The sequence below is a fragment of the Anomalospiza imberbis genome, chromosome 1, assembly GCF_031753505.1.
Source record: "Anomalospiza imberbis isolate Cuckoo-Finch-1a 21T00152 chromosome 1, ASM3175350v1, whole genome shotgun sequence".
Lineage (NCBI taxonomy): Eukaryota > Metazoa > Chordata > Aves > Passeriformes > Viduidae > Anomalospiza > Anomalospiza imberbis.
The window spans coordinates 21,348,860-21,493,038 of record NC_089681.1 but is presented as its reverse complement, the minus strand read 5'-3'; the positions used below and the strand labels follow the sequence as shown (position 1 = coordinate 21,493,038).

Sequence of the window (144,179 nt, the reverse complement as noted above, 5' to 3'; positions counted from 1 at the left end):
TTACAGCTTCCCCTTGTAAATGGCTGAGTAAAGAGGAACCATTTGGAAAGGAAATGAAAGCAGCAGGCGGATTGCCAGGGAGAGATGTGGGGTCAGAGAGGGAGAGGTGGTGGTGTATTATATCCTAGATAGAATGCAATTGAAACTGCCGGGAGGGAGCATGCTTCTGGCACATCGCTCTCTTCCTCTAAAGCGTGGTTGTGTGGGTGCAGCAGGAGTCAGTGAACAGCTCTGCTTTTTGTGTGACTATTTGTTATTTCAGCCCACCACAGACTCGGGGCAGAATTACCTAAACACTCAATATTCACATTTTGAAATATTCTTTTAATTCCAGAACCATAAAAACTAGAGATCTTAGGGTTTTGAAAATGAAAGAGAACCATACAATGACTTGCAGACACACATAATAGCTTTTTTACAAAAGGTTACAGTAAATTTTCTGACTACAGTTAATCTGTAATGAATGTAAAAAAATCTCACACCAACACGCAAGAAAGGGAGAAGGAAGACAAAATAAAACCTATTTGCTTTTAAAGGCCTGTTGACATCTAATACAAGATCAAAATTTAGGTTTTGAAAAACTGTACATTTTACCAGGCAAAATCAAATGAAGATGATTTTTAAACAACTTAGCACAATTACATTGATTGCAAGAGCAATTTGGGCAATTACTTGTGGAAATGACCATAATTAGCCAGAAATGGGCAAGAACCTTGCAAATGTTCCCATATTTTCATCTTTCTATGAGATGTTCAGTGCTTATTACAATCTCCTTTCTTTAAGCAAATTAAAAGATGTGCTGCCGTGTATTCATAAATGCTGTGTCATAATCTGGATATCGAAACCCCTCAAGCCTTGGGACAGTTCTGAATTGTTAAATGTGAGGGTTGGGATTTTTTGGAAAAGATGGGTGTCTGTTGTTACAGTAGCACTGCCCAGTTACACATGCTAGTGCATTTTATGATGCAAATGTGGAGGGGGAGGAATTGTGCCTTTTCCATAGAAGTTCTGCCAGGCATCGTGTCAAAAAGTTAATTTCAGTATGGTAAGAAGAACAAAGAACAATTTTAAGAAGAGTTTGATATTTTATTCATATTTAGATTAGGTCCAGAGAGATGATGAGAATGTTAATTGGTCTCCTTGAAGAGACAGACGTTCCCACCAAGCACAAAAATCATCTCAAGCAATTGGGTCTTTTTTCTTCATTATTCTTTTTTTGCCTTTTAATCTCCACTATGCAAAACTAAAGGGCAGTTGAAGAAAGCCAGGACAAATGGCAAGAAAATGAGCACATGAACTGAAGAGACTTCAACTGATGAAGGGATCTGTGGATAGCAGGGACAATAGTCAAAGCAGGTCCTATCCTTCTGAATAGAAATGAGTTTGCTAGGACCTTTCATAATTGTTTATGACCTATTATTGTTGTTATTATCATAGATCTCTAGTGAAAGAGGAAAGTAGCTGATGGAAATTTATGGCAACTTGAGAGATAAAATGGTGACTCTGTGGAAACTTTTACTGCTAAAAAGCAACAATGAATAGTTGTAAGAATTTTCTCTGTTTAACCAAATTATCCTGGCGATAAAGACTTCCCAGAAGAACGCTCAAAATAACACTCTGAAGTGACTATCACCATAAAAGTCAACATACTGCCAGAAGAGTTGTGTTTTCGACAAAACTCACCTCATTGTTGATCAACACAGTGAACTTTCTCTGTAAAACTCCATTCAGCTGGACAAGGTACATAAAATGAAAAAGATTAGCTCTAAAGCTCAAATCAAGAGGTGGCAAGCCCCGTGCCAAAGGCCTGTTTTTCAGCTCTGGCAGGCTATCTCCTAGATTGATAGCAGTTTTCCAACATTCAGTGTTATTTCAGTTGGCTACATTACTCTTGTTTCCTCGTGTTGTTCCATCTCTGTTAATGTTTATATCTGTCTTTGGACCTTTTTTTCCACTGAGCTCTCCTGTTTCATTAGTACTGTTGCTAAACATGACGCAGGAGCCTAATCCTTTGAGGACTGCTGACTTTGCTAGGACCTGATGCTCAGCTCTGTCCCACCATGTCTGACTTGTCCTAGTCCTGGTAGTGTGAGGAAGAAGAGTAGCCATGCCATAACCTGATGTGAAATACACCCATTTGTTATGATACCAGGGGGCAAACCAACACCACGTGAATAGGGTGAGTAACAACACTACCTGCTTTTTTCATCTTGAGGTAAAGAAATTATGGACAAGGGAAGGGACCAGGAAGGGGGACTTGCTGCCCTCCCTGCTCACTGCTGAGTTGGTGCAGAAAGGCGTCAGTCGAAGCAGAGCAGTTTGCAGGGGCTAAGGAGGAGGGCATCTCTGGTTAGCCCACGCTAAGCAGTGGGGGGCAGTGGCTATCTGGACAAACAGGCCTCCACCAAGAGACAAGCTCTTGTTCATCTGGGGAATGACTGATTGTCTTTGGGGAGCTTTTTCTGCTCTTCAGCTCTCCTGCCCAATAAATTCCTGTTTGATCAACACCATCTGTTTGATTTTCCTTTGAAGATAGGGCATGCTGGGCATTTGGGCGGGAAGAGGATGGTTTCCCTCAGAGGGTGGCTGGAGGCTTGAGCTGATGTTTCCTTGATCAGTCCAGAGAGTGAGCCTGGCAGATGGGTAGCATGATGGTAGTCTCTGAGATGGAAACATTTCCAAAAGAATTACATGTGGCAGAACACTGAATCTGATGGCACTACAAGCTCAAGCCAGTAATGTGTCCTTGTCCTGTCCTCTCCTTTCCTATCCTACCCTGTTTCTTATGATGTAGCTAATAGTACAGTTTTTGAAGATGCAGAAAATGCAGCATTGTTGCTAGTGAGGAAGCAGTAAACTCCCTTGTGAATGTCTTGGGCTGTGATGATCCACAGACCAGCATAAATTTGGGGTTAATTTGGTTCTGGCTTTTGCTGTCAGAGGAGTGAGTTCAACTAAATTTTTGCACCTCAGCAGGATATGATACCAGATGAGAATTGTCTGACTATGGATACTACTTAAATGTATAGTAAGCTGGAATATAATACTCTGACCTAAGTTTTTTTAAAAATGCTAATTTAAAAGACAATGCTTAGTTTGTAGTTTCAGGGAGTGGATCCGAGCTTCACCTGGCCCATGATGGCAGCTTCACCTGGCCCATGATGGCATGACTCCCATCAAGGAGCTATTATGTTACATACCAACAAAGGGGCTGGCTTCAGGGCTATGATTACTTTGGGCCCATATTATCTATTCTTACTTTGCAAATGAAATGACTGTGCTTATAAAGTAAACATCCATCATGCTCCAAGAAAGACTTGGGAAGCCATGATTCCTCCCTGAAGTGAGCTCCCATGTAGCTCAGTTTCATACGTAGCTGTCAGTAGCTTTTTTATGGGCTGCTTGGGATACTTAGATGTATATCAAATACAATTATCCTCTTTTGTTTGTGCCATTGAATCTGGCTCTGCTCTTTAAAACTCAACCCCTGCTCAGTCTACAGTGATCATTTTCATCACTTGCTTTAGCAAACTTTCATGACCTGGAGAGGTTCAATTGCAGTTAGCAGCAGTAGTGTAAAATTAATTACTTTTGTATATTCCTGTGCTGTAAGCACTGGGTGCAGCTACTGTGCTGTAATATTAGATTAAACTGAGTACATTATTAGCTTTATCAATGATTCATTACAATCTTAATGCCAACTAAAAGGACACAGAGTACCCATTTACCACTGTGCCTCTAGCAAACACTGCAACACATACAGGCACTTTTTCTGGAAGAGCCTTTATCAAGGAATATAAAGTAGCAGAAATTTCCTGAGTTCAGTGCATGTGTTTCAAGTACATTATATCAGAAATAGGAAAAAAAAAAAAAAACCTGCTTTTCACTTCAGACTTAAGGCAAGGTGCTCAAAAAGAGACTCTGAGCCCTGTGTTCCAAGCAGCCAGGGTTAATGTAAAATCTGTGTGACAGCAGACAGCTAGAAAGTAAAAGCTGGACCATTTGTAACACTGATGGACAATTTTGCTTGTGTCAGTCTGTGTGAAGGCTGGAGCAACTGAATGCAACTGTGAAATGAGGTTGAATGAAAAATAGAGACTCACAAAGACTCTTAGAGGCATGTGGCATGTGAGTGATTGCCTCCTCTCAGCCATCCCTTCTTGTCTTTCCCCGTTTTGGAAGGTGTTGTCTCCTTAATTCATTGGTCCATTCATTTCCATCACTGAAAAGTCATTCCTCTTACACTCTTCCCTTCATAGCAGGCCCTGAAGGAGGGGTGGGCATTTGGAGTGCTATTAATATGTAGAAAAATGCTAGCTAATAACAGAATAAGGGAGTTTTTCTTTTTCTCTACCTTTTGGGCCAGGATGAGAAGGGTCATTCCACAGAACAGACTTTAGCTGGCACAGATGTAACACACAATGTCAAGGCTTCCCAGTCTTTTTGAAAGCTGAGTGATAGGCCTGTGATATGCATACTTGTCAACAGTTGTATATTCACCACCCTGGACTTGAACCGAATCCTACTATACTCCAGTTTGTCACTGGCATAACTGCTGATTTCAGTTAAATTAGTCTTTATTTACACTGGTGAGAATGAAGAAAGGCAGGTTTGCTAAGTGCAGCAGATCACAGAAACCAGTATTTTTCTTCAAGGGAGGCATTAGTCACTACTGCAGGCACTTTGATTTGTTAGTCTGTACACAGCACAAGCAGGCTTTCAAGAAGGCAAAAGAGTATTTGCATGGATTTCCTGGAATGTTTGGTGCTCTTGTAAGAGTTGTGTTCATTTTGGTTAGATTAGTTAAAATAGGTAATTGCCTGCTTCAGAAATGTATCAGTGGAACTCCAGAAACAGACCCTACCAGGGGTTAGAAGCCAGGGTTGCTGTGGGTGAGACTGGCAGGCATTTCCTTCAAGTTTCCTTGGTTTCCTTCCAAGAACAGCCCACAGATGTTTACAGGGTATCTCTATTAGTACCTGAAGGATGGGAGCAGTGCCATGGGCCTCAATACTCGTGTATGATTACTATTACTCACTGGTAGTATTTGAATGTGCTTTATAGAGCTCAAAGTCCTTCCAAGAAAATAATAGTTATTCATGATAACAATTAGATTATTGCAGCCTTTGGAGCCTTGCTGGGATTCACTGACCCAGGACTAGGAGACGCAGTAAACCATGAGTAAGAAAATTAAACTCCCAGTGATTTGGTTTCATTTTACTGGAGATAAATCTGTATTTCTACTGGAAAACATTCAGGGTTTAATAACTCAAAAATAACTGAAAACTACTGAGTACCACTTTTGCCATTTGCAGATAAATTACAGTAAATAACATTACATAAATGAAAAATCTAAATCATAGATTCACATATGTAGCTCAAATGAACAGAATCACAGAGTGGTGAGGCTGGCAGGGACCTCTGGAGGCTGCCTAGTCCAAACCCCTGCTCAGGCTCACTTTGAGCTGGTTGCCCAGGACTGTGTCCAGATGGCTTTTGAATATCTGCAAGGATGGGGACTCTACAACCTCCCTGCACCAATGCTCAGTCACTCTCACAGTGAAAAAATGATTTCTTATGTTAAAACCCATGCATTAAATCTCAATTTTCATGTGATGAACATATAAATAATTTTGGAAAGAAAAAATATCAGGTTTTGTTCTGTCTTCTTCAAACTGAGTAAGCAAAATGGGCAATGTCTACAAAAGACAAGTAAATAGAAGAAATTGAAAAATAATTTCCCATTAAAATGCTTGTTCTTTCAGCCAAATCTAATTAGAAAGGGAATTTCCTAGAAGCTTTCAAAATTTTTCCCATTCCTTTCACAAACATTTTTGCAGTATCACTGCACATTATGCATGGAGCATGTCCCTGAAGAATTCTGGAAGGCCTTGTCGTTGATATGCCTCTCACAGCTTGCTGATGCTATGACACCAGCAGGAAAACCAGGCTCTGTATGTGATCCAGGCAGCTGGAAAGGCAGTGCTCCCTTACACACACAAGAGATATATAAATATATAAATATATATGCACAGATATATACATACACATGTATAGTTCTGCAAATACTCTGTTGCTATACATACATTAAAAATGCTGAGTATTTAAATCAGCACATATGTAACATAAATATAGAGATGCACTCTTGTGTATGTGTGTGTGCCACAGCCATACGTGTTTAAGCTTTATTTCTCCTTTATTCCCTTCCTCCTATACTAGTCTCCCTAGACTGTAAGCTTCGTGGATGCTATGCCTGTACTGGTACATCTTGTCTTGAGGGGGAAATGAGGGTAATCATGTAATATAAATCACAGAATCACACACAAATATTAATCTATAACTCAAAATCTGTGTTCAAAGAACATTAAGTCTGCAAACTCAAGCAGACAGAGATTGGAAAAACCAGGACCAGGGAGTCTTTTGCCACTTTAATTAAGTCCCTTTGCATACTGCTTATTACCTGATCATATATTCTGGTTTAATTTTTCCATCACAGTGTTTGAAATGTGTAGTTCTAACTTACTGAGCAGTGATGCAAAATTGGTTTTCCCCTGAGTGTTCCATGGGTGAATTTACATCCTAGTTGCTGCATGATGTTCAAACACTGCTACTGGAAAGAAATGGTTATTTCCACTCTTCTGTGGGGATGATGTCCACAGCTAATGGCAAACTGAGCTAGACTAAGGCAGGGTAGTTTTGATTTGGCACAATTGAGATAGAATAAAGTGAAAAATTAAAAAACTTGGGGGACACAATTTGAGATATACCTAATTTTTCACAATATCCATCACCAAATAATAGTTATAATTTCAAAGCTTAGCTCCTGAAGCTGCATTTGATGCTCAGAAGTTCTGAAAAATGAGCCCAGAAAGCAGCAAGCCACCTTTAACTGCAGATCACAGCCTAAGTCACTGAGCCATCTGAATCCAGATATGAATTTCTGTAGTTATGTTCAAGACACCCAAGAAGTAGAAGGGAGCTCTCCATGATGTGGTGTGGGTCCCCATACATTCTGTGGTGAGAAACACTGATTCTGTGCTGCTTCAGGCCAGCACACATCAACAGGCTCCACAAATGGAGTTTTGGAATGAATTAAATATGAAAATGAATAATGCACCTTGTGCACCGCTCACAAGAAGACCTAGTTTGAGACCACATTTAATTTCATATGCCTATTAAATATTACATTGTCATTGCACTACAGAATGATAAAACAAAAATCCCAGGCTGTATCCTGAGACAAGCAGTGGGGGTTTTGGTAGCCAGGCAGGGAGAATCAGGAGCACCGGCCCTTTGGAAGGTAGCAGGAGCACTGAGAGCTACAGAACAGGTGAGCTGGCTGGATATTTCATTAAAGTCATCCTCTTTGACACCAGTCCTTACTGTCATTAAGTTTCACAGTCTGTCTCGGGTGTAGTTCTTTGGGGCTGCCATTTCCCATAAAGATTTTCCAGTTTTTCACAGCCTCTGACATACTCGCATCTGTTTGCAGTCACTTTGGGCTTGGAAACATTGCTCAAGAGAAGGAGCAAGTCAGGTGAATTTTTCTAAAAGAAGAGGTGTATTTCTTGAGCACAATTTGTTGGTACTGCAAGAAAAAGTATGGTTTGAAAGAAATTTTTCTCCTTTCAAGCCTTTGGGCTGATTTTTTTTTCCATGGGCTACGTGGCTCTGGTGTCTGCTCTCTGCAAGGTGTTCCCAGCTTATCTGGCACAGCCAGCCTTTGTGCGTGACTCCAAGAGCCTCTGCATTTCTTGTGACTTTTGAATTCATGCCCATACACAGAGCAGTCCCCAAGCTGCTTGTGCTGCCTCAGCTCCAGCCTCGAAGAACATCCTGAGGTGCAGCTCCAGCTGAAGAAAAACACCAAGGCTGTTTCTGGGAACTGCCCACAACCATCCCATAAGTTTTCCTGCTTGTAATTCACAGAAGAGATGTGAGCTCTGTCCGGATGATATCCCATGCCTGCACCTTTCTGGTACCTCTGAGTTCCATTTGACAGTAAAAGCAAAGAGAGGGAGGTGTAGGTATCAGTGTCACAGGGTTTGCTCGCTGCTTGCCTTTTTTGGATCACCTGTGGGCTATGGAGCTGATGCTGCAGCCAAATGCTCATCAGGGATGGGGAAGGCAGATGTCTGAAAGTGCAGATTTCTGGGGAAGGTGTGTGCACGTGACCATGCGAGGGACCAGGGATGCGAAGGACCGAAAGGCTCGGATGTGTGGCAGAGAGGAAATGAGGGAGGACAGAGTCCTTGGCATGGGGCAGGCTGTCAAGGATGTGAAGTGGGGAGTCTGCTTTAGGAAACTGTCAGCTGAGGTGTTTTGGAAGGGGTCAGGGGGCAGACCAAGACCAACAGATGTAGCTATAAGGTGTATGGCCTTCTTCCCTTGTATAGCTGGATGCTTAAGGCCGGGGAACAAGACTGCCAGGCCATTCAAAGGCTTTTCAGGGACACGTGGTAACCTCAGGGGCTCTGACAAGCAGATGCACAGTGAGAAGGCAGCTCACACACACAGGCTGGGGGGCTGAACAGCCTGGCCACCATATGGCATGCAGTGTCATGGGGCTGGGGTGCAAGGGGAAGGTGAAAATATCCCCTCTTGTCCTGTCTGAAAATTCATACCGGGAATTAAGATGCAGTGTTTCTGGCAGTCAAGAGCTCAGTTTGATGGTCCCAGGAGTCCTTCCTAGCCCTTTTTCTCTACCCTGGGCTTATATATTGCTGTACAACACATCATCTGAGGGTATTTGATTCATACCAATGAAGCAAGCCCAGCATCCCTGCCGAACCCAGACATGGGACTGCTCTCTAATGTGCCACTTTCTATGCCTTCTGCTAAAGCACGTGCATGGAGGGAGGTACACGCCTTTCCCATGTACATGCCTTCACCCTTCTTATGCCTGTACACTGGTTCTCATGACCAGGATCTGCACTGGAGCTAGTTCTCCTGGCTGTCAACAAAACTCCTGTTGGCTTTAAGAAGAGCAGGAGTGGATGGAAGAATCTGTAGAAATCTGATTTCTGGTAAGAGGGATTTATATTACATACCACCAATTAGAAATAATTCAGCTAAATGTGAAAATTAAATTAACAACAGGAGGTAAGCAATTGATTTGAAACTGGGCTTTTCTTCTATACTTTTCATTTGTCCATGGTTTAGAGAAAACAACCCCTCTTATTGGAGTTATCTGACTCCACAACCACTGCAGTACATCACTGCACATTTTTTTCTGCCACATCCGGCAAGGATCTAGAAATCTGTTACCTGGGTTTCAGGTACAAGCCAGAAACATGACATTTAGTCACCTGCTCCTCCTGTCTGTGTGTGTTAGATCAATGGTATGGACCACTGTGAATTAATTGCTATTCCCTTTTATGTACTCTAGCTGGCTACAGCTGCTCGAGACACTTTTAAATATCCCAACAACTCCTGTATTGTTTGCTGACACATTCTAAATTCTCTGCTTGGCATCTGGTTGTCGTGGTATCATCAAATGCCTTGTTTCCCTTGGAGGCAGCCAGAGGCTTTGGTTAAGGGCCTGTGCAGGTGTTGCGGAAACAATCCAGGGCAATTTGTGTAGCATCTAAAAGCCGTACTGTTTATTTTTCTGTTCACATGGCTGCTTATCACAACCACCTGGAAAATTTCACACATGCAGTTACCCCAAAATGGGGCTTTGTGACAGTGAAAGAAAAATGGTTATTTCATCTGATTCACTAGCAGTAAATCGCCAGTAGGTAAAGCATGTTTGGTGTAGAGTAGGAAGGCAGAAAGATGAGAGGGAGTTTTATATTTAAAGGGAAGATTTATTGATATGAAAGATTAACCCAAATTTCTGGTGTTGGTGGCCAGAAATCTGCTCCCTTGCCATGGCCTCAGCTCCCATCATCAACTTATGCTTGTCTAGAGAGTTGTGTGAAGGTTACAGCTGGGTGCATTTGTGCCAGGGTTGTGTGTCAGTACTAGCTGGTACACTGACACTTTACAGAGAATTACCCTCTCCCAGGTGCAGAGCATTTGCTTTCTCTGCTGCATTCCTTCAGCTTGGCCAAGGTGGGAGCTGTGGCTCACTGGAGACCCATGGGTGTGCTGGGCACAAGGAGGGTGCCTGTGTGGCTGGGAAGGGAAAGGCAGAGCACACCACGAGAGAGCCGGGGGCACAGTGTACCTGTGGATGGCCACAGTATCCAAGGGGCCCAAGGGTGTGCCAGGCTGAGCTGCCAGGCTCTGCCTGCTCCAACTTGTCCCTAATAACAGGCTGGAACACGAGGCAACAAATGAGGCTGAGATTAGGGTGAAGTGATCTGTTGTCTGCCTGAAGCTTCCTGTGGGGTCACTGTCTCAGAAACAACATAACAAGAAACCATGAGCCAGGAAAGTAAGAGCTCTCCCCTGTGCCTTGCTTTCTTCTGAGGTACAGGCAAGGTCCTCTTCACCTGTACCACATTGTCTCTTGGTTCTGCTGAGGTGCTTTGGGGTGGCTGAAAGGGCACTGTGACACCTGTCCTGCCTTTCACCAACTCTCTACCCAGCTTCTTTCCTGCTCCACCTCAGCCTCCAGCCTTTTCTTGTGCAAATATGTGTATGGCTGTAATCTGAGTGGCAGGAATTCTATGGCCATTCCTGGGTGACCTGAAGCATATATCAGCCACCGCAGCAGCTGATGTAATAAGGAATAGGGAAGTTGTCCTTGTGATCCTGCTAATGGGGTGTGCATGGGGAGTTCCTCTCCTTGCTATATCCTCAGTGCTGCGCAGGCAGTGTTGAAGAATGCAGCGATGTATCTGAACAACCTAGGCCCCAGTGTGCACCAGCCATACCGTCTGTAACTGCTCTTATCAGAGCTTTCTCAGGCACCGTCGAATTCATCAAGGTTGCTAAGACATAAACTGTGCTAAAATAAGAACGAAGAAGCTGAGAAATGGCACACCAGGATCACAAGAATCAGATAACAGAGGACTGTAGAATACCTGCACAGTAACCAATCATGGACGCTGAGAAATGGAGGCAGAGAATGAGGGAACAAGACAAAGGCACCCATCAAGAAGTGTGATCTTAGTAGTTTGCAGAATGTATAAAAGTGTGTGTAATGTAAACAATAAACAGCTTCTGCTTGATCATATTGGTCATTTGTTCAGGAGTCCTGGTTTACCCGCAATAAAATAACTAATTTCTTTAAGGACACACACCACCACCACCACCCAGAGACAGTTCAGCTAGATAGTTGTCTGTTTCCAGGCTGAAAATCAGTGTACCAGGAAATCTAATGCAACACATTAATGTAGTGAAATCACAGGTATCTCTGGAAGCTATCCCAATACCATTTGGATGGTGATTTCCCAAGAAGATATTCCAAACCTCCCATAGTGACTCGTGCTCATAGTAAAGCTTCCTGCACTAGGACCCAGATTTTACTTTTGCTGTGAGTGTAAACCTTTTCACTCTGCATGGGCTCTGCTGCTTCCTTTAACATATTGTTCATTTTTACAACTGATTCAGCAGTCTCCTCCCCATGAGCTATCACATCACTATTATCTTCCTTTTTATTCATATCTGACATTCTGTTGGCATATTTTACAACCTTATCAGTGAGATTTGTGTTCTTATTTAAACTCAGTCTGTCAGAGATTGGAGGGCAGGGAATCCTTGAAAGAGCCTCAGCCCTAATGATAAATACTGAAGAGAAGAGGCATCTTTCTTTGTGATCTCTTGCTGTGCTCTGTAAGAAGCAATGGCCCCAGCCTACCACAGGCTGAGTGTCTGTACCCAATGCCACAGAACCCCTTGCCTTCAGAACTGGGTTCAGAACAGACACAGAACATACGCAGTGCTACAGTGTGTAGTACTTAATCACCTGTTTCAATGCAAGGACTAAATACCTGTTCTTTCCCAGCTCTCTCTCCATTTTCCTGGTAGGGCTGAGAAATGTACCCCTGGTCAGCACCTGCCATAATGGTACGAACAAGCAAAAACTCCTCTGAAGCTGCCCAGCCACTGCTCCTGTCAAGTCTCACTGGAAAACACGCAAGATTGGTCTGCTGCCTTAGGTTTTTAGAGGGATTCACAGCAACACTGGAATTTTTTGTTTTTGTTTCAAATATAGCAAGAATTGGAAAGACTTAAAGGTTAATGGAAACAAATCCACTACAAGACTGAGACACTGCCCATCCTCATATTTACATCTCCTCTACTGTGGTTTCCTCAGGGCAGAGAATCCCTTTGCTGTGCTTTGTAAAGCAAAGCAGGTTTTAGTGGTGCTAGATATCTGCTGAGGGAAAGCGGGGCTCCTGGTCTCAAAACATTTAGCCAGGTAAGGCTTCTGCACAGCCTCCACAAATGCTTTTCAATTACAGAAAAATTCTGAGCAAGGCCTTCAGGATTTAGCCCATGAATTGTGATTCTCATAGCACACAGGGTTCCTGAGATGATCTGGACTAAAATCCTGTCAGAGAGGTCTCTCCTCCTGCTTCTGCTCCTGGTGGGGCAATAGTCTTAATGTCTGTAGCTCTCATATGATTGCAACTTGTTGCACAAGAAGCAATTGCAGATGAAGTCTGAGCTGCCTGGCCTGTGGCTGCCTCCCTGGGTCTCCTTAGGCATCTGTGGATAACTGGATGGTTGGAATGTGCCAACAAACATATTCCCCCACACCAGGCTTGTCCTACTGCTTGCTTACATCAGTCACATGGAGTGATCTGCCCTTACTCTGGGGTAAGGGCAAATCATGTGAGTTAGATAAAGGTCTCAAGTGTAGGATCGTCTCCGAACAGCAAATGCTGAGGTGCATGTGTACCTCACCCCTACACAGAAGAACTTGGGAAGGGAGGGAGGGCTGGAATGCAAGGAGTTTTTCTATAGCTGTCCTGTGCAAGGCTGCCTTGCAAGGGAAGCTTCTGGAAAGCTGAAGCTAAGTCTCCTTACATTTTCCCAAATCACCATGAGAAGATGCAAGACCAGTCAAAATTGTTCAGGTGCCCTGGAAGGGGAAAGCAGGCAGAACTGGCTGCACTGTGGTGTAGCCTACAAATCTGGCCCATGCACATGAGCTTGTCCTTGGTCTGGGCTCCTGTGGCTGCTGTACCCTCTTTTCTCAAGCCCACTGGCAGTTTTCCAGGGTGTCTGTGAGGGTTATACAAATCTCACACAAGGTGTTTGTACTAAGAAGGCACTACTAGGTTGTCCTGGAAGAGGTTGCCATTAATGTTTTTCCCTCTCTCTGATGGCACATTTTCTAAACCACAAAGCTGCTTTGATCTGGACATTAGGAGTCCTGCTGTGCTGTGGGTTTTCCCTTTAAACCTCTTGGCAATTATGCACACTGGCAGCTATGCCTCCCCTGGGGACCCCTGCTCAGAGGTCCTCCAAATGGGCCATGCTCTTTCATACAGCTCTCGACCTTTTTTCTTCCTGTAACCTTCATACACAGAGGTTTTGCTTGTTGTTGAGCCGTGGCTGCCTTGGGTGGCTGCAGCTGGTAACATGCTTGAGTTTAAATCCTCCACGTATACAGGAACTTGACCTGACGTGAGCCTTGTGCTGCTGACTTCTTCCTCACGTTCCTCCTCTGCAGCCAGGCCAGCACGCAGAGATTTTGCAATCTTGTGCTACTGGTTTATGACCCACATGGACCAATTGTGAAGAATTGGCTCTGACTTGGAGTTCAGGGCAGGAAAAAGGCTAATTTCATCTTATGTGGGATGATCCAGCATGGTGCTACTGTGTGCATCAGGGAAGTTGTACTTGGAGGTCTGCTTATTCAAATGGAGAAATTGGTTTCAGCTGACCTGGGCATAGTCATGTTACTGCCTGAAGGACTGGACTGGGGCTAGATTCCAGGTTTTAGAGCAGATGGTTGTGTGCTAGCTTCCTGCCTGCTTCTGCCTGCAGCTGGTCCTGGAATATACTTCTGTTAATAACAATGAGACAGCAGTAAAGACAAACCATTCTGCCTGGCAGCCTGTCTAGAAGTTTGTCCCTTCTGTCCAGCAAGGAATTTGGAGCATTTATGTAAAGACAGCAGGTAGTCTGTTCCAGGGTGCCTGTGGCACAGCATGAAGGAGTCAAACTTGTTTTCAGATATAGAAAACACATCTTTTCATGGTTTTGTTCTAGAACTCACTGGGAGGAAGGCAAAGTTTTCAGCTGCCACCAGCTGTCAAGTGCTCTGCAGAAGTGTAATTGGTGATGTCCATCCATTTCCCCATGGGCAGTCATCCCTACAAAAGCTGTCACCAATCACCTCCACAACCAGGCTACATGACCAAAGTCCTGGGATTCCTGATGGCAGGAGGCTGCCTGGTCACCACAGGGCGTGGTGTGCCTCACCACCTCTTTTAGGGGAGTGCCAAAGCTCTTTGTGTCTTACTAGACATCTCCGAGCCAGGAAGCACTCTTTGCCTGAGTTAATGGCCAAGAAACCTGCCTGACACCTTACCTTTAGCACAGGCCATCAAGAGTTAATCAAAGGACACTACTAACAAGGACTTCAGCTCACTCTCTGAAGCATGCTGGTGCTTCATGCATTGCTAATTCTCTCCACTCATGCCTCTCCTCACTTGAACTGGTCTTTGCTGAAGCTCTGGATAGAGGAAAAGTGAGCAAGTTTTCTTTCTTTCTCCCATCTACTGAATGTCTGCTCATGCTCCAAAACATGCTTCCACTTCCCTTTTATCTGATTTCTAAGGAGTTCCAGTTTCTCAGAGCTCGGTTGCTTTTCTGCCTTCTCTGCCCCTGCCTTTCTGGACCGTGCTCAGCCACAAGTGTGAGCTATGCAAAATGCTTGCCTCCCATCAGGTGTAACAGATATTCTGCTGTAACCGATTTCTGTTCAACTGCAAGTAATAAGGATGTAAATAATGCGTGAACTGATGCTAGATGGGGATCAAATATGCACAGCTGTGAATTATTATGTGGTACCCTGCTTTAAGGTTGGTAAAAAGAACCACTTTCCAGCTACTTATGATTTTTGTATTCTCTTCCCAGGAACTTTCATCTGAATGTGCTCACAAGATAACACCTTAATTAGTCACAGTCTTTCTTTCAGTTTCTGCTTTGCTTGACTTTGTTGGTTAAACACCTGAGCTTCCCAGACCAGGGTCAGAGAAAAGCCCATGGGAAGTGGAGATTTTTCACTGTAGGAGGGCAAGCAGAGAAGTAAAAAGGGAGGAATGTTTTCATATCCCTGTCTCTCCTCTCACTTAGAGTAGCTCTAAATAATACAGTGTAAATCATCCCCATCTGGAGGCCTATGGACACCTCCCACCTTTGACTGTAGAATGGAGAAAGTTCACCTGAGGCAGGATGTTAGCCTAGGAAATGAACAGCCATTACCTCTTCAGAACATTTTGACTGTGTCTTATTTTCAAATATTCATGTTATGTGAAATGACAGCGAATCAGGCACAACATAAGCCAAATTGTCTCTGAAGCTATCAAAATTGTTACTTTTGGACAGTTTTGTGTTCAGCTATTACAAGTACGCTTTTCTAAATCTTTTCCTGTCTTTGTTGGTGTTGCAGCTTGCTCACTGAGACACATCAAAAGACTTGCCAAGTTCCTTTTTTCTCCTGCTCAAAAGGCACCTGTGCCTCTGCCTCACGCTGATCCATTTCCAGCACACTTGACACACAAAGGTCAAACACTTTTTCTGGTGCTTCTGAGCTTGTGCATTGTGAACCAGCTGACGCCAGTGAGTGTTCCTTTCACAGCCCTGGGCACTTTGGCAAGGCAGCACCAGAGCTCAGTGAGCTCAGGTTGGGAAGGCTTTGCTTTGCAAATCATCTCACCAGGGATGACTCAACCCCAAGTCAGGCACGTGCTTAAATGAAGGGGGACTATCATGAAATTTCCATCCTTCCCAGGCTGGAAACTGTAGGCAGCCAGAGTAGATGTCAGAGGATCAAAGACAGTGGAGATGCCAAGTGTCCAGGCTGTTTAAGGTTATAAATAAGGTACTTTAGGAACAGAGGATGGTGAAATGCCCATCCTTCTGGCTGGTCCTCATTCTGCCCAGAATTGGGATGCCATAAGGGGGACAAAGCAGGGGGTTTTGCCTCAGTGCACTGCTTCTCATGTGGGAGCAGACGGCAAGGCTGGGGCTGCCCGTTGGGCAGGAAGCCGGGCCTTGAACAACGCAGTAAAGCTTGGGCACGGCACCTGTGTCATGCATGGCCCATCACAGCTGCCTGGCCTTGGCGAAGGCATCATGTGCAATCACGTGGGGAAAGACTATTGCAGTGCACAGAATTAAGCTGAGGCTGTTCAGCACTTGCTTTAGTTTTTTAGGCTATGTCACTTTGCAGTTTGTAGCAAGCTTCATCTCAACTTCTTGTATGTGGAACTTTTGTCCCCCTAAGTCATTGCTTTGTTCCTAGTGGTAGCTGTAGGGTGTTGTCTCTCAGGAACTGTAAATACAGAGTCTCCCTTTAAGTTAACATTCCTTTTTGGTGAGTCGTTTTTGGTGAGCAGGTGAACCGTTTTTAGCTCATTGTTGTGGTGCTCTCCCTGGAGCACCACAACAGTTGAATGTTGTTGGATGAACAGTTGAACAGTTGAGTGCAGGCTGCCACAGGCATCAACTCAGGGCCCAGGAGGGACATTCTCCTCCATGGAGGGCAGAGGGAACAGCCCAGCCATGCTTCCCTCCCCAAACAGGGGCACCTCTGCTTGCCAAGGTGAGGACAGAGGTGTGCGGAGGGGAGCGGTGTGTCTCTTGTGATGAGTCTGCAAAGGAATCTACATTTTCTTCGGGAGAGGCTTCTGGCCTGAATGTCTGCATCCAGGCTGCCTCTCAGCACTTTGGAGGGCACTGTCTGGGGAAAAAAAAAAAAAAAAATCCAGACCAGTAAAAGAAAAACAGTTGGCAAGATTATGACTTGTCAGTGTCCAAAGCCCAAGCAGGAGCAGAGCACACCAGCAAGCAGAACTCTGATAGTCCCTCGAGGAGGCAAAATCCCTCAAGGATTTTGAGGAGCCTGAGGCTCAGAGCTGGGCATATGAGAGCAAGAGAGAGATTTCAGAAACAAATACATAAGAACTACAGATGTGCTGCTGGCCATTTTTGGTCTGGTTTTCCTGTGTCCCTTAGGAAACACCTTGTTATGACAGCAAAAAGAGGCATTACCTGGATGCTATTTATCTGTGATCATTAAAAAATCCCTTTTTGACTTTGTTGAAAAAAACAATGGTCCATCCCTGCAGTTGTGCTTTGCTTAGTGACATGCTTCTTTTGGCTGAAGGATTTTCAGAGGTTCAAGACTGTTATACACCCAGCACTCACACAGATTTCCTGGATGGTGTGCACCAGAATATTACATTGGGAATAGCTGGAAATCCTGGCCAGGATCCTTTCTAGTTTCCTCTGCTCTGTGGTGCTGCAGTAAACATTCCCAGCTGCACCCTGGATGTGGTCACACACATCCCTCTCCTGTTTGCTGGCATATGGAATGGATAGCTAACAGCTTTATATTGACATTTCTCTATAGGGTGCAACTGTCATAACAAAAAGATACCCAGGCATCCAATTTAGCCACAAATTTACCTCTGTCATACCAACCCTAGACCTGCAATTCTGAAATGTACTGCCATAATCAATACCAGGTTTTTCCAGTATGGATATTAACAACTTCACATATTCCCATACATTTCTTTGTCATCCTTTTTGGATCTTCCTTTCTGGTATAGCACATTTTGTCTATGAAGTGATACAGCCAATCAGTAATAAAGCACTTGGATGGCTTCTGTGTCAGTGATCAAGAAAACTGTGTCAGAACTGGGGAATGAGGAGGGGAGCTGAAAGGGAGGAGGCTTTAAATTTCATTTAATGATGTCTACTTGTACATTGTCAGAAAATGAAGCAACAACATCTACATCTGCCTGAGAAAAGGAAATAGTCGTAGTCCCATTTTCAGATCCAAAAGCTTCTGAAGTGACAAATGGTGTTTATCCTATGTGGAAAAAATGTTATTCTTAATTGTAATACTGTCACTGCTGCCAGCTCTCACAGATTCAGTGTGTGGCTCATGACAAATGGTGTCTTTTCAAGCCCTGGTTTGATTATATAGGAATCTCAACAATGCTTTTCTTTTAGGCTTGAAAGTATCTCCTAGAGCAGAACCTGAAGACTGAAGACTGAAAGGCAGAGAATTCACTATATATTGATAGTTTAAAATGTTATAGTTTTAAAGAAAGTGTGATAATTTCTTCTTATTTTTCAGTTTTCCAAGTTAGTAATACCACACTCTGGAAAAGGAAGGTATGATATACACATGTAGACATACACATATTTGTTGCTACTGTGTCTCCCTGCAGAGAATCACATTTATCGATGCAAGCCTTGTATTTTTATACACATAGCAAACGCTTACATATGTAGAAGGTGCGGGAATATGTAATTATACTTCTGTTTGTTCACATGATTACATTTCCTAGACTCGTCTGGGAAGATACATGCCATAATACCCTGAAGATTATCCATACCATAAGACCACAAGGAGAAACTTTGTGGGAGAAATCTAATAATGTGGTTTAAAAAAAAAAAAAATCCACAACAGACCAAAACTGAAAACACCCAGCTCATACGTCATTAGACACTAAACTTTTCACTTTAAGAAACAGCAAAACTAGAAATGAAGTAAACCTCCATGAGATAATTTTCTGCAGTTGAAGATTAGTGGGAATATGCAGGTAAATCCAATGCTTAGCTGAAGGCAGTTGATGCACATATTTTGACAAATATATTTTTATTGGACATCAAAGAGCATTAAAAAGGGGAACTGCCCACCTCACAGTTTCCTGAAAGTGCTGGGCACTCATTCACATGCAGAGCAGCTTCTTATCTAGTGAGCCATCACTTACTGTGACTGTGCAGCACTTTTCAGAAACAAAGGGACAATGAAATAGCAGGAGAGAATCCTTCTGTCCCTCAGACAACAGCTTTGTCCCGTCATAGTCAGCTTGAGGGAATGCTGCTGTAGAATGCAGGAATGTCTGACTACGGGGGTTTTGGCTTGAAATAGATCTTGGTCCAGTCTGAATAAACATTTTAATGCTTAGCCACAGAAAGATGTCAAGAGGATAGTTTCACACACTGGAATTAGAATATTTCTTGTAAACATTGGTACAGCTTAGTTCCTTTGAACGTGGAGGTGCCTGGCCACGGGGAGCACAGAGTTTTTGGTCATGCTGGCACTCTTCCTCTGGCAAACAGAGCACCAAAAGGAATAAACATGGGAAGATGAAGCAAGGCAGAGGGGAGGGTAGCTCTGGGAGCAGATGGGGGTACTGTGGCTTCCAGGCTGGGGCTGGGAAAGTCACTCTTGAGATGGCACTAATTTCCACCCATACAGAGCTTTGAGATCCCTGCTTGGACCATGCTGTGGAAGCATGACACCTTGTAGACAACAGTACCCTGAGTGGAAAATTCGGCAGGAGCTTGGTCCGGGGAAGCCTTTGGAGTCACTGAAAGAGTCCCTCAAACATGCTGCCTGGTGCTCAGCAGCAGGGAGGGTGTGAGTGAGGCTCGGTGGCTCAGCCCCTGTGTGCTGGCAGACTGTCAGGGCAGGTATGCATTTGGGCCATCCCAAATCTTCTGGAGTTAAGACAACCCAAATTATCAAAATGACAGATTATTTAAAGTGAGTCATTTCGCCCAGCTGATTCCAACAGAAGGACATTTGGGAGCAGTGTCACCAGCATGCTGTCGCCACCAGAGATGAGCAGCAGGAACTATTATTTGATTTGAGAATAGCAGGGTACCACACACACACACTCTTCTAGAAACAACAAAGGGATATGCAGAGGACAGGACAACTAATTTCCTTCAAGGATTTCAAGCAAAGGCTCGGTCGTGGCTGTATTTAGCAAGCAGATATTTATTGTGAAGTCGACAACACAGTTTTACAAAGGCTGTGGGGCTGCTGTCAAAATGTGAAGGTGCTGAGACGCTGCTTTGTGGGATTCAGACCGACACCCTTTGTGGCACTGCCAATCCCCCCACCCACACAAAGTAAAAGTAGAAAAATCGATGCATCCGCCCATCAAGTCAACTAGCTCTTGCTAGTCCCCTTCCCTGCCAGCACTGGCAGCTGTGGGAGGTGTGGCAGGGCAAATGCCACAACTGGTCAGGCAGGGCGTGGAAGGAAGGCTGCGCAAGGTGGACACGTGAGGGCAAGGGATGGCCCTGTTGTGGGAGGCACTGTGCTCTCTGGAGCAAAAGGCACTGTGCCTTTGCCCAAAATGCGTAGATCCTGTTCTTTACTCTTTTGGAATATCACAGTGGAAGAAGCTGAGGCAATGGTCCTGTAATGTCTCTGGGTACATATTTGTCGCTGCTCAGCCCTGGGCCTTTGTTCTGGAGCGGTGCCTTCCCACTTACATAGACCTGCAGCAGGTGAAAAACAGCTGAATTGAAGGACAGAATGGGTGTAAGAACTTGGGCTGTACCTCTTGTTTCCAGCAGAACCCATCCTTATCTGGAGCAATTCACAGAAAATAGTAGATTCCCTTTGGATTTACTCCAGAATAGAAAAGCAGACGCTCCTGAGAAGTTCACGTTCCCAGAAGAGCTATGTACTTTAGTACAAAGCACACCCTTTTCTCTGGCCTCTTCTTTAGGATGACTCATGCAGATTTCTGCTTGCTGTTGCCTTGATCACTCCAGTGAGTCTGCTGTGATTCAGCTGTTCTCATTTTGAACTCCCTCAGAGCATTCAGTCAATCCCAGCTCACCAAGATCGGAAACTAATGAAAACAACATGATACAATTTCCAGAGATGCCTGGTATGCTTGATGCTCAGCCACCTTTCTCTGCTGAATGGTCACACAGCTTCTCTGCAGGAGCACAGTCAACTTTAACGCTGGTTGGGACAGCAGGCATGGGGATGTTTGCCACCATCTCCATTGAATAGTTCACATTCCAACCAAGTTCTTTTTATCACATGTAATGAAGGAAATATGATGTTACACACACTAGAAATAGCTGGGAATAATATTTTACTGGGCCAGATGGTATAGGCCTGCCACTGTGGGCCTCAAGAGTCATACCTTCCCTCTAAGAAGAAGATGTCCTGTCTGAAACAGAAAGATGCAAAATTAGGAAGGGTCCATCTCCAAAGATGTTCAGCATGTGGAGCAGATGAGTTGGAAACTTCTCTGTTTGAACCTGGTAGGTTGAGAGGGGGTCACATCTATGAGCTCAAGTACATGTTTGAGTGGGAAAATAGATATAAAAGGGATCTTGAAATAAACAGCTGATAGGGAGAATCAGAGAAATGCGTCCACAGATCAGCCTGGCTTTTTGCAGTAAATAGTATAAATAGATACTTGAACATGACAACAAGCTGCTTTAAGTGGGAAGAGATGAAGGAAAGGAAAAAACACAGCCTTGTTGATTAGAAAGTTCCATTACATTTAGCAAAGGCCTAAGGAACTATGGGATGAGGAAAGACTTGTTTTGGGGAAGGTTGCCAGCTGAGCTGTGATGTTATTGTAAAAAAACCTATTTTGGTTCTTGCACAAGTCTTGGGAGGCAGTTTTTTAAAATTCCAGGGAAAAGAGAAACCAAAGCAGCCAGATCAAGTGGAATCTCTTTTCTGATATCTTTTGTGAGCAATAATGGCTCAAGTTGCAAATGAAGATTATTTGTGTTCAGGATTCAGCATGCTACCTTTTAATTTCCAGTGCACATCTGTGAGCCATCTAAGAAGTTCCACAGCAAAAACAGGAAAGATGAATGATGACATTACCCAATGAAACAAATTAAGGCAAAAAAAAAAAATCCTAAGACAACCAAAAAATCCTGTTTGGAAGGAAACTCAGAACAAAGAGTTTTCCCCCTTTTTAAATATACTATAAAGACCATAAAGGGCACACATATAATTTCTTTTCCTTTGGGACACAACTGCAAACCATATAATGGAAAAAGACACTCAAAACAAGTTGGCCAGAAGAATGGAGCAAATGTTTGGCTCATGTGGAAATACCTCAGCCCTGTTGCTGATCTCAGGACCTCTGCTTCTTCTCAAGTAAAAGCTCCACTGGCACTGCACACCCACGGATTGGATCAGCCTCTGGCTCATGAGTGACAGAGCAAAATTTGACTTCCTGTAGAACAAAGGACATTGCCTAGCCATCTGCAGAGCTTCCTGGGCACAGGGTGTGAAGAGATCAGAGGAACAATCCTGGTTGCTTTGGGGTACTACTAACAGCATTGACGAGGCCTTTGGTTTTCTGGAAACAAATGCTTTTCTTTTAAGCAAGTTACTCCCTGGCTTTCAGGTGACCAGACTTCACACCCATCTCTGTTCTTTGAAAGATAAGTTCATTAAAAAGTCCTGATCATGCCACACCCATCTCCTCTCTAACGTGAGCAATCCTGGCTTTCCAGGCTTTCCTCTTGAGGAAGCTGATCACTTTGTCCTTTTTGGTTGCCTTTCTCTAACCTGCTCTATTCCAGTGATGCAGAGACCAGAACCACACACACGAGACCATATGTGAGTGCACTAAGCTGGAAGAGCCTCCCTGAGGATGCTCATCATTTTCCTGGCTTTCTGGCTGCCATGGCACACTGAGATGAGGTTTTAAGAGAATAGTCCATGGTGACTCCAACAGCATTTCCTTGAGTGGTGGCTGCCAATTGTGAGTTCAGAACCATGTGAACATGATTCAGATTATTCTACAGACTATTCTACCCAAGACATCACCTTGGTGAACACTGAAGTTCATGTGTCACCCTTCTGTCCCCTCCCTTGGCTTTGTTAAGTACTTCTGGAGTTCTTCACCTACAGCTCAGCACCTCACCAGACAAACAAGCTTGCCATTGACTGCAAACCTGGGCATGCCAGACACACACCGTTATGTGGATATTCTCAGTTCCGTCAGAGAGAAAAAGAGAAAGTTTTCTAACCAGGCGAGAGCCTGGGAGACAGTTGGGAAAGAATGTAAATAATTCTCTAATCTATCTTGTTGTTCACATTGTTTATACATAGGTTCTGCCACCGTGCGTCATTCACGACACACCAATGGTGTGACATGTTTTACTCTAAGACCAATGAAATTAGTCTGCATGATGTTCTCTATTTATAGAGCAGTGCATTTGAAATAAATCGGAGTTCATTCTCTAGCCTTTGACTTGGAGTCTTCTCGTTACTGTCCTGCTCTACAGCGACACTGTTACTCCAGGCTGCTGGTGAGGATGTTAAGTAATACCAGAGTGACTTCTAGATGTTCTGTTGCTGCTGCTTTTCCATTCCAAAAAAAATCACAGTTGAGCCCTTAACTTTCCTTTCCACTTTCTCATCACAAAAAGACTTTTCATTCAGTCCATGATGTCTGAGTATCTTCATAGCCTTTGCTGAGAAATTATCAAGAGCTCCCTGAGAATCTAAATACAATATGTCCAGTATCTCTACATTCTTGTTACCACCCCTGTGTACTTCCAGCAGAGTGGTTGCAAGGCTGTACCTTACAGAAATCATATGGACTGCTTCCCTTGACATCACACTTCCCTGTGTGTATGGGTTTTTTTTTTGGCTCTGCTGTTGTAGGAGGGATGGAAATCAAACTCTCTGGCCTGTTGTTTCCCAAGACCCCTCTAGCTGAGGGGCTACAGTGGCAAATCTGCCCTCCTGCTTCTCCGGCACAGAGGCCACTTTTAATGGCAGTTTACATGCCTTGGGCCACCAGTTCTGCAGCTTCATATGTTAAATATTCTGTAAATGGTGCCTGGTCCTACTGGTTTACTGACCTCCAGCTTATCTGTTTGGTCTATTATTTCCTGTGAATTCAATTCAGGTTGCACTAACTCCTCCAAAGAACTGCTGTCAAGAATATGCTGGATTTGAGGCTCACTCTCTCATGTCTTCAGCAGGAAAGACTGGAACATTAAACCCAGTGAGCATTTCTGCTGTTTTCTTGTCTTTTCTAAGTGCCCTTTTATATATTTGTCCTCAAACTAGTTGGCTTCCTGCCTTTTCTATATAAATAATTATTTACTATCAGTCTCTGCAAGGCTCAACTCACATTATCTTTTAGCCCTTTTAATTTCTGGTATATGGATGACTTGCCTTATTTTATGGGCTCTCCCGTTCTCCTAATTTGGGTAAGCTTCTCATTTTTTAAACATTAACTTACTGTTTGTGATAGCACCCTTAATGTACCTATTGAGCTGTGAAATGGCCTTTTTGGATCACATTGTTTTCTTTTCAAATTATGTCAAAATTTTTACCTGAGATTTTAATATAATATTTTTTTAACAGCACCCAGGTCACCTGTTCCCTTCTGGCTTTGGACTGCTGTGCTTAAGACTTGCTTTCTTTCTTTCATTTTTTCTTTTTATTTTCTTTTTTTTAAATCTCATTTTGATAAACCTCTCTTGAAAATGAACATCCATATTCTGAATCTGCTTGGGTTGTTCTCTCCTGCAATCACTGCAACACTGTCCTAACTGTACTGTGATTACTAACACAGACTTGCTCTCCCAGTAACATCTGAAGCAGGTTCTGTGTGCCACCCAACAACCAACTCCAGAAGAACATCTTTTTGTGGGTTCTATGGCTAGGTTTGGTTTGTTTTCTTTTTTAAACAATCTTCTGTTTGTGTCTCTGCATCTCATGTTGATAAAGATTCAAAAGTGGATCATCCTAGAACCTGCCTTAAACATGTAGCTTTAATCTCACTTAACAGTTCACAGAATCAGAGAATAGTTGAGGATGGAAGATACCTCATCAACCCACCCCTGCTCAAAGGAAAATCAGGCACAGCAGGTTGCTCAGGGCTGTGTTCAGTTGTGTTTTGGGTATCTCCAATGACAGAAGCTTAACAACCTCTCTAGCAAACTGTTCCAGTGTTAGACCACATTCACAGTGAGAGATTTTTTCTTACATTTAAATGGAATTTCTTGTATTTCAGTTTCTGCCCATTATCTCTTGTTGTTTCCTTAAATATCCTTGAGAAATTCCCTTTAAGTAATTGCAGTGACAGAGTTTGGAGAGATCTCAGCACAGCCTGGCCAGGTTTTTAGTTCATGAGAGTATTTTTCTTTGTTAGGATCCATGTAAAGATCCCCGCTGTTTAGTACTCATGAGAGTACTCATGCATTTGGATGACTGTCCAGCTTGGGGCTCCTAAGAGAATTTTGACAAACTGGAGAGAGTCCAGTAGAGGGTCACCACAATGGTGGTGGTGATGCAGCACTCACTGTGGGAGCAGGAACTGAGAAAACTGGATTTGTTTAACCTGGAGAAGAGAAGGTTGAAGGAAGGTCTTGAGGGAAGATGCATACATCTTCCTTATGGGGAGTTCCAGGAAAGACTGAGTTACACATTTATTGGATGTGCATAGCAAAAGGAGAGAAATTCCAGCTGGACATATGGAAAAAAAAATTCATGGGAGTACTTAGCCAGGGGAACAGGTTGCTCAGGCAGTGGGATCTCCATACTTAGAGACACACAACACCTGGGCTGAGCTAGGCCCTGAGAAACATGAAGTTACTTAGAAATGAGTTATGCTTTGAGCAGTAATTCTTCCTCCACCCTTGCTTTTGGCATACCTTTTCCTTGAAGCTCACCTATAACTTATGGCAAGATAATTGCCTTCTCTGGGCATAAGCATTTGTGAATGCCAGGCTTCATTCCCAATCAGAGCAGAGAGCACACTTAATGACATGGCTTTCTGCTAACAGAACACGTTTGGCATCTCCCACTGCCTTACAGTGCCTGGAAGCATAAAGCTGAGTGCCCTCCAGGGCAGTGCGAGCAAGTCCAAGAAGAATAACTCTTCCACTACAAGGCAAGATGGAAAAGACTCAGAACAGTCATGAAAACATTGCTCCTTTGCAGGCAAACTTATCCCTGCTTTTCCATCCTTTCATGTACCCACCACAAAAAGTTGCTAAGTAGGACTTGGAAAGTAAAATGTGCATTAAATAAATGGGTTTGGCAAAGAGAACATCTGTTTATGAGTAACTTCTTGTTCTCTACATATGATAATGGTTATGGATTAGTGTGCAGAATACTGAACTTGTTTACAGCTCCTAGGAACAGTATGTTTTGAATCATTAATAAGGAGCATTTTCAAATGCAGAATTTCTCAACAACACAAGTGTTGCTGCTTTTCCCCTCCCTCAATTAGTGCAATTCAATTTGCAAATTAAATATCAGTGAGAGTCACTTAATGTCACTCTTTCAGCAGCCACAGAGATCAACATTTTTATTGTCACTGTCTATTCTATTTAGTATATTCATGAAACCCAGCAAAAATAGAACCATTTTCACATGATCTCTGAAAGATATTCCAGTTTTAATCTGTCAGGACACCAAAGAAAGTAGGAAATAATCACTAGAGGGGGAGAGGGGAGGAGCGGGGGAAGTGGGGGTTGTCTATTTGTTTAAAATAAATCTGGGAAACAGAGACTCTAAAATGAAATTATCTCTAGCTCAGACTAAATATATTTACACTTCTTTCTCCTTACAGAAGGGTAGTCCCTTCTAGGGCAGATGGGCTAACCACAAGATTACTTGAGAACTCTGCATCTAGTGCTTGTCTTGAAAGAGTTTTCCGTTATTTGACTCTCACCTTTTTTAGCTCAGATGCTTCCTTTTCCTCTTGCTTTTCACCCTAATCTTTAGGCAGCTCGTTCTCTTGTGGAGATACTGCCTTTAAAAGCAATAAAACAACTTTTTAGTAGGAGTACCTGTGAGTAAATCCCAGTTAATTGTTACACTGACTTAAGCTCCGGCCAGTGTTAAACGCAGGTTTGGAAGGCTGAGGATTTGCCGAGCTCCCTACAGACAGCACATGTCTTTTGCTTGTTTCTTCCTGGCATTTTCATGTGGTATTGCCTCTGCCTTGATGCTTATTTTCTCTAGATTGCAACGTGAGCCTCCCGAGTGCCACCAGTAGTGTGTGACTGGGAGGTCTGCATTCCAGCTCCCATCTGAGCCGGGAGCAGAGAGCAGTCCATGACATATTGCGGTAGGAATGCCTTTTTTAAAAGAGCTTTTTGGCAACACTCCAAACACAGCAAGTGCGGGACGAGGATCTCATTTCACCTCTAACGCAAGAAATACTCATGTGAAAACTTCTCTTCCACAGAAGAGACTGCAACAACAGTCAAAAGCTGAAATTACTTTCTTTCCCTGCGTTATCTGATTTCGATGAGAGAGCACCACAGCGTCCACAGCCCCACTCACGCCTTCTCGTAGCTGAGCTAATCTGAAGGGAATTGTTGTCTGTTTCTTCCTTCGTCCAAAGAGATACTCAAAGTTACTGGGGGATGGCTGGGCAAGTTTATCAGACAAGACAACAAGAAAAAAGTATTAAATCATAAGAAAATTCACATGACTCGATTTCGGACTTCCTATTACTACTTTGCCCAGTGCAGAATCTAAGGGAGGAAGACTCTAGCTAGGATGTGCAGTGGTCTCTAAGCAAGCGAGCCCACGATCAGTGCCCAGACAACCTTTAAACCCTGAGACAGCATTTTTCATAAAACAGCTAACCCATTCTCCACTCAGCAGTTTTCAAGAGGGACCTACCAAAAATAAGTCTAGGGAATAGTATTCACCTCTTCTAGTTCCTAAAAACCAGCAGGTCAGCAGAGATCTTTGGTTCATGTCATCCTGCAATGTTTCACACATCCTTCATCTGCTAGTCCCTTACAGTCTCAGTACTTCCTATCTTGCTGTATACCACCTCTCCCCTTACCAGACCCTCTCTAGTCCATGGGTGTCTTACCTTAGGCCATTACAATTATTGCATGAAAAATAAACTGATTTCAAAGCAATTGTTCCTAACCAGTACCATGAAAATTGCAGCTTGTCTCAGACATGTAATACAAGCTCAGATTCCCAAAGACTTATGTATAGTTTTTGAGTGCAGAGATAGGTTGGTCTCATGTAAAATTCACCTGCAGTCCTGTCCTTGTTTGTGTCCTTGGACCTACAGAGCTATTATGATGATATGTGTTGTCAGGGGCTGAACAGAGACACTTCCCATTATTACAGGAAGGCTTAGGGTCCCTTCTGGAACCAAATCACTCAAACAACAAAGATTTTGACTCACAACAGGGCAGAGTGGCTCCTTTGCTATCTCTGATGGTTTCTGTGAATGTTAAAGACATGCAGACACAGCAGAGAATACAAATGTTACCAGCTATATACAGACAAACATAGAAGTCTTCATAGCAGGAAAAATCCCCCACCCTTGTAGATGCTTTTGGCTGAAGGATAATGTCTTTGTTCCCAGCTCCAAGATGCTGTCACTCCTATTTGATTTCTTCTGCTCTAAAAGAAACAGACTTCTGCACATGCTTTGTAAATGAAAGGGATTGCACTGAAAAAATGTTTACTGTTATCTTTTTGTTCTTAACAGAAAGTGCCTGTGGAGTCCCTCATTTCAATCAAGGTCTTGTCAGAAAGCATCAACGGTAACACTGAAGGAGTTTGATGTGTTCCTTTCATCTCTATTAGCTATTATTGATCCAGAGGAAGGAGAAGCAAGTTGCATCAGATGGATGCTGGAGTCCCGGAGCACAGAGTGTCTATATTGGAGCTGATCAGATATCTGAGTTTTGCTGACTTTGTTCATAAATGCTCCAACACACTGTTAAAGAGAGGATACAGCCTGTGGCTGAGAGTTCCTCTTGAAAAGATTAAATCTACCATCTCTTCTAGGAAGATTTGCACAGTAAGGAAAATTACAAACTTAAAAACATTCCAACTCATCTTCTGAAAACAAGACCACGTATCAAAATGTTACAATCTACTCATTTTTATATTTAAAAGTGCAAGTATTTTAAAAAGCTCAAGATTATTTCCTTTCAAAAGCTTGAGAAGAATAAACCATCCATCTGGGTCTTGAATTGTTATCTAGGTTTATCTACTTACAGGTACAAAATTTATAAGAATGTAATAGGCTGTTTTGCAAGTCTCAAACTTCCAAAGTTAAACACCTTTAATAAACCATCTTCTCCAATGATGAACACTGAATAATCTAAAAATGCAATTGAGAAACACAAATATCTTGAACTGTGCCTTAGTCCTTACTGTATCTCATTGATTTTTTTTTTCCTCCTGTGAAGTCCACAGGATAACAGAGATGTGAAGAGGCCATGGGGGACAACTGTGGGGACATTAGGTCCTGATGACAATTACTACAGTGGCAGAGCTGACTGTGGAAATGTAAGGTGACATGGCAGCTGGATGCCTGACCCTTTCCCTTGTCTCTGAGCTGTAAAAAATCCCTTTACTTAATTCTGGGGATCAGACTTCTTAGGTCTGTTGTCACAAGCTATCAGAAATACTGGTCTTATTACCATGACATAAAAATCTTTACTAAGGCTAATGGTCTAACAACAGCCCCATGCCAAATTGTGCATAATCTCTCACACAATGTCTTTCTAAATCTGAAGATTTATTAACAGAAAAAGAGAAAATATCAGAGTGATGGAAAAAAACTGAAACCCCTTTGACTCAGTCACCGCTCTGGACACATCAGGCAGCGCATTTTCTGTCACCAGCCATAGCAGGCAGATCTGGGCAGGCTTCTTTTGTGACCATGAACTGTACTCTGAAAGTATAAACCAGATAAGAACCTCTCCAAACCTGGAGGGCCACAGCACTGCCTGCTGCAGCGTCTTTCACTTGCAGCAAGCAGTGGAGAGCAGAGGGGTAGAGGATGGGAGCTAGCTGGGAAGCAGGACTGAGTGGGAACAGGGGCCTGTGTTGAACTCTTGAAGACAAAAGGCTTTCCTGTACATGAAGAGCATTTTATAAGCTTCCTTTCATGGCCTGAGAGTTCACAGGCTTGGTAGACAGACTCTACTAAAGCTATTTAAAAACTTTTCTTGCCTGACTTGAACACAGTGCCTCTGTTGAGAAAGTGACATATTTCTCTGGAGATACATGCTGGCTAGGATGTGACAGAGCATTTTTTTGAGAAAAAATTTGTTAGCAGTCTAGCAGGAACATCCTCCCCTTCCACAGCCCCAGAAAGGGAGATGGGGGTGACACTGGGCCAGTGCAAATGGCTGGGGCAGGAAATGAAGAACCAGGAAGGAGAGTGGGATGCAGGGATCAAAGCAAGGATCCAGGATCAATATTTGCGCAGAACCAGAATCAAGTCAGCAAATATGTTCTAATAAAAGACTCCTTGGGATTCCCAGGGTGTCTGTGGGAAGCCAAGTTCTCTTAGGTTCCTTGGGAACTCCCAAATGTGCCTGTGGAGTCCAAAGGCAGCTTTAAGCATCCTTGGCCCTCACCCAAGTACAGTCCAGTTACAAGTCAGGATGGTCAATTTTTGACCATCAAATCCATCAAGCAGAATCTTCCCTGTATTCACCAACCAATTTGGGAAGTGGATAAAGAGTCTTTGTAACATTCAAGACAACATAGTTTAACACTCATAGCTGACACACAGATGGCAGCATGGTTTTTGCTGCTCCACATGCTCTCCCCAAATGCCCTGTAGCTACCAAGAGCATAAAAATAAATTCTTCCTGCTTCTCATTTTGCTATCACCATTATCACAATACGAGTGTGCCCACATCTGGGTGGCTGGGGATTGAGTTAGTTAATTACTCTATTGCAGTAGTGAGCAGGGGCAGGAATCTGATGTGGTAGGCACTAGTTACCAAGGCAGAGGCAATGCCCACTTGGAAGAACTCAAGACTGCAGTGGAAGATGAAAATGGAAAGATGAAATATTGGATGTTCATCTGAATGCAGTCTGGATTCAGCTGAAGGAGAGCAATCATGGCGAGTTTTTCCCTAAATTCATCTCTTCAGACTTGGCTGACAGGATGGTGTCTAGGACACTGTCAGGCAGATGAGAGCATTTTCCACCCATAATTAACCATCTCTGGCAAAAGAGGTGATGAAGAAGCAGGCAACAAAGATTTTATATGATACCTAGGACAGATTTGCATTTCTTTGTACTGCCTGATGCAAAGAAGATAAACGCCACTATCACTGAAAGCATTTTAATCTTGTAGTTGATTATGAAGTCTGTTCCACAACTGGTTACTACCACCCCTCTTGCCACACACGAAAGCATTGCAGTCACAAGACACTGACAACCACATGAGCTCAAAGTCTGAAGTCTCATTCTTGCTTTCTTTTTCTGTGGGAAGTTCCTGTTTAGATCAAATGCATCATTACTGTGGGAGACAGAAAATAAGAGTTCTATCATTTATGATTATAATCTATTTTGGGACATACTTTGCATTTCAGAGGTGTTAATCTCAAATACTGGCCAACTTCTTTGTCTTCACAGTGTCCTTCTATCTCAGAAATTACAGTGGTTGCAGTGTGAGGATGCTCACTCTTTATTTTTTGTTTTAAAGTTGCTGGATGGTCCTGCACTGTGGGAGCTGTGTAAACCTGATTAAAAATTTCTAACTGAATTATTTTCCCTGTAAAAATGCCTCACATACTCTTTCCAAAGTTTGTTTTCCAGATAGAGTATTTGCTGTGCCAGGGAAAGAGGAGGGAGGCTAACACTTTCTGGCCTGAAGGTCAGGGCACCCTTTCTTGATGAAAGAGCTTGAGGTTTAGTTACTATTTGATTACCAGACAAACATCTGATCTTTTCTCATGTTCTTCTAGAGAAACAAAAAACAAAACAAAACTTTAAAAATACCTTGGTGTTGGCCTACTAAAATAATTTGAAAATTCTAAAATCGAAACTGTTCTTGTGGGATGGCATGAGCTTTTCATTTCACATCCGTCTCAAACACTAAGTTTCATAATGAAAGCAATAGATTTTAGTGGGACTGGACTTCCCCTCAACAGCTCTTCCCTTTAGAATTGGGGTCATTTAGATTGAAAGAGACCTTAGAAGTCATCTTGTCCCTCCTCCTGTTAAACATTAGTCCAGCAAGATCAGATGGCCCAATACCGTGTAAGTCAAGTTTTGAAGGTCTGGAAATGACACAGATTCCCTGGGCAGCCTGTTCTGGAACAAAATCCCTTCATGGTGAAAATGATCTTCCTAACATCTGAATGGATCTCCTGTGCTGCAGCTGGTGCCCATTGCCTTTTATCCTATCACTGTGCACTGCACAGAAGAGTCTGACTCACGTTACTGAGCTGGGGAGAGCAAAACCATCTCCCCATGCCTTCTCTTCATGGGACAGGACAAACTCAGCTCTGACTGCTTCTCTTCAAACACCACATGCTCCTGCCCCATCACTGTCCTGGTGACTTTCTGCTGGTCTTGCTCCAATTTTTCAGTGAACTTCTTGAGCTGGGGAACCGCAGAGCAGACACAGTACCCCAGCTGTGGAATTCACAAGTGTGAAATACCAGAGAGAAACAACTTCTCTTGACCTGCTGGCTATATTCCTGCTAACAGGCCAACATATGGTTGGTCTTTGCCAGCACATTACAGATCACAGAATATTCTGAGTTGGAAGGGACCCAGCAGGATCATCAAGTTGAGCTCTTAAATGAATGGCCCATTCAGGGACTGAACCCACAGGGACTGAAGCACAACCTTGGTGGTATTAGCACGATGCTCTGACCAGCTGAGCTAATCTCACATCCTGCTTGTGGTACACAGGGACACCCAGACCCCTTTCTATAAAGCTGCTTCCTAAACAATTGGCCAGACTGAGATGTTGCACAAATTTATTCCGTCCCATGAACAGGACTTTGCATGTGCCTTTGCTGATTGTCATGAGGCTCCTGTCAGTCCTTTCCTCCCACTGTCAAGGTCCCTGTAAATAGCAGCCTTGCTCCCCAGAATGTGAACCACATCCCTGCAATTTGGTATTACCCAAAGGTTCCAGTTGTTAATACACACATTAGAACGTGTTGGCCCAGTACCAGTCCCAGGGGAACACCACCAGTTGTAACCTGTAATCTGCCAGATGGATTTTGTACTGCTGATCCCAACCATTTGAGTCGGGCACACCAGTCAGTTTTCTATCCACCTATTTGTCACTTATACTGATACAGATAATCCATATCTCTCACTTATACAGATACTCCACATCTGACCTTACAGAGACATAGTGAAGATTTTTGGGTGTCTTTAAGATCTTTTGAGAGCTTTAGCCTCTCTGTGAAAAGAAAACCACAATAAGTTTGGACTAAAATGTGTCTGTTACATTTTCTGAGTGCTTGAATTTGCAAATTACCTGAGTTTTTGTTTATACAATTTTATTTATATTTATACCAAGTGGGAAGTGTAAGTATGGGGCTCAAACCCTTTTAAATATTGGGGGATGTGCATGTGGATATGCTGGTGTGTTGCTTTTTGATTTGGTTTGGTTTGGGTTTTTTTTTCTGGTAGATGCTTTGAAATCCTGTGGGTGAAAGTAGGAACAACTGAGTGATTTTTCCTGACAAATCTCACTCACTGCAATTACAGTGACCAATACTTTTAATGTTCTACTTTTCCACGAATCTTCTGCTTACAGTACTGGATTATGTGGTTATTCAGGTTTCTCTCCATTTGCCTGTTGTTCTTCTCTGTGCTACCTGTGATTCATGAAGACAGCCCTCCCAGCTGCAGCAGTGACTACCTTCCCGTGGCACTGGCAATGGCAGAAGCACATCTGACTTCAGGACCACCCCAATCTTTCCCTCTGTCCCTTCCCTTCTCACATTAGACCAGGCCATCCTTGCAACAGCAAAAAATCAGTTTCACTTACAGTGCTGAGGACCTTGGAACTCCATTTGAACAGATGCCAAATTTACTCCACAACCAGCACAAAATGGGACATCAGAGGGGAGTGGGGGTGATGGAGAGATTGAAAGATTGCATTTGAGAAGGGAAGGGTTTTTTGCAAAGAAACTGAAGAAAACTTATTAAGAAAGTTCAGGACTATTTACTGTACCAAAAGGCAGACATGGATTTGGTGACAACGTTGGCTGTCTTCCACAGATAAAACATCCATTTCTGAAGAAGAGGTTTTTGTGCTAGTGGATGAGCTGCAGGCACATTGGATGGTGGAAAGCCCTGCACGTCACAACAGACACATGGAAAAAGTTCACTTGCTGAATGGGTCCCACAGTGGGGTGGGTGCAGCCTGAGCACAGTCACTGCCCACCAGGACCGAGTCTCACTGTCAGAGAAGCCATCCCAAAATCGTGTGCTTATGGCAGGCACTGGCTGGGAGATGGTCATGCATACTGAAATTTCTGGTTTGCTTCTGCTTAGACAATGAGAAAAGCTTAGTAACAGCTTTCCAGCAACCAAAATTAAGGAACTGTTCAAGGTTTTAGAAAGTGGGAGAAGGAAATAATACACAAGTTCATAAAAAAGCTATTTTGAGAAAAAAAAAGTCTCTGTCTTCCCACAGGAACTGCAACTGCTGAAGCTATTCATTAGCCTGCTAAGTTGCTTTGGATATCTGGATGAAGATGGGTCTTATCTGAGGAAGGGAAGCTTGACCAAAAATAGCAGGAAGCAGAGCCTAGACAGGCCGATGCTTTCTTGTTGAAAAGTTCAATTGGAAAGCACAAACACAAGACAACAGTGAGAGAACAGCCCCACTGGACACATGCTGGGAACAGTACTTAAGGCAGTACTGGAATGCACTCAGAGATGATGGGGATGTGGCTAGTCGTAAGAGCTGATGTAGAACGAAAGCTTTGTAAAAATTGGCATTGCTATTTGTTAAAATGGTTGTATCTCAGGGTGGAAAATTGTTTCTTGCTTTTGTCATTGAGTTTTCAGCATACATTGGGACACAGAGACCCAGAAGAGCAATGGCTTACCATGTTCTTACTCTGTGAGGACTGTCCTCACAGCAAGCCATGTACCTGATTGCTGGACAGGATGAATGATGGGTCCTATTTAATGCTAATGCAAATATTTTGGTGATATTCTAAAAATATAAATTAAAAAGGAATGGTAAAAGAAATCCCAAAGCTGGTTGCAAATTAATGCCATAGACACAAAACAGAGTGAAGTAACTTTTAGGGAGGAAAATGACAATTTTCCTCCATGTAGCATAATGATGTATGCTCAAGCTTGTCAGAGAATGAGGAATACTAAGGCCAGCTCAAATGGTCTTTCTCAAATAGTGTTTTTCACTCTGTTTAGCATGAGAAGTGACAATTCTGCTCAGGAACACTGCTGTCTACAGAAAATATTTTGCTGACTTCTGCAGACTATGGCTCAAACTCTTGTAATGTCAGCTGGTATCTCCTCAAAAATAATTTATTTCTTGAAGTAGCCTTGAAGATCTAAAAACTCCATTATTATTACCAAGCTTTGCCATCAGCAGTCTCACCTTAAGGGTTCAGTGGTGATCAATACTTGGGGAATGCCTGAACAGGGTTTGAGTGCTGTGGAGGAACAGGATGCTTGTGCCATGCCCAATACAAACTGCTCTGCCTCTGAGTTGTGGAACACAAGGTTAGACATGATAAAGAACACAGGTACTCTTGACAAAACGGTGAATCACGTTATACTGACAGAAAGAGGTTATTTCAGGGCAACAACTAGAAGGCTGTGGAGAAGCACGAAGTCAGTGCTTAAGGCCAGATACAGCTTTCAGGTAAACAGGTATTTACCTGAGTAACTCCATCAAGACAGAATCTCCTTACTCCATATTTGCCTAATTAGTTTGGTAGAATTGGTCGCTGATTTTCCATGCTGTATTTTCTTTTTCTTCTTCTTTTTCTTTTTTTCCACTGCTTTCTTTTTTACCTCCTTTCGCAGCACCAACTGCCAGGCTCCCACGGGTTTAGTCCATTCCATTCACACCCATGTTTACACTCTTTCTCTACTTGCTACTTGCTCTGTTTTACTTGAGCATAACATAGTTATGAAAATATAAAACTTCATGCCCACCTGTGACATCTTTGTTCCCAAAGTAAAGAAAAAAAGAGCATGTAATTTCAAACGAATGACACAAAGAATTGGGGTGCCTTGGTGTGGTTTCTGACACCAGTCATAGCCAGTGGGCTGACTCTATTGCCCTTCAAATAATCAAGTCTTTCTGAAAAATGCCAGTTCCTCTCAAGGATCCAGTACTTGCAAGGGCTCTGGAAATCTTTCACGATGGCAATCTGATACACATCAGCCTTTTTAGAGCTACACTGCCTATGCCTTACCGAGGCTGTGCTCTGCTGGACCCTGTCCTTCATTGTTAGCGCAGGGAGGAAAGATACCAGGTACATAAACTAAAAAAAAAAAAAAACAACATAGAATTTATTATTTCCATTTTTAATACCCATGAAGCAATCATGGCAAGATAATATTGCTTTCTCACAAAAAAGCCTTCTGTGTAATATAAATGATGAATAAACATGGAAAGCAAAGACAAAGCCACTGAAACCTCATGAGGCAGGGTGCCATTTCAATGCAGTGAGTGAACTAGAGAACCGAACACTAATTTTATTTCCAAAAAATTATACCTCATTATTCCCAGTGAGAGAGAAGTATTCCTTGCCTGAATCACATAGCCTTTTATTTGGTGTAAGTCACTCTCTACACAGAAAGACAATTCTAGTCTCATTCATTTAGTCTTTCTGTTTTCTACATGGCTGAGATCTCTAAGCAACTCTCCCTTTTCTATGGAGAACTGGCTTTATCTTCATTTGCTTTCCAATATTCTATTCAGAATAATTTTCCTGCTTTCAGGTCTTGGTCTTCAAAGCACCTCACTATTAAAACTCCAAGTTATCTATTTTTATTTTTTTTTTCCAAATAAAAAGAAAATATATTCAGAGTTTAGAGCTAAAGATGGTGCAAGCAGAGCCTAAGCATCTTAATCAATATTTAATTTAGCTAGATTTGCTACTTAACTCTGAATAGCCAGTTCCATGCATTAATAATTGCACCTCTTGGTTTTACAAGTAATACAAGCATTTTACCAATACAAGCATTGCTGCATCTGCAAGGACTGAGAACAAGCTACAGGCTCACACTTTGCACTTATAGCTATTTATCTTAATATTCCTTAGGAAATTATTGAGATCACTTGGCTGTAAAACTACCTTGTCCACACCTTAAGACTATTTTGGTATCACAGAAAGCTGGATGGACCTAAACTGAGAGAGCTTTCAGAAAGCCTCAGATACCTACACAGTGCCACCAAAGAATTGACTCTGTCATCTACACTGACAAAAGCAGGCAAGCATCTCATCTTAAAGCTGGCTCATTAAAAGAACCCAACAAAACAACGACCCAGCTGTGGCAGAATAACAGGAGCGTGTCTTCACCTGGAGAGTACAGCAGGGTGACATGGGGACACAGAGACTAAAACCTGCCCAGCCTGGTGGTTTGTAGTAGCTAAGATATTTATTTACAAATTGTAACAACTCCTTGAAGAGTATTTGGCAATATAAAACAATTTATCTTGTCTTTAGAAGTTAATCTTGTCTTTAGAAGAGGAATCTACGCTTTGCACAGGGTTTAAATGATGCTTAGAGTCTGTCAGCCGCAGCATTCAAGCAACATCACTCGCCTTACCCATCTCTTCCCCCATTCCCAGAGCAACTCTCAATCAATATTCCCAGCCTTTTGTGTTTCTCTCATAAACTATTATCAGATATTTACATACCACTGAACGCTAAGACAAAGTCCACTGCATAGCTACTTGTCCTACGTTAGCTGCCCTGCTGAGGCATACCAGTGTCTCCTGTGAATGGATGAGCTGCCCATATACAAAAAAAAATTCTGGGCTTTGAATGGTTGGAAATTTGCCTGTAATTCACACTGCTGGAAAGACACATTATTGTTTCTTAGACATCTTTGTCAATCTCTGCTTGATCTCTCTATGTACAATGAGCTTCAAGACAATAAGACAGGCAATTCCACAGTGGAAAGCTGGAGCAATACCATTGCTTCAGTGGAGTTACTCTGGATTTACAGTGTGGAAAGTCAGATTGGAATCTGGACAACTAATAATGGATCAGTAAATCCTTTTCTCACCTTTTTCTCCCCTCTCCAAGAAAGACAATGAAGCTAACAAAAATGAAACTGGACCAAAAATAAAGTGAAGTGGCTGTTGAACGCAGAAAATGCTGCACCCAATGCATAAAGAACAGGGAGTTTCCACATGGGAAATTCCCTTAAACTCTGTGTTTATCCTCATGGGAGATGAGCAAGCAGCCAAATAAGAGAATGCAAAGGATTCAGCTGCTCCAAAGGAAGATTGGCGTTAGATTGCAGAGGGAGAATCAGAATTGCTGTTATTTTTTAATTTAACAATCACTGTAAGCAACAGATCTCCTAGTGGTCAATGAGGCCAGCACAGGCTTCAACATGAACATCTAATGAGAGGTTCAAACTTGATCTTGCCTCAGCCTAGTGCAATAAGATATGTGGTAAAGGACATTTTCTCAAGTACAACACAACAGAAAATGGAAACAACACTGATTACACAGGAGGCCTAAGACTGCTTAACTCATACGTCTTGCAGCACTAAGAATATTTTTCAGTCTGTCTGTTTTCATACCAGAAAAGTATCTCTGATGTTAGCTATGCTGCACCAAGAGCCTCACCAAAGTCAGTGTGACACTTCAAGGCAGCTTTTCACAATGCAGCACCCTGAACACCGGTGTTTTGTTCCCACAGCCCAACACTGTGCACAGGGGTGGTGAAAGCAATGAGTTTCACAGTCCAAATAAAGCCTCACAAGCCTGCTCTCAGTACCTTGAGTTCCCTTTACTCTTCCTCCCTTCCTGTCTCTCAGTGGATTCTTGATTGCATTTACTTTTCTGTTTCCCTTGAAATTTCCCAAACTTCTTCCTTCTGGATACCAGAAGGCAAGTTGGGCTCCAGCTCTGAGAACAGACTGCTTGTTTCCTCTAATGCTGTGAGGAGTTTTGGCCCTGACCTCTATTGCACAGGACTGCCAAGGTGCTGCCAAGGGCTGTATGAGAACAGAGAAAGACCTTTAAGATATGATCCTGTGTGACTGCCTGGACTGGAAACCCAGGGAGCAGAATGGAGGAGACTTGGAAATGCTACAGGAAATAAAACAGCTCCCTTTTACAAACTCATCTTCACCCTGTGGGACTAGAGCAATCTGAGCAAAGTAGCTTCACAGCTAGTCCAAGACATGGCTGGAGAGCACTCCCCAGCTTCTTGCACTCAAACATGCAGTGTCTGGCCTGACTTCTGAGCCTGGATGCTAGATTTAGGACCTGCCCATCAAGTGCTGTCATTAAATGATGTGCTAAGAATGGAGAAATGTCACTGAAGACCTTCCAAAGCTCTGATTCCATAGCTCATACAGCCTCTTGCTGCCAAACTTGTTTCCAGAATGAAAACTGATCCCCTACTCAACAGGGAAATGTGAGACCCCCTACATCCACCAGAAAGAAGAAAGGGAAGTGTCTTGTTCACAATCCTTCCTTCTCTGCTTACACTGAACCTCAGCCAGAGGCAGTGACACAGGGATGAATTTCTTAGAAACCGTAGGAAATGGCAAACACCTGGCTCAGCTTCCCTGTTTTAATCTTCTTTCATTTCCATTATGTCTAGCTGAAAACAGGCAGGTCTTCCATCCTTGGTCAAGACTCTGGATCTAAATCTTCTCTGGATACCAATTACTTTTACCCACAGCCACTGAAATCAATGGGACTTCACACACTGGTGTAGAAGTCTCAGCTGGAGAGTGATGATGTAAGATCAGAGCTTTTGTCTGCAATTCATGCGTGACTAAGTGTGCTAAAGAAATAATAGTTAACAATGAGATTATTAATTGACATATCAGGGAATTTCTATTACTTTGTCATGAATATATTGGGTAAAGTGAATATATATACGTTGAGTAAAAAACCCTACAGGCTATCACTACCAGTAGTTAATTTTAAAGACTTTTTATGCACGCTAATGACAACATTGCTCTAAGATTAAGGTATTCTGGTTTTACTGGCAGGGAAGCAGAGGTTAAGCAAGTTTTTTAAGGCCACACAGCAAGTCCTTGGATTTATAACTCCCAAATCTGCCTTCTGCTCAGTCCAGCAGGTCATGCTGACTAACTGTGGAATGCATATTTCCAAAGAGCTTAAGGGACAAGAGGAATCAGAAGGAACAAAAGGTACAGATAAAGTAAGCATTAATTCTAAAAAAAAAAATGTTTTCCACCATCCAAAAAACACAAGTCAACTTCTGTTTAAGTTGTCATACCTCACCAGTGCCTTAGCCAGGAACAGGAGCAGAAGAACATGAGGGAAATTGTCCTGACGGTGTTTTTAACAAAACTGAAATAGACACAACAGCTTTATGTAATGAGATTTCCAATATAAACAAAATCTAATACATGTCTGAGATTTCAAATAAAGTTTATGGAGGTTTTTCCCAACGTAGATGAAAAGTTCAGAGAAGACAGAACTGTTTCCTTCCATGCAGATCTTGGCAGCCATGAGACTGTAGGAAACAAGCAGTGATACTGTTATTTCAGCTTCTTAAAGACTATTTCTATGCTACTGCTCTATATTATATAAGTCTGCTCCTCAGAGTTGGACCAATCTGTATGTACCGGAATACTTATAAAAACAAAACCTCTTTTAAGCATATTAAGAATTTAAATACTAATTTACTCATCTTAAAGATGAAACATTTTCAGAAAACTAAGACAAATAAATGGAACTGACCCTGCAATTTCAAAACCTTTTGTCAGACATTAACCAAGACAAGTGTGAAAGGAAGTGCTGATTACGTGACAATACTATAACCAGACCATCTGGAATCTGACTCTGGAGCAGGAATAAAGAATTCATATTCCTTCCATCGAGAGTCTCCATCCATAAAAAGTTAATTTTGTTTTATAACTAAACCAAAGGGAGTTGCTCAACCTGACAGAGCTCCCTGAATAATCAGACAGGACTTAAGGGGCCTTAATGCACACAGCGGTTCAAGCTGCAAATGCCTTCTCCCTGCACCCTCTTCTACTGCACCTCATTTATGCTTACACACTTTATGACATGGGACAAATCCCAACCTATTGCTGGCAGATTAAAATTAAGTATCTTCAACAATCCTTCTCCTGAATTGAAAGAGAGGTAAGTACTGAGAGTCAAGTGACAAAGTACCAACAAAAACCCCTCAGAGATTAAAGAACTGAATGGCCCTGTTTGAACTTGGCTTTGGTTAAAGTCAAGCAGCTGGAAAAGCTCCTGATCCCATACTCACATGTAAAAAATAGATGGAGAAATCACATATTCTGATACTTAATTTAGAACCTGACATTCTAAACTTACTCTGTGGGTAGTTAAGTCAGAACCAGACACTACTCTTACTATGCATTACCGTTTCAGAAACAGACTTCTGAGACCTTGTATACAGAAACATCTTAAATAATACTACAAACAAAATTCACATTAAGAATCTTATTAGTTTTAGTCAAGAGGAAAAACTTCAATTCTGCAAATATTTCTTGTTACAAAACTAGGAATATTTTGCTCACTTTGAGAGCTCTGGTAAAAATACACTTAGGTATCTGTAACTGGAAGATTTCCCCCAAACTCTTCTTTTGCCAGGGGCATGGGAGCATGTCTGTGTCTGCCCAGTTTTCCTCAGAAACATCTGCAGTTTCTAAGGAAGTTGCTAATCTCTCTCTGAATCTTTCTCCTTACTCTTTTTGAGCCATTAATTTCAGTACTCTTCATGCACCAAAAAGTCACACTGAAACTCAGATTCTAATACTTACCTAGCTAAACCAGGGAAAGTTACTGAAATGAAATATTCTTCTGAAGAAAATATGATCTGGGTTGTGCACCAGTGGCTCTCACACATGGTTTGTGGCCTCCAAGCTGGCCATGCAGAGAGAGCAGACTGCGCAGCACTGACTCCACTTCCTCTTCTCCCCACCCTGGCACGGGGTGCACATCCTTGTCTCATCTGTGAAGAGACAGGGCACAGCCAAAATTGCCATGGTGTGTTCACTAAGCAGGGTAGATGTGCAGCTGGTTCTGCCAACTCACTGGGGGGTGACTGGGAACCACAGTGGTCTCAGCTCTTGACACCTGCTTTGGCCTCAGCCCACTTGCAGCAGAAGAGGAGCATCTGCAGTGCTGTGTGTCCACTCCAGAGGCTATTGCAGCATCCTCCATTTGTCTATTACGAAGCCATAGCCAAAAGATTGGTGGCAAACCCGGGCCACGCCTGTATCTGTGCTGCTGCTGCACGCTGCAAATGCCCAGAGCATACAACACCCTGTTCCATGGAGCAGAACGGTCTCCATCCAGTCCCACTATCCTGCCTCACAAGTAGTGCAAAGACTCCTTACATCCACTCTGACCTAAACCAAGTCCAGCTTGTTCACAGGTCACATTTTGGATGTTTTCTGTTGACATCTGCAGTAATCCACAGACTCAGTTTGATTTAATAAAAGTAACAGAAGAATTAACTACAGCATTGAAGAAGGGAAGTAAAACTGAAAACAAGGCTCACACAACAAGGTTAGCTTCTTGTATCTTTATTACAGGAAAGTCTAAATTAAAAAGATCATTACTACTGACAGCAGTGAACAAGTTAAGTGGAGCCAACTGATAACCCTCTCTTCATATATGGTTTCTTCCATCCCATAATGGGCTTTCACTCTAGACAAAGCTGAGCAAATAAAGATACCTTGGAAATGACAATGGCTCAAGTAAGATAGGGGATAGTGTGCTGTAAGCAATAAAGATGAAAAATGGAGAGAAGTTGCGGAGCAGAGGTGTGTTTTATGGGCACAATCCTCAGTGTGTATGAAATGGAGTAAATCTCAAGCCTAGGTGAAGTGTAACAGAGGCATAGAGTGGAGAGAAGAAGAAGAAATGACAAGGAGGGGCAGAGTTAGGAAGAATGCAGTGGGAGTGAGAGTAAATTTCTGTTAGGGCTACCGGACAGCTTCCCAGTTCAGGCCGCTGGGGTCAGATGCAAGCACTATTGCCAGGGCAGGGGCAAGGAAGCACATCGGGAATAAAGGAACAAGTGCCTGACTGCTGGCAGGAGGTGAAGTCTGTGGCCTTGTATCCTTATGTTACTTAAGATTTAAAAACTGACTTGCAGTTAAGATAACATTCTTGGCTTAAAAACACATATAAGGTATTCCTAATTGCTCTGCTGTAGCATAGCTTGTTTCTTGGAGGAAGACACAAGTTTTCAAAATATACCTTTGAATTTCAGAACATACATAATAGCCTAAAGTTTCGGCAAACCTACTGTCCTTTGGGTAGAATGACTCAGAATGGCCAATACGAAATCCCCAGGGTCCTGGAAAGCCTGAAAATGCTGTGAATAGACACCTTTCCAGCTTTATTGCTGGAATCTTTTAATTCTCCCAAGCGTTTGTTCCATCTCCAGAAGCTTTCTGGAGGACCAAGTTAAGCCAAGACCAGTAGTTCCTCTAATTAGTTAAATTTCACATGATAAATTGGACAAAATGACCAAGTTTTTAACTAAACAAACTGCACTACACTAGAAAAATAGTTTCTCACTTTGCAAAACAGAGAGCATAACTCTAAAAACCAAAGAAAATTGATATTTTTAAACTGACAAATTCACTTACTAGTAATGGTGTTCAGTGGGGGAAGCACACCTTTGAGAAGTAGGTAATGTGATCTACCCTTCTTCTACCAGGACCAAGAAAATATGTCACTAAGTCAGTGCAACAAATAAAAACAGAATTGGTGGTATATTAAATGCCAATCTGATGACAAATGACAAACACCAGAATTCCTTAAATCAGACTTATTTCAAACTGATCTCACTGGAGGCCTTGTTTGCTATCCCTAAATATCCTTTTGGCATAGGAATGCACAGAGTAAGGACACCCACATGCTCATTATCTGTGCACATTTGCAGGCTGTAGTTCTAGTAAACATTAGACTAAAAAACCCCAAAAAGTTCCTTGAACTTTGAAATAAAGAATAAAGCTTTAACTTCTATTACAATGAGAAACTTTGAGAATGGCCTTCAGTTCAAGTCCTGTGTTCACCACTGATGTTCACTGACACAAGGGTTCAAACCAGTACCATAAATGGGAAAACCACTAGATCTGTAAGGAACACATCTGGCAGGATTGTGCACTCCACATACAAGCTGTCATGGCTTTCAGTAGGATAATGGCTTTCATTAGTCTTCATGTCATCTACAGAAACTGGTCTTGCCAGCTGAAACCTATTGATATCTACACACTTCATTTTTGTTTGAAAATATCTGTAGCCAAACAAACCAAGCCAGATGTTCAGCTTGCAGTGAGACAACAATTTGAAGAAGAACATATGGCATTTCAATCTTACATCCTAGCAAAAATCCACTCTATTACCTAGTTTGCAGTATGCACACTTCATTAAGCCAGACAGCCTTTAAACATTACTACCTTCACACCCCTGCAAGGCTATGTCAGCTTTTCTTTTAGAAAACTTACATGCAAGTGTATTTCTTTGAAAAACCCCTCATACTAAGGAATTTGGCTCATTAAGGAATTCATATGCTACAGATCAACACAAATTTACTGTGCTCTTCTTGCTTTGCATTAAGAGAATATTATCTGTTCTTTTTTATTTGGCAAAGGAAAATGCGATGTTATTGCATATACTTGATCCTTCATCTGGATTCTTGCCTTCTGATATTTCGATAAACATAACGTAATACACCAGAAATATTTAATGTTTTACAAAGAGCTTCTGTTCACATTTGGTAAAACTTCTTTTGCTAACCTATGTGCAGAGGGATCCTTGTATAAGAGGAACCAGTTCAGCTTCCACATGAGCAGCTGTTAATGTAGGCACACATTCAAACACGCAGTTGTCTGAAATAGCAGCGCTGTAGACGTAGAAAGTCAAGAAGGGCCAGCTCAGGTTGCAGGGCTGCATGGCCATCCCTGTGGGATGGTGTAATCACAAGCCAGTGAAATCCTTCTCCTGCTAGGAAGCTATTACTGGTCACTCCTCATACTGCTGACAAGCCTTGGGATTGGCCTTTAAGCAGTGATTCATGAAGGTATCACACTGCTCTGCCTGCAGTGCTGCTGTCTGGCCTCACTGCAGTCACTTCCCTCCTAGTTTCTTCAAGCCATACATTGCACACAACAAATTCTGTTCCAAAGGTCTCTCTCCCCATTTTTTCCTTATCCAGAATGTCGTTTAAAATCACAAATGGAAAGAATGTATTGCTTGAAGCCATGGTTATGACTTGTTCACACTTTGACTTCATAAGATATTCTAATTTGTTGCTTTTAAGTTACGGCAATTTCCAGTAGATTCCCCGTTCCCTTGGCATTAATGAAGAACAACAGTTTTGTCTCATCCCAGTCATTAGGAAATACTAGTTGCTCAATGCTTAGTTACAAGAGTGAATTACAAGCTATAAATGCCTACAGCAGAGACACATTTTTCAGGGTTCTGCACACACAGACTGCTCAGCTGCAACACCAGAGCACTCATTCTGCTTTGCGTAACAGCACAGACACACCAGATCACTGTCAGTCGGGGACTTGGAGTGTTCATCTCAGATTTCTCTGGCAGCCTGACCCTGGGAACACTTCACTTCCCAGCAATAAATAGCAAAGAACTACCAATTTGTTGCATTTGTTTCCTAATACTGTATGTTTTAAAAGCATTCTCTCCTCAAAGCATTTGCTAAGAGCAGTACAAAAATGCCAGGCAACACAAAATTCAGTTGAAGTACTTAAATATGATTAAGATAACGGGCACATCATAATACTCTGCAAGTGCATGTCCAGAATTATCTCTGTTGTCACCAGAAATGAATTTAACAATATGAATACAGAATCAGGATTCATGATTCAACAGTATTTCACCACTTAGCGTTCACAGAGAACTGCAGGTTATGAAACTGTGCAATGACATTTGACTTCTAGAAAGCTGCAACACCACAGAAGAAAAGTACAGAAACAACTGGCAATGTTCTTTGTAACACTTTAGATCACTGAGGAAATTTTACAAAGTGCATTGCAAGTAACCAATCTACAGTGATTAATGTTGAAATGTAAAAAAAAGAACAATGAATGAAGGAAAAGCATTCTGACCTAATCCTCACCTCATTGAAGACTTATTTTAACCACCAATTCCAATATGAATTTAATAAAGACCTGACTTCAGAAACAGGAACAACTTCAGAAACCAGTTACTTTGTGTGTCAGCTGAGGAAGCTATCAGGTCTGTTAAACATCAACTTGGGGTAACATTTAAATATATGCTAGACTTTTGAAAATCCTGAATATGATGCCGGTCAATATTACCTTTTTTTGAGTTTTCAGGGAAATCACCACTTGCAATTTGTACTTCTGAATAAATTACTTAATTTGTATTTCTCTAAGTAATTATGACCAAATATATTTTGACTAGAAAAAGAACTACCTAACTAACTAGCCAGAGCTGATGATTTTTACTTATTTAAGTTATTAAAAACAGCCTTAGATATTCATTGACTCATGGTAAAATCAAACTCCCAATCAGCTGCAGACCCAGAAACTACGGAGATCTTATGTTTCAATATTTCAAAGTGAAACCATGTTCTTTCCCCCCCGGAGCTTTTCATGAAGAAAAGCCTCACAGTGCCAGATCACATCCAGTAATTAACTACCTGTTGTACTGTGGCAGCCAGAAACAGTATCTACTCATGTCAGTCATCCAACAGAACATCCCCTTCTACAAAGCAAATTACCAGTATGACTGAAAACAGAGCCCTTGAAGATAAAGAGATCTGGTACGTGAACAAGTTACTGTGAGGTAAGATAGCTGTGATCTTGCCATGGTATGATAAATGTGAGCATCAGGACAGCCCACTGCACAGGAGCCTGTGTCTATCCTTTTTACACTCCAGTTTAACTTGCACTATCTTGTCCACCAAGTTGTTTCATGCCACTGGAAAAAGAAATCTCTTCTTAGCTGTTTGTTTTCCATCTCAATTCCTTATTCCATTTGAGCTCATTAGTCCAACAACAGCTTGAGACAACAATCTGTTTTGGATTTGAAGAGTGACTAATCTTGAATCTGTATTAACATCCTGAAATTAATTTCTGGTGACAGCAGGGATAATTCTGTACCTGCACTTGCAGGATAGAATGATGTACCTGTTATCTTTATCATATTTAAGCACTTCAGCTGAATTTTGTGTTACCTGGCACAAAAGTGAGTACCTGGATCAAGGTACCGAGACACCACTGCAATAATAAATGAAAGAAATCTTATTTACCTGCACACAATCCAAGACTTTATACTGAAGCAGTAGAACCCCTCCATGACTACTAAGCTAAAGTTACAGAGGTAAATTCATTCTTTAGAAGCAGCCTTTGAAAAAGAAGACATTAGTGTTTGTAGGTATTTTGAAAGGCACAGCAGACCTTTTACAGTAACAGAGGTATATACAGAACAAACTCAACTTTTATCAGACATATATAATGTCCTTATTTAAAGGAGCAGCACTCATGACACAATGAAGTTCAAAGAGAACTTTGGATTTCTTTCTGGTTTAAAACATGAAATATCTTAGTTTCAAGCACAATTTATCAAACCTTTTCAATGTGTAGTTTCTGCATGTCTGCTTATGCATGCAGCAAAATAGGAAAGGCTACTTAAGGCTCAAGCTTTGTTTTCTTGGTTATGTTTTGTTCCTCCTCATAGGTAATCTTAAATTTTGAGAGGCCTCCAGACCACATGGTCAAAACCTGAAGTCTCAGAGAAGAGAGACAGCCAGATGGCAATTTTAGTTCAACAACAATACTGAAAACAAAACAGTCAAATCTAAAGAACCTGTGCTCTAAAATCTCATTTATAAAGCTGCATGGTTGCCACTTCTTGTGTATGAAGTTCCTCACTTCTGAAATACTCATTATCAATGCATGACAAACTTAGTAAAATGGGGTAGCATCATTACTGCTGCACTAATGTAATAATAAACCAAAACATATTTACCACATGTATTTATTTGTGGCATTCACCCATACTGAGAATACAATTACAAATTATGCAGATAATACATACTGAAAGACAACGTCATTAATGAAGATGCATGGTATTATTAACAGAAATGTACTTATTTAGACAAGTAAATGTAATTTAGGTATATGATGAGTTTATATTTATCTGTTCGTGAACAGTGGTACCATAAGTGAAATATTTAGAAGAGGAATATGTTCTCATTTTATGGGTTTTCTTTAAGATATTTTCTTTTCTGCAGCATTGTGCTGTTAAAAAAGTATTGTGTCATTAAAGTCTAACTTAAGAATTGAGATTAAGATTTATTCAGATGAAATTTAGAATGGGGCCCAGCTCCAGCGAAATCTGTATCACACATCACAACAATCCCCTTCATTTAAACCAATAAAGAAAGAAAAATATATACGGTACCAGAACAGAACCATGTAGGTTACATTTAAATGTACAATATATGTTTTATGTTATTTAGCAACAACTGAGGAGTGGCTAATTAAAAGTAATAAAAATTGATTCCTTAGGCTCACAGAATTAATTTTGTTTGGGATTTTCAAGGCAATGGCAAAAGAGAATTATATGTCTAATCAGCATGGGGAGAGAGAATCCACTTTCTTTGAAAACCTCCAACTTACTATGCAATACCTTTCCAGCCTTCATAAAGGAATATGTAATGCATTCGTATCCCTAGGTTATTTACAACAAAGGGTTTCACAGCAAAGTACAGAATGGATCAAGGTTTAATTTCATACAATGTTCCTAAATATTAGTATTTTAAACACCTTTATTCTGCATACTCAGAAAATAATTCATAAGTCTGTAGGTTCTGTCTGAAAGCAAGTGAAATGGAAAACAATTCTAGAAAGGAATTCTATTCAATCAAGTTCTCTCCACAAACATGAAAACACAATTACATGGTTCAGTCTGATCCTTATGGGAGGATGAAAAAGTTATCCTTCATGATATATTTCACAATGACTTTACAGAATTACTATATACATGGCAGAACACCTAAATCACTTTTTAATTACCCTTACAAAGAAAGGTTTGCTTAGCAACATTTCAACAAAAATGCAAAATTTTCAGCCCAAGTCTTCTTCCAAAGCACAACAGTTTTATTCTACAAATTTTACTTCAGGCAGGTTTTAATAACATTAAATTCATCTGGGGAAGACACACTACATTAACCTAATAAATAAAGGAATGATCTATACATCAGAGACACAGTAATACTTGAACTATTTCTCATTCTTTTTATAAACTAGCAGATTGAAAACTATGGAGAGGCATTAAAATAACTATGGAGTCGCAGCTTATCACCATCTATATATCAGAAAGTGTTATTACATTATTGAGATTTCTTGAGGAGGACTTCTAAGAGTATCTTTCTTTCCACTGAAGCACTTACAAAAAAATCCAACAACAGATGTACCTCTCTTCATAGGAAAAAGAAACCAAATGTGGTTCTGTACTAGGATATATTTTTCATATGCAGGAATTTCATATTCATAACAGAAGGCCTTTTCTAATCACAATATTTTATCAGAGAGGACTATCTTCACTTCTTGCTTTGAAAGTCAAGGTAAGTCAGAAGTATCTTAGGAATGCTTTAGAAATTAGTGTTTTACTTGAAATTAATTAATCCCTCTTTCAAACGGGTTAATAGTAAGTACAAAAGGCAAACAGCATATACAGCTGCCACTGTCTGCACCAAGCAAATAATTCCAAGCTCAAAACAAGATTAGATCAGAACAGGAAAAAGGACACTGTACTTTGCATTTGCTTCAGTGCACCAGTTCAGGCTGGTTTTCTACAAAAGGAAGCACCCCACTAACATAATAGGCTATTCCAAGGGACAGAAGAGCGATGACAATGATGAGGAGCAGCACCCTCCAGAAGCCCAGGTCTTCCACAAACTCTTGCCACGTTGTGCGGAAACTGGAAAGAACTCCTTCACCTTGCTGTAGGTTTGGATTAAGAAGGGAATGGCTTTCCATTGCACTACAAAGGATTAAAGTTAAAAATACATCAGAGTAAAAGAATGCACCTGTAAGTATGACAGTAATCCCACTAAGGGCATCTGAAACATTCCAGATTAAAAATTAAACCCCCCTACTGATTTATAGCATTGCTTCTGCTAAATCAAGACAAATCAGATCAGGAAAACACATCTAATTTAAACTTATTTAATCTGAAATGACATTTTATTAACCTGTGCAAAGAGAATGATATTTGTGTATGTATAACAGCACTGAATTTTCAGGCCTGCTACCCAGAAACCTTCAAAGGTCAGTCCCCATAATTCCTACTAGATATGGCTTAGTAAAATATAATGAAGCGTAAGTTAAGACCTCAAGGGACACACATTATTTGTTAATAAAACAAATCATGACTAAAAATAAACTCTGATTAAGAAAATGGAAGCTTTAACCAATATAAATTGAGATGCTGAATTCTGCAGAGATCTTTACTACTCTCCTGGACATCTTTGTTACATGCCTCTTCTAAAAAAAGCATTAAAAATCACAGAAAACACAAACTTTGGATAACAAGAAGTTCTGAAACTTTCTGAACAAGTCGGCATTGTTGTGTTTTCTGCCATATGGTGTTCAGTGACTGTTTTGATGTTTTAGCATTCCACTACCAATCTATCAGGGCCCCTTAAATTGTCAGACTATAAATTAGGGAGTGGAATTCTCACTTCTAATGAAAAACAAATATAAAATCTGAGAGAGGCAGTCTTCTTGACAATTGATCACCTTTAGAAAAGATGTAAGTTGTCTCAAAATCCTGCACAGCTTCTTGCGTAATTCTCCCAATTTTGCTGGTTTCACAATTGTCATAGGAAACTACCTGTTGCTTATGAAAAAATCTCATGAAGAATAGGAAAGCTTTTGCATAGCCTGATTTCACTTAAAGTTTTGGCCATCTGCACAGTCTTACTAATTATTATTGAGTGAAATTACATACATGGGTGTTTACAGGATCAGGCCCTGACAACCACAGAAAGGAAATGGTGGAATCAATCATATATTCAATGATGTCAATAGCAGAATGTAAGCAAAAAAAAAAAAAAAAAAAAAAGTTTTCCTCCCTTTAAACTGCTTTCTGTTACCATATTCCTCGATATTTCTTACAAGACTAATAATAAAAATTTAAAAAAATCAAGGAATAGTAATTTCCAAGTCAAAACTAATTGTAGAAATGCTGCTGTTTTTCACAACAGAAATAAATTGAAAAGTGATGGTTATCAGAAAAAAGTCTCATTCACGAAGCTCCCTTCTAAGATTACACCATGGGAAAAGTTCACACTATTCATACAGTATTTTTTCTCAGGAAGTACAACCACCGAAGAACAATTAGCCTGAACTCCCACAGCTTGCTCAAGTATTGCAGTATCATGTGCACAAGATTTCAGCAATTGCCTATTAAACAGCCTGTATTTTAATTTTTTAAATATTTACCAAGTTGTAAAGCTATTTTAGCTTACCCATAGGTGCAAGGTTTAGTAATCTTCCTTGCTTTTTATGATTTCCCAAGCAAAACAAAGGGTTTAGTAAAAGACAGCCTTTGTGCAGAATTTCTTAGTAAGTACTAACTAGTTAATACATAACCAGAGAGAGGGTAAATAAAGGGGCAATGCAATTTAAGTGGAAAAGTCACATGCTTGCTCATTAAAAAGGGTAAACAGAAAACATTTTTACTATTTTATATTATGACCCAATTAAAACCAGTGTTATTCAAGGTATTTTTTCTTATTACAAATTAGAGCTGCATAAAAACTGCTAATGCAGCAACATGTCCTCAGAAGAGTTTGTGCCACACAGCCCAGACAGATGTCCTGTGTCCAACAGTGGCAGGAGTTCACATTTAGACACGCTTGTGGCACAGCCACAGGTCCTGCTGGGCTGGACAGAAGGACAGATGTCTGTGTGAGAGAGGGACAGAGAAGCTCTGCCTCCTGGCAGCAGGGCCACTCCTCACCCGCAGGAGGGCAAATCAAGCAAAACCAAATTTGTCTTGGGAACAGAGCTCTGGCCTCTGCTTCCCCAGCAGCAGCAACTCCGTGAAATAAGGAGCAGAAAACTGAAGTCAGAGAGCGTTTTTAGAAACAGTGTTATTTGTCCATAGGTTCATACCTAATGTAAGAGCTCAGAGGGCAGAGGACAGAAGACATTAATCTAAGTGTCCCTAAAATGTGAAAACAATAAGAGGGATAAGTGAAACTGTGGAGGTCTGAAAAGCCAGCTGGTAAAAAGATATTATTTATTTACAAAGCAAACAGCACACAAGCTCATTTGCTTTGGCTCCTATAGGCAGCTGCTATTTGTTACTTTAAAAATAATGTATTTCAGACATTTTAAACACGTTCCCAAACAAGCTGGGTACTGCACTGTTTATGTCTCTGTGCCTGTCCCCAAGGAGAGTTGCTGACTTCCTGGCCAAAGCAAACAATATAACATTTATGAAGGTCAAATAACAGAAAGGAAGCTATGTTTGTTAAAGGGACACCATCAAATCAAAAATCAAAATTTAAATGGTGCTGAGATGTTTGTCCATATGTTTAAATACGATCAGCCTAAGTGCACTTCTGTGGGTCAAGAAACTTTCAGTAGAAGTTAGTGAAGTCAGAAAGGTAATATGCACTAATTCTTACAATGTATAACCACGTAATTTTGAAAATAAAATAAATTTTCTGTTTCAGGGCTTAAAACAGTCTCTCTGACAGATAGGGTCCTCTGACGTATAAGAAAGAACTTCATGGAGTATTGGATATTATTTCTGCAGTTTTGTTGGTTTCACCTTTTCCTTTTACTCAGCTTAGATCTAACTCCATCTATACAGCTTCTTTTCTGTTTACAGTACAGCCTGTCTACATTTTCACATAAACCAAGCAACAGTTATATGACAAAACTCCCTGTCTTTTGTGATATAATGTTCCAGTAGTCATAGTTCATGGTCATCATTAGACAATCTAAAAAGAGCCACAATTTTTTTGAATGGGGGTAAACAGCATAATGAGACATACTAGAGAGCAGAAGTCACCATTGCTTTATACAACAGCACCGACAGCTTTCTTTACCTAGTGAAAATATCTTGTTTCGTGTTTTGTAGGACTTCACTGCATTTTTCAGGATAGTATTAACTCCTAATGCACCAAGCCTGTTCTCCTTGTATGTTTGTTTTCCACTGAGAAACTTTTATTTTATGGCATACAGCTTCCAGTAATTACAGTTGCATTTTTTGCTACAGAATCACTATTTATTACTACTGATTTCTCTCCTTTGTAACCCTAGGTTTTTGTCTATGCCATCCCAATTTTCCTCAAGGTTGCCTCTATCTCATTTCTTGGTATCACTACCATGCTTCTACTTCTCATGCTTTTGTTTTTTTTTTTTTTTATTTAAGAAAATTCTAAGTAAGCTCAGTCCTAGAACCAGGCTTTTAGGAACTCATTACTAACTTCCCTCTAACCCAACACTTTCCCTGAAATGGTCAGCAATTTTCTCGAAATCCTCAGTTCTGCATTAACTATCTCTTTAGCAACCATGAAATTCTTATACTCCATCTTTTCCAGGACTGCTAACAATAGAAATTTTAGATATGACACCATATAAAATCCTTTATTCAAGTTCAGATGGATGAAAAGTCTCCCAACCCCTTTTTTTGCACACAAAGCCACTAAAAGGATGTCAGATTAGCCTGTGGTACTGCCATTTTGCATTTCACACTATTTCCCACTTGGCTTTGTAGTAGGTGGTAGAATATTTGTGTTTGGGACTCCAAATGGAAAATTAGTAGTTATTATTTTAAAATTTTATTATAAAATTAAAATCTCAAAAAAATAGAAGTTCCTTTTTTTCTTACATTGGATCTGTTTAAAGAGATTTTTCCAAAATTTAACACTCAATTTTGATTTTGTTTGGTAATGTCAGGCCAAATTTCATATTATCTGTTTTGAGGAATAAACAATCAAGTCAATCCCAAAAATCTAAAGCCATAAACATTATCTCTCCTGGTAGTCACTGTTGTTTGGTAAATACCTTTCGCTTTCAGCTGTTTGCATTGTCTCCAGCTTTGAGTGAGCTCCTCTGTTAAATCCTTTCACCTCTTGCTCCTCTAAAGATTCCAGCAGTCTAATCACATCTTTATTCACACCCCTTCGTTTGGCAAGAACAAGCGGTGTTGCACCTTGGTGATTGCTAAAAGAAGCCCATAAAAAAACATAAGAAAATTCTAACACAGAAATTTTGTAACAAGTCAACTCAGCATAACACATTAAGATTTACTAAGTCCTCAGAACTATTTTTTGTTTTATCAGACAGTAATAAATTCCAGTCTATTCAAGTTACAGTACAATTGGCTATAGAAGAAAATCAGTATATTTAGGTTTGAAATTGCACAACTCTTTTCCCCCCTCTAATAAAATCAAAATTCTTAGGACTGTAATCTAATTGCAATCTCTGGGTGTTACAGAAAAAAAAAAAACACCACCAAACCAAACCAAAAAAAAACCAAAAAAAAAAAACAACCAAAAAAAAACCACACACCCCAAAACAACAAAAACCCCACAACAGTAGATTTATGGCAATGTTCAAGTTTAAGCTTAATTTCAAGAAAGAATTGTGCAATCTGGCTCCTAATAGTTCCTTTTCCATGAGGGTATTAGGACATAAGGCAGAAATGAAATAAAATACAGATGGTCCCTCTGCTGCTATTAAAATAATACTGAATAGGTCCAGAGCTGCCTTTAGACCAGGAATTTCCACCAGAACTGTTTGAAATGAGGGGGGGAAATCCCAACCCACAACCCATAAATAATCTGGTCTACCAATAACTAGTTTTGCTGAGTTGAAAACACTAATGAGGGACAGGTGAAAAAGGGACAGATTTAAAAACTCAAAGGTTTTGACATTACTCCTGGTTTTTGCACTCGTGAATACGCAGAAAGTTCCACAAACAAAGTAATTCAGCACAGGAATGAAACAGCTAGTTATTTTGCAGCTTGAGAGCTTCCATCTGAGCATTGGCATCTGACAGCTGCTGGAAGCCAGAAGGAAAGAATATACAATATTCTGAGTCACAGACTTTGAGGGAGGGCAAAAACACTGAAAGGAAGCATTGTTATCAGAGGAGTATGGGAATGAACTGACACACACATACACTGTATTTTCTTTGTCTTATATAGTACAACAATAGAAAATGGGGTGGAGGAATTCTTTTAAAGTAGTCAATGTGATTTTTTCTTTGGTGCCAACCACCCACACCTGTCTGTCTGGCCAAACCAGGGCAGCAATGTCATCAATGAGGCAGAATTAGATACAGCAGCTCACACCAGCAGCAGCTATTTACATTTGCTTTGCTTGCTGCACAGACTAGCAGAAGTAACCTCTTACTGTTTTCCTGCCTTTTTATTTTGTTTTTTTTTAATTAAGTGGTATCTTTGTATAGTAGAATTGCACCAAATACAGCATTTTAGCAACAGCAGATTTACATGCAAGGCTCTGGTGACAAAAGACTAATGTATTATAAAATATGTACTGTAAAAAGTGACTCACCAAATATCAATTTTAAGTCCATTAGAAACTAGGAACTGGATGGTATCGACATGCCCACACAGGTGAAGGGCTGTGTTACCCTGGTAATCAGTGGCTAGTAGGTCAGCACCAAACTTATGCAAGAGCTGACAGATGTCTACATTTCCTCTGGCTGCAGCCAGGTGAAGGCCAGTTCGGCCTCGGCTGTCACGAATATTTGGGTCAAAACCACTCTCTAGGAGTCGTTTGGAATAGTTAAAATCTCCATCAATACAAGCCTGCAGCAGCGGCACGTTTGTCTGGGAGGAGTCGTTCACAAAAACGTAGGACATTGCTCTGACTCTCTCAGGTCAGGAGGAGGTGACCAACCTGCAAGTAAAAGGGTGAAGAAATGATGGTGAAAGCAGGCAAATAAACACAATGCTAATATTCACTAGACTCAGGTTCCCAAACAAGAATGTAAACTAGCTTATAGGTCAACTCTGAAATCTTCCTGTCATACACATTAACTTTGTGTGCTGCATTCCCTTCTGGTAAAAAGGAAAGAGCTCACACCTCTGGAAAGAGCAGCAAAGCTTTGTTATGAGAGAAAACTGGTAAGACCTCTGCCACAGATGCCAGACAGATGATCAGTTTTTAACCTAGTAAGGAATCACATGTAGTAGTATTGATATAAAAGGGCAAAACACCCACCGATTGGGACCGAAAGGAAGAACCTTTCATAAATGGGGAAACTCTAAACAATTCAGTCCGCTGGTGCAGTCACGCTAACTGCAATTTTTACCAGTTATAAGCAAAGCTGCCCTAATGGACTTTCACCCTCTGAATCTGAACATCAATCCACAAACTACAGTACGGCTAAAAATGCTTAATAAAAATACTAATTTCTTCATTCTGCAATAAATGTATTTTTCAATAGTCTTTGAGAACATTATTTTTACAGTGTCCGAGTTACACAAACTATAAAACAAACAAGAACAGCAATACAAAACACAGAAAACTGAATGTATTAGGTGAAATTGCCCACTGAAAACTGGAAGTGGTTGCAAGGAAGACAATGGTAAAATCAAGCACAGAGCTACTGTGAGTTTGAGTAGAACCTCAACAAGGAGAAACACAAATGTAGTTTCTCTGGCTTAATACCAAATAAAGGATTAAGTCCTTTTCTGTATCAGGACATAAAAGAGGAAGATAAATGTTTCACCATGGATTACTTGGTATAGAACATTCAATGAACTATGATTTCAGTTTTGCAGAAGAATATTTTAAGTGTGAGTCAAGTCAGGAAGGTATGATGACACTGTGTGCTTACGGGACACAGAAAAGATTACTTGAAAACAATAAGGTAAAGGAGAATGATTTAGCAAGAGAATGCTAGAATGTTCATGAGGCAATTTTAAGAAGCAATGAAAACATGTAGAAGACTGGACAACAGTCCTCTTTTTGTATTGCCTCAGAGATGGTAAAAAAACCCACATGAGTAAAATTCCTCTAGAAGAAATCTCAATAGACACATGACAAAGTTAAAGTGATAGGAAGGAAACGTGATTTTACTAGATAAGCTTGGAATAGAAAGTGAACTGAAACATCACTTGAAAGAGTATTTTTCACTTGCCCAGGGGTTCTATTCTGAGCTCACCGTGTAGCAGTGTTCGGATTAACTATCAGAAAAAAAACTGCTATACACAGATTTGAATTTTCTCATCTATATAAGGTATCCTTCCACACCAGTGCACTCATTCAGCCAGGAGAATGGAAACATGGCCAGTAGCCAAAGAATTCAATTTAAAACCTCTCCTTTTATGAGAGTTCATAATGTCTATATTTTAGAGCTCTTCCCCCATGTTTTAGATCAAACTCAAGATCAAAGTACCTCTAGAAGTAATTTCAAAATGTTTACACACTGGTCTGAATAACACCTTTAGCACTGGGGGCTGCTGAGTTTAATAAATCATATTTAAACTTCACTAGGCTGCGTTTCCTATCTGGACAAATTCTGCTACATATATCAACACTAGTCTAGTTTTCCAGTGCAGGAATGCACAATGTTTTTTTCTTTGTTGGATGCTGAAGACAGAGAGGTAGAAATAAATTCTATGTCTTGGTATCTGCATAAGGAATGATTCTAAGCAGAGTACATTCCTCTACGCTACAAGTATGTTTTTAAGCATGTGCTAGTACATCACTGTCTCAAGAACTCTTTTCCACAACCATCTCCAATAGCAAGTGGCCAGTTCACTGATACACCATAAAACTTAGTGCGAGACTGGAGTCATGTAGGGCACTGACAGCCTCCTATAACGCTTTACTAGAAGAAAGGAAAATGTAATGACTCAAGTTTTCAGTGAATATATTACAACCCCCTGGATGCTACAAAGCTATGATCCCTAGCTGACAGCAATTACAATTTTCTTCCTATTTTCCACCCAAATCATGAATGATACGAGAATTTTTCTTCCACTCTGCTTGTCCAGTCTTCAATGAGAAAAATAATGGGCCCAGTTTCTCTGCGATGTGATTGTTACCTTTATATTCTGCACTAAATCTTCCCTAAAGCAAGATCATAAATCATTTTAAAACCTCCAATTATCAGCCATAGAAGCAGCATATTAATACCACAAACCCCTACTTGCACGTGACAAAAAGTGGTTTGCTTGTAAGATAATGCTTCAGTGTTTAAACCTGCTTAATAAAACAAGGCCTAACATAAATCAACATGAGAATATTATACTGTAAGAAACTTAGGCTATTTGAGAAACAGCATAGCATGCTCTGTTAAATATAAGCTAATGTCTGTATTTTCATACCAGATGCGTATGTCTGGTAAAGCCTTACAGAATTCCCCAACTGTGATGAAACATTAGCTAATAATACCTAGAAAAAAAGCCACCTCCTTATCTTCTCAGAAAAGGAAGCACAAATACTAGCAGTTAACAGAAAGTGTAACTGGAAGTCATTCTGATTCAGAATTTATTATCACTAAAATCTTCTAGAACTGATCACTCGTGTAGAAGACTAAAGTAAAACCTTAGTATTTCACAGTAAGAAAGACAAAGATGAGGTAAATCCTTCTTCCCAATACTTCAAGATTGTGGACTAAGCAAATGCATTCACCAAAAAAAAAAAATCGGGACCATCTGGTTTGATTTATCTGTGTGATTAAAAAGCCTTTTTCTACTAACACAATTCTACTTCACATATGGCTAGCTAACCTATGCCAAATACAAGCTGCACACAAAGCTGAACTATGCACCATCTTTAAAATGTCAGTCCCCAAACAGCATGTTCTTGCCTCAAAATTAACCCAACCTAGCAATATCTCCTGTGTAAGAGAACACATAAAAAAATCACAAGTAAAATTAATTAGGCATTTTTCATTAAACAAATGGTCGTTATGTTTCTGCCCACAGTATCAAAAAGCTTATTACTGCAACGACAATCTAATACAACTGACTTAGGAGCAAAATTTAGAAACAAAACAGCATTAGCCATTCAATTTAAATTGCTTCTGAAAGGTGAATCAGGTAAAAACTCTGAACCTGTCCAGAAGCTGATATCCTACCAGTAAGGACTGATTTCATAGGCACCAATTAGGACAAATAGACTTGCATTAGTAACAAGACACAAAATATTGCAAAATGACCATCCTGAACATCCCAAAAAATTACTACTACTACTAAAATAAATCTAATATTTAAAACCAGAAGTAAATTATTGCTTGTAAAAATGCATCACTATCTACTGAAAATGTAGCTGTTAAATGTTTTGTTTAAAAAAAGGTTTATTTAACTTGGTACTTTGACAGAAAATTAGTTTTTTGAAAAAAAGTAAATTCAAAGACATCCTCCCAAACTAGAAGTATTCAGATTAGAAAGGCATAATAAAAGAATGAATTTTCCCTAGATTTATACATTTATTTAGCCTCAACACGGCGTACTTTTTAATTAATAACTTTAGAAATCATGCTGTAATACTCTTCAATGACACATGTAGTACAGGATAAGAAAATTTAACCAAGCTGTTTTGTTTTCAAAAGGAATCACTTATATTAAGTGATCCTGTAAAAATAATTTATTTACTAGGAGTCAGTTGTCTCTCACTATACTGTGTACAATGGTAACTCATTGTCACACACTGATCTGTTGCAGGACAAGTTCTCATCTGCAGAAGCCAGGAGTGATCTTGAAAAATTCAAACCACAGAACTAAATGCAAGTTCCGTCACTTCTTAAACTAGTCCTAAAATTTGTGTTAACTGTACAGAGTTTGTTTTTATGGGAAATATATGCTGTTGTCTCTGCTTTCTCATTAAGTTCAACAGCTAGCAAATAGCCCCAGGAACAGGAGAGAACAGCTCCACATGAGAAACACAGTCACTCATGGGACCCATCCCTCCACTACAAAAGTATTAATGAACCTGCCAAATTTGGATTAATCACCAGTCACTGCTCCATAGGACATACCACTTCTGCAAAACTATAGTTTTCCCCACTGCATTCAAGAAAACTGAACTAACTGCCCCTGTTTTAAAACAACACATCAGTTCCACAGAACAATATCAGATTCCTCCATCCTGAGACTTCTCAGTATTAATACAAACTCTGACATCTAGGATGTAGGCATCAGTAAGATTAGCACTAGGGAAACTGCCAACATCAAGAAATGGCAACTAAAACAAATCCAGGAAATAGTAACCTCCTGTGCCAGCAAACACATGATATGCCTTCCTTGCAAAATTTGCATTTGTCAACTCCCTGGTGGTAAACAGCATCCTCCTTCTGTAATGCACTTTGAGAGCACTTCAGTGGCAATGGCTTGCAGAGCTCTTCCTCTTCATTATTTAAGTGAATGAAAAACATTCCAGAACTTTGCTCAAAATGCTGAGGGAGAAATTCCTTGCTAAGTTTTCATGCACACATGTATTGGTGTGCAAGTTACTGAGAAGTCATTTAACTGAATAAATCTTACACTTAGTAAAAAATTATATGATCATCACATTTCAGTTTAGGAAAGAACACCAGTATGTATATCAAAATACACTTAAGTTCTGTATTTTCTACTAGAAATCTTTATATTTTCAGTACAACTGGAACAGTTTTATGGCTCCACCAATATGGAACTGCTGCTAAAAGCAGCACCCCAATTAAGTTCAGCATGATGCATATTTCACACACCACTATATTTTGCAGATTTTCCCTTTCTAACTTTAGCTATTTTTTCAACAGTTCCTAGATTTGAGGTATCACAGCAGGTTTATAACACCTACATGCCCTCTCATGTCCCTAGTCAGCCACATGGTTAGGTGCCAACAGAATAACATTATTTAAGCCATTTGTTTCCAATCATTCCCAGTCCCTTATGCAGACGTGAGACATCCAGGTAATGATGTCTTGATGTCAGGACCATCCTCTAAGTAGAAACTCTGGGGGACTGCATATACAAAGGGCTTTACAAGTACAGGCTACAAAGTGCTTTATGAAGAAGTTTTAACAACTATTGCTGCTCTTATGGATCAGCAGATGATGGCACTGGGAAGCAGGGAGCTTTTTGCTCATTATTGCCCAGTATGTCAACACTACAAGGTAAAAAATATACAAGGCCTTAGATGCCAAACCAGGGTTGAAGGATGCTTCCCCAGACAAAATAGTATAAGCTTTGGGTACTGAGGTACACAAAACAAGGGAAAAATAAGATAGAGATCATTCATTTAAAATGCCTTTATTAACAAGCAAATCCACAAACATTTTATTCTTGCTAAACTTAACTGGTAATTCAGTTGCATTACATGTTTGAGCACATTTAACTTCTATCAAATATACCGCTAAGTATTTTTGAACGCTCCTCATCTTTCATCTTCTGTACAAGAACTATTTAGGAAAAAAGGCAATTTACAGATTTTTTTCAAATAATCTGTAACTTTAATTCCCCACAATTGGCTCAATTAAACCTGTATATAGCTACAGTACTTCTCTGATCATTGTGGCCAGTTTGAATACATCTGTTTTTACATAAAGTTATTGAATCATATCGGTCATAATTATCAACCTCTTCACAAAGCTTTACCTGAATTCCTTTTTTGTTTCTGCTGGGAACACATAGGGTGTATGCTAGTCAAGAAAATATTAAAGATTACTACATATTGTTATGTTGTTGGTTTAATTGTCTGGTTTTTAAGAGAGTAGAGAGAATTTGTCCCACTCTTAATTAAGTGTTTGTGTTTAAATTTGCGGCAGACTCAGAGCAGTCTTCTGGAACAGACGTTGAGGAGGGATATCTCGGCTGGCAGCAGGCTGCCGAGGCAGGAACAGCACTGGAGTCTGGATGGACACTGCCACCACGTGGACCGCTGAATTCCTGTCCGACTGGAGGGACGCACACAATCACACAAAGCTTTGAGGTGGGAGAGACCTTAAAAGGTCATCTGGTCCAAGCCCCTTGCCATGGACAGGGACACCTCAGACGCCACTAGACCTGGCTGCTCAAAGCCCCATCCAGCTCGGCCTTGAACACTTCCAGGGATGGGGCAGCCATGGCTTCTCTGGGCAACTTGTTCCAGTTGTTCTTCACCCTCACAGGAAAGAATTTCATCCTTATATCCAATCTAAACCTTCCCTCTGTCAGTATAAAGCTGTTCCCACTTGTCTATCATTTCATGTCCTTGTAAAAAGCCCTACTCCAGATTTCTTGTAGGTTCCCTTTAAATACTTGTGTAGCGTGTAAGCCTAGACTCACAAAGACCACTTTTTCTACATTTGTGGTATTTTCTATCTTCCTGGGAAGCAAATTATGAAAGGCATGAAAATAAGGTTTTATAGAACTTTATTAAAAGGATTCTGAAATCCAAACTGCTACTTCTTTGCAGTATAAACAGCATTCTCATTTAATTTTTGATCCTCTGTTAGTAAAATGAGGACTTAGGTATGTTGCTTGAGTTCTGAAATCAAAGGTATTTAATTTAAAAAAGTATGTATTTATGCCTGTTTCTTAAAAACCACCCAAAACTAAATCAAAAACAGCCCCACACAAAAAATCCAGTCCTTACCTAGGCAAACAGTAAGTCTGTGATGATGTATTTACTAACAGGGAGACAAACTTTCTGTGTCCAGCAGGAATCATCAGAAATCAGAACTTAATAAAAACAATAAAGCAAACTAAGAACCTGTCATCAAATGACTTGTTATATAGTTCATATTTTCTTACTTTTTTTCTCTTATAATCTATAAAATAGCTTGTATATCCTTAGTAATGCATAACCTTGATGACATGGCCTTAGTGCGCAACATCAAATCTGGTTTAGTGGCTAGTGAACAGAAGCAAGTCACTTTTAAAAGTAGATGTCTCCTAAATTTGTGAGTCATTTATATATAACTGTATGCTTGACTTCACCTTTGAAAAAATATCTCGCTCTGCTAGTTCACTAAAGTTCATTTTTATACCAACAATATATTTATATCAATGTACTAATGATAAGACAACTAACACTGTCAAACACGCAACTCTTACTATAAAGTGCTGGATACACATATTTCTGTTCAGAATTTTCATGTTCACACAGTAAATCACTAAACCAGTTTATCAAAGACAAATAGTAATTGATACATTCCTTCTTTCAAATATTTTAAATATCTACCAACACAGCATGACTTACAAAACTTAACTGTATCACGGTGGATCATGTTATGTGACATAGTAAGATGAAATGGCAACACTATTAAGGTTGTATGTCTAACTAGTATTTACACAGTGATGCTACTTTTGCATAAATAGTTGCTTCACCATGCTTAGACTCAAAAAAATTCTCCATGTAGGCAAACATGTAGTAGTACTAGTGACTGCCCAACTTCAGTCTAAAGGGATTGAAGGGAGTAAATCAGAAGCCTAAGCATTCCCAGGACAACAGGCAAGTCTGAGGAGAATCAGAGAGGTCAACTTCAAGCTCCTGATCTGCACAGGGGCTGGAATTGACCAAAAATGCAATGAAAAATGATTGAAAAGAACCTGAGAGTGAGGTAGCTCAATTGATGTTTACCAATTGCATCAATTTATCCTGCTGAGCCTGAAAACAAAAGACATCACATATACTCGGGAAGCTTCTACCTTTAGATAACTTAGTAAATAGCAATAACTCATCTGTAAAAGACTCAATCAATATTCAGCATGAAACCCGGTGTCTCGTCAATGAACAGCAATACCCATGTTTCTTTAAAGAGGCTTGACAAGATCTGTTTGAGGAAGGATGAAGAGAAAATGTGAAAAAAGTCCACATCAATTATTAGCTTTGTGAATAAAAAGCCTACATAAAAGTAGCCACAGCAGATCACAACAAAGGTCCTTTTAGGCCTAGTATAATTTTTGAAATGGTGGCAAAAAGCAGAGGCCGGAAAGAACACAGAATAGGGCAAGCATATATAATACTGCTTTTTCTATTCAAAGTGGATGGGGTTTTTTACATATTTGGCTCCGCCTCCACCTCTGAATCTGCTCTTTCTCCTCTTCAACACAAATACTTCCAATACCCACAACATACTCTGCTAAGTTCTCCAACTCAGTTCTTATGAAGAACAACATCTTTTGATCTTGCTGAATCAGGGACTTGGTAGCTTCCCTTGTGGATCCCCAACTCTCCTGCAGGAAGAAGAGACTGCACCTCTACCCATTCTTTTCCTGCTACTCATGATTCTACAGGCCTTCATCACAGCCTCCTCTGACATCCCTTTCCAGGATGAATTTTGAAGTCCAGCTTTCTTGGTCATTCCTCATTTGGAAGGGGGTCTGTGTCTATGACCATTCTTGTTTTGCTTCTCTGAATCTCACTCGTTATTCTGTTTTGTGAGCAGGCAGACAGAGCAGGGGTGACCCAATCAAGATGTTTGGGTGAACCATGGATTAACAAGTGTCATGACAAAATTCTTTGCTTTGTTTTTCACTTGTTTCTCAGTAATATTCACTGTCTGTTTTACCTTTTTCACTGCTGCTTAACACTGTTACATTTTCATGGAACCATTCATCAAAACGACAAGATACTGCTCATTACTGAGAGCCCAGTATTTCATGTGGGAAGTTAGGATTCTCTATGCTATCTGAATCCCTCTACTTACACTGAACTCATGTGCCAGTATGTTGCATTACCCAGTTACTCAGTTTTACAAGGTTCTTTTGCAGCTTTTCATAGCTGACCCTATCTTTATAACCCATGTCCTGGCAAACACCATCACCTTGTTGCTCATTGCCTTTTCTAGGCTATACATGCAGATTCTAACAGTTCAGAAGCCAGAACTGAACTATGCAGAACTAAAATTATTCCAGTCTTACTGATCATAAATTGACTAAAACTGGTGTCCTGGATCAGGCTGATCCACCTCACCCAGCGCTCTGCTTTCAAGAGCAGCCATCAGAGATCCTCCATTGGGAAAGCACATGAACCTGGCTGCTTCCTGCAGTCCATTCTCCATTCTCCACACACACCCAGCAGCCACAACAGTACACTGTGGACTTCCCTGAGCAGCTCTTTTAGCAGTCCCTCAACACACTTTTTGTCTATTTTCTAACCCCTTCCTGTATCCATCTGAAACTACCTCCCAACAGCCCCAGCATGCAACTCCCATTTCAGTGCCTCAGCACTGGATGAATAACTCTCACTTTACTCACTGCCTTCATTGCATAACCCTGGACACGCCCCAGCAATATCCTCTGTGAACAATCCTGACTTTTCAGCCTTTCCTCTTAAGGAAGCTGATCCCCTTGTCCCTTTCGGTTGCCCTTCCCTATCCCACTGTGTCCTTCTTCCAATGCAGAGACTGGAACCGCACAAACTACCCCAGATGTGCATGCACCAGCCACAGCAGCAAAATGGTGCCCTCTGGCTTCTCACTATCTCTCTGAGGACAGTCACCATTTTCCTGGCTCTCTGGCTGCCATAGCACACTGAGCTTAGGTTTCCAGGGAACATTCAATGGTAACTCCAAGCACTTTCTCTTGATTGGTGGCTGCTAGTCTCAAGTTCACCACCATGTGAGCATGATTTAGATTACTTTACCCAAGACATCATCTTACTTTGTGTACACTGAAGCTCATGTGCCACCTTTCTGCCTCCTTCCTTTTTTTGGCAATTTCTTTTTGCCTTCTTTGTAATTTTTCAACCCAACCACTTCTGCATGTAAGAAATGTCTTTGATGCTATATGCATCCATTCTCCTCAAAATCCTCTGGTATGGTACTTTGTTTTAATGCTTCCTGAAGATCCACAACACCTGTATCTACAACCCTACTCAGTAACCCTGAGTAAAAGCTGATGAGTCTTGGATGTAGCAAAACTCTGAAGATGTACCCATTCTCAGAGAGAACCAGCCCCTAAGGTACTAACACATAACACAGGCATATTCTTCTGTGGATATAAAACTCCGAGGTGAAGAATACTCACGAACATTCTACACCACCCATGGGAAGCCTACACACCCCAAGGCATTCCTGAAATGTCCTGCTGCCCTTTTTCTGTCACCATCCACTAATGCTGGTCAGACACTCTAGGAGGTCCTGAGTATGCTGAAGATTATCATCAATGAGCATTGCAGGATTTATGCCTTTGAGTTTATATTATAAAATTCAGCTGATGTTGCTGCATTACTTGGATGTCAGAAATTTGCTGACTGACAAAACTGGTGTTTAAGCAGCTCTGTTCCACTCAGCCAATCAAAATGTTATTGATAAAGTAAAAGAAAAAATGCCACTTGGAAAAGTGGTGCTGATACATGAATGAAAGCCAGAATCTAAGTCCTGTAAGTACAGACAAGGCTGCAGTGGGGGACTCTCTACAAATCCATTTCCCACAGGACTGCACAAGATAAAACCTTTTTTTTCCACATATTTAGTAAGTATCATCTTTAAATAGCAAAGCAAACCACAACAAAACTGACCATTTCAGTATCTGTGCTCTTGACTTACAATAAACACTCACAATGGAAATTTGGTGGAACAAGCCCATGCACTCAAGACAGGCCTGTTGCCTACTCTAACAGCATTCTATGGGTGCTCTCTCCAGAAAGCTCAATGCTTCAAGGATCACATATTTCACATAATGTGTATAAACCAATACATGTATAAACCAGTATTCTAAAATATCTTACGTGCTTATTAACTGATCTATCTGGAAGTGGAACATCCACAACTTGAGATCATGTGGGGAGATATTAACTGACAGACTGACCAAAAGAAAAGAGTGGCAGCCCTCAAAATTCCAGCATACCCAAAATCCCTAGAAGAGCCTCTCGTAGTAGTTCACTCCTTGGACAACCAAGTATTGCAGGTCCTGAGCTGCAGACAAGGCCACATGTGCTCAGACATTAAGTTCAAAAGAATGTGAGGTGAGATAACACAATTAACTTAAAGCACTGCTTCAAATCCCTCGCTCTTGCTGATGAGACAACTTTGACTAAAGGACACCAAAACCTGCAGAGAGGAAATGTGTCACCGATTACAGATCAGAACTGAATTACAGAGTCCCCTCTTGCAGAGGCAAACTCACACAGCTCTGGTAAAAAGACAGCAGATGCACATACTACACTTCAACCTTCAACTCAGCTTGTCATACCTTTTCTTCGACAGAAAAAAAGCCAGCAATTAGCCATTGTCATTTCCTGACTGTCACCAACTCTACTATTCAGACAGCAAACATTACTATGAATATTTTTCTTCTAAAAAACAATTTAACAAGTTCTTGCTAATAACCTATTTCACAAACAAGCAAAAAAGGAAAACTGATCTATAGTCTACAGGTAACACTAAACTTAGGCTTCTGCTGCAGAAAACAAAAATATTATTTTTACAAACCAGTCACATTCCATCTAGTAAGTGTTCAGTTTTTTCTCTTCCTTGATCTTTTTGAAGGCTGGTCCTGAATATCAGTGCTCTCTGATGGTTAGAAGTTTTCATATATTATTAATCCTAAAACCTATGTTAAATTATTAATGTATTAACATGATCCTTTAGCTCAATTTATTTCCCTCACAGTGTTTACCTTGATGGTTAAACAGAAAGCAAAATTACAATTATTCTGCAAAATTAAAAAAAGCCAAATGCCTCTTCTAACAGACTTTTAATTTCCCTACTCTACCTCCGCATATCTGCCTGTTTCTGTTCCTGTTTTTTTGCTGAGAATGACTAACATTATACAAAGAATTCTAGAGTTCTGTTCATGGATAATAGTGACTCCTTTAACTGGATCACTGTAGTAAGCATTTACTTTTTCTGCAATTCAACATCTTGTAACTACCTAACATTCTTTGGTTTTGTGTTGCTTTCAATTGGTAAGAATTTCTTCTACAAATTTTTTGCTTGCAAGGTTACAACTCTAAACCCTCATTCTTTAAATTGTTATTAAACTTATTTCATACCCTAGTTCTCAGGATCACCCAGTTTTTTCTGTGTAATACTATAACCCTCTTCCATACTCGTCAGTGCCTTCCAACTCCCCATCACTATTAAATTAAGACAATAAAGTTTTAATTACTACATCAAGACCTCTATTAAATATTTAATAAGATTGGTCTCAAGACTGATCTTCAAAGAACTAATTTTATACCCTCTGATACTCAGATTTGATGGATTTTCGATTCAATATTACTCACCATAGTTTATTTCTAGTTACTTCCCTATTCTGTCTACAAGTCAGGTGTTATGGCTACCTTTTCACCACAATAACAACGTGCAGCAGCTTTAGTGGGGTCTAGAAAATAAAAAGGGAACTACTCCACTTCCCGTAAAAACAGCAATGGCTCCATCAAAGACAGCTATGACAGCAGGTTAAAATATGTATTGCAGTTTCACTTGTTTTCCCCTAGCAAGCACGTTCAAAGCCGCACACTTACCAACGCCCTGCCAGCGGGGCGGCCGCGTCCCCGTGCCCCTCCCCTCCCCTGAAGGCTGGCGCTGCTCCCGCTGCTCTCCCACCAAACGGCATCCCAGCGCTCCACCTCTCCGGCTCCCGGGCCGGGCTCTGCCCAGGGCCCGTCCCCGGCTCCCTCCCCAGGCCTGGCACAGGCCCGTCAGGGTGACAGCGCCCGGCCGAGCCCTGCCGAGCCCTGCCGTGCCCTGCCGAGCCCTGCCGTGCCCTCCCAGGCCTCCCGCAGCCGCCCCGGCCCCGCGGGTCGCGGCCCCGCTCCCGCCGTACCTGCGCGCGGCTCTCGGGGGCGCGCGGGGCCGGGCGGAGCGAGCGGCCGGCCGGGCGCGCGCGCCCCCTGCTGGGCGGAGGCCGCCGGGCGCTCCGTGACCGTCCGGCCCCGCACGGCGCCCGTGGCCGGGGCACGGGGACGGGGCAGAGGCAGAGCCGCCGTGCGGTGCCGGCCCGCGAGAGGCTGGAAACAGGAAGAGCGTGGCCAGCGGGAGCAGGGCAGTGATCGCCCCCCCGTACTCGGCTCTGCTGACGCCACCCCTCGAGTACCGGGCTCAGTTCCGGGCCCCTCAGTTCAGGAAGGACACGCAGGAGCCGGAGCGAGTCCGGAGAAGGACGAGGAGCTGGTGAAGGGTCTGGAGCACAAGTCCTGCCAGGAGCGGCTGATGGGGCTGGGGGTGTTGAGGCTGGAGCAGAGGAGGCTCGGCCGGGACCTTACCGCTCTCCACAGAGCCCTGAGACGAGGCTGAGCCCGGGTGGGGCCGGGCTCTTCTCCCGGGAAACAAGGGACAGCACAAGAAGACATTGCCCCAGGCTGTGCCAGGAGTGGTTGGAGTTGGACATTAGGAGCAATTTCTTCACATAAAGGGCGATTAGACACTGCCCAGGAGGTGGGAGAGGCTCCAGCCCTGGAGGTGTTTAAAGACTTAAAGACTGGACTATGGTGTGGTTGATGGGGTGGTGTTCCGGTAGAAGTTGGGCTCGATCTCAGAGGTCTTTTCCAACCTAACTGATTCTGTGATTCTGTGATTTTGACGCTGCTGTGTGTGCTATCCCTATAACACCACAAAAATCAGAAAGCTAAAAATTCAGGCAAAAGTACAGTGCCTCTGTCCCCGCTCATCTCAGCACCAAGGTTCTCTGAGTATATGTGAATGGAAGTGGGGGTGAGAGGGGAGAAAGGGTGGGGGCTGAAGTTATTTGACTTCACCCAAAATATTAGTGTAGCTTTTTTTTGGATAGATGATACCTCATCATGTCAGTAAGCGAACCACAACAGTCTGGTCTGCTTGGAAGGATCAGAGGAAATGTATGCCTTTCCCAGGCAATGCCTAGGTGCAATAGCCTGCTCAACCATCACACTAATTACAGAGAGTCACAGAAACATTACAAGCTGATACGTAAATATTTTTCCTTGCTAATAGAGTAGTACCTTTTCCTGTCGACCATCCCCTTTCTGCTCAAACAGTGTCTGGGGAAACAGAAAAGAAAATAAAAAAGCATAATCTCAGCATTCATTCTCACTAGTAACTAGATTTGTAAAAACTCTAAAGAGGAGTGCACAGACAAGGAATGACAGTGAAGGTTTTTGTGGGGGTTTTTTGGGTTTTTTTGTGGGGTTTTTTTTGTTTGGTTTTTTGTTGTTGTTTGTGGGGTTTTCAGTTTTGTTTTTGTGGTGTTTGTTTTCTTTATAATTCAAGACTTCAACAATAGGTTTATTATTTTCAGACAATTCATTTTCAAAGACAGTATCTAAAATAAATTATTAAGGTCCTCTTCTCTTATTTTCTCAAATACACAGTCATCTTCATTTGGCCTAACTAAAAATCTTTTCCTTGAGATACAAGGAAAAATTTGAGATACAGAGGAACTACATGCAGTGGAACAAATAAACCGTTAGAAGGGCATATGTATTTCAGTAATTATAAGTAGATACAAACAAGCTAGAAAATCTCACATAATGCAGTTCAGGCTGATCTTTTTAGGATATTTCAGAGAGAACAGAATTAATTTTTTTCCTGCTGGAATAGAACACAAGAGCAGTTGCTTCTGCTCTAAGGCTTTTTACAATGTATTGTATATGTGGATTGAACAGCAGTTCCAAATGTGCCACCATATGGATGTTGTTTGGCATTATAGTGACCACAAGGCCATATATAGAGGTACTTTAACTGCTGAATAAGCCTTCTGAATTAGATTGACTTCTGATAATCACACATTCTTTAACCATAACAACTGCATAAATGCTACCTTTCAACTCTACTTTTCTAAAGGCTATCCAGTACTGTCTGAAGCTTCTGAATACTGTATCATCTGGCAGGTATAAGTAGGCAAATTATACTATTCCATTGCCTGTATCTGCAGTTTTCTGTTGTATTAGGAAAACTTATGGCACTGATTAATCTTTTTGATATATGTTTGTAAAGTAAATGTCCTGAAAATCTAATAAAAGTATCTATCATGAAGCTATGTTAACCATGCTGCAGTAACTAGCACCAAGGCCTTAGGAAGCTGGAACCAAGTTTTGCATACATTATCTCTCTAGAAGTTATTTCATGCCTGTTTCAAGATTTCTAAAACAACACATAACTGCAGAATTGCCTAGGTGCAGACACTTCTACAACACAGCCTCACTATCTGCAAAGTCCACCTAAGTTTCTTCATTTTCCTACTAAATCTTACTGCTGCACTAGATTGTGTATTCAGGCAAGAATTTTCAGGCTGTTATTCTAAGCTAGTAGTATCATCTACTCCTACAGTATCAGAAACAAAATAAAAGTTATGTTTTTCTTCTCATGAGTCAGCAGTAAGTTTTCAGTCTTTCAACAGCATCAGTTAAACTTTTCTCTAACTCAGAGCAATGATTTATAAGACTCTTAGGGATGCTAATGCCAAAATTATAAAGACCCAACTCAATCAATGCTTTTTCAAATGAGAATGTACAAAAGATAAACTTTTACTACATTTTTCAAGTATCTCAGAAAAAAAAAGTAGAGAAATAGCAGAAGAAATCCTTAAGAACATTGTGATCACAGCATTTAGAAGCTAGCTAAGCATGGTTTTAAGATTTGATATTAATTCTCTAAAAACACAGCTTGGTGTATGAAGACATAAACCACTTCAAATTTGTTCTATAAATGACATATACCATTCCATACTATCACTGTTTAATGTGAGAGCATACTGGGACTTGCTTTAACAGCTCTATTCTAATTACCAGCTTTAATTTTTTCAGCTCACTGAGTTTTGTGTCAGCAACCAGACACAGCTGTTAAGCTCAGTGATTTTCTGTTGCCCTGTCCAAGGCTGTTCTTCTCACAAAAAAAAATATTTTAAATATCTTCTGGTCAGACCAATGGCCTCAAGCCCCGAGTGCCATGGCACTTAGTCCCTTGCTAAAGCTTCACCACAGCAAAACCACTAAACCACATCCTTTGGTCTCCAGTATAGGTGCAATTCTAGTCAGATGTTGTCTCTCTTAATATCATTTGCAAGTTATTTGTGAATGCTGAAGGCCACACCCAACTTAGACTCTCATCTCCAGCAGTAACAAGTACAGAGCACTTCAAAGAAAGGGGCAAGAGAACCCACCACACAGTTTAATCGATTTGCTTATTGAACAGCAGTTAGTGATTGGTTTTAATGTTTCTGAAGGTACAGCAGCATCATATTTTTTCTGAATTCAGACTGAGTTTTTAGAAATATTTTTCTTTGAGAAATATATTTCTTCAGCCAACCACATGCTGTAATAGAGGTATTTATTTTAATTGACTTTATGTTATTCCCTTTCATTCAACAAATGACTTGAAAGAGCAACATCTCTTAGTTATTTAGCTGTTCAGGAACTATCAGCAATGGATACTAATTCCTGCAAATGAACTTGGAGCTGCATCTTTTATGTGATGGGAATGTCTGTGTATGAATATGTAGCATGCCAGATTTTCCAAATGGGTATGATTCTCCACCAGAGGGAAAAAACAAATGCACACACAATCCTAGTGTGGAATCTGAGTACAAGTCTGTAAAATATATCAGCAGGTGCATGCAGATATACATACCTGATCTTCATACACATTCTGTCTTTCTGTAAATTTCCAGTGTGTCATTCAGAAACACTTGCAATAAGCAAATAAAATTAAGCAAGTTGTTGAACCATCAAGCTAAAATATTTTTTATTCATTTATTTTTTACCCTCTTTATCCTCCCAAAAATTTAAGTTTTCCTCCTTTTCCTACCTGAAGAAGTTCTTTACTAAATTTTTTACAAGTTTACCTAACCAGAAAAACAGTGGTTGGGCTAAACAACACAAGCAAGAACACACTGTATTTACATTTTGGACTCAACTTCTCACTCACTAATCTCTTTTTTTTTTTTTTTTTGGATGCTGTATTTCTTACTGTTTTTCATCTATTCAGGCATCTTGATCTCCAGAACAGATTGACGAATGCAAATTGAGAATAAGCTGAAATGCTCTTCTAAGTACTGTAACAAAATACGCTGAGCAAATCAGTATTGAGTTATACCCAGCAGCAACAGTATAAGGAATGAACTGGCAGAGTGGCCCTTCTCTCATAATTCTCTGTTTTAGAACAAGCTACTATCCACAGCTGATTAGTTACATAGTGAATGCTAATCTTCATAATTAAAAGTTTGCTTCCATTACAAATAAATTTAGAAATAGAGAGATCCAATCTTTCCCAAGATTAAACTTGGTCTTTTCTTCTGCGACAGTTGCAGTTTAAAGCTATAAAATAACATGCATTGCCTCACTGCTCGCTCTAATCAGCATGGGCCTGGAAGATTACACACGGTCCTTTCTTTTTTCCTCTTCAGACATTTTCAGTTGGTAGACACAGTCTTTAGATATCACAAGGTTAAATAAAGACATTTCTAATGCTGGAAATTATTTTTTAAACTATCAAATATCTGAACATACTTCCATCCTGAAAGGCCCACACAAAAGATAGAAGTGTTTTAGCTACAAATCAGACTTTTAGTTTATTAACACTTCTATTTAAAATAAAAAAAATTTCTCCGTGTGAATGTCACGGATCTCATTTGGTCTGACATGACAGCAAATGAAGCAAGCAAGTGAAGCAGGGAAAAATGAAAGGCAGAAATGGATACAACAGGGGAGTGCAGAACATACAAAAAATTATACTATCTATATCCTTTATCATACTCAGAAAAAGTCCAAGTCAAAGTCAGAGAATGTAAAATATATTACTAAAGCTGTGATGATAAACCTTCTAACATTCAGAAAATTATTTCAGTAAAACTGAGCAAAGATGTGCTTTTTAGTCAATTAATTCTGGACTGAAATTTTGGAATGTGCAAGATACTTTTCCTCAGTGGTATTTCTCTCAGCAGGGTTGTAAGAGTGGTAGAGTAGCAGCCTTATCTCATATTAAATACAAATTCCTACACCAACACACCTGCTCACCATTTCTTGGCCTTTGGCTGCCTTCATCATCTGTTCTGATACCTTTTTCTTCACGCAGCTACTGAACACAAAGGTCTAAAGAGGACAAACCAGAGAACTTTCTAATTTTTTTCAAAATGACATACTTGATTCTTCCATTCATTCTCCAGGAGCAAATTACAGTCCCTAACTACTGAACCATCATTTTCCTGACTCAGTTAATTTTACCCTGTTCTTAACATCTTTATAGTGCAACAAACCAGCTGCAGTTCCTTATGGCCCAGCCTCAGCATGACTAACCCTGTAAGATTACATTTTACTCTGATCCTTTCCTGAAAGGATTGAGAAATAACCTGTTTTGTGTACAAAATGATCCAGTTTCATGTGCCTGAGTCATTGTACTCAAATCGGAGCTCCAGTGTGTCTTCTTTGGCATCTTTTGTATACCCTGCAAAAACAAACAAACAGAAAAACCAAACTAAAACCCTCCAGCCAATGAACAGAGGGAGCAGCCTTAAGTCAGAATCAGTCAATTAGGTTCATTTTATACAGTATACAAGTAAAACAGCTGAAATCTTTACTAGAACACTTTCTCTGTGGGAGGGAGCAAGTGGGAGGTAGGAAGGGGGAGTCTTTGCAAGCATAAAGCTGGCTAAAGCAGTTATTTTGCTCCCACACAAAACTGACAACTCTACCTCCAAAAGGAAAGGAAAAGGGTGGGAAAAGCATGACATGGAATGCTAGGAAAGGGAGAAAACAGCAGAGTTAACGTGAGATGTTTCACTGCTGTGAAGGCTGCCAAAGGATTATGTTTCAGAATAGGTTTGGAGGAGAATATGGACAAGTGAAAGAGATTTAAAACACACCATTCCCTTCTCCCCAGACCTTCCAACCTTATTTTTCATGAAGAGGAAGTGAATATAGACACAAAGTCAGTGAAGTATTTACAAGAAAAGTAACCTGCCAAATTCTTAACTGTTTGATTTTAAAGCTGACCTCTAATTTGGTTAGTAGGCAATGTCATGCAGTAGCTAATCTCATCATTGGCAACATGGATGTCAGCTGAGCAGCTTTCTTCTGGATAGTCACAAATAAAATGACCAAACATCAAGCTGTATATACCATAGAACTGCATTTCTCAAATCTGCATTGGGAACTGCACCAAAGAACAGAACTAATGTGATTTGCTGTAAAGGCAAGTAGGTCTAGTGATCTGGAGAGAAAAAAAAAGGGGGGCTATAAGACAAATGTTTAAACTTTCTTCTGGAAGGACACAGATTCACACAATAGGTCAGTGCTTGATTCAGAGAATAGTGCTTATAGTACAGAGTAAAAAAAATTATTTTTATTTTTTTTTAACAGGATATGATGAGATGGGTCTTTTGGATGATTAGCAGATATGATAATAGTAAGAGATAAAACTAACAAGTAAGAAATACTGTGAGCAACAGACCCAGCAGTCTGAGTTTTCATCTGGTTGCCTAAACTGAATGACAAACATTTGCACCTGAGTTTTGCAGAGAAGAATAGCATTCAGTCAAATATTTCTTGCCAGCCCTTGAGATACAGCTCATTCTGTTGGAATTTTTAAAAAATATTAATAGAGATAGTAATCTTTTCTATTTGATGGTTCAGTATCTGACCAGGAGATGGGAGACCTGGGTCTCTAGTTCAAATAACTCCACAAAACCATGCTCTGTTTTTGAAGTCACAGCCCCTAGTTTAATTTCTTTAAAAACTCCACAGCTTTGATCTGTTTTGACTGGTTTTTTTTATACTGTTTTACCTTTGCTTTGTTTACATTTTTTGTAGAAATTGAAGTTCCTGCATCTGCTCATCTGTTGTTTTAACCCAATTCCTCTTAACTTCCTGGACTGCCTTAAAAGAATTTTTAAAAATAGCAGAAAAAAATCAGCAAAAACATATTTCCTTTCACATAAACATTCAGAAACACATAGAAATAGAAAGCTTGTGGTTTATTTTGGTTTTAAAACAAAGCTTTTGATTTTAGGACAAGTTCACCCTACACTGTTCTTTCCTCATGAGTTAATAGTTTCCAAAGCTGTGTGTAGGTGTACAACTCAACAAATCTACAGATCACCTACATGCTCTTGTATGATGACAGAGTGTCTACATATTAGGAACATTAGGATACATATATCACTTTGAAAATACAGTGGATAGATACCTAAATGTGTCCTTTTTGTGAAATATTTTTCCCATGCATAAGCCATAGGTGAGTTGGAATCTCTAATACAATGGTTTGAAGGAGAAAAAACCCCAAAACACCAGCATGCCCCCTATCAAAAACAGCTATATCCAGCATTTAGAAAAGTGGCACAAATCAGTGCCAACAAGAACCACTTATAAATATGTCAAGAATTTGTATAAAAGATTAAATTAATGTGGGAAAGGTAATCTTTAAGATTACAAAAAGTCCTTTCAGTTTTACCTGTGCATGTAGCAAGTTCAGTGAAATTCTACAATCCATCAGCTGCGTATTGAAAGAAGGATCCATACAACTTTTCCAAGCCAAGGGAAAAAAAGTAATAAAACATGAAGAAATTCTTCTGTTGAATGGTTGTTTGAATTTTTCAGCTAAATATAATGGAGGCGCAATCCAAAAAGATTTCATTACTTACCAGATTAAAAAACACCAAACCAAACAACAGATGTAATCTTGAAGTGCATCCTGTATTCATTCTTTACACATTATAGCAAAATGGAAATAAACATGATGTCAGATTATCCAATCTCTCCACAGATTTTGGTGGTACCAAGCATTGTTACAATATAGAACTAACACTTTTTCCTCCTTTTCTCAAACAACTCTGGGTTTCTCTACACAGTAGTTGGTAAGGCTCCTAGAGCAGCCACTGCCATGCTGCAGCGCTGCCATACAAGACCTAGCCTGAAGCCTGCTAGCTGCAGCACCAACCACTGTGGAGCTGCAGCAGGCTGAGCTCAGTGCAGGAGCAAGGCAAATTGAACACTCAGTTATCCACGAGCCAGGGGCACAGCTGGCCTGAGCCCTTTGATTTAAAACAACCTGGGTAAATCTCCACAACCTTACGACTGGAGCAGCACAGGCTCCACGGCCAGTACGGACGTATCACTCGCCCTCCGCTGGGTCTTGCACCCGGACAGTCCCATTTCCTATCCTGGGCTTGGAGCAGTGCTGGATGGAGAATTGTCTCCTCAGACAGTTTGCCACAGCTGAGAACCGTGCAGTTCTTTCACTGGACAGCTAGTACTGCAGTTTGTAAAGGCACATAGAGGGCAACAGAAAGATATGTAGAGGCCAAACTCTAATGCAGTAGATTTAAACCAGACAAGTTACCAGCATCAAAAAACAGGTCCTTGCTGTCACCAAAAGACATGGTCTCTTCTTCCTCTTCCACTCCATTCATTCATCTGCTGCAATCAATACAACTCACTAAGCAAGTAAAAATAGATTTCTTTGTTTTCTGTTTCTTTGCAGGGAGAAGTAGACCTGAACACACTGCAGCAGGGAGCCATTAGACCGGCCCTGCCATACTGCCTAACTGCCCCCTCGGGGCACTCTGACAAATGGGACCTTGACACCAGGCTCCCCATCCCCAGAGTTTATCCTCACCCACAAGTGAGCATTACCATTTGCTGCACAGCAAACAGAACTAGGGGACTGACTCAGGCCAAAAACAGGCCATCAAAACCAAATCAAAAATAAAGAGCCAGTATTTTTAGACCAGGTTAGCTCACCAGTCCAGTTCACCACTCCCACCAACATAATGGAGGAGTAGCCCAAGGAACAAGCAAATGAAAGGGGAAGAGTACTCTGCTGTTTAAGCCAGGCCACTTACGAAAAGTGGCTCAAGCTATGGCCTCAGGTATTATGCATATTAGTGTATAGAAATGAGCACTTCAGATAAAAAGTAATCCACCTCTGCCCAGAGGGGCAGCTTGCAACTCAGAACTCAAAGTTCTCTTCTATATTGTTTATGGGTATATTTTTATTTGTGGTCACTGCATCATGCAAGTATAAATATTAGGAGGCAAGGAGCCACAAAACACCTCTCTATAGATTCTTAAAGAGAAAGGGAATAAATAGCTAGCTACAATAAAGGACCCTTCAGGGATACTACTGTGCTAATATTTAAAACATGCAACACCACAGAAACCAGTCAATTCCAATTTAAAATTGGCCTCAGGAAGAAAAAAGAAACAAAAACCAGTCAAGCTGCTTAAGCTTAAAGGCTTCATAACTAAGTTATTCAAGGGATTTCTTTCTCTGCTTATAGTACTTGTCATGCATCTTAGTAGTTTCACTTAAGCTTCTTGTTCACCACTTTCTGATCCCAAGCTTACAGTGCAACTCCTTCAAGTTCAAGTTCTGCCACTTTTTTCACCACTAGGAAAAGAAAAAAGCCACAGAAACATTTGTTGAAATCTAGTGAGATAGCACAACTACTTTCATGTATGTTATTGCTGGCTAGCAATGTGCTGTTAGAGAAGAAAAACAATACAGATTCTGGAGTAAAGTAAGGTGACAAGCTAGTTATCTTCCTCACTTCTCTGAGTCTAAGCTTACAGAACAGTCTAAGCTCTATTCTTTACAGAACATCTCCGCTCCCTGAGACTGTGGTCTTCTAGGATAGCCTTCACTCAAAACACAGCTAAGCATGATAGATGTTACAGGACACAGGGATGGAAACTTCCAGGACTGCTGCTTTTCTGGAACAGATCACCAGACAAGGTGTGTAAAATGTCAATGTACAGCAAGAAAAGCATGTCACTCTTCAAAGATAACTGGTTTTCTGCTTACTTTTTGAAAAAATGTAAGTCTAAAGGCCCAAATCTGTAAACATTTAATTCTAAGACAATAACATGATTCAGCAGAACACTTAAACATACCTTTTTAGGCCTGTGAGCATGTAAACATTTTTTGGCAGTGGAATGTGGGTTACCTTTGGACTTGATGTATTTGTGAGGATTATCAAAGATACATAGAAATGTAATCAACTGAAAAGCTTTTCTGTTCTCCTGTGTATCTGATCATATCACAATACAAGGCAAAAATAAATTCCATCTGGAACTGCACTGCAAGATACTTTTGAGATGTAGTAACTGCCAACTGTGTACTCAGAGATTCTTTCACAGCAGAATGAAGAGAGCAAGGGAATAATAAATAAAATAGGCACAGACTGTAAAGTTACTCTCTCACTAAGTAAGCCTGAGCTCCTTAATAAGTCTAGTAGTAACAGGACCTTCATTTTAAAACATTCAGAAGAGCACTAACATCTCTATGCCAATGAAAAGACCAAAAAAAGCTAAATAACTGCAATGCCTAACTTAACTCCAGTCAACAGCAAAGACTATTCATTGTCCTGATGTGGCCTGAGCCTATCCCAGTCACAGGCCTGGATCCTGCCTCATCCACATACCCACCCACATGGGAAACAGGACATCAGCAGACCAATGAGGATCCAAAAGCCTCTTCACATTTTATGATTGTAAAGACACTCACCACCCTGATTTACAGCTTGCTTAATAACAATGTGGTCAAACTTCAGTTACTGGCCATTAAGAAAAGAAACACATAATAATATAAAGGAAAGTAAGCTAGAGACAAGAGAGCTTCCTGTCCCATTGTTAAACTCAGCATGTGATCTGTAAATTAAGAACAGTTTAATGTAGGTATGGCCATCTGATTAAATGCCTACCTAGAATACACACCCAATAGTTCCCATGTGGTAAAGTTGCTATGTGACATGCAAACTCAAAGGGATATTTCATATGTGAAAGTCTTACCCCTTCACCACTCTCTCTCTTGCCAGACTTTGTTCCCCACTACCAGACTTTCTAAGATGCAGGGGGAGAGAGCTCAAGGGAATTTATCAGACCAGATGGGTCTTTTAACCTTAGCAGGATCATGCAAGCCTTGTTCAGATTTCAGATTCAGTCACTGCAGCCAACAACAAAAATCCAAGGGAGGGCTAAGTTAAGCACCATGTAAAACTTACCAGACAGAGCTTCATCATCACAATCTTGAAAGAAAAATAGGCTAAAATATTTTATAAATTCTCTCAACAGATCCCCCTCACACAATGTAGACTTCAAAAACAAAGAAGGACAGAAGCTTCACTATACATTAGCATGAATAAGGAAGAAGTGTTCAATACCTATTAATGTAACTTAACTGTTTTAAAATTTTCCCTTATGTCCCATTTAACTGCTCATTTAGAAGTAAATATAACCACTCTCATATTCCAGCATGTGAATTTGTGATGAGTTTCGTAAGATTCAAAGAAATGTAAAAATGTAATAAAACAGACTGTTTACTACTGTCATGCATTTATTCACTAATGCAAGGCATCTGCCATGTTATTCCAGATCTTTACTACTAAATCCTCAAATCCTGTTGTACACTAAGCACTGTGTGCTCTGAGTTAACATTACTCATGAGCATCACAAATACATATTTTTACAGGATTTGTGTTTTTTGCAGGCTGATAGATTTCTCTTGTTTTTCTAGGAAATATCTACACATCCTGCCCTTTAGTGAAAACACCAGTCTCGTAGGGTTCTCTGTGTAAAGGCTTCTGACAAGAGCAGACTTGAGCTCTGTAGAACTTTCATTATCAATAATGCATAAGGAGGAAAAACCCTTTCTGGCTTGACATTTGGATTGCTTTTAGTTTGCTGTGGCTTCTCTACATCTTCTCTGCAAGAGGGCAGAAGTAGCACCAACAGAAAATGCAGACATTATTTGTAGGACCAGCTGCAAAATGGGATAGTGAGGACAGAAAAATCAGGCAGAGGTGAGCCCACTAACTGTGAGAAATGGATTTGTAAGGAATTCTCAAAATCTTGCAGAAAGCTCACACAGTCTTGTACATCTGTATGCAAACACTGAGGTAAGGTGTGTTGACTTAGGAAGGCCATGGAATAGAGATGACTTTGTTGAGAGAGAGATTGAACTAGAAACAAGTTTCAACAAGTTTCAAACTATGGCCTTGTAAAAAGACCAGATATTTTAGAAAATTAGAATGGTGAAAGATTCATGTAGCAGGACCATGTGGGGTAAAAACATAGGTGATCTGTGTTAGAAGTATTAGCAGCATTGTGTGGCAAAAGCTAATAGGCTGAAAAACATTTATGAGGTATTGTAACCAGGAAATAGGTTGGCTTCTGATAGAATGGCATTGAGTTTTACGTCTCTTATGTCTCACCCTTCATCGAGACTGATAATGGAACAAAATCTTTTAAAACGCCTCTCAGTTGCCCCATCTCTGAAATGCTGGGAATAATCCAACAACTAACCACTGAATCTGATTGGGAGAGTTGTCTTATTCTTGTTTAGGTTCTGAAAAATCAAAGCATAAGTTTAAAAAGCCTAAGTTTAAATAATCTAATAGAGTGCAGTACCATTGAAGCATTCCTAAATTCCACAGTGACCATAATCTCCTGAGTTTGCTCAGGAAAGTGATGTGGCAATTATAAGAAATCTCTTCAGTCCTAAGAATACTACTCTCATAGCTACTCGGGCAGATCATGCAATCTCATGCTTTGGTCAGAGAAGTGGACTTCCTTTGTCTGAGCATAAGGGGGAAGTGTCAGGTTTCTTTTCTTCCGAAGTATGCCAATCCCAAAACACTTCAAATTCTGTGTCACAGTGACAGCATTGTAAATTCATCTTCACGGTTCAGAAGGGTTTTCTCCAGCCGTAACAGTGGGTTCAAAAAGTAGAAATGTTTTTTGGCATGGAAAAAAGTAGTCATCAAGCTAAATATAGATTGGAAAGAATTGTTTCCAGTTAAAATTAAAAAACACATTAGCAAGGTTTTCCTTATCCCTGTTAATATCAGGACTGTTTTCAGAGATGGCAGCAGACCATTAAAATCACTTGTCCCACAGTCAATTCAGACATCAGATATGATGGGAAGAAAGTTTCATAAGTCCAAACACAAAAGACAAAAAAGTGACTATCACCTTTTATTCTATCTGCCACTGTGTTGCCCTCAAAAATTACTTCAAGAAACTAGCCACAGACTAATGTGTTATCCCTTGCTAGTGCAATACTAAGCATACCAGATGGCATTTCCAGGGAATGGCAAACACAGATCTCAGATTTAGTAGGATTTTGACTGGTTTTATTTCTTGGATCAAAGCACAAACTGGTATATGTTGCCCGAGCACCAGAATATTAGGGAGTGAGGGTTGTAAAATCTACCTCCATCACAAAATAACAGTGAATGTAGTAGCAATTTACAGTGACAAAAGCTAAATAATTCCCAAAAGTCCTATTTCATCTTTAAGACTACAAAAGAAGAAATGGTGTCTGCACCATTTAAAGTGTCATTCTTTCTTTACAGTGTCACATAAACGTTAAACATATATAGAAGTGACATACAAAGCACTATACAACACCACTGTGTGTCTTGGAAATTACCTTGGCCCACTGCAAACTGACAAGTTTATCAAGCACAAGTTATTAATATTTATTAAAGTATATTAGAACATCCTTTCCTTACTCAAGGCCCCTGTACAAGTTTCTTGTCCAAATATGTCTCCTTCTTTCTTCCACCCTGTTAGCACCTGCTTCTCTCTTCCCAAATCAGAGTTCCTATCTCCCTGCCACCCCCAACGCTTTATGCCATCGGCATCTCCCACCTCACAAGTCTCCTGTTGCAGAGTCTAAGGCTGACTCCCCTGGAAGAACAGATCCCAGCATTGCCTCAGGTGGTGCAAACTCCATGGCAGAACAAAGCCAGAAAGGGGTCACCTTGTGTTTTCCAGTTTATGGTTCCTATGTGCAGGTAAGTTCTGAGGCTGGACCCACACACATCAGCTCAACAGTACAGTGAGAAGAAATTTTAGAATCCCATGACAAAGAGCAGCACCCATTGGGCAGATGCATGCTTTGTTATTGCTGTTAGGATTAGGAAATGAGGGCAACCAAAGAAGCCTTACTTGTGCACACATAAATGTGCAAATACACAAAATAAGCAGAGCCATTGTTGTTCCTCCTCCCCTGGCATAAGAAGGGAACTCCAGCTGGAAGTTTCAAACACAAATCAGCCAGTTGTGTAAACAATATTTGGTTGCTACTGGTTTCAAATTGTAACTAGCAATTGTTTACTGTGTGTATTGCAACAGCTGTTACAGACATTCCAGGGCCAGCACTAGAACTGCACCAATACTGCAAACACACAGTTCCACAGAAAGCACCAAGGAACAAAAACAAGTCAAGAGAAGCATGCAGGGAAAAAAAATGCATCAGTTGTGCAGTTTTAACAGCAGCTGCCAGCCAAGACATAAGTGAAGAATTAGATAATTTCTGACTCCAGTGTTCAAGAACTTTCTTCCACACTATGCCAAACCAAAGGCAGCTTAATTATGAATGTGTCTCTATGTATTTTCTGATTTTGTCATATGTGAAGGAAACCTGAACTTGACAGCTAAATGCCATAGAAGCAGAAGTCATGTAACATTAAGAAGTTAATTGAGGACAATTCTAAGGACTTAAAATTTCATCTGCAAAAACAGCAATTCTCCCCAGCTCTCTGGTACAATAAACTCTTCAAAGCCCACAGAAAATACTCTTGTATGTCTTCACACAGAAAAGTTTATCCTTTCCTAACTGAAATTACATTAATTTTTGTCTACTTCCCACAAATGGAAACTTTCAACACAATTCTAGAAAGTCATTACCTGTAATATTCTTTATGCAGTGTCTGATGTCTGGATATAAAGTCTAATATTGCTGCCATCAGCAGGGTAAACATCCAAAACGGCTCTCTAGTTTTGGATCTTAAACGTATCTTGTCAGGTAGAAATGCAACACTGTTTTACTGCTTTCCATATTGCTGAAATCCTTCTGAAGATGCTGATGCTCCATTCCCTATTTATTCAGGTAAAATAAAAAATTGAGATTACCATTTATACACATAAAGTTACTAAAACTACTATTAAAGCTGACTACTATTAAAGATGTCAAAAAATAAATATGCAGAACAGCAAATGGGAAGATACTGGAGAATTAGAGGAGAGTCTTTTTGGTGTTTAGTGCCACAGGCTACCTGGTGTCTCAGTGTTTGTAGGAATGACACAGTCGCTTTCTAGGAAGTAGAGACTCCAAAAAGAGGAGGTGAATATATGGCTGAAGGTGAATTTTCAAAGCCACAATCTTGCCAAAAGGAAAAAGTGCATCCCTGTACCTACACCTGGAAAAATCAGGCTACAGTATCTGAACAGACAAGACCCACTGCTACAGGAATACTTTGCAGTTCCCAAAGGTCCAAACTGCTGCACAGTGAGAGGGGGTGTAAAAAAGAAACCTGAAAGCATTTAGGTCATGAGAAAACAGGTCTCAAATAAGTGACCTCAGAGAACTCTCTTATGTGTAGACATAATAACAGGGTGATTTGCAATCTGGAAAACTAAAGCACAGAATCCAGATCCATTGGCTGTCAGCTGATGATAGAGTTAGACTAGAGCCAAAGTTCACATTTCTAACAGTGAGGTAGTGCAAAGGAATGGGGTATTCTCCACTGGTTTTATATCAAGACTTTATATGTCCCTAAAAGACTTTCCTGAGCTCCTATTTAGAAAGTGCCATGCCTTGCTCTACATGAGAAGTCAGTTACTCATTTCAGAAGATGAGGACTAGTTTGAGAACACCCTTGGGATTCCCTCTGGATTAGGTGGCACAAACTCATCACTGCAGCTCCTCCTCCTGTTGACTGCCCTGTATCAGAATACAGCGGTGGTCCTTCTGGCATGGGGGTTAATTGAGAAGAGGTACTTCCCTTCACAATCACAGCAGAGAAAATGCTGGAATTGTACATGACTGCATGCAAGATGAAATTTTAGTTTCTTGTATCCATCTTTGCTAGCCTGGCAGAAAATATGGGAAGGTTCCTGGGACCCCTTAGGTTTCAAGTACTCTTGTCATCTTTCTGCAGAGTCTTCATGGTGTCTCTATATAGGACCATCTCCCAGCTCCTGCAAGGTCAGCAAGAGCAGAGCGGCAGAGCTGACATTTATGCTGTGTGCTCTATTAACCCTCTTTGGGTACCCTGGAGAACATCCTGGGATGCATGACTCCAATTAACTGACTCGGTTCAGTCTGGTAAATTATTTTTTTGAGTCAGAAAGACTATACAAGTACAAACAATAAGTGTTGGTTTGGGGGTTTTTCCCAAAATGAACTGAAAATTGAGAACCTGTTATAAAAGTCTGGAGAATTATATGTGGGGAAAAAGTTGAGGAAAGCCAAAGTACAACAATCTTCCTTATATAAACAGACTTCTCAAAGATTTTCCTGACACCCAGTATTTCACCTATCTGCATACCCACACACCTGTTTACATCTATTAAGGAATAAAAGAACCCCTTCTCAAGGCATTGAGTACTTCTAGGGATTTAATCTTTATTACCAATCTATTTATTTCTTATCCAGGAAATAGGTCTAGTTGTTGCTTTTAATTAAAATAAGCACTACTTTGCTTCTGTGAAGATACAAAAGCCCCTCTGTCTCTTACACAGAGGATCATCTGCTGTGCTTTCTTGACTACCTTTACAATCTTCCTCACATGAGAAGGAGCAGACGCTTCCTCACAAATACCTGTGGTGCACATATTTTGGTATGAAACATTTCACATGTGATAAAAATTTATGTGAAGTGTGGAACAAACATGGGATACAAACATCAGAATTAGATAAAGGCCCACCCCTCATTACTGACTCTCAATGAGGAGCAAGCAGTTCACTACAGAGCAGTTTACTACCTGGGGCTCAGCAGTGCTGGGGGGTTGAAAAGGCTCAAGTACCAGAGTAAGTGCTACTGGGTTTGTGCTGTTCATGATGAAACCTCCACAGGGAAAGTACACGGAGGACTTTATGCATATACTTTGCCCAGATCCTCACTGTCACCCCAGAAGCTTTTACAACCTGGATACAGGGCACCGCATCCACTGTGGCAGCCCAGGGCTGGGAGCACAGTGGTCACGTTACCCTTCTGCCACTCCAAGGGAGTCCCATCTGGCAGCAGACTACCCTCATTGCCTCCTCTGTACTCAGCAAGCATGAGGGAAAAAAAGATAAGCATGATTCAAGGTTTCAAGCTACTTCCAAGCAGTTTGAGTTCTCCAAGAACACTGAGCAACATATTAGTAGGCAGATTAATTTGAGGATCTTCAAGAAAGGATGTTAGAGGAAATAAAATCTCAGTTTCATCTAGAATAGTCACATTAAGTATGCCTGTTTAACACTTAAACCAGCAGTTTCTGCAGCTGTCTTTTTAAAATGGTGTTATTTTATCTTATTTGATTCTACTGAACTACAAGCATAGCTTCACATCATGGCACTGGGGACAAATTAACTACTTATCTCTAACTTTTGATTACTGTTGCTTTCAAAAGGGCATGTATTAATAGAACAAGGGAGAATGGATTTAAATTGAGGGTGGGTTTAGATTAGATATTAGGCTGAAATTCTTTACTGTGAGGGTGTTGAGACACTGGAACAGCTTGCCCAGAGAAGCTGTGGATGCCCCATTCCTGGAAGTGTTTAAAAACAGGGTGGGCAGGGCCTCAGCAATCTGGTCTAGCAGAAGGTGTCTCCACTCATGGCAGGGGGATTGGAACTTCATGATCTTTAAGGTCCCTTCCAACCCAAACCATTCCATAATTCCGTGATTCCCTTAGTAAGGTTATGACACAGCAAATCAAAAATAAGAATCATCTGAAACTGTTGTGTTTGGGGATTCCCCTCCCCCCCCCTTCATTTTATCACCTTCTTTTAACCCAGAAGGCAGAACTGTCCGTGCCAGAAAGTCCCCACATTGTTCAGTGTTACAAATATTTGTGTTTAGCCTCTTATCAGTGAAGTATTGTTGAGACCAAAGAAAATCACTGACATGAAACAAAAGGAGGAAACAGTGCAGTCTGTAAGGCAGGAGAAGACAGTGTTAAGTGAAGAAGTACAAATACAGACATGTCCTTAAAACAACACAATGGAATCTAGCATAAGTTTAATACAAATGCAATAGGAAAAGCATTTACCAGTGTCAGCAATGATCCATTCAGTAAGCACACATGGCAATTCTAACAACTTCCAAAATGGATGGAAATTTCTTTTAAAATAAATTTGCAGCAAAAGCTCAGATTTTGTCCCAAGCAACTATTTTAGTTTTGGAAAGAGCACTAAAGACTTATCTACTCAAAACAGGCACCAACATAAAGAAACCTTGTGTTTTGGCAACAGTAGATATTCAGTAGAACTATTCATGTTTCTTATATTTTTTCTCCTGAAGTTCATGAAATATAACTTGAATTGGACACTTTTTTGAATGCCTTCATATTGTTTGAATATCCCCTTAACAGTGTTACTATTACCTGTAGTAAAATCTCCTGAAACATCTAGAACTGCTGTCTACTACCCACTAGTCTGTCCCAGTAGCTTGAAGCACAGCTCAGTCATTAACATAGAAATACAGAATAATACAGAGCTGGTAAGGCATTTTCTTTGGGTTTTGGTTTTGATGAAAAAAAGAAAAGTTTTCATAAAGAAAGAAAAACAGAAACAAATAGTAAACCAAAATAGAAACAAACAGATCTCAAAAATATATATGTTATATAGCAAGAAAGGTACCTAGATATCTTTTTATTCAGGCCTTTCTATGCCAAAAACCTTCCCCCTTGGCCAGCACACAATACAAGTCTGAAAGTATAGGAACTTCCCATATGAAACTCAGATGAAATTAAATTCTGTGTCCAGCTGCACTTTTTAAATACAAATTAAATAAATAAGGAACACAACCTAGTTTTATATGAACAAATAACATTTTTAGAGCAGTGCTAAAATCTTAGATACTCAGTCTTCTGTTTGTGTACATACATATCCAAACACATTTGTGAGTTACTGAGTGAGAAGAGAGGAATGTTCCAAACGTGCATTCCTCCACTGCTTGCACAAATGGTGTGATGCAAAGTCAAGGGGAGCAGAGATCGTGTGGTCAGAGACAGGGGCTCTAGAGGAGGAAATGCAGCTTGTGATCAGAACATCTTTGATTCTGGTTACACCTGCAGATTTCTGGGTCACATTTTACTTACATTTCCAATACCATGCACACCACAACTCTCTTATGGTATTCAATCCTTGTCCGCATGCTTGCTTTTCAGAAAGAAAACCATCTTATATCAGAGTCCTTTGGTAAAGAACCACTTTTTGCCTCTTATCAGGCTCTGCTCTGTTGTCTTTGCTCAAGTACTCAACGTTTCATCTGTCCTTTCATCAACACCTGAATCCTTTTCCTCATGTTGGAGGCTGCTGTTCAATACAGACTGGAAAAGGTCAGCCTCCTAGATTCCCAACTCCAAACTTCTGCTGCTTCAAGGAAATGTGTCTCAGTTCTATTCATAAGTGCATAATGACTGGCTGTCCTCACAGCTGCATCCTGAATACTCCACATTATTGCATGGATGCCCAACACAGGCAGACCATAATCTCAGGTTACATTCAAGGATATCGATGTGTTGCGTGAAAATGAGACTGATAGGGATGTATGTATCTGCTCATACTGTCTTTCTCCTGATGAAAAAGGAGAAGATACAACACAGTCACAAGGTCTCCTCTTGTTAGTGGCTTCTTGCAAGAACCACAGCATTTGTCTTTAGGAGCTGGAAGTAGTAAGGGATATACTGAATCAGTCTCTCCAGCTTGATTATTGTTCAAGTTTGTAGAGTCTGAAAGAGTGGAAAGGCAGGGGTGTTAGATAATTCAACTCTGTGTTCAACTCTGCTGTGTGATAGTGTTGGTAAATACTTTAGCAAGTTTGTTTTGAGCAAAACATCCATTCTGTCAAGCTGTCTCCCATTGTGTTGGGTGTCCTGCTGTCCCCTGATAACTCCTCCCGTGAGATAAGTTTCTGGGGTAACAGCCAGAGTACGCCTGCTGTAACCTCTGCAGCAGGAAAAGGTGGTGCCAGGCAAAAACAGGCACCTGGAAAGCCGGGTTAGCCCGCACAGGCTTGTTCCAAACTTGTAAAGTTGGCCCTGTTACATGTGGTTGGGAGATGCAGCTGGTTGGTGTCATGCTGAGTGCAGACACATGAGTCATGTTCAATACTTTCAAGCAGCTGCAGTAAAGCCATGGCCCTTGCACAGCACTCCCACTCCAGCACACACTTCACAACCCCATTCAGAAGAAACACAGGACAAGAACCAAAAAAGTCTTAGTGAGTTTGATTTTTCCCTTTACATAGTATATTTTAGTCAGTGACACATACAAATCCCTTCATGTAGAAGCTTAAATACTGCTGTTTAAGGCAAACCAAAAAAATTAAGTGAGTACTAACTTACTCTCTCTTCGGTAAGTATTAACTTCTCTCTCATAATGAAAGATAGATATGAAGGTGAAAAAAGTCAGCAATAGAATTTTGAGGAAAAAGTATCTGAACCCTAGCAAGTTTGTGCACCTCTAGTTTCCCATGTTTCCATTCTATTAAAAATGAAGGTTTCTATTATAAAAGCTGCACTGGTTTGACCTGAAGACATATCTGTGCTCAATAAATTGCTGTGGTGGCAGAAAGGTGACTGCTTCCCATTCATCACCATCTGCAGTGCAGTCCCTCTGCCTCTTTTCCCACACCAGTTGCCAGGTTGCTTGCACAGGTGTGTGCTAATTTGTTTCAGATTGCCAAGACTGACTACTCAAGGCCAGTCCATGCCATTGCCGGAAAAGGAACATGCTTTTTCACAACAGCTTTGATTCTGGTTACACAATCAATCTGCTCTTTTTAATGATTTTTTTACTCACTAGTCATCCCTCTTGCAGTATAATATGAGCAAGTTGGGGGTAATGCTTGGTTTTAACACGAAGTATCAGTAACACAGAAGCATTCACTGTTTTCCCTCCCGAGAAACATGTAGGACAGTAAGTGCTGCCTACACATCTTCAACAATGGGGAAGAAAAGAACAGCACAGAGGTGCATTAAGAATGAACTTTACTCTGTATTTCAGTACTGTTGGAGAAATTTTGTTACTCTACCATAAAACATCTCGCAAGTAACAGTATGCTAATAATTACTAGAACATGTACAACAAGGACACTTTGCTGGGTGAGATTCTTTAATAGCCAAAATGAGTATTAATTCAACTGTCAGTTGCACCAATAAAAGGCACTGTGCACAGGTAATGACAATTGATGCACTCTTGTCTTTCACAGAGTTATTTGATCTCTATTTGGATTTTGTTTTTTACCATAATGGAAGAACACACAAAGCACTACTGCCATTTGTATTATGAAGCAGCATTTATGTAAGCACAACCATTTTAAGTTTTTATTTTAAGCAAATAAAGCTGTAGAACTACTGTCTTTGCCAACCAGGAAGCCTAACCATAGCTTATTAAAATCTATTGTATTGTGGAATAGAAATTTGGGTTCATTTTTTTTGTCTTGACAATGTGCTGACCTTGCACCAATACTTAAGGAATAATTCTGTGCCTATCTTGACCTCTACAAAATAACTGACTGCTTTTGGTAGCACAGTTATCACACACCATTATAAGCATACACAGGTGTACATAACGTGTAAAATTAGTACTGCACATGTACTTATCAAGTCACCTCTCCTCATCAAAAGGGCCTGGTGTAGAGAAAATAAACTAATATACGTTATTTCTGCTGGTACATTAAGAGAAATCCACAATGTTGTCATGTCAAAAGACATCTTTAAACCCTGGAAACTGATATTTTGGACTGATATTTCCTGGCAGAACTTTGTAGAAGAAAAGTCAGTTGGCAGTGTTTGACAGTATATTGCAGGCATTTCTGACAGATTTAACTTTCTTTAGCAGCCCTGTTATCAGTCTCATCAAGACTAATTGAGACTCAGTAGTAATTACTGGGAGTTATCTGTACGGCTAGAGTAGGCATTGGATCAGAACTAAAAAGACTGCTTCTTATAACAGAAGTCATTCGCTGTCTTTAGCACTCCAGCCAGTCTGAATTTAAGAGACTGTAAATAAACAGTATTTTATTATTTACAAAATATGCAGGAAAAACCTTTCCAGAATTTGTTTAATAAAATGTTCATACCATTTTCTATAGCCCTTCTGAACTCCTCTTACATACCTTAATCACACATAGCGTGTGAAGAGCTCTTAAGATACAAACCTCTTATTTGGTCCTTCCAAACATGCTCACTTCCCAGAACAGTTCAGTTCAAGCAATGTTACCACAGCACACCAAGCCCTTCCCAGAAAACCAAAACAGCATCCCTTCCCTAAAAATGCCGTGGAGTCAGTCATACTGCACCCACCTGCTCCAAAACACCACTATTCTCACTAGAACCACAGCAGTGTGAAACGAGGAATGGAAAAAGGGACGTATGGCAACTTGCAATAGTCAGATACAAGCACAAGTTATCAAGGCTCCAAGGCTGCCAAAGAAAGATCACGCATGCCATGGACCACATTTAAATGCATTTGAAAAGTCATCTAGGCTACAACAACCCAAATATATGCCAGATTCTGCCCATCACTACAATTGCAAGATAAGAGAACATGACATTTTCCCAGCAGTCATCAATACACTCATCAGTGCAAACCACTGACACTATCAAAAAGCATTTACAATTGCGAAGTCCAAGAATGTGTGTAATCCTTCTATAAAGTTCTCACAAAGACTTTCCTTTGAATTGTTTAGAGGCAAAAGATTCATCAGATATGCCACAGAATATAAAAACAAAGCGTGCAGTTCTTTCCATGTGAGAAACGAGTTTGTACATGGAGAAAAAAGCAATAGCAATATTATTATTATTGCCACCCAGGCTTCACAGAGAGCACTCTGTCATTGGAACTCACTGCTTTACCTTACTTTATCGGAAGCAGACTGATACTCTAAGAACTCAAGGAAAGGAAGATAGCAAAGGAAGTCTTGAACCTGGGAGGTAGGATAATATTTCAACTCTTTCATATAACAAACTATTTGGCTGAAAAATTCAAACTTACCTGCTGTAGCTTTCAAAAAAAAAATAAAAGACATCACTATTTGTAATATTTTAATCCTAAGTAACAGAAAAACAAGTGGAAAATGGGGAGGGAGGAAGCCAAATGTAGCCAACAGATGACAAACATGGCCAGTGTCTCAAAACATGACTTTTGACTAAATAGTCAGTGTTACTTTATTCATCCCATGGTTTCTGCTCAGCTGCCTTTATCAGTCTGTTAAATTACTAAAGCTATTAGCAGGGCAAAATACATGGAATGCTTCTTTTCTCCCAAAGCAAGACCTCAGTAAGGTTCTTGGCCATGTAACTCCATGGTCACTCAAGGCTGGTAACTTTAAAAGAAATGAATACTCTAGTGAAAAAACATAGAATAACCACCAAGTACATCTTTAAAGACTAACCCTGAGTTTCTGTTTTGTAAGTCTTGGCACAAAATATCTGAGGCCAGAGGCTACAAAACCTCTTTAAGCTCATCTCCCTACAACACCCGTCCTTTTGGATAGTTGAAATGGATTTTTCTTTTTTCTTGGCTTATATGAAACTCACAAGACCCATTCTAGGAATCCTGCAGACCTGTCCTACAACACAGCACACTGAGATGCAATTTTTCTACAAACTCTTCTTATAATTCTCACAAGTTTTCTTGGAAACTCTTGAAGGGAGGAGGTTCATGTTAGTCTTCTACCTGCCCAAGTGCCTGTTATATTTGCCTGTGTCTTCTACCCACTGGGTCCCATGACAGTTCTGTCAGTTGTGGAGCAGCAGGGGTGAACAGGGTGTTGAGTGTTGTGAAACTGCACTCTTACCTTTTGGGAAACCTGCAGAAAGGCATCTGCTTCAGAAATTAGAGAAATACGATACCCTGATGTTCTAAACCTGGTGAACCAACAGCCAGGACAGGGCTGCAATGTTTAGCATTTTAGATACACCCTAACTCATCTCAGTAAGGAAGGTAGACAACCTGCGGTCAATATTGTAGTCATATCCTTGAGGTTTAAGCCCTACATATGAAAGTTGATCAGGTTATTATAGCCAGGCTTACCATTCTGAAGATACTGCTCCAGCTGCAAATGCCTCTCTCTCATCTGCCATCAGTTTGGTCATTGTTAGATAAAACATTGGATGGAAAGCAGGCACAGCACATCCAAAATTCTCCTCAGCTGCTAAACAAAAGAAAGCTAAACAAAGATGAGGAAGTATTCATAATTTCCAAGGAGCTTTCAGTGCTCTCTTGTTTTGGCAGCAAGACACAATGTCCTGCAAAAGGCACAGGGTACCACCCAGAACCTCCCTGATGGACCTCGGGGCCCACAGCAAAGGCAGAGCCTTTTTCAGGGCAGCCATCAGAAGATAGCCCAGGTAAGCAGCCTCTTTCGATGTGGGGGTCTCTATTTTTTACAATCTTACCACTTCTGAGCTCCTGCTCCAAGCCACAAAACCCAATATTAAATTAACCTTATCAGCTAGGTCTTATACACAAACAAATTCTGATTACAGATGTCTTCTTTTTCCAGTGTGTCCATACAGGATTTCTTTGTTCTGTACCCACAGAACTATTTTTTATGAGCTGGTAACTTCTGTCCTTGACTTGTGCTACTTCAGAGGCTTTTACTCTTTTTTTCTGTGAGAGGTGATCAAAGTTATTGGATCATCTAATATTGAAAAAGGAAAAAAAGACACAAAGATCAACCGAACCAAACCAAACAAACAAGAAAACACCAAAAACAAAACAAAAAAACCCACAAAACCCAAAAATCTTTAACGAACACAAATTATCTGAAAGTTTGATTGTTCCTCCAGCTATTTCAGTTGGCTAATATGGACATAATGCCTCTGTACACATTCTACATCATCTATAAACAGACCTGGAAGTCCTAGAAAACCACAATTACACTATTTTACAATTGACATAAGATGGCTTCTATAGGTTTGGACAGTATTTGGTGACTTGAAAGTATAAACATTCTCTACTATAGGCAAACACTCTCAAGAGAAGGATAAGCTATGTTTACTTTCTCAAAATGCACATTACTAAACACAGCAAAATACAGCAAGTTTGCCTGGAAACATTTTTTAACCTAAATCAAAACAATGTGTCATTTGATCAGTAAAATGAGACTCCCTACAGAATGCTGAGACATTACTACTAATTAAATTTATGTATCAGTATTCAACTCAGCAATTAGTGTCATTAAATCATGTGAAAGATGACATTTTCCCCTCTGGCCCTTGCTGCCTAAGTCTTTCACATGACTCAAGCAACTAAGCATGAAGGGAAAAAGTTTATTGCTGCAAGAATTAGCAATACCTTTCCTTTTTGTTAGCTAAAGCCAGCAGTGAAGCTTAGAATCACAACTCCATTTTCCCCATGCTGGCAACACACCAGCACTTCCAAGGTCTTGATTTTTACATATGATGTGTGAATAGCTCAGAGACAAACAGCATAAAAGGGTTAGATAACACGACATGCTTTGGTTTAATGTAAAGCTAACTGCAATAGTGAGTGTAGAGTGGTTTTTATCTTCAAAGTCCTTCACATACATGATTTTCCTCCAGGGAAAACTTATCTCTGCTCTACAGGCAGGCAAACTGAGGAGACAGAGCAAGAAAATTTGCCAGGAATCTGACAACCAGGTGGTCCTCTCTCTTCCCTCAGTGCTCAGGCCATGCCTCACCTACAGAAAGTGGTGCTGTCTGTTATCATCACTTCACACAAACTGAGACTCTGGACTACTTAAACAAATAATTAACTAATCTCAGGGCCAGCTGCTGGGTAAGTTTCTTGAAATGCAATCCTGTATCCTCAGGATCTGGGCTACAGAGAAGAGAAACTTCTTGCAACCAATTATATTTTTTCACATTCCAAAGAATAAAAGGAAAATGCCCATAAACTTTAAGTGTGTATTTGTGTATGGTGATGAAAACCCAGATAGGATGTTCTAACCTAGTGGAAGAGGTACTTAGTCTTCATCCAAGATTTTCACCTAAAATAGATAGAGTAGCTTCCCTAAATATGACAATTTTAAGCGCTAAAAGCTATTATCTTCAAAAAGAGGAGTAAAGACACAGGTCATCGCTGTTGCTGTTTCTTTTTCATCTTTTTGCATCTTTCCCCTCCTAAGCAGGAGATATCATCAGTTTCAAAGTGTAGTTGACCAAATCTGCTTCTTAGTCTAATCCCATAGGTTTGCCTTTTGGTGTTAGTCCTGCCTATGCCATCTACATCAGCTGTTTCACCCAGGGCCATGCTGGTGTTGTGCAGAGCTCGAAGTCAGACAGAATAACAGAAACAAAAGTGTAAAATTGTTAAGCAGCTGCAAAACTGAAAAGACAAATGCAAACAAAGGCAGAAATCAGGAAGGGCCTGGAAATCCAGTGACATTTTTAAAGCACAAATTATTGTCCAGATGATCTTGATCCCACTCTACAAGCTTCTGTAACTGTCTTGCAAGAGAGCCTTACCTCTCCATAAGCAGAATAAATCCTCAGTGCTCTATTAGGGGTGTTCTGGTCAGTGTGCAATCCCCAGAGAACTCTCAGGACAGAGCACGACTACAGCACAGAGCAGTGCCTGTCTGTCCTTGGGTAAATCTAGGGCCAAAGCTTGGATCCTTCAAATGCATGTCCATCTGCCATCGACACTCCAGCTGAAAGTGTTCACAGTCATTTGCAGGGAATGGCTGCACAAATCTCAGTTCAGCAAGTGCAAACAGCCCAACATGTGTTGGATTCATCCCAAGCGAAGGGAGACTGGACCTTCTGTTCTCCTTCTCACTGCTAATACTTAATAAAATATCAAGACAGGAGAGGAAAAGAAAATTGGATTGCTAAAGGAATCAAATGCACTAGCTCCTAAAGGAAGAGGCAAAGAGGAGAACACAGAGCCACCTCTGGACTCTCTTAGAGTCCATACACAGCCCCTTCTCCCAGAGGAAGGTGAAGGCTGTAAATCCTCTTACCAAAACCTTCTGGCAACTTCTGTCAATCCACAGCCAAGTGTCTGAGGAAGTGGAGAAGGGCTAAAGTTGCACCACTCTCCTCAGCATTTCTGCCAGCCCTACCTAAGCAACTCACTTTAAGCAAGATCTCTTTTAATATATCATTATTGGTTGATCACACTTCCCTCTATATGATTTTCCTTGTGTCCTCAGCTTAAAGCTGAGCAATCCCATAGGAAGTGAGGCACCAAGGGGTAAGTCGCTCACAGTCAGTATATCTGCACCTCCCCATTCTCCAATGTGTCCAAACCATCGTATGCTCCATCACCACACAGTGCCTCTGAACAGCTGCTCCCTCCAGACTGTCCTTTTTAAGAGAACAGCTGCTCTGGGAGACAGCAAGGAAGCAGAGACTGGGAGTGTCAAACAACAGAAGCACTCTCAGACTAAAAAGTGATGGGAAGCAGGAAAATGCACAGCAAAAGAAAAGGGGCAGGTAAGGCACAGCCACAAACAGGAATTGTGTCCTTTGCATTTTGTCCAATTGCTCCTCAGTCAGGAGAGGAGCTTGTAGAGATGGAATAAGAGAGCTTTGAAGATTGCTACCCTGAAAGGGGCACAATTAGTTCAGCGGCTTGTTCGGGATACAGAAAGACGGGGTCGACTGAAGAGGCGTTTAAAAGATAGTTTATTGCAAAAGTCGGTCTAGTGGAAGGGTGAGACTGCAAGGTTGTTACATTCAAAGCCATCACATTAGAAGCTGTTCTAATTCCAGTAACAATGAATTTATAAATTTCTTATCCAATCAGCTACTTCCACAAAGCTCGCTAGCATCTTCATAACAAGTTTCCAATTGCTATGTTTTTACTCAATTTGCTGCAGTGTGTCTTTTTCTATCCACTCATATAACTCTACAGAAACTTTGTGCTGTGTCTGCTACTTTTTACCAACTCTACAACAAGTTCTATTGTTAAACTTTAGACTCTTCTACTATCTTTCTTAACGTATTTATTTGCTTACAAGGCATATTTCTACTTGCTTAAAACATATTTCTGCTTAAACTACAAATCTTTATTCTTATTTTGTGTCTGTTTCCCTATTCTATTCTACAGCTCCAAGCCTTCTCCAAGGTCTTAGGTCAAGCACTGTATCCATCTCTATCTCTGAGTTTGTATGTTGGAGGCCTTGGGAGCGCTCTCTGCTTACATTTCCCACATCAGCTCATCCAACAGATGCCAGAGACAGACCCTGCAGAGTAGTATTCAAGAAATACCCTCGGGTATAGCAGTGCAGAAATCCATCCATGAGGGAAGTTTACTTCTAATTTACATTCTTTGCATCACAGAATTGTTGCCTTTGTGGAACACTGTGGTCATGATATGTGATCTGGTCACATGTGGTGCAAATTACTTTATCCTGGAGTAAGGCTTCTCATACATGTGCATTTTTCTACATTAACAGAGTATTTCAAGCAATATAAGCAGAACAGGATATAAAAATTATAGACAAGCAACCTCACAGAAGAACAGGGAAGGCAATTAAGAGACAGCAGTGTAGTTGTAAACTTCAAGACCAAGTGCGGGAGCTACCAACAGCAGGAATGAAGGAATTGAAAACAAAAATCAGCTAACAAGTTCTTAAGACCAGCAGGAGGCAAACTCTCAGTTACCAGGGATGCAGAGAAGGGAACAATTTTGCTGAGTGCACTAATGATGTTAAAACCTGTTGAGCAAGAAACAGTAGGCCTTTTAAAAATGGAAGCAAATGCATAAGCTGATTTATTAGTTCAGATAGGCTATCCAAAACTCTCCATTAACCAAAGCAAAATACAACTGTGAGAGGTCCCGCAGGGAACAGAATTGCAGAGCTGCAACTCCAAAGGCACACCTCAGCAAACATTGCTTCTCATGGCAGCCCTGCTGTGACTCATCTGCATTTTAACTGTGCTTCTCCAACTGTTTGTGCAGTCACAGAGTTGGGAGAGATGGATTGATACCCACCCAGGTTTACTGGCTGAAAAACTGCTTCAGAGTGGTCCTATCACTGCAACCGAGAGCACAGCAAGGAAATTGCCAAGAAAAGCAGCTACCTAAGCCACCAGCATAAGTGTTCACCAAAAAGGGTCCTAAAATAGGGCTGGGTGAGGTAAAATTATGCTGCTCAGAAAGGATAATAGTGTGCACTCAGACTTACAGAAAAGCCAGAAGAGATTTTGCTTGGAGCCAAGGACTGGCAAAGACCAGCCAGAAAGCAAAGAGAAGGATAGCAAAGAGAAAGCTGACAGACACACTGCTTTCACAGAAAAGCTCAGCATCACATGCTCTCCTTCACTTTCCTAAAAAATCGAGAGGAAGGATAGAGGGCAAAAGGACAGAGGCAACTCAACAAGGAACAAAGCAAAAGTAGAGATAAACAGGCATATTCACCCTGAAATCGTCCACTTCTGCCTGGGGCCATACATTATTCTCTGAAGCTCACTATTCCTTGGAATACTTCAAGCCTGTGTTCCAGCTGTTTTGTAACTCTGCGTGGAAAGGATCACTCCTGAGGTATCGACTTAGGCAATTCGAGATCCAACACTTGGTTAACCCCCAGCTTGTCAAAAAAAATCCTGCAATCGACTCTGCAATTTGCCTGGAATGACCTCCATAAACTTTCCAGAGTTGTTCATGGCATTAATGACCAAAATTGAGCAGCTGCACCTCTTTCCCAGAGGCCAAGGAAAAGAGGCACTTGGAGCCAACAGCTGCTGCCGCTTGGCCAATGTTTCCCATTTAGCCAGTTTACCATACCCTTCTGCCACAAGCCTTGGCTTTTTTTTCCTGGATTTGCCTCTCAGTCGCTGCTGGATTTCACCTTGCAAATGTGTGCTCCACGAGCAACGCTCTGCCCCTCCGACAGGACAGCACCAGGACAACCAGGCGGCTGTGAGGGCCAGCTGGGAGGGCAGGGATGGGAGCGGCACCAGGCGCACCCTCACCTGCTCGGAGCCGCGGCCGCGCCGCGCCCTGCGGAGCAGGAGCCCTTCCGCGCACAGCGGGCCCGGCGGGGCCCGGCAGCAGCACCGCGCCCTCCGACCGCGCCTGGCCCCCAGACCGGGCCCTGAGACCGGGCCCTGAGACCTCGCCTGGCCCTCAGACCTGGCCCTCCGACCGGGCCCTCCGACCGCGCCTGGCCCCCAGACCGGGCCCTGAGACCGGGCCCTGAGACCGCGCCTGGCCCCCAGACCGGGCCCTGAGACCTCGCCTGGCCCTCAGACCTGGCCCTGAGACCTCGCCTGGCCCTCGGACCTCTCCCTCAGACCTGGCCCTCCGACCGGGCCCTGAGACCGCGCCTGGCCCTCAGACCTGGCCCTGAGACTGTGCCTGGCCCTCGGACCTCTCCCTCAGACCTGGCCCTCCGACCGGGCTCTGAGACCGTGCCTGGCCCTCAGACCGGGCCCTGAGACCGGGCCCTGAGACCGCGCCTGGCCCTCAGACCTGGCCCTGAGACCGCGCCTGGCCCTCGGAGCTCTCCCTCAGAGCTCTCCCTCCGACCACGCCCGCGGGGTGACGCGGGCACTGAAGCGCTGGGGCCAGGCAGGGAGGGAGCTCAGAATAGCTCGAGGAAGGAGCCTACGAAGTAGTAATTCATTATGAAGTGATAGTAATTCACTGTTTCTCAAGGAACATGAACTAGTTACCAACTGGAGGAAGGGGTACACAGAGGGTTTGTAAGAAAACAAAATCCTTTTTCCACCAAGTACCTCACTGTCAAGTGTAGTTAAAATGGTACATCCATCTCTGGGCTTGCATTTATGGCTAATTCCCAGACAATAAGGGTGCTTTATTCCTGCTGTTTTTCACAGCTTCCTTTCACATGTTTCTGGTTCCCTTGAGGGAAAGGCATTGCAGGACTGGGTCTTCTCTTGTCAAAGTGCCTGTAGTAAGTCTACAAGCAGCACTGCTGGAGTTGTGGAATGGGCTCATTAACAGGGAAATGATGCCACTGCAATGCCTGCCCTGCAACTGAGGGCCTGAAGTAAGCATGCTATGCTAGCCTCACCAAAAAGCCCTTTTTCAGAGGAAGAAAATTGCTTTGTGAAGACTGTGATTGACCGGATGACCTGGGGGAAACCCTTTCCCAGTAAAATAAGGCTGATACATATTTTTCAGGAAACAGGATTAACTGTGGGCATTGTGAATCAAATGGAGGAGAGTGAGTAAAATAAAATTGTATAATGTGTTTGATAACTTGATTTGTTTTTATTTTTCATCTGTGCAGTCAAATGTAACCAGTCCAGTGACTTCAGGGGCACCCCACAACAATCCTGTTGCAAAGCCAGCGCTGTAGCCTTACTGTCACAGTACCTCTGGTGTACGTGGGAGACGAGGCTCCTCACACCCTGAGGAGCTCTGGAAGAGCTTTTCTTCCACTCCTGAGCAAGGCTGCTGTGTGTATCTGTTTGACCCCCAAGACATTTTGCCAATCCATATCTCCACTTTTGTAACCTGGGAGGTTAAGCGCCTACAGAATGAGTTTAATGGAAACATGTGAGGTATAGGAAGACAAAGGAAAGAGCTATGCTCTAGGTCACAGGAATTTTCTGTTGCTGGTCTCTTCTCATCTGCCTAAATCTGGTTCCTGAAAACTATAGGAGGGGAAACTGGGCTAATTTTGGGGGTGTCCTGTTGCAGGGTAGGGACATGGTATGGCTTTGTTGCTGTACTATACCACCCACATGTCACTGCTGGGGACATGGTTTTGGGGGGAAGCAAAGGTGAGTGTGTCACCGAAACTGCAGGAAAACCAGAAACTCTCCAACAACATCTTTTCAGTGTTAGAGAATTAGCATTACGTTATTTTGGATATGCAATAGAAATAATTTCGTCCATATATAAGCCCGGCTTCAGTACTGAAAATCACTCCATCACACATGGTTCTTTACCAGACTTTTCACATGTTTATACAAAAAAACCCAAAGACATTCTCATTCATTGGTCCTAAATTATACAGTTCTGAGCATTGAATCTCCTATTGGTTGTTGATCCCTTTGCCTTTGATGTTAATAGAATGATGGTCCTTATTCTGTGGTTCTCTTATCCATCTTTTCACAGACCAGGTGTCTCTGACCACACCACAGGGTGATTGTTAATATTTTTCTCCTGTGTATCTTGTGGCTACTCCCAAACTGTAGATGTTAAGTTCATCAGGCCTCATCTCACCCAGCACTGGTGAACAGAATTGTTTAAAGAGAAACTTCAATTCCCCTTTTACTGGGACAAAGGTGAGCAATCCCCTGACTAAAGTTACATAAAAAAATTTTAGAAGTTGTATCATTTCCAACAAGTGTGCCATTTTTGCCTCCCTCTCCCCAGTGGGAAGGCTGTCAGCATCTGCCCTGAGGACCCCATCCTCTGCCATTGGTGTCCATCCCCTCCTTTTTTCTCTGAGACAGAGCAGTGGTAAGAGAAAGGATTAAGTAAGCTTCCATTCACAGGTATGATAACATAATATGCTTGGGGCCCACCTTTTGAAGCATTTGAATCTCTGTTTGAGGTCATCTGGTGACTTCAGGTTTAACCTAGAACACATGTAACCCAAGGTCCCAGTTACTGAAATGTGACACAGCCATTTAGCCTGCCCAGGGCATAATTTTTGGTATTTGAGTGCTCAGATATCACATGGTACATTTTAAAATATACCACTCAGAGCTATAAAAAAGTACAGATGTCTGGCCAGCTATAGCCAGTTGGAACATGACAGGATTAGGGACGTTTCCTTAGCAGGGGACATGGGAAATAGGAGACCATTTGGCAGACGTACTGCTCTTAGTACTTAATGTACAAAAGGGCCATGATGGTGGCCTAGCTTATCAGTTCTTTTTTCTTAATGATTACTTTCAATCCCAATACAAGTGAGAAATCTAAATTTCAAATTACTTTTTTGAAAATATTCTTCCTTTGTTCTTGTTGCCCAAGTTGTAATTACATGCGCACCTTGTGTTCTTAGTGTAGCTGGAAACATTTGTTTTAAATTTGAATTCACTTCAAATGCAATATCCTAAGGATTTGTAGCCCCTCCAGCTGCATTTTCATTTCCATACAGCTACTCCTTCTCATTGACCATGTCCTGTAGAAGATGAGACTAAAAGCTTTCTTTCAGTGAGGTAGTCATACCACATGGACTCACTTAGAACTACAAAAGTCTAGGGAGAATTGTGGTCCCAAGGACTGCAGCTCTCTCTAGCATATTAGTTTGGACCACAAATCCTAAACCTATAGAAAAAAATATAAATGGTATTGTAAAAAAATACAAATTTTAAGTTGTTTTGGATTTTTTTTTCAGTTATCCCAAGCACGAATATGTCTACTAGATATAGATTTCAGGATTTTTTTTTCCAAGACTCCTAACTCAAAATGCTGAGTGGCTACCTTTGAACATCCAGTTGTCCATCACAATCATTGAGAATGTTACCAAGAAGGACACTCAAGATGTAAGGACTGAAAACACCATTTATTCAAGGGTAGACATCTAATTAGCACAAACTGGCAACAAGACATTGCCAGACTCTAGAACATCTTATTTTCCAGCACCTTGCCCCCTCCTCCCCTGGACCCAGTGAACTCTGAATTCCCTGGACTTCAGCAGAGCAGCAAAGAGAATGTGAGCAATCCAGATTACCTCTGCACCAAACCTTTGATTTAGTTGCTCATAAAACCAAGTCCTGCCTGGGAAAGTGGGTGGCAAATATAATACCACTCATTCATTCAAATCACCATCCATTTCACAAGCAGGCTTTTGGCTGATGCTAAACTTTGAAGTGTTTGCTGTGGTCAGAACGGAAGACCTAGGAAGACTTAAGGAGTGAAATGTCAGAGGATCCAGCAAAATCAGCTTAGCACTGGCTGAGCAGGGTGCAGAGGATCAGCGTAAGCCTCTGACACATACTAGAGGGAATGTGTGGCAGCAGAAGTGCCTGCCAGTCAGGCTGCCTATTAACTCAAAGGAACACTTCTCTACTATTGAAAAAGTTGATTTTTCTGCATGCTGCATTGTTTTACAGTAGTACTCCAGAGATGCATTGCTAGAGACACTAACAAATGCCTTGTTTGCCATCTTTAAGATTTAGAAATTAAATAGAAGACATTTACTGAATAGGCATCTGTAGTATACAGCAGGGAATTACTATGTAAGCAAGACTGTGAAGAAATAAACTAAATCAACCCATGGCTTTGTTTTCTTAGGCTGTCATGATCACCTTAGCAGAATTGCCTTGCTGTTTCCTTCCATCACAGAAGTTACCCAGTATTTCATGCTGGTGCAGATGCTAGTGCATGAAACACCTACAGAAGTCTTGTAGAAACTCAAAGACTTCCTGTTCTTTTTCAGCTACCCCATCGGCAAGACATTAAATAACTTGCTCATTCTTACAAAACAAAAATTAGTTTGGTTAACTCCAGCAGACTCACAGAACACACAACTTATCTAGGAAAACAAGCAGAAGTGAGGTGGCCTCTTACTTTCCAGCTATTGCCCTGAGAATCCTGAAAATAGGTTTTTGTAATATCCTTTAGATCTTCCATTAAACTTTTAATATCATCAGATTCTTCAGCACTCCCATTATGGTGCTAAGTAATTTTATGCCATTAACACTGTCTCCAAAGTTTAAATGCTTTTATAGTTGACATTACATAAAATCAAGGTTACACATTCAGCCTCTTAACATGGACATATCTTGCTTGAACTGCCTTTTTTGTAGGATTTACCACCCAATTTCAAAAGTTCTCAATTCTAGTCACCTCAGCAAGACTGCAAATTAAAGACCATCTCAGTCTGCTGCCATCAGGACAGGACTGAGTGTAAGAATTACGTACCTTTAACCAAATGCCTTTTACAGCCAAGGATTTTAATTAGATTTGTTACACCAGACCAATTTCACCTCATTATGCTAGGTTTATTTCTCAAATTCTTTAACAGAAAACCTGAAATCTTCCCCTTTGCAAGAGGGGGCTCCTGAACTGTCTTTGAGGGGACTTCAGAAAGCATACTAAAAGGGCTTTGACTGCAACAACAGATCAGAGAACACTGGCATTCCCACCACACAACATAGATTTCAGAGACTTCCAGAACAAATTAACCCCTTCTTGTGAATTCCATAGAATCTGTATTCTTTACATATAGCAACAGAAACCCAGCAGATTGCAGTGGCTACCAGTCATGCCTTCTTATGCCTTCCTCCATGACTAACAGATCTTTGTGCCTCTTCCCCACCCCAGCTAGCCAGGTTTTACCCTCTTCTTTGTAAAAGCAGGACATGCCACTTTCACTGCTTCATTTCTTCTTTTGCATTATTGATTTTGAAAAAACAACTTATACAGTCAATTATGGGGTAAACTGGGTAGGAAATACCCTTTTTTTTATTCTGCAGGTCTGCAGAAAGGGGAAAACAAAAAAGCAAGGCAGCAACTGTAGGATAATCCATCTGTGGATGGACAAACTTCAGCATATCTGCTAATTCACACAGTGAAAGTTTGTTTTACAACAAAAGCGATTTTACTGTCTCTTGTTTATGCATTTAACACTTAGCTTGATTAAGCATTTAAGTATTAATCCCGCAAAACTCCCAACCTCAGTATGGCTCTGTAGCAAATGAAACAGCTCATGTGTTACTGCTGCCTCTTCCCCTACTTCAGAGCCACTGGCCATTTCACTGCAAACCCCCTTTAGGGACACAAACTGACTTGAAGACCCCATCAGCCCTGAGTGAAGACAGAATTATTTCTGTGCTGTTGTACACTAGACCAGATTCAGATCAAGCAGCAATTTATTAAAAAAAACCCCAACACTTCCCCCCTCCTCCCTTCACTTCTATTATTTAGAAGACAGTCTACAGGTGTAATCTTCTCTACAATCCTCTAAAACATACTACAGAGCGGGACTAAGTTGTCATTCCAGATGACAAGCTTATGAAAAGCACACTGTACAAAAGAAACCATCTCAAGTAAGTCAGTGTTTAAGGAATTTTTATTAAACCAAGAATTTTATAATCCAAATTATGTTTCTTTGCTCAGCTATCAATTCTCACTGTCAACTAAAACAGTGGTGATAATCTGAGCTTTTCCACAGTAAAGAATTACAAAATTAAAGAAAGGAATGCTTTAAATTTTTGTACTGTGCTGAAAATTCTTTCCCCCTGGGTTTATAAAACATTAATTTGTATTTTTTATTTTACTATTTTTTTTAAATTTTAAATCAATAAGTAATCTAGGACTAGCATCTGTTTTGCTAGCCCTGGCGTTGCTCGGTATGTAAGCTTCAAAGTTTCCTTTCCTTTTTTTATTTATTTTATATTTTGCAATGTTTTTCTCAATATTTAATAGTTTTTCCATGTTTAGATTTTTTTTTTCTTCGGTGAAGCGAAGTTCTAGATTGTAGTCCCGGATAGCTCTGTGAAGAAAAACAACACTGTTATGCTTTAAAACAAAAGCAGCACACCTTATATATGTTTTCTGACATGTTTACTACTGTATACCATGCAGCACTCTGGGCTTTCACTGTTTCAATGATACCAAAGTTCTCTAGAAACAGAGTATCAGAGGTCCTCCCACTTTTTAGGGGACACGAAAGTATTCAAAAGTTTGTGATCCTTGGCAAGACAGCCCTGACTCTAGAACTGGACAGTCCCTTAGACAGCACTGCTTTAAGCACTATGTTACTGTGATTGACTGCAGGGCACCTCCACTCTTGAGGCTCATCAAATAACGACCCTAGCAGTATCTTCAATTTCCAATTAGTAAATCATCATGGAGCAGATGGAGTAATGGTCTCAAAGTATGGGCATCTTAGTTCAGGAGAGACAATCTATTCAGCACTTATCTCCAGAAACAGAAACGTGTAAAAATCATTACTCAAATTCTTCCTCCGAAAGGAAAAATGTTAAGCCATCAAATGTTAAATCAGGCACCTTTAAATGATAGCTACAAATGTGGAAAGCAAGTTCACAGGCAAAACCTAACTAGACAGAAGAGATAATAGATTCCTTTATATCCACAACTTCACATTTTTTTCCCTGACAAAATTGTTAAGGTACAACCATTTGCCTCTGTCATGCACAGTTAAGGTACCAACGCCACAGAAGGAAATGAAGAAAAATCACTATTTTAACTGACATTAAATTCACCCAGATGTGAAGTCAAGACAATACACAGTTTAGTTTTCACTAGACAATTTTAGAATCTGGTAAGTATATACAAGCGACAGTGTAAATAAACTCTTTAACTTCTAAGGAAAAAGAGGGTTGGAGTACCATTCTAAGCTTATTTCAATTCCACAAGTTGTTCTCAATAGTATGAATAGCAGCATTTGACAGAACTGCCCATTTTTGCACACATGCCTAGAACTAACTCCAGCTAAATGTGTTGTTAGAAACAATGACATGTCAATAGCTTTTGCTAACCAAGTGAGCACAGAAGTTTATCATAGCTGCTACTTCCTCTGGCTGCACATGACACAGAGCCCGGACACACGCTGCTTACAAGGCCACGGACCAAACACTTGCCTTAGTCAGCCTATGGAACTACAGCGGCCAAACTTACTTATTAAACACTTGGAACCCCAGTGGGATTATTAACTGCCTTTTGAGCAGCCTCTTTAGCTTGGTGGGCTTGTAGTACGGCTACAGCTTCATCAACCTGTGAAGTACAAATGAAAAATTAATTAAGGGAAGCTCAGCAATTTTTGTATATTTAAGTTAATAATACAGTGGAAATTATGCCTATAAACAATGCCTACATTGTTGAAAAGAAAAATGAGAACATTACAATTGCAGTTCATGCAATGTAAGTTGCTGTCACCCTCTGAAAGAGGATACTTTTGCCCTGAGCCACCACTGCACTGCTGTTACTCCACTGTGCCAGCAGGAACAACTGTTAGATCAGTGTAGACTTAACCACCTACGGAACCAGTGCAAGGCAAAGGCCACCTACCTTCGAACGAAGAGACTCAGGAGACTCCAGCATGTGGAGGAGTTCAGAGTTGTCAATCTCCAACAACATACCAGTGATCTTACCCGCCAGAGTAGGGTGCATGCTTTGAATAAGGGGGAATAGACGTTCACCTAGCAAGAACAAAGTTAGTCAAGGACAAATCCAGCCTAAATTTAAGGGATAAGGGAAACAAACTTGTTCTACTGCTAAAACCATTTACTCTGCATTTCAAGACTGAAAAAGTGTACTTCAACTGTCCTTCTGCTACAATGCATAAAGAAAGGTATCATGTACGTACCTAACATCTGCTTTTGTTCTTGTGGAGGTGCAGAAGCCAACATGGAAGCAGTCAAGGGTTCCTGACCTTGCACATGGACAGCAGGCTGCAAATTAATATTTGAAAATTAAACCCTGGCTCATAATTAGGTGCAGCTTCCAACAGCCAATATTTCACAATTCAGCATACATTATGCCTACAGTGTCAGAAACATCAAAGAAATTAATAACTATGCCTATTTAACCATATATTACTGGTTAGAGGTGAGTGATGATGCTGAAGATTATTAGAAACTGCTCCACTAAGGAGCAAACACAAGAATTTAGGCTAAGGTATGAAGTAACTGAAAAGAACAAAGCAACATGGGATCACATCCTGTCCCAGGTGAACTTCAAATATACTTAACTCCCCAGTGCTTTTACTCTACTGCCATGATGAAGAGCCTGAATTGCCCTCCCATCAGCCTCACCACCTTCCTCTGCAAAGAACATCAGTAAAGCACAGAGCAGCTCCCCAGATCACACACCTGCTGCATAGCAACCTGCGGCTGCGTGTTGAGGTGCTGCTGAGGATTGCGAACACCCGCAGCGTATTTGTACTGTGGTACTGTGCGCACGGCAGGAGTGGCCGCAGTAGCTGCTGCTGCAGGACGTGGACCCATCGTTTGTGTTGATGTATTAGCTGAAAAAATAGTAACAGAATTCCATACGTGAGTAATTATTATTATAATTATTTTGCCCAACAAACCAATTTGACTCAAATACCTAATTTAGGTATTGTGTTACAGATTCATCTTAATAGTATTATCAACTGTCACATCACTGGTCACATACAAAGGTTCAAACCTTGAAATTTACTGGATTCTGATTTCCAGTCACTTCATTCATTAGTTGCCCTTTTTATATGCTACTGGAAAAATATCCATGAGAAAAAATCCACTTTGTTTGAGTATTAATATAATTTCATTACAAGCTAAAAGACATTTGATTTCCTGAGCACATTATGTCAGTCATTCTAAAAAAGATACTTTTAGGAAGTAAATGGCTGGCAGGTAACATTCTGGGAGAATTACACGTTCAGAGAGGCTGTGGACTCCCCATCCTGGAGATGTGCAAGACCAGCCTGGAGGGGGCTCTGAGTACCCTAGTCTAGTAGAGGGTTCCCTGCCTCTGACATGGGGGCTGAACTACACAAGCTTTAAGGTTCTTTCCAACCCAAACCATTCAACGATTACAGTCAATTCTGGTTCATTCAGTGATGCGCAGATTTTGCATCCATGATACTGGCTCGCAGTGATAAAACATGGATATGTAAAACATAAAAAAATTACTAAGAGCTAAAATTGTATCATCTCAATATTTCTACATGCAACCTATTATTAAAATTGATGCAACTATGTTTAGAAATGACAGAAGCCATCTTACAGTATTACTGAAGCACACACAAGAGTAAGTGCTTCATCCTGAAGAGATGGGATCACAGCTGGAGTCTTTGCTGGGACAGTATTCATAGCAATTACTAGAAGGTGGTATTAGCTTATTCAATAGGAATATCACATGTGATATTAAACTTACAAATGTTTATTTTGCGAGACCATGCTGAACCAGCAAAATTGGAACAAAAGTCCAATACTTAAAGTTTGCACAAATCAAACTCACCAACACGCTGCGTTGACATGACTCGTGGAACTTGGGAAGAAGCTGGTCTCATGGTACTGAACGGTGGTCTGGGTGCTGCTGGGCGGATCGCACCAGGCATGTTTTGGAATGCTGTGGTTTAGAAAAAATATACTGTTACATGCTGAAACACTGAGTGATGATGACATGACAAACAGAAGACTAATACAGCAATGCCATGAAAATCTATCTGGAAGTGCAAAGGTAGATGCTACGGAGTTTACAGCAATCACTGGAAAGAGGTAAAGAAGTGACTTACGATGAGGTCTGGCACCCTGAGCAGTCCAGCGAGGACTAGGTCTAGCAAGTTGAGCGAGCTGATTAGTAGGATAGTACGCAGCACGGTTCTGAGTCTGCCAAACACAACAACATCCCTTAACTTTGCTGTCTGTGAAGGGCATGCTGAACAGCCCCGCACCCTCCCACAAAGAGATTAAAATGCTGAAATCACAGACACATGCTAACCGTTCTATTTACTGTTATATCTAAGCAGATTTTATATGCAATACAAAATATTCAGTTACTCATCTCTACACGTACCTGAGGAATAGCTGCCATGAAGTATCCTGAAGGAGGTGCTGGCTGGTAGGGGTTGATTACAGGATTAGGTACTGCTCTTACACTTGCCATCCTCTGCATGTACTGATTGGTGAGATGAGCTTGGCGCTCCTCTTTACGTTGGGCTAGAGCTACATATAATGGTTTAGTAGCCACAATTCTACCATTCATTTCTGTGACTGCTTTGGTGGCTTCTTCTGGTGACGAAAAGCATACAAATCCAAATCCTTTGCTGCGGCCACCTTCCATCATCACCTGTCAGAACAAAATTGCTTTAAAACTAAATTTTCTGTGTCACACCTATTCAACTTGCATGAGTTTCTTGTTTCTGCTTATTAGAAGTGAGACCACAGGTTTGTTTTACTGAGTATTTTATAAAAATGAGTATTACTGTGTAATAAATAGATAACTGTTACCTGAATAGAAATGAAAATCTCATAAAAATAATAAAGAGCACAATATTGCACTGAAAGATGTAGTTTTTCTCATTTTAGTCTCGCTACTTCATTTCAAGAAAGGATGATCATGAAGTGTTTAACCTGACATGTACAATAATCAAGAAAGCTGATGTCCACATTTACAGTGGGTCACATCTGTTACTGAATGAAATTAACTTTTCTTTGGGGACAGATCACTACTCATTTTCAGAGAACAGATGAGCACTCTATGAGCAATCTATGAACTTTACCTTTGCACTAGTGATTGTACCAAATGGGGAGAACTCTTTTCGGAGACGCTCATCATCGATTCCATCATCAAGATTTTTCACATAAAGGTTGACACCCTAAGAAAACAGGCAAGTTATTTTTAAAAGCAATTGTTCTGTGTAAATCTCAGAACATCATATAATACAGTTAGCCCTCCTGATTTAAAACTGAACCTGGTATCTGGTGATCCTGTCCTGCTTCATTTGTTCAAACTTGCGCTTCAGCTCCGTCTGTCTTTCCACCTTTTTCTGAGCCCGGCCAACATAGATTTGTTTTCCATTGAGCTCTTTCCCATTCATTTCATCAACAGCCTTCATTGACAAACAAGAAGTTAGCAGTGTACTCCAGCATTTTTCAGACACACAAAAAATGCAATTCAAATAAAAAATCTACATAAGTATTCTAGAGAAAGAGCTAATCCATATTAAAATACCACTAATTGAAACAAAATACCCCAAGACTGCCTCACTTATAGTAACATGGAAACTGTCTTCCAAGTATGCTTCTGTCTTGTTGAAGACAAGTCACAAGGGATGCAAACCACTTTTTTTTTTTTTACATGGAGCTGGAAGAAAAAACCCAAGTTGCAAGAACTATTTCTCCAGCCATATCTTGCTAGTGGCAGAGAAAAGCAAATAAAGAGTAAGCAAATAAAGTTGAAAATTTTTAATTCACCTAGTTCTGTCTTTAAGTAACACCTGAAACTGTAATAGCTATCAGATCTTTCTATACTACATGTTAAGCTACAGATGATATGTACACTTTTTTTTTCATTTTTAGTCTTTCATTAAGGAAATAATTAGAAGTATGAAAATGTGAACTTCTTCCCTTCATACTGTTTTGAGTTATAACTCTTCAGATGTAAAACTCTGGCATGTATTTACTCAATTAATTTAAAACCAGAAGTTACTGGTTTATTGTATAGGTCTATGATCAAAGCCATTAGACATTTTTACAGAGATATTGGAATTTTATGTTATTTAAAACACTCAACATGTGATTCTGACTACAGTAAGAAAAACTATTCATCAATTAATGTATGCAAGACAAAGATGGAGATGTTCTAAAGACAGACAGGATTTGTTCTAATCTCTTGCTTGTACACTCACAGTATAGACAAATCACCAAAATGACTTCTGAAAAGCAAACTTTGTTCTGTACTGCATTTTTTCCTGATGCCTAAGGAAAAAAATGCCCCTACTGTCACAGTAAACTGACATATCAAAGCAACCGGCTGACAAAAAATTAAGTTATACAGCATACTGGCATGACATAGACATTTACACAAATAAAAAAGTACCCTTTTTCCAAAGTTACCCCTTGGAGTAAAAGCAACATTACAGGGCTCTATGACTATTCTCTCACAGACAGTTATGCCAAACATGCTTTATAAAACTAATAGCTTTCCTGCTGACTTTGCAGAAAACACAATTCTTTCTGGCTTTTGTGCAAAAGGCATAAACATTTTGTGCAACCAAACTGGATCCGGTGATTCAGCGATGTAGTAATTCACTATGCTGTATATTGCTCAGCATGCAAGAGTCCAAATATCACTAAGACCTTTAAGCCCATCTACTACAGGTTTTAAAATTATTCAATATTTCCCATTTCTACACTAGTTCCAGCTGTACCAGAGTATCTTGACTTAATAGGCTTCTCAGACCAACTGACATTTGCTCATAGGAAAACATTCTAAGTGACAGAAACTCTGCTAAATAATTCAGAAAGTGAGCACCTCTTTTTGCAGTGTCCTTGACCAATTAAAAAAACTTAATCACTTAATGACACGTATTATTTGGGTCTCAGTTACAGGATTCCTAAAATTAAGTCCAAAAGCTTACTTTTTGGGCATCTTCATGTCTTTCAAAACTAACGAAGCCAAAGCCTTTGGATTTTCCACTCTCATCAGTCATAACTTTCACACTTAGAGCAGGACCTTAAAAGAGAATGAAATACTTATGCTTCATATACAGTGTATTCTTCTCACCTTTTGAACATTCTCTTTAGAAGATAGTATTTAGTTTATTTCACTTGTATTACAAAGGACTCCTGCACTAATAATAGTATCAAGTAAATGTCATCCATTAATATGAAATTACTAATTTGCCCTGATGAACTTCAGCAACTATGGCTGAAGTTCATCATGCTGAATTTATTTTCTAATGTATTTTCAACCAATATTTCACCTCAAAGTGAAAGAAAATTTCACCAGCAAGTGAAAAGAAATTTGTTTCATCATTAAAAATTATGACACTTGAAAAGTATTAGTGCTTTGAAGCAGGTACTGAAAAAGCCAGAGGAAGGCCTTGCAATTAGGTATACATTTCAATACTTCTCCTAGTGAAAGGCCATCCTAATTCAGCAATTTCATAACCTCTGAAAAATTGCAGTTCACAGACTCAATTGGAAGTAGCCAATTTAGCTGTAGCAGCTAAATTTGCTACTGTTTCAACGACTGATACTTGAAGAGCAGAAAGGAATTTCCTGTTCCTGCTGTTTAAGGCTGCTACAGGGTATCTCTTGTACTAGGCTTTTCCTTGCTTTACAGAATAGCCAGTGGAGAACAGCAAAAGCATACAGTAAAGAAAATAAAGTAAAAAAAGGTGAGATTGAAAATAAAACGTGAAGAATGTCTAATGGCATTAAGGGATTTGCCATTTCCTATTCTGATGGTAACACATCATATACATTACTACATCACGGCCATACGTCCACCATAATTTTGCCCTGTGCGTAACTGAGGATCAAGGTGGAATCTCACAGCTTGGTGCTGGAATAACTCCTTGTAATTTTCTACTAGGTCAACCACCACAATGCAACTGAATAACAGGGGTAAGTTTGCAGGTCAATGAACGCAGTAGTAAATTCATTAGTCACACATTCTGTAGGTGCATGTATAAAATCAATCTGTACTAAACCAGAGAACATTGCAGAACCCATGGACACATTACTTCCAGATTATTGAAAACTGTTCTGATGGCAGGATTAAATATGATATTCTGCCTATTTAAAATTCAGTTATTACTGCATTTTTGAATCTGAAACTGGAATTAAGAAGCAACTTTTCAGTAATCTTTATTACATTTCTACATCAACATCAGATAGCCCTGATTTCTTGTATTTCAAGGCACTCTACAGATAAGATACATGTAGTAAACTGAAGTTCTCTTGTGTTTATATAAACATTAAGACATTACCAAACTTGCCAAAGAGTTCCTTAAGTCTCTCATCATCCATGTCTTCTCCAAAATTTTTGATGTAAACATTGGTGAATTCTTTTGCTCTGGCTCCAAGCTCTGCCTCACGTTCCTTGCGGGATTTAAACCTTCCAACAAATCTGGTTGCAGGAAGAACAGAGTAATACAGATTAAAGCAAGTGTCTCAAGGTTTAAAAATTTACTTTAATCCTCTGGCATTGTATTTTATTCCTAATCAGTCTCATTCACTACAGGTATGAAATTCTTTAGATAAAATATTTATGATAAAACTCAGTCAGAAAAACAACTTCACTGTCCTTTGCTACACCAGCATGTTTATCCCAGTTACAAGGCATGAAAATGCTTTCAAGCCATTGGTGAGATTGTTCACTCTTATAAAAGAGCCTTTGACAACAAGAGCTCGACAATGGAAAGAGTACTAAGAGGCTCAACAGAAATTCTAGATAACAGCACAATCCCTGTGCCAAGCTTCTAGCATGGCAGCCTAAAAACAGTTACTGCTCTCTGATTCAGATTTTAAGCAACAGATATTTAACTAACTACTAAATGCCCCCCCCCCCCCCAACACACCTCTCCAGCCTGTATCAAAGACTTTGTTTCTAGGCACAGGGAAACAAACAGTTCAACTTGCTCTTGAGTCAAATACCATTGCAAATTGGCTGGGAACACCAATGCTCATACTGGCAGAAAACGAGCAGAACCTGAACATAACATTCTGCAGCCCAAGGACATGCCCTAGCACTGGCTGTACACGGCTGACACTGATTTCTGACTGTAGCAGACTCCCACTTTCAAATTTTATTGTAGGCTCTAACTTTATAATCACAAATTTGGCAAATGCGATACAGCAGCATACAGTACCTCAGAAATTTTTAAACTTTGACAATTTCACCTAATTTATAGCACTTGAGTATAGTAAGAATGGAAGTGTAGTGTGTTCAGCAGATTTTGATAGTGAAGTGTTTTAACTGATTTCTAAAAGTCTAGTCTGAATAGAAATTCAAAGCAAAATTAACTCTCATGATATATTTTACTCCTGTGCTCTTATGACTGCATGTTGACCATTTTTACTAATTTGAAGTTGTATAATAATGGACACTGAATCAAAACATCCACAATATGTCAGGCAAGAAGAGAACAAGCAGGAAACCCAGAGTTTCAAAACACATGTTTTCCCTGTATGTGTCTTGATCTATCCATCTCTACATATAAAAATAAACCATGACGGTAAACTGATGCTGATTTCTGTTATCCTTTTTCCAAACCCTCCCAAGTATGTAGAAAGCTGTTTTTTGCAATTATACCAAACACCATAATAATCCCTTAAGCATAGCTGTGAGACACAGACACTCCCCCAGCCAAAATATTATTAAAGATGTTGCCAAATAATATTTTTTCCTATAATGCAGAATAGTGATAATGTTTAAAACATTATACTTCTCTAAGTTTTATTTTCTACTCCCTAGATATGCCTATTAACAGACATTCATACAAAAATATCAGTCTAATCTGACCACTCTTTAGTGCCAAGTAAGCACCCTTTAGTGCTAAGTATCAGCTGTCTCCAAGTGTATGGATAATGCACTTACCTCACCACTCTTATAAAGGATTTATTATTCAGAATATTTAATGGGTTGTATTTCATCTCAGACCAATAATATCAGAAAACCAGGGAAGATCCCAAATCCTCCTTACATTATTGGTTTATAAGACAATTGATACAGTGATTTTTTTCCTCCAGAGTCCATTATTTGTCTTTCTCAACTTTGACTCCAGAACAAGCAGGTGATACAATTCTTAAAATCCCTAGCACTAAAACCCCACATCTTCTTAAAATTAGAAATTTTCAGAATAACCTTCCTTTCCTAGGTAAGCTTTTAAATCTTTGTCTGCCCTAAACTGAATTTCAGTTTGCTGATCCCCAAATACTTATTTATGTACTTACACTTTGCGGTCATTAAGCAGCATACCATTCATTTTCTCAATAGCTCTTTCTGCAGCTTCTTGTGTCTCAAAATGTACAAATCCATAACCCTTGGATCCATTTTCATCACACACCACCTATTAATGAAAAACCCTGTTGTAATACCCATTGAATGTTTCCAGCATAAACTGAGGAGTCTGTGTGTCAATACATTTTATTTTCCACTAACCTTACAAGACAGAATGTTCCCAAAAGCAGAAAATGTGTCATACAAAGCTTTGTTATCAATTGATTTGTCCAAGTTTTTGATGAAGATGTTTCCCACACCGCTTTTGCGTAGAGATGGATCGCGCTGAGACCACATGATGCGCACTGGTTTGCCTTTAATGACATCAAAGTTCATGGTGTCCAAAGCTCGTTCAGCTGGAAAAACATGGAATTAGTAGAAGATGCTAGTTATCTTAATAAGCACAAATACCAGCTGAAGTACAATTCTTAATAATATTTTTATTATTTCAAGTCCAGCACCATGACCAAGCTGCAAACCCAAGCCTCCAGTGTACTCTGCTGTATGCAAGGAAGAACTGGCAAAAACTCATCAGCAAAAGCTGCACTTCAGAAGGAGCACAAGTCAGCTGAGAAAGCTGCAGAAATCTCATCAGCCCATAAGACTAGATCTATGAAAAGATGCTATGGTGACAGGAGAAAAAGCAGCAAGTGGCAGCTGTTATAAAGTTTTAAAATTTGTGAAAATCAGCTGGCTTCTCTCATATCACATAGATATATTGTGTCAATGAGAATGCTTTTAGAGGTACTGCTTGGGCCTATATGAGGCCTTTTGCAAATATTAACATAAGAACACCTACAACACCAATACCCCTAAACTAACACAATTTCTTTGCTAGATGGACATTCAAGCCTCATTCAGGCAGCTATTCCACACAACTTCCTCACTGACCAAAAAGATCTGTAATGAAATTCTGGGCAAGAGACAGTTCAAAGAGATTCAAAACTAGCATTTACTTAGTTAAGAAAATCTGAAATTATACATATATTTTAAAAGCTCACAATAAAATACATATGAGCTCAATGAAGGAGCAAGCATTAAAACAGCAAACCAGGGTAATGTAAACCAGGTTTTGTTACTCCAGTGGAGTAGTTTTTCCAGTAGAACTCCACAACTAACTTTTCAAATCCTGCATGTAAAATTTCTTGTGTATTTAGATGGGGAAGTATCAAGACTTGCTCATTTTTCACATGTCTCTCCAAAGCCACAAGTCATGTCTGTGATGTTATAACTCATCTTGTGTATTTAAGCACAAAAGAGCAATAGTTCTCAAGAACAGCAGTTCCTTTTCATCCCTGCTCCTGTAAGTCTGGAAGAACACTGAAAAAAGTCCCAATAAATACCTGAAGTTACTCCCATGGGTACTAACTCGCTTCACTGTAATTTGCAAATATCAAAACAATATGATATTAACAAGACTGAAATCATTTCAGTGATAGTTTAAATACAGCAACTGTGTCAGTTAAAATTTTTTTGGGAGGACCAAGGGCCAATCACATTGTGAAAACCCTTATTTAATTTTTTGTTCTTTAATTGCTGCTTTTGTCTTGAGCTATATTGTTCCATGCCATGGCCAAAGACAATTTGCAGTGAGCCTGGGATTCAGGCTCACTGATATACAATGTTTTATATTCTTTATTGTGGCATTTTAATATTAAAAATAAATGTTAAGATTATATTCTCTGAAAGACATATAAAGAGATGGACATCTAATATTTTAATGGGAAAAAGATTATTGATATTACCATATTCACACGACAGTAGCAACTCAGCAACTTATTCAAGCTGAAGCTTCAAAAATTACATGCCAGTCTTCTAAATAAGTTAATGAAGCTTTCAAAAACTTTAATATAAATTAAGCAGGAGAGAGAAGGCAACCTAGATAGTGTTAATGAGAAAGAAAAATTATTGGAAGGCTCTATACTACAAAAGGGGAAGGAGGAGGAGATGAAAAAAAAAAAACAAAAAAAGAGAAAAAAAAAAAAGAAAAAAAAAAAAGAAAAACAAAACAAAACAAAAAAAAAACCTGTGGATATCAGACTGGCCACAGTAGAAACTTGTAATACTTCACTACTGCCCTGGAAGTCATTGGAATTATTACTGCCAGCACCAATAGATGTGCCAGCAACAAATAGTTCATTATTTCCAGAAGTAGTAACAGGGCTTCCTTTACTTGAAAAGAGGCTTTTCTAATTCATGCTAATTACCTCTAGAATAATCCTGACACTCCTCACAAATGTGTGCTCCTAGACACATTTCCCAGCCATCTGACTGAAAGCAGGTCCATAGGGCCTTTGCAAACATTACCACTCTTAACAAATAGTGAGCCTGTGTCTTAGACCAGCGCAATTTCTCCACGAGGACAGCATGGAAACTTCAACAGCTCTCCTCATCTCTCCTCTGGACCAGAAATACAAGAAATTTAAATTTTTCTGCCAAATCGACACCACATTGTCATTCCATGGTAGATTTTAAAAACATTACTAGACTCCACCTACAACCAGGTACAAGCCACTCTCATTACAATTCCCAAGGAGTGAAAGTGGCTCACGTTGATTACATTTCAGTCCTAAAAGGCTGTGCCAGTTGCAGGAGGCAGTTCCATTCAGCAGCGAACTTGTTACCAATGGACACACCTACCCAGCCCTACAGGGCTGTACTTGTGCTGATTCTGCTGGAGCTTCATTGAATGACTCACCAGCTCCCATTTTAGTCGTGAGCAACTGGACAGTCCACTTTAACAATTTCAAAATCACTCAGAATATGCACTTAACGCCAACCTGTGCTAAAGGTAAACAGCAATAGCTATGAAACAAAAAAAAAACCTCTGGAAACATGACCATTCTAAAAATCCAAAGGATTCTGATGCAGTTTCAGATTACTCAAGAATGTTCCTAGTTTAGTGATTAAACAAGATTGCCCGAGTTTTACTCCAGACTATGACTCAAATTCAGAAAAGTCACAACTCTGACATGTGTGCATACTTCAAACATGTGTCATCAGGCCTAATTAGTTTTCAGAAGAGCTTTGAGATCCCTCCTTTACAGACAGCTGATGATGTCAAGCACACCTTCAAAGGTATTTTTCAAAACCCAAGGTAGTTGTTACTAGCTGTTTAATAGGCACAGCCTGAGATGTAGCTAAAAATTTGGCCAAACCAATAAAATGTATCTAGTTTGGAATCAAAATAAAACCAGGATGAATGTAAGAATAACCATTCATCCTCAAAACTCCTATTTCAAGATTTCTGTAAATGGACATAATGACCTACAAAAAGACCCCAGCAAATGCCTTCTCTAGGTATTTGCCAAGAATACAAAATTCTGAAAAATTTTGAATAAGTATAGTCGTGCAATACTATTGAAGTATATTTTAAACAACTGCTTCCAGATATGTGCCAGATGCAGGTTTGATAAAGATGAGAAATACTTTTAGCTGAACTGGACTAGTTATAGACTAAAATATGTGTACCTCCCAAAGCCTGAAAAACACAACATTTGGAGTAACAGCATCTTTCTAAGAGGCATATTAAAAAACTGAATTATGCACTGCTCGGGTAAAAAAAAGCTCTGTTTGTTCCTACATTTGACAAACTACAAACCAAGTCACAAAATGCAACTAATGACAATGATAAAGTCAGCCCTTATGGAACTCTGTCAATACTAAGGACAAGCAGCATTTGAATCACCTTTACCTTATACCCTGACATTATTATATTACAGTACTGACCTGTGCTAACCCCTTATTTTTCTGAGAAACTGTACCAGACATTTTTATTTAATGAAAGCAATGTATGTCAAAACAAGCATTCAAACACTCTCATCCTAAAGAACGGCTGAATAAATCAAAAGCTCGCTGAACTGAGAGAGCTGATAACAGGTGGAGTATCTGCCTATTAAGAAGATGAGGCAGTAACTTTTACTATGTACATACAGATACCATCGGTACACCAAAGTCTGATCTGATAATGGCTGTATGCTAAAGCTAACTCTGAAAGCCAGTTAAATCTAATTGCTTGAAACGTTTGTAATTTAAGTATCTCACTTTCATATGCTTGAAAATAAAACCATTATAATGGAAAACTGTTTACTTGACTGTACTTGAAAACATTTATCTTCTAGTTGGCCAATTACTTTTTTTATTGGACTCCACAAAACCTAGAACCAGTTACAGTAGGTAATTTTAGTGAAACACCCTGCAAATGGATCACACTGTGTTTCCCAACATGACCAAAACTGCACAGAAAGTTTCTTTACTGATATAACTTTGGAGAAGCAGCGTGGAAACGCTTAATGAAAAAACAAGTTTCATAAAAACGCGACTTAGAAGAAACAATGTCAGAGAATTTACTGCGAAGAGACAGGAATGGGAGCACAGCTCGGGCTCCAGCTACATGAGGAAGAAGCACAAGGAGGCCTGAGTAGTTTAATGTCCTCCCTGCACGTGACAGACCTGCCATGGTGTTTTAACAAACGCTTCGGCCTGGACGCCTGTGAAACGACCCAGCCACGCCAGTGCGTCCTACTTCCTTCTCCCGGCCTCTTAACCACGCACTCACACACGCACAGCTCCTGCGCGGTTATGAAAAGGTGCGAATCACTGCGATATTTTCCTCAAGCTACCCTTCATCTCGGACGGACGTGAAGAGCCGCTCGCACTCTCATCCACAACCCCCTCCCCGGGAGCGGGGGCAGCCCCGCCGGGCCACCGGGGCTCCCCCGCCCATCGCCGAGGCCCCGCGGCCGCTCTCGATCCGCGGAAGCGCCTCCCTCCCCCCCCGCTTCTGCGGCCGCCACGAGGCGCGGGCGGCCCGGGCCGCGTGTAAGCGGCGGCCCCACCGCCAACTTCCCCCCGCGCCCCGCCGGGTCCGCCCCGTCCCGGACGGCAAAATGGATGCTGGGCGGCGGCCGGGGCGGGGGGCAGGGGACAAACATGGCTCCGCCGGCGCCCGCGGCCCGGCACTCACCGTCGGCGGGCTGCTGGAAGTTGACATAGGCGTATCCGAGCGAGCGGCGGGTGATCATGTCCCTGCAGACGCGGATGGAGAGGATGGGCCCGGCCGGGCTGAACTTCTCGTAGAGCATGGCCTCGGTCACGTCGGGGTGCAGGTCCCCCACGTAAAGCGAGGCCATGGGGTAGCTGGGGGCGCTGGGGTTCATCCTGCCGCCGTCTCCCGGCGCGGGGGGGGCGCTGACGAGGCGGAGGCCGCGGCGGTCGGTGCGAGCGGGGCCGGCGAAGGCGGCGCGGGGCCGCTCGGACTCAACGGCTGCGGCGGCTGCGGCGGATGGGCGGGCGGGGGTCGGGTCGCGCCGTGCGGGCCGGGTGGAGCTGGCGGCGGCGGGTGCTGCGCTCGGCGGGTGTCGGGCTCGCTGTGTGTCTCCTCTCGGCTGCGCCGGGTCCGGGGACTTCGCTTCACCGGGTTATTTTATATCAAACCGGCCGTTTGCAGAAAGGTTGTCGGGAAGGTTGGATGAGGAAAGAGGATTATTTTTTTAAAAGGTTTTTTAAGATTTTTGGATTTTTTTTGGCTTTTTTAAATATTTTTTTAGTAATAAATGGTGCTGCGGGGCCGGGCCGGCGTGTCCGGGTGGTCCGGAGCACACGCACTGCGCACACAGCTCCGACGGCGGCCGGGGGACAAGGGGGCGGCCGCCGCCCCGGCCGCGCTCTATATATACCCGCCCCGCCCCCCCGCCCCCGCCGCGCGGCGCGCCACGCACCGCGCCGCGCGCACCGCGCACGCGCACCTGCGGGCGGGGGCGGGGACACGCGCGGCAGCCGGCTCGGAGCGGCGGCTCCGGCGCATGCGCGAGGGCGGGCCGGGCCGGGGGGGCGACCGCGCGGGGAGTGCGCCTGCGCCCGCCCGGCGTCACGGGGGGCGGGGTGCGTGTGGGGGCGGCTCGGCGGCAGGGCGCACGCGCGGGAGGGAGCGCACATGTGCGCGATCGGGGGAGGGCGGGTGGGCGGGAGTGCGCGTGCGCGCCGAGCGGACCAACGGCCGGCGCGGGGCGGGGCGCGGCGTGAGCGGCGAGCTCGCGGGCTCCGCGCGCCCCGCCTGCCGCCGGCCGGGCCCCGCGGGGAGCGCGCGCGGGCGGGGCGGGGGGGGGGGGGGGGAGGTCGCGCGCTCGGGGCCAGAAGAGGGCGGGGCTCGCGCGGCCGCCCGGCGCGTGCGCGGGGAGGGCGGCGGCGGAGGAGGAAAGGTGGGACGTGCTGCGCGTCCCGCTGGAATGTTGTCGCTAGGCCGGGAATACAGCGGGATTAGCGTTTAGGCTCCGCTCTGCTCGTTCCGTACGTCAGGCGTGTTTTATCGCTGTGGTTTGTGCTGAAGGAGTTCGAGCTGTCGCTTGAAGGGTGTTGAGAGTTGACCGGGCATCTCTGCAGCTCCGTGGGTGGGTGAGGTGACCACCGTCATCCCGGGCACTCTGGGGACCTGGTGTGAGGCCGCATTCCGAACGTGCCTCTGGAAACTTGCCAGCCGAGTGTCGTGACTTGTACCATACACAGGGTTTCTCGGGGAGAATCACACACAGAATCACAGAACCAATTAGGTTGGAAAAGGCCTGTGGGATCATCGAGTGCGACCTTTGAGCGAACGCCACCATGTCAGTTGCACTGTGGCGCCAGGTGCTGCCTGTAGTACTTCCTTAAACACCAGAGCAATCCTGTGAGCTTGGAAAACCTTGCTTTATTTTTAGCTGGCTTCTCTAGTCTGAAAAAAACTTTAGTCCTGTTGTGAGAAAGGAAAATATTTTCCTATCCATTAGAATTCTAGGGGGTCTTTTAATTAATCGTGTTTCAGAGTCTCACAAAATAATAGAATCAAGTAAAATGTGCTTTATTCCTGCTAAACAAACGTAAAAGTACTTGCACTAAACACTAAACATTAATGCCATTGTAAGGCAGGAAGCCAGATCATGGCTCAGCAGAAGTCTTGGAGGTAACTGCTCTTTTATATTTAATGTAGTTTTTCTTACTGTTTTCTCACTGTTCTTTGCACAATTTCAACATTAAAAAAAAAGAATGGTCTGCAGTTTTGCATCTTGTTTTGTTTTTTTGTTTTACATTTTATGTGACCTTTTATTTTTCTTTGGCTAGCATTTGCCATTATGGGTTTAAGTGGAGCCGTAGGGGGGAGTATTTGTGGAATTTTGCTGTCAAGTGTGAAGATTCCACTTGCACTCAGCAGCTGCTGCAGTTTCACAGCCTCTTCTTGTAGGTGACCAAACCCACGGCAGAGCTGGCATCTCCCCGTGTGTTCCATGGCAAAGTGTGACGTCTTTGTTCAGCCCCCACCCTGTCCTGGGGTGGGGTAAACTGAGGTACCCTCTGGAATCTGAAGCAGCTGACAAATGAACACATCCTGAGGTAGCAGTGGTGGCTTATGTCAGCTGAGTACAGCAAATGGCCTGCACCAGAAGTATCTAGTAGTGAGGTTTGATGTGTTTGTTACAATCTATACAGTGATTTTCAGAGAAAAATAAAATTTCTCTCGTTTAAATACTGGTTTATAATGCCCTCCCTAGGATGTACTATGTACTGTTTCTGATCTCCTTTCCTTACATGGTTCTGTTCTTCATCTCGTCTCCTTTCCCTAAACTGTTCTTTTTCTTACTTGCTTCTTCATTCACACTTTTCTGTCATTGGCACTTGGTTATATTATTACATGCTTTTTCTTCACTTGGCATGTTCCTACTCTTTCTTGTGAGTTAAGTTGCTCTGTTTCTTTGGCACTCCAGGACAATATCAAGATAGAGCTCAGAGCATGGTAAGGCATTTCTCTTTTACCAAATTTAAGGAATCATATTTGTAAGTTTTGTTCAGCACAGAGAGGGACTTTTTGGAGATCTTGTCTCTTAACATGGTATGATTTCAGAGTTTTCTAACACTAAATGTGATTAAGGCAGTAAAAATGCATTCTCAGCCTTATATGGATATCCAAAAGAGTTCAAATTATTGTTTAAAAGCACTGTAGCTTTCTAAGTAAACTTGTCTAGTGTTTGTTTTCAGCAAAAAAATATATTATTTGGTCTTGTCCTCATAGATTGCAATCCTTTGGCTTTGACCTGAAGCAAGGATCTAATTTAGGTAAAAGTTTTACTGTCTATTCCCTCCCCACTGGCCTCCTCAAAGCAGCAAATGGAACTTTAGATAAAAGCCTTGTCACAGTAGGAGGTAGGTATAGCCCCTCTGATGGTGCTCAAAACAAGTATCTTCTCCTCCTCTTGTAACAAACTGACTTTTCAAGATGTGGCCTAAGTGTTTTAAGGCAACAGGAAATAATGCTTTCATGCTTGAGGCACAGAATTTACATTAAACTTTAGATTCTGGTGCTGCAAAATACTCTTAGTGATTTAGGATTGAACCTTGCAAAGGACCTGGACGTTTGTGTGCTTGCCTCTGCTGATTGCCCACCAGAACTGCAGTCCAGAGCCCCGAGTGAGATTGGGGTCTGGGAGGGCTCCTGGCAGGAGAGCCCTTGTTGAGTATTACCTGATATTCTCATCTGGGTCTCTCCAAGATCCATTTTAGCTCTGCTGCTCTCAAGTTCTACATGGTGTCTGATAAAAGTTGCTGTAGAGAGCCTGTGTTGTCAGCTGGGCTTATTGCCCAGACCTGGTGTGTGTCCTGTCCTTGCAGGTGTTACGTGTGGGTGGCTGGGCCTGGACGTTGGCCTTCTTAGCAGAAACCACTTCTTTGAAACCCCAGGTTTGAGATTTAGCTAGAATATATAACTCAGTGTTTCTTTGTCAGCTTCAGGGAATTGCAGTCAAACAGGAATTGAATGAAGGGCAATAATTCTTTTAATTATAAATCTTTTAAGTATTTTTGCAATCCAGATAAGTTACCTGGATGTGTTGTCCTCCTTTCAGCTCTATCTTCGTAGAACTAAAAAATAGGAAAGAAAGTGTAGACAATATTTTTCACTGACAGCAACTGAGAAATATTTCAGAAATCACAGATACATTATTTCTAAGCATAAGCTCTACCAAAGTTAAATAAAGATCCTTTGTAACTTAAAGCTCTAAGCAGATACAAGATTTTTCTTTTGTTCCAGTGATATTATGATTTGTGAATGCAATTGGTTTTTATTCTAGGCTATCATGGAAATAGGGAAGTTATTGAATTTCATTCAGACTTCATAATTCCTAGGCAAGAGAGAAAATTTATTGACTTTTTGATACATGATGGATTGCACTAAACTGTTGGAGATCATGCAAACCCAGTTCTAGTTAGCCACATTTTTTAATAGTATCTGTAAAATGCCAGTACTGAAGATTTTCTTTTAATTAACACAGCCTGAATGTAAAAAAGGTTTTATTGTTTACCCAGCTTTATAGTTAGCCACAGGAAACATTTTTAAATAGTATCTGTAAAGTGCTAATATTGAAGATTTTTTTTAAATTAACACAGCTGATAGTTAAGGTCTTATTGTTTAGAATACACACACTGTTTCTGAGTTCAGGAACTGCTTGATCATTTTCACATCTCAGCATTTTCCTTTTCTGTTCAGCTGCAGGACACTGCCATGTGCTAAAATGACACTGTGAAAGCTAAAACCTTGATGATCTGTGCTAAAGAGATAAGGAAGAACATGTACCTTTTGAAGGGGAGTGCCAGTTTCTTTAAACTAAGTGCCTGACTGATAACACTGTTTGCTTTTGGTAGCCTGCTTAGTCCAGATAGGCTTTTCAGCACTAGATAATCTTTTGAGCTCAGCCAAACCCAAGTTCTGAGTAATTTGTTTAATAAAAAATGGGGGAAAAAATATGTCAAGACCTCAGAGCTCTGTATTTTGAGTCTTCTTGAATGTGGGCATAAGCAATTTTGCTTTCTTGTTTTTGGGACTGTTCTTCATTTGTACAAACAACTGTACGTCTGTTTTACTGAACTCGTGAAGGAGAAATAATTTTGGCAACAAAACAAGGAAAGAAGTGTCATTCTCAGGCAGTCATGACATGGGAAAGGTAATAGTTAATTACTTTGTAATGTGCCTGAAGCAAAGCAAGCAACAGGTTTTTGCAGTGGGATTGTTTTCCCCAATGCCAAGTGCAGGTGAGGAAATAGGAATGTACTGAACCAAGTTTGGTCAGGAATATTGCCTTGAGCATACTTTGTCTCCCCCTCCTCATTCTACTGGTTAATTACTGAGCCTTGGGAGGTACTGTCAAGGTTGGAAAGATGGATAGGCAGGGGAAGAAGTACTAGAGCTGGGGCTGGGCAAGGAACTGTTCTGGAGGAGAGGGATAGTGCAGGAGCAGGGCAAGTCCATGCTCAGCTGTCACTGATTGCAGTGAAGGCAGGCTCAGCTGCTCTGGGTCTTCTGACAGTTCTCTCACCCCTTCTTCCTTCCCAAGAGTGAGCTTTGTGCTGCTCCATCCCTGTCCCTAATACAGCCACCTCCTCTCAGCCACGTCCTCTGCTCCATTTCACTCTGCCTGATGCAATCCACCCCCTTCACTAAGAAACCACCAAATCAAGGTATTGTGAAAAACAGATTGGTGTTTCCCTCTACCCTTTATTAGCTACAATCCGAGTTTTTTATCTCTGAGGCTTGTTCCCTTCACCAGTAACTGCAGTATTTCTTCCTGAAGAGCTTAAGTACTCTAATCAAAAACATTTGAGTATCGTGCTGCTGTTCCTAAGTGTCCTCAAAGTGCCACACAGTGACTGTTAAATGTTGTGTACTTGGGGAAACAAAGTTATTGCCATATTTCAATGCAAGCACTAGATTGTAGACTGTTAAAGATGCAGAATTTTGATGGAGGGGAGAATGGTGTAGGGAAGAGATAGAAAGAAAGCATGGTAAGTATCCAACTCCATTCTCTCCCAAGTGAGAACACGGAATCATCCCAATTGAGATTTTTCAATATTTTTTTTCATAGAAATCCTCTGAGGGTGGCAGTTCAGTCTTCTCCAAGGCAGCCTATTCTGGGGCCTTACTCTCCTTAACTTGGAAATTATTTTTCTCATATCTGACCCAAGTTTTCATTTTTGCAGTTCCTTCTTATTCCATCTGCAGTGGAAGTGCAGAATATTTTTTCTTTTCTTTGGTTGGTTTTTCTTTTTTTCTTTTTTTTTTAAAGTACATTTTTCTAGCAGAGCCATGTTATTCTTCCAGGGTATGCACTAGAAAACGTTCTGGTGTGTGTGCTGACCCAGGGAGTGGGTTAGACTGGAGTGACCTCCGGCATGAACAGATAATCTGCTTCAGATGGGCATTGCTGAATTAACATGTGTATGGGACCATGATTCCTGTGCCAGCATGTGCCAATCTGTGATTCCCTATTCCAAAGGAAGCTGCTATTGCTTGCTAAGTGCACACCTTGTGCATGAGGAAGTGCCAGACCTTTCATGTTGTGGAGATTTTTTGTGGCTACTCCCTTTACAAAAGGCTGATGGTAGAACCATAACTTTGTTGCTAGAGAGAAAACATGGACTTTCCCTGGATCAGCTGCAGGTCTTTCAATTGCCAGGAGAACCAGAAGGACCAAATAGCAAAGGATGCTTTGGTCAGTTTCAACAGAAAAGTCCTTTAGCTGTTCACTGTGATTTGAGATTACCCGTATACAGGACAAATTTCTGTGTTCCATGGATAATGCTTTGCCCTGAAATTTTCTCACAGGTCTCAGTCCAGACTCTTTGACAATTTTAGTATGGTCGTGCCACCTTTGAATCAGTAGACTGTAATCTCCTAACCCAGTGCTGCAATCCTGCTTGTCTGAGACGCCAGCCTGCAGCTCCTCTAGCGCAGCCCTGCAAGCCATGCCAGCCTGTGGTTTATTACCTCAGTTCACACAGTGAGCCAAAGAAAACTGCAGGGACCATCTGAAAACCAAGTGCAGAGAGGAAAAGTCAAAATTAAACTGAAGTAGAAGGTGATTCACAGGCCTGTGTGAAACTGAGGGAGGGCAGAGAGGCAGAGTGGGTGGCAGGGCTGAGCTGTGTGTCTCCTGCAGCCTGGTGCTGAGCACTGGGGTGGGTCTGCAGGGGCAGTGTGGCATGGGAGGGATGCTTGCTGAGGAAGGAGGGTGCAGGGCATGGAGACACATGCTTGAATGAGATTTTGTTGACTCTCTGCTGGCTTGATTGAGCTCTCTCACCTCATGTTGGTCAGTATGTATTGGCTCCACAATGCTGCACCCACCCAAGGATTTTGTGGATCTCTTTGCCAGGCTCCCTTTTGCCAGCACAATATCTATGCACAATATCTCCCATTTCCAGTGTGACTTTGCATCAGTGGCAGGAGGGTGTGGGCAAGCCTATTACGGACCTGCACACAAGACCTGAGATCTGACACAGGAAGAGACCTGCAAGTAGCAGAGAGAAAGTGTAAACAGGATTGAAAGGATCTGTGATTGAAGGGAGCTGGTGACATGGAGGATAAAGGGGCAGATGGAGAACAAAACAGAACAGGCAATAAAACCTCCAAGGTCCTGTGCAGGGCCAGGGGTTTTACTCATTGATTCTTGTGGGTCCCTTCCAATTGAGGATATTCTAAGATTCTATATAGGAAGTGCCATGAAACTATGACCCAAACACAGATGACAGAACCTGCATAAAGCCCCTGCTCATGTAAGTTAAACACAATTGTTTGGACAAATGTGTTCCACCATGAGGAGTTTATTTCAGTGAATGCTTCTGCCTTTAACCCAATTTTAGGACATTGCAGCTCAATTTATTGTGTTGCCAAACTGTGGGCCTTGCTTGTGAAAGGAGCCAGAGCACTTGCCCATAGCCTGACATGGGCTCTGTGGCTAAAGCTGACCCTGTTTCCCTCTCCACTTCTGACACCACAGCAAAGTTCTCTCGGCTCAAAGAGATGGGACTGGCCATCAGCCACTGCCCTGCAATACAGCTCTTACCCGTGTGAGGTGTGGAGCAGGGTGCTGCCACTGTTACATACTGTGATATCTGTTCTATTGAGGTATGTTTTGTGGTGTCTCTGGCTTCTGAAGCACTTTGGGTTACAGTTGGAACCCATTGTGGCCAAACCTGGTGTTCTCACAGAACAGGACTGTGGCCCTGCCTGGCCATCCTTTAGAGGGCACTGACTGACTGTTTGTGCTTCCATCATCTGCTGAACATACCCGGGGACTTGTTGCCACTGAGAGAAGGACTGCTCCCCTTTCCTGCTCCTTTCTTCTCTTGTATTCAGGGCTTTCTCGCATTTTCCTGCCCATGTTGTCCTGACCACTTCCCTTTTAAGGGCTGGTTGGTTGTAGGGTTGATTTTTATTTTTTGCACTGAGTTAATTTGTGATGTTTTAGTGATTTAGATCTGCTCCCAGAGTCAGAACTGACACAAAATAGCAGCAGGGTATGTGGCCCAGAGACAAAGGGAAACTGTTCCAGTGCTGATAAAATGCTAAATGGCCTTATGGCCTCCTGTGGAATTATGTCATTTGCAGCACAGTTCTGGAGAAATAATTAACACTAATTTTTGTCACCCTGTTTTGCCTAAAAAAGGGGGAGAGCAAAAGGGAAGGAGACGGATTTAAGGGATGAGTATTGGTGAAAGGACTGAAGAGAGAGATGGTATGTTATGAGGAGTTTCAGGTCCTGGGGCTGGGGATAGGAAGAGGATTTCAATGACTGTCCAGAGCAAGGGGGATTTCACTAAGAACTCTAAGAGGGGCCTAGGGCAGGATTAAATGTCTATCATGTTTGGCTGATGTCCCCTTTGTCCTCACAGAAGGGCAGGGACCAACTGGTTCGGAAAATAGATGATGTGTCTCTAGCTAAGCACCTGGGTCTCTCTGAAGACCTGAATTCCTCTCCCACTGCTGCCACATTATTGGTGTTAGATAAAACACACTTAGGTTTTTTTTTGTCATGTAAAGTCATCGATTTAGACTACTAGAACTGCCTCCATCCCTCTTGCCAGGTTTGCACCTTTCCCCTTGGGCTTTATATGAGTCTGCAAAGAAAGAAAGTCAGTGAGCAGAGAAGGAGAAGCACTGGGCTGGAAGTGGAGCAGGAGCTGTCCTTCCAACCAAGATAACCACAAAGCCAAAGGACCCATCTGGAGATGGTTCTTGGCCCCTCAGCACCTGGGGCTGTTCTCCCCAGCTGAGAGTGACTCTGCTTCCCCTGGTGCAAGGGAGTAAAACCTGTCCAGTTACCTGCAGACCCAAGGGGCAGGTAACAAAATGCCAGGTAAAGCAAAAATTAGCAAAAGATGTAACAATATATAAATTCCCCACCCTTCCTAGGCAAGATGACAATTCACTGCCTTTGACTGGGGAACTGTAGCAATTGGACTGTTATTTTGAAGCATGTGTTGAACTGGGACAGCTTGAGTCTCAGCCATCCCTGCAGAGGAGCAGAGCAAAAGCACTGGCTGCTGGAGCCTGTGGCACTTGCTGCCTGCTTGTGAGAGGTATCTGAATGTGTTGGTGCTTTTCTGCTTCTAGAAATGTTCAACCTGCTCTAAGCATCCATACCTCAATGTCCATCCATAGGTTGCATGCACCTGCCCAGCTTATGGGTGTTCTAGTGAGAAATCCCAAATCCTTAGTTATGATTGTTTGTTGTTCCCATGCAAGCTCACTGGAGAACATCATGATGAATGCCTGGTGAGGGCTTCCTCCCCCAGGCTGGTGCATTTGGTGGATGTAGTAAGAGAGCCAGGCACTGGTGACTGGGCCCAGAGAAGTGAGTTACCGGTGGTTCATTGCAACATCAGCCTTGCTCCGCCTTGGCCAGGACTGGGTGCCAAGGGTGTTGTACAGTGCAGCATGAGCTCTGCCCCACAATGAGCCGATGACTGGGAGGAGAAGGGGAGGGCAAGGCATGGCACCAGGGTGTGTATAACCCATCCAAAAAGGGGCTGGAAGAAAAGGAGCATGGAGGGAATTGCATCTAGCCCAGCACTACAGACTTCACTCAAAATAAGAGCTTCAGAAACATCTCTGATACTCTCTTTGCTTGGCCTGCAGAGTCTGGGGGACATCCTGAGTTGTTCTGAAGCAAACCCTTCCATCCTGGTTCCCACTACACTCGCATACAGCCTTCCCCCCAGATCTACCCTTGCTCTGTCCATACAAATGACAGCACCCTCTGAATAAGCATAGGATGTTAGCTGTCATCCTCTGAGGATGTGGCAAAAGCCTATGGACAAGCAATTCTTGAAACATTGCTTAATGTTTCATCTTAATACTGTTTCAGATGAAAGATGAACCATTAAAAGGCTGGCATTTTTAAACTACAGTAGAATGAGGGTGAAACCCAAAACAAAAGGAAAATTAAATACAAACATCTACTAAAATGTCATTGCAGAGGCAATCCAAAGAAATATATAAATATAGAAAAAAGAATGTTCTTTTTATATACTGCAAGCTGTCAGTTTTTGAAAGCATCACAAAACAAGCTGTATAGCAGTGGAATGGGTAAAACCAGGCTCCCCAAAACGCAGCTCTGTTGAGCTGCCTGGCCCATTAAATCTCACTGTCAGTGATGCTGCTGCTGGGCCACAGGCAGGCAGGGGCATGTGCTGAGTGGCACATCATCTGCCACCAGACCAAGCTCCTACCAGGTGAGCTCAGCCTCCCTTCCATGGGCAGGGCTACTGCTATCTCTTGGTGCATTCTCTTTCTTCTATGCCCAGCTACCAATTTTCAGTAAATTTATCAGAACTCCACTGTATTTGAGGTATCTTGGACAAATTTGATCAAGGTTACATAGGGATACTGGGGAAGAAAACAGGCAGTCAGGCATTGGGATTATACAAGTCTCTTGCCTTTATGAAATGCAGACTGAAAATAGATCCAGAGCTCAGAAGAGTAGCAAATGCCTCTGGCTGTTACAAAGTGCCAGAGACTGAGACAAGCGATGTGCTTTGTGCACAGAGGCACCCAGTACTTTTGCCAAACATGACACTGAACTGGGCATGCAGCACCAGAGGGGATGTCCAGCCAGCGCAGGGATGGACATCCCAGTCCAGATCTCCTGATGGGAATTTGCTCCTGCCGTCTTCTGCTGCTCTCAGCCTGGACTGTGCCTATTGCACGTGAGGTGTGAGGGCCTTCAACAGGTCAGATGCCCCAGTGCTGAGAGCAGGGATGTTCAGATACTTCAGTGATCTTGAGTATGAAAGTCTTGATGAACGTGTACTTGGATTTGGAGAGGCAAAAATGCAAAGCCAAATAACAGGTCTTTGATCATCACAAGGATCTGACTTACTCATGGATATAGACTGGTGTCTTCTAGTTGGCTAGGGTTTTTTTCCAAGTGTTTTTCTCTTTAAGAACAAGTCTGTTTAATCCAGCTGCACCTTTCAGTTCTGCTGCTGATGTTTTTGTGCTCTCTGCCTGTGGTACATGCTGCATGGGCATGAATAAGCAGGTACAGCACATTGGCAGACTCTCAAGGGATCTGCAGCAAACAGTGAGCATGGTGATCCAAAATCATCTTCTATCTCATGCTGGCAAAGAACAAAGCCCAAGGGCACTGACGCCAGCTAGCATAGCTGGGCAGGAAGGGATGGGGGAGTTCTAACTCCTCCATGTCTTTTCTGACATCACTGCCCCATGGTGTTTATGCTGGGTGTTGTTCAGCAGTCCCCATGCTCCCTAGTGGTGCAGCCAGCTTCACATGGCAGCAGCACAGCTTCCATGGAATGAAAAGAAGGTTAACAACAGCCTCTGGTTCCTGCAATAATGCCACTGCAGCCAGGTTACTGGTCTTCAAAAACAAGTTGTCACTTGTTCAGCTGTTTTGCATAAAAGCAATTCCCTGTCCATCTTCATGAGAGTTGGCTGGGCAGCTCAGACTTAACAGCTTCAATTTCTTCCCCGGGGCACAGAAAAGATGTTGCCAGATTATTATCCAAATATTTCCCAAATCCAGGAGGAAGCCTTTGCACTGGGGGTCCTGGTGGACAACAAGCTGTCCATGAGCCAGGAGTGCCCTTGAGGCCAAGAGGACTAAACTTATCCTGGAGTGCATTGGGATAGGGTGCCAGGAAGTCGAGGGAGGTGGTCCTGTCCATCTGCTCAGCCCTGGTGAGGCCTCACGTGGAGTTCTGTGTCCAGTTCTGAGATTTCTAGTTCAAGAAAGATAGGGAAATACTGCAGAGGGTCCAGCAGAGGGTAATGGAGGTGATTCACAGAATCACAGGGTTGGTTAGGGTTGGAAGTTGCCTCTGGAGATCATCTAGTCCAATTGATTAGGGGTTTGGAGCACCTCAGTTATGAGGAAGGGCTGAAGGAGCTGGGCCTGTTTAGTCTGGAAAAGGAAAGACTGAGGGGGACCTCATCAATGTCTGTATCTGTAGGGAGGGTGTCAAGAGGATGGAGCCAGGCTCTTCCTAGTGGTGCCAAGGAAGACAAGAGGACAAGAGACAGCAGGAAGAAACTGGTGCACAGCAAGCTCTGTCTGAACGTGAGGAAGAAATCCTGGCTGTGAGGGTGACAAAGCACTGGAACAGGCTGCCCAGAGGGGCTGTGGAATCTCCTCCTGGAAGGATTCAAAAGCTACCTGGACACAATCCTGAGTAATGTGCTTTGGAGACGCAGCTCATGCACAAGGTAGAACTAGATGATCTCCAGTGGTCCCTTCCAACCTTACCCATTCCGTGATTCTGTGAAGAATCCACAGCTACCCTTGGGCTATGGAATATGGAACAGAAAAGCAGGGCTGGCTTCCCATGGCTCTTCACTCTCACTTTCTGAGTACTTCTGTCATTTTGAGAGTGGAAACAATCCTCTATTCTGCTCCAGAAGCATCAACCCCAGGAAGGCATAAGTGTCCGAAAACAGACCACTCCATAGGAAATTCTGCTGCTAATTAGCTTTGGCTTTACTGATTTTCTGTATAATTTTACATTTGTCCCACCTTCATAGATGAAGCCTTCTGCCACTGCAGCTAAATGGTGTCTGTTTGGGACTGGAGCACCAAAATGAAAGGCTTTCTTTTCTGCATTTTGTTCCCTTGGAAAGGGATTTACATCCATGCTTTACCCGATGTCCAGTTGCTTGTCCCTGGTACTCATCTCGGCTCTTCAATTTTCCTGCCTATCCCCTTTCCATCTTTGTTCTTATTGCTGGGTCCACATCAAAGCCAGTATTTTTAATAGCAGGAATATACCACTAATTCTGATTGCCAGGGAGCAAACAGGAGCCCTGACATGTATTGCTTGGCTTATCAGAATGCAGGGTTGTATGGTGAGAAATTGTAGCAGGCAGGAATACACAACCGGTTGTGCAACTCCCTTCCCTGAAGGAAAGAGTTTGCTGTTACCTAAACAGAGCAAGTCCAAGCAGCCAGCACCCTGTGCTCCTTCCACACTGCTGTCCCCCAGCTGTGCTGTGGGGGAAGAAAACAGGGGGAAAGAGATGGCCTAGAAATGCTGAGTCCTGGCTAAGACAACAGGCTGCCAGCACATTGTGCAGGCAGGGCACAGATTTGGGCCATCTCCAAGCACCTCTGAGCAACCTGCAGGAAGTACTTGATGCCAGCTGAAGAGCCACGGGGAGAAGTGAACCCAGCTGAACCCAGCTGCCTGTGTGGGTGACCCCCCCTCCCTCATCTCACTGCCAGGCCTGCTGCTGGTGGTGAGGCACATCTCAGCTCCCTTTTCCCTTATTGCACTGCTCACACCACATGCATCTGCAAATTTCTTCTCTTCATCCCCCTTTCCCCCTTTTTCAAGATGGTCAGAACAAGAGTCCCATCCAAGAGTTTTCTGTTCTCTAAGTTACTTTTTTTTAAAATTAGTGTATTGTTTCTTGCTCAGCCTCCTGACAGAACCCTAGCTGTTTGCTTGGACCATTTGAAACCCCTTGATTGCAGCCCCATTCTTCGCTGGCACAGAAGTTCGTGGCCAGGTTGTGGTTGCTGAACATGAATCACCAGCTCTCAAGAGCCTGGCACAGTTTCCCATGTCCCAGTCCTTCTCCTGCAAGCATCTACCATACAGGTTGTTTGAAGCCACAGCCTGGTTTTTAAGCATTTCCTATTGTTATTGTGGAGATTCTGCAAGATTTTTCTCTCAGTCACTGAGGAAATCACCTGAAGGACAAATTGGGAGCAGAGAGGTTCCAGCTTAGTCTTATTTGGTGCAGAATGCCCCCTGCCTCATCAAGGTGCTGGAGCACATGCTGCCTCCATGTGTTGCTCGTGAACTAGATTGTGCTTTGAATCTCTTCCTGGGGATGATTTCCGGACTGAAAACCAGTAGGTATCACACCTGCCTCCTTATGACCTTCACACAGGCGGTGGAGGTGACGTTTGTCTTGGTTGTGGAGCCAGGAGTGAGTATCTTAACTAAATACAGATCTTAGGCTAGGGACACAAGATTTAAAGCAGTCAAGTTAGCAACTTAGAATCACAGAATAGGTTGTGTTAGAAGGAACCTCTTATAATCATCTTGTCCAACCCTGCTGCCACAGACAGGGACATCTTCAAGTATATGAGGTTTCTCAGAACTCTAAGCTGACCTTGAATCTTTCCAAGGATGGGGAATCCATTACTTCTCTCCACAACTGTCCTAGTGTTTTGCTACCCTCATCATAAAAAAAAAAAAATCTTCTTTATATCTTTAGTTCCATCCCATATGCTGAGCTGGGCTTGACCCTACACAAGGTAACACATTTCAGATTACCAAAGCTCCCAAAGTGCTGTCCATCAGCTGAGCCATCAATTGTGACTACTGTGCTCTTCATGCTGCCAGTGAAGTGGGCTAGTCTGAAACCCAAAAGAAAGTGGGAATCGCTCAAGAGTACTGGGCTGGGTCTGGATCTGTGTTTGTCCCTTATTATGAGGGTCTTGCAATTAAGTGCTCATGTACATCCACATCTCCCAACACCTTTGAAAAAATGTGCAAATAATAGAATGGTGCTCAGGCTGTTTCCTTCGCTATTCTCCATGAACATAGTTGCACCCTTAACAAAGCTGTCCCAAAATAAATGAGTAGTTGGTACCCTCTGTTCCCAGCTTTGGTGTGAGAGCCTGGCTCTGCTGGCTCCCTTCCTACCATTCTTTAGTCCACTATCATAGTAGTGGCACAAAGGCTTTCTCCCTGCTGTGAACAGGGATGATCACACCCAAGGCTACATTTATATACCATTGTCTCAAGTGTCAGGTTAACCAGTTAAAAACAGTTACTTTCTCCATCTCTTCCTCTGTGCTTTTCAGCTATTGCACCAGGAAAATCTGTGATTCTCAGTAAAGCCTTGTTCTCCACTGCTGTTTTGACCAGGAACAGGTTGGTGGTACCCTGCCTGATGCAACCCCCATGAGAGCTCAGCCTGGGGCCTGCCCCTCCTGAGTGGGGGGCAGAGGGCTGACAGGGATTTTCTAGCTGTGCCCTGCCCTCTATGTTACTGTCAACCACTGGGAGCCTTAAGGAGGTGGCCAGAGGCAGTGGTTCCAAGATGCAACTCACAGGCACTACTGTTGCTGCTATTTATAATTTCCCCTGGTTGTGCCATGTGGATGAGATAATAGGATAGCTGTTCTGCTAGGCAAGCTGTATTTGTTTTTACCAATGATATATCTTGCTTTGTCATGGTTTCCTTACTCTAATAAGAAGTTGTTTTTGTTTTTTTTTTAATTAAATGCCTCATGAATTTCTGTAAAAAAGGAGGGTGAGGCCTATGTTGGAGAAACTTAAAATGTTTTCAGTGAAATCCAGTGTCACAGAACAGAGGTGTAGAGACTGGAAACTGACCATGACTCACCACTTCTTCCCACTGACTTCTGTGGGAATGTTTATGTGCTTTTCTTGTCCCTTTGCTGGACCAAGGTTGGAGTGCTTTGTCTGTTAATATGACAGAGCCTGCCAGGTAGACCTGTCTAGTAATTCATTTCTCTGACAGCAATTGAAACATTTCTCTGAAATTCAGTAACAATCCAGAAGGGAATGAGATCCTATCTGCAAGAGCTTGCCTGGAGAGCTGAATGGAAAATTATAGCCCTATAACACCATTTACAAAAGACTGGTGCAAGAACTTTTTGGCTAATTAACACTCCCTACCTTGTGTTTTGAAAAGCATAACTATAATTTACACGGAAGTTTGATCTGGAAGCTGGGATCTCAAAAATTGCATGTGTTTCTGTAAACATCTGATTCATGTCCAAAATTTGCTGCTAGTTTCCACTTCACTGTATCTCAGGACTGAATGTGGGAGGATGGGCTCTGCTTCCCCTGAAGTTCAAGTTGTGTGGGTCTGGACACCTCTCTTATTTCACCTGTACAACTATTACTCCAGCTTCAATCCAACCTATGTTTATTTGACAGGCTGAATTCAAGCTGATGGTTACAAGTCTGTATCCTGAGAGGACCTTTCTCCCAGCAGTGGCAGAATTCTCCCTGCAGACTTGGGCAGCTTGTCACCCCAAAACAACATGAGGTGGAAAGCCACATTTAGGATGTGTAACAAAAAAGGGAATTTAAGAAAGCTGTCACTCCTAACTTGTTACCCTGTGATGTCTTGCATTCTTGCATGCAAGTGACCATAGCAATTTTAAAAAAAAAAAAAAAACCTGATTACTCTTTTCTTGAGCTCTCCTTTTCTTGAGCCTCCACTTTTTTCACAGTTGCTTGTCATCCCTGTTCTGTGAGTAATGAATCAATGGCACACAGATCTCACTGTCTTTACTGCTCTTCTGGCTTCCTTCCTGTTGCTTCACACCCTTTAGAGGTTTTAGAAAGAAGGTAAAAGCAGAACAGGAAAGGTCTCCCTTAAATGCTGATCTCCTTTTGCTGATCTCCAAATGGACGTGTTCTGCAACCTTCATGGAGAAAGGAAGATGACACCAGGCTTTTAAACTCACTTCATTTTCCTGGCAGCACTGTTCCTCTGCCCAGGGGAAGCTTACATCTCTTGGGTCTCCTGCCATCCACTTTCTTGTGGCAGAGGGTAGGGGGCTGCTCTTCTTTCTGTGTTAAAATGTGCAAAATGATTACTCTTGAGGACAGCTTCTCCTCTAAACCATGCAGTGCCCTAAAGGAATGTCCAGGATTGCTCCCAGTTGGATAGGAATAACTGAATCAAAAGCCTCAGCCTGCTTCCACCAGCCCATGGTCCATCCCCTCGGACATGTTCCCCAGGCATGTCCCCAGAGCACAGCCCCTCTGTCTGCAGGCTGCCAGTGCTTGCAGGGCACCTATGCCCCTGGGCCAGAGTTGGGCTGGGTGCAGGCGAAGGAGAGGCTGACATTACCCCTCCTGTGGTGAGAGAAGCTCAGCACAGGGTTCCTGGCTGGCTAGAGTCGTCCTTCAGAGGCCACCAACTGCATGTCCCCTGTACCATCACACTGCTGGGGATGAGAGGGAATGAGATGTGTGGGAGCAAAGACAGCCTGTCCTCTAGGCACTGTGCTGTGAACGCTGGGAAGTCACTGTGTTCATGCTCATAACTCCACCACCAGCTTGTGGCCAGTGTATACATAACCCCAGTCAATATTTTACTATTCCAGCACGTGAACTCCTTTTTCAGCAAGACTATGTGGCCCCTGGGAGGCTCCAGCACTGACGAAGCAGCTGTCTTGCTGGATTTCCCCTCCTGCTGCTGATGAAAACCACTGCTTCCTTCCACAACCCCCTTCGGCCCCGCCCTGTCTTGTTCCCTGGGGTAGCTGGATGCTTGCTGATCTCCCCAGTGCTACCTCTAGCCCCATGCAGAAATACCAAGTCCCCACACCATTTTTGTGCTCCCAGTCTCTTGCATCCCCAGGTGAAGGACAATGGAAAAAGCTGGTCCAGATGGTAAGTGCTAAATGCACTGAGAGAAGTCTCGGTGTGGCACGAGGGGAAGAGGGTTTCAGGGCTCCTGACAGCACTTGGGCACCTTGCTGTTGGTCCTGCTCCAAGCAGAGGTGCTGGAGTGATGGGCAGGCACATGGCAACTCTCCATCTCTCTTACGTGATGATTTCTTTTTATGCTGGGTAACGTACCTGGCTATGTTCAAAAGGATGCTGGTGGCTTTCTGAAAGCAAATAAGTGTGCTCCATCAAGAGTGATGCTGCCTCCCTTCTTCCAAATGCAGGGAGAGTGGGGCCAAATCAATCAATCAGCACTGATTAACGAGGAAGGAAAGGAAAGCTGGCTCAGGTAACATATCCGTGCACTCTGAGTACCAGAGCACAGAGTGTTCAGGTCAGGGTGCTCCTCAGTCAGGGCCTCAGACACATGGAGTAAGCTGTTCCTGGCTCCTTCTAAGTAGACAGCAAGCACAGAATCATCAGGGTTGGGCAGGGTTGGCCTTGGGCAGGAAGGGATAGGAACCAGGTGCAGAGGGCCAGGGTCAGTGAAGCAGAGTCACCCCACAGGCTTACAGGGCTGCCTTGGGAAGATACCTTATCTTAGTTCTCCCTGGTTCTCAGACATTTACACTTCATCACTTTGATTCCTCTTTTTCAGCATTCCAGCCTGCACAGTGGCAAAGGCAGTGCTGCAGCAGCTTCAGGTTTGCTTGGTTGTTTTCAGTGCCATGTGGCAAACAGACCCCAGGGCTGCTTGGTTGCAGTGCAAAACCATGGGGCTGCTCTAACCTCAGGTGCTCAGCCCAGCTCCCAGAAAGCAGAGTTGCCTCTGCGGGTCTGGCCCTGTCTGTTGAGATGTTATCAGATTCACTTTGTTATGGACTGAGGGCTGGCACACCCTTCTCTTCAGCAGGGAGCTCTGGTGTGCTTTGTCCAGTTGAAATTGAAGGCACTGCTGGTGGGAAGTGCTGCCTGCTTGGATGAATGGGACATGTATGCACACCTGAAGAGTCTCATTCAGGAATATGGGAAAATCCACTGTCTGCCCAGACTGAGAGCTGAATTTTTGTCCTTCACACCCCAAGCTCTGACTGCAGCAGCACTCCCTCAGCTCACAGCTTACATCTGAAGCCTTTAAATCTTTGGCTAAAGTCGTATCTTGCAAGGGAAAGGTAGAGGCAGACCTTGTGAAAGTGTCTTTCCTGTAATGGAGGCATCTTAATGTGAGGTCAGCGTTTGCTGAATAGGAATAACCTGGTATCTCTTCTGTGCTGCCTTACAAACAGCGCCAAAGTGCTAACTTTTTCATAACACTTCATTATTAGTGGGAGCAAGACTTACAACTGCTAGGCTTGTAAGCTCTCCTACCTCCAGAGAAGTTGCCTGTACCTGGCACTTAGGCAGAGCTAGCCTGAGACAGCCCCACACAGCTCTTCCTTCCGCAGCACGCCGGGGGTAAGGCTGCTCGGGAAAGCTGGAAAGAACAACACAGTGTATTTGCTGCAGTATTTTAAGCACTAAGACACACCACACTGTGGTTATTTTCCATGTGGATGTGAAGACATGAAACATGGTGTAATTTATGGTTATGTTAAACCTGCAATGCACGAGCTGCTAAGGTGGCCAACAAGCAGGCATTGAAGTTTGAGGAATGCACAAGGGCAGATTCCTCTTGATCCTCCAATCTATGTGGCATTTAGTGAGGTCTACATGGATATGCATTACTCACCCTCTGCTTTCAGTGGGAGAAATTGCTCTGGGCTTCCCCAGGAGTGTCATGGGCAGGAGTGGGTGGGGACTGAGAGCAGGTCACAAGAACAGTCCTTGCAGTGCCATATCCCTCTGTCAGCCTAATGAAAGCCTAATAATTAGGATTGCCATTCTCTTTATTTTTAATTATGAGCTAGCACTTTATTGTAGTGGGCAAAAGGAGCTCTGTAATTAGCTTGTATGATTACTCAGTTATTAGCCAGTCTCTGGTGCTGCAGACACCCAGGAGAACCCTTAGCAAGCTGTCACAGGGCTGAGTGGGTTGGATGGGACTCCGGCAAAACTTCCCCATCCTACTACTGAGACCATGCACAAACCTGGCAGGGACGAGGACAGCACGAGGCTCCAAGCATGAGGGGATGACCTCCAGCAGTGAGGACTTGCCATCCAAAAGACTCAGCTTCTCTGGGCTGCCCAGACCTCGCCATCCCGCATCCCCAGTGCCCCCAGTCCAGTTTCTTTCACCTGCACAGCTACAGGCTGGATTTCCCAGCTCCAAGGCCCCACCATGCTGACACCCCATGCTCACTGGGAGCAGGCTCCTGCCAGAGGGCATTGCTTAGCACTGCAGTGCACAGCAATATCAAACTGTTGAGGGCATAGGCTAAGAAACTAATGCATTCATAAAACAAGTTACTTAAGACAGAAAGAATGAAAGGGTGCAGAAGACTGCTGTGAGCAGCCCTGTGCTTCTCAGCCATCTGACCCCAGCTTGTGCTGGTGCCCAGGGTTGCTCCTCCTCAGGGGCAGGAGGTGGCATCACCTCTGCCCAGGCAGGTGGCAGCCTGCTTACCTTGCTTGGATCTGAAGGACTGAGAAGTTTATGTGGTCACTGCAGTGAGAGCCAAAGACTCTTTAGGGCATGGGGGAGGAGAGTGGTGCACTGGTGCAGGGAGCAGCCGGGCATCGGCCCGGCTGCCCGGTGCGTGCAGGCTCACAGCTGTGCTGAAAACACGCTGCATGGGTTAAGTTTTCCTTCTGCTGGGCAGGTGCAAACCCGTTCTCAGCTTAGCTGCCATTGCTGCCTGCATCCCACGCTCTGCTGGGCTTGCGGGGGGTTTCTTGTCCCCTCCTCTCACCCCCGCCAGGTTTGCTTCTTTAGCTGAGCCATTCCGGGGGCCGGCTGGTATTTCAGTCACTGAAGAAATTAGTAACTGGTTTATGTAACATCTCGTGTGACTGACTGCAGGGTCTTCACTGGGAGACAACTGAGAACAAGTGTGCTATCAGCAGAATAATAAAAAGGGGCCCAGAACATACCCCACAGTGAACTGTGGAATCACACTGCAAAGCCAGGTGCCACTCTGCTGTCATGGCACCTGTACCTGTGGGCCGTGGCCATGTCCTGCTTCACTGCAGCTCAGCTCTGCAGGCGAGGCCCAGCAGCCACATTACCATGTTCTTCCCAGGCTGACCAGAGCCAGTTCTCACCTTGGAAAGGAGTTCCTGGTCTCCTCTGTTTCTCCAGATGTCAGGCCAGGCCCTGTCCCAGCAGCACAGCACTCGGCCTCGAGGTGCCGTGTCTCCCAGGGCCTGCTCAGGCTGGCATCACCTGCAAGCAGCACCTCTCCTGCTGCCCCTGCCCAGCTGCATCAGTGCCCAGCAGACACAGGAGCTGTGGTTCGGCAGGGGCTGGGTGCTGTAGGCTCTTGCTCCTTCTCCTGGCTCCCTGCTGAGACCTTGTTATCTGTTTGTCACCTCTGGTCATCAATGCTCATGGTGGGGCAGGAGGGATGGTCACCCCACACACGCATGGGAAAACCTGGGCAGATCAATTCTGGGACATTGGATCCTGCAGCTCTCCCTGACTCTTCTGGGGCTGAAGCTTTCAGCTTGGATGGTGCAGGGGTTATTCTGAGCATACACATGTCCTTGGGCCACTGGTGGTGGACCTGACATCCCTGTGCAGGAATGGAAACCCCACCGGTGCAGCAGAGGTGGGCGGGAAGGCTGAGCAACATGCCAGCATCCCTCTCAGCAGCTGTGATTCAGTAGCAAAGGAAATAGCAAAGAAATGCTTGCAAAATAAAAATGCTTTTGATGTGAATAGAAATGTTTATAATAATCTGGAATTTTTTTTCATGTAAATAAGGCTCAGAAAATGTGTTTTGTCAAAGTGACACACAGTGAGCTCTAGTAGGTGTACCCATCTCAGGATAAAAAGGAACAGAAGCCTCTCACTTGATGAACCTGAAAGCTTTCTTAGAATTACAAAAGGAATAAATGATCTTAATCATATTAACTCCTGGGTGGTCGCCTGAGTCTTTGTGAGCAGTATTCATCACATCCCAGACAGTGTAGTTTTAAACTCTCACAAAAGACAACTTCAGATGATCTCATGGTCTCCTTTTCAGCAGTGTAAATTATTGCTAACACCCAAAGCCTGGGATTTAACTCCAGCATAAGCGTGTCCATTCCAGCAGACCTCAGGGAGGGAAGACAACTGCTGCTCTCACCGGTGAAGGAGCGCTCTTGGCAGCCTCCCAGGGCTCTGCCTCAGCATCCACCGGTGTCTCATGGGGGCTCTGGTGGTTGACAGCTGGTGAGGGGAGCAGAGGGGCTGCAGGAGCTGGGACATTCACTTCTGCCATGCAAACAGCTGGGCAGGAGAGTGGCCCCTCCTCGTGCCTCCCACAGGTACCGTTCAGGACAGTGGTTCTTGCCCAAGGTCACAGCGGCTCAGCACAGCATCGGCCAAGCAGCTGCAATCCTAACATCAACTGCTGAAGCTGCTATATCATCATGTTTATAAAGCATGAAAAACAATGTCTGGATTGTACCTTTCCCTCCAGCTGTGTGTTTTCAAAGGCAATTTCTCAGACTGTCTTGATCTCAGGTGAGAGGTGCCACTAAATTTTTGCCATACTGACATCAATTCAGCAGCTGTTGCCAGTCTTCTTGATCGTGAAATGAAAGATCCTCACCAAAGGACTTATTCAAATGCAAAATGAATTAGGCTTTTTTTATCTTACTGCACATGTACTTCAGGAATTTAGGAATATTAAGAACCCCTAGAGACTACCTTCTTTTCAGTTACCATGGTTCATCTCGACAAGCAGCAACCCCCTCACTTGCAGGCAATGCCAGAGTTTTGGTTTTTGATGAGGGCAGGTGGGAACAATCCTGTGCTGTTTCTGGAAGAGGTACTGGAGTCGGGGCACCTCAGTGCCCTCAGTGTGGTGGGTGAAGTGTTGTGAAGGGCAATGGAAACCAAATTAATCCCCCACTCTCCCTTTCCCATCCCCTTTCTTGCAACTGAGCTCGTAGGAGATAGCAAACACTGTAAAATTCAGTTTATTCACCCAGGATCCTGGCTATGTGTCATGGAGAGATTACCAAGTGAAAATGCACCAAGAGATGCTGTGCCCAACATCTACAATCTAAACTTGGTCTGATACAATGCATGAGATGTTTCCCTACAAACCTTTCATGGCTTCTGTCTCCAGCTCATGCTGGTTACTGCAGCATGCCCCCAAAATAATAATCCTGCAGCAAATGCCAGAAGATCTCACCAGCATGTTGTTTTCATTAAGTAACAGCACAACATGAGGATGAGATAAACTCTCTTAGAAAACCTTTCAACATGTATTGTTTATAAACAGAAAGTTCACCTTCCTCTTTCCTTTTGGGAAAAAATGGTGAAGCAAAGTGCTTTTTTATTGCCTAACCTAATTTCTGTTCAGGAATAGAAAAAAACTGTAAACATTTTTAGCCTTGGTTTATATCTTACACAGGAGTAGAGTGTGTGCGGGACAGGATCCAGCAGTGAGTGACCTCTGCTTCACACAGGAGTGGCTCATGGATGAATCAGTCTGGTTTAGATCATAAATGCTCACACAAAATAGGGCTTTGCTCCACGGGATGGAGCAGCCGAGTACTGCATGTGGCTGTTGCAAGGTAGCAGGATCAGGCTCTGCATGCAGGCTGTGTTCCCTAATGGGCTGTGATCACAAAGGGTGGTCCCCCAGTCCTGGTGCTGATGCTGTGCTTCATGCCCTCACAATCAGGGACCTCACCATGAAAACCCCGCTTGGTTTTCAGCTGCATCAGTTTTCTGATTGTGAAACCACACAAAGGGATGTGTAGGATAGCACAGTCCTCCTGGGAAAGAAACAGCAGGACTGCAAATCTTACCCTGCAGTGTAAACTACAGGTTTTGCCATGATGCTTTTGCTCTCCACTTGCAGCATGTACTTTCTGCCTTGTTGAGCTTCCAATACAGTTTCTCTGAAAGACAGCAGCGCGGCCTGTGCTGATTTCAGGAGCAGCCGGTTCCCTGCCCGGGACTCCAGCGCAAGGACCGGCCTCCGTCCCTGGCCTGTCCATGCTCCCCCTCACCTGCGTGGGGGCTGCGGGGAGCGCCAGGGCTCCCTTCCCTCATTTTGCAGGGGAGAGGAGGTCAGTGTCCTGGCAAGCACCACTCCATGCAGGTAGCACCCACATGCTGCAGACAGCTTTGAATTAATAAGAAAAATGTGTCCAGGTGCCATTTGCATGTTTCCCGAATGCTTTTTCTCCTTGAATACTTACTCTCAGCAGCATTTGGATTTGCATGTACGACAGGTTGAATCAAAGGTTTATTGTCTGCACAGCTCCTCTGTTTATCTAGAGATTATGATTTTGGCAAGAAACAGCTTCTTCAGGCCCTGGGCTGTCTGTAGGCACAAGGGTCACTGCAGGCAC

At 41.9% G+C, this 144,179-nt stretch overlaps 2 protein-coding genes and 4 long non-coding RNA genes across 9 annotated transcripts; 1 reads left to right on the top strand and 5 right to left on the bottom strand.

Annotated features, from left to right (window-relative positions):
• Positions 1-36,360: 36,360 nt before the first annotated feature.
• LOC137470557 (uncharacterized) lies at positions 36,361-41,908 on the bottom strand. Its single transcript, XR_010997127.1, has 3 exons — positions 41,698-41,908; positions 41,167-41,257; positions 36,361-39,631 (listed from the first exon to the last, which is right to left on the bottom strand). It is a non-coding gene; the product is annotated as an uncharacterized lncRNA (long non-coding RNA).
• Positions 41,909-47,822: 5,914 nt separating this feature from the next.
• On the bottom strand, positions 47,823-68,583 carry ANKRD46 (ankyrin repeat domain 46). 2 transcript variants are annotated; one of them, XM_068184018.1, is made up of 4 exons: positions 68,549-68,583; positions 55,407-55,754; positions 53,892-54,050; positions 47,823-49,848 (listed from the first exon to the last, which is right to left on the bottom strand). In XM_068184018.1, exons 2-4 carry the CDS (start codon positions 55,715-55,717, stop codon positions 49,632-49,634), a joined length of 687 nt encoding a protein of 228 aa, XP_068040119.1. In that variant the 5' UTR covers positions 55,718-55,754; positions 68,549-68,583; the 3' UTR covers positions 47,823-49,631. The 2 variants fall into 2 exon arrangements, with proteins under 2 accessions (XP_068040119.1, XP_068040112.1); XM_068184011.1 differs by having other exon boundaries at positions 68,247-68,550.
• A 1,362-nt stretch (positions 68,584-69,945) lies between these two features.
• On the bottom strand, positions 69,946-78,058 carry LOC137470553 (uncharacterized). Of its 2 annotated transcripts, none has more exons than XR_010997125.1 (6): positions 78,017-78,058; positions 77,046-77,127; positions 76,144-76,289; positions 75,478-75,569; positions 74,640-74,847; positions 69,946-74,139 (listed from the first exon to the last, which is right to left on the bottom strand). It is a non-coding gene; the product is annotated as an uncharacterized lncRNA (long non-coding RNA). The 2 variants fall into 2 exon arrangements; XR_010997126.1 differs by having other exon boundaries at positions 74,640-74,768.
• On the bottom strand, positions 78,053-95,953 carry LOC137470564 (uncharacterized). Of its 2 annotated transcripts, none has more exons than XR_010997131.1 (4): positions 93,431-95,953; positions 92,730-93,308; positions 83,385-91,117; positions 78,053-78,081 (listed from the first exon to the last, which is right to left on the bottom strand). It is a non-coding gene; the product is annotated as an uncharacterized lncRNA (long non-coding RNA). The 2 variants fall into 2 exon arrangements; XR_010997132.1 differs by having other exon boundaries at positions 83,385-88,420.
• A 30-nt stretch (positions 95,954-95,983) lies between these two features.
• LOC137470568 (uncharacterized) lies at positions 95,984-106,722 on the top strand. Its single transcript, XR_010997133.1, has 2 exons — positions 95,984-96,121; positions 97,087-106,722. It is a non-coding gene; the product is annotated as an uncharacterized lncRNA (long non-coding RNA).
• On the bottom strand, positions 104,614-120,705 carry PABPC1 (poly(A) binding protein cytoplasmic 1). The gene is made up of 15 exons (XM_068184001.1): positions 119,986-120,705; positions 115,182-115,375; positions 114,974-115,089; positions 113,008-113,147; positions 111,652-111,746; positions 109,984-110,121; positions 109,792-109,887; positions 109,086-109,358; positions 108,805-108,898; positions 108,528-108,638; positions 107,396-107,550; positions 106,891-106,975; positions 106,593-106,723; positions 106,203-106,298; positions 104,614-105,054 (listed from the first exon to the last, which is right to left on the bottom strand). Exons 1-14 carry the CDS (start codon positions 120,176-120,178, stop codon positions 106,206-106,208), a joined length of 1,914 nt encoding a protein of 637 aa, XP_068040102.1. The 5' UTR covers positions 120,179-120,705; the 3' UTR covers positions 104,614-105,054; positions 106,203-106,205.
• Between the last annotated feature and the right edge of the window lie 23,474 nt (positions 120,706-144,179).

Coding starts and splice junctions, on each gene's coding strand:
- ANKRD46 (XM_068184018.1), bottom strand. CDS start 55,717: ATGTCCTACGTTTTTGTGAACGACTCCTCCCAGACAAACGTGCCGCTG. Junction 54,051..55,406: donor GGACTTAAAATTGATATTTG/GTGAGTCACTTT, acceptor GGCTTCTTTTAG/CAATCACCAAGGTGCAACAC. Junction 49,849..53,891: donor CAAACAGCTGAAAGCGAAAG/GTATTTACCAAA, acceptor AATCCTTTGTAG/TGCAATGGAAAGCCATTCCC.
- PABPC1 (XM_068184001.1), bottom strand. CDS start 120,178: ATGAACCCCAGCGCCCCCAGCTACCCCATGGCCTCGCTTTACGTGGGG. Junction 111,747..113,007: donor GGAACTCTTTGGCAAGTTTG/GTAATGTCTTAA, acceptor TTCTCTTTTAAG/GTCCTGCTCTAAGTGTGAAA. Junction 106,976..107,395: donor CGCAGGTTGCTATGCAGCAG/GTGTGTGATCTG, acceptor ATTAATTTGCAG/CCTGCTGTCCATGTGCAAGG.